Genomic DNA, 144179 nt, shown 5'->3' with positions numbered 1-144179 from the left:
GGAAAAACCAGGTTGAATAAAGGAGGCACATTTGCACTTCGCATATTGATGCAAGTTGTAACAGCAGTACATTTCCACAAAAAAAAAAGAAAAGAAAAAGAACACTACATACTTGCTAATACAGAAACCGGAAAGCACTAACAACGAGAACAGCCAGGCGCAATTAATAAGCAAAGAGATATCCTTCACACGCAAGTGCTTTGAAATAGTAAAAAAGAGGCATATATTTTTGCATTCTACACTTAAATGAATTTTTTAAGGTAGACGATGACAATAACAATATATAAATCAACTAAAATAAATGTGTAACACACCAGCAACCTCACGCATGCAAAGTTATGCAAGCCGTTATGATAACGCGAAACACACCTGCATGTCAAACTATACATGAGTGCCCTCAAGCGCCGTCTCGAAGAACCCCGTAGAATAACGTAAAATGGGCGCGTTCAGTGGCGGCTCCCTCAGTTCCGAACGGAGTTGCTCGAGTGGGAGTTCTCGGAGCGCCTAATCAACGACAAAAAAACGAGGCGTTTCAGCTGCTCCAACGCAGTTTCCGCTTCCTTCGCTGTGGCAGACGGTCTCCGAATAAAATGGAAGCAGACGACGCCGAGCACGATCCCTTTTATTTGACGCCGGTGTTGAAGAAGTCTAGACGAAGTCGTTACAGAAAAAGCGAGGGACTGCGGACATCACCGCTGCTGTCCGAAGCGTTCCAAAGCGATCGAGCCCTTCGCGGGGCGGTGCAAATGCCTGCTACTGTTAGAAAAACCTACAAAAACGCCAACACTCGCAAAATCTAGAGCTCAGTGTATTTATGTCACCGGCTAGTATACTTTAATTCGTACGGCCGTATGCTTGTTCTGCACTTCTCTACCAACTCCCTATAAAATGCATTCGTATAAACTCGGGAAATCGGCCGCCCTTGGCAATGAAGATTTGGTCGCCCTAAGCGAGCGTCAGCCAACGTCTTAAGGCCCGTTCACGCACTTGCGACTTCTTAAGAATGAGTGCCTTGGAACCTCTTAAAATCCCCTACGACGAGAGCACACACTGACGCCATCTATTGGTTAGCAGTGGAAACTTGTTGGTCCCGCACAATTTATATTTCTCTCGAGCATCATTCTTTCTTTCTTGGCTTGAAAAGTTTTGTCAACGTTATAAGCGATCATACCGCAGGTATTATCCGCATTTGACCTCGCAAAATCCCGCAAACCCTTCACTCTAGTGAAATGCAGTTCCAGGGTCATCGCATAGATGGCGCCAGCGTGCCAGTATATACTCTCGCCCTAATAAATTTTAAGAGGTTTCAAGGCATTCTTTTCTAAGGAGTCGCAAGTGTGTGAACGGCCCTTTATGCTTGCATACAACCCTATTTAGCTACGCAAACAAAACATCAGTTGGGATAATGTTCCGCGTGGGTGTCCAACCACGCTCAATTCGTTGCGTGCACACCTTGCCTTACTGTGTTCAGCATGGAAAGGACTATCATCGGTAATCACCGAGTGTCCGTTCGAAGGCGGTAAAAACACGACGCCAAATGATCGTTTACGTGGTTCATTAGCGTGTCCCAACCAAACGAAACACGCTTCAAGGGATTTTCTAAAAAAACCGTGAGCTGGAAACGAAATTCTAACGCGTTATTCGTCTTACCTTGAGCACTTTTCATTAACGAAGTCGAGCAAACCGCAGACCGACGCCGCAGTCAACGCATCTCCTCCCGCCATTTTTGTTTTTTTCTCTTTCAGGAACGAAATTTCGTCAGCGAGCTGGAAAAATGTCATACCTTGCTCCTTTCACTCCTCGCGGACCGTCTCAAGAGTCAGGACTCGGTGTACGAGAGCGCGACTCCTTTACTCCGAAGTGACGCACACAGGAAGTCGATTTTTCTCGACTAGTTGAAGAAGGGCGAGCTCCATGACCGCCGGAGCGGCTACTGAACGCGCCCAATGCTTGTAACCTGCGTTCACGCGGTTCTTTAAATGACAGTAAATGACAGTGAAAATATTGAAAACACTCTCATTTACCTAATATTAATTAACACGGATGCATTTTTATTTCAACGCTTGCGCAGGCTACGGAAAATCTCGCTGGAATAAAGAAAGAAAATATAACGCACCACCTCCATCGCGGATCGCGCTCACCGACTCGTCGACAGCTGCGGCGGCGCTGAGGTCAATTTGCGTCGGAGACGGCGCCGTCGGGGAAAACGGTTCGCGCCAGCGCGCCGCCGTCTCGGCACACTTCCGTGCCGTCGCGGCGACGCAGCTGGTCTGCTCACCTGTGAGCGAGCTTAACCGTGGGACGCGGACCGGGGTCGAAGTTCGGGTGTTCCCTGCATGTCATGAATATGATGTGTGGTGTTCGGGTGTTGATCCGTGTTATTTTGACATGCGCGTCGAAGATAGGAGTGCGGTGGACGTCAACTGTGGCGTTTCGACCGGAGCCTTTGGCCGTCACGATCTGGAGTTGCCCGGAATTTTCGCCGTTTTGTGCCCCGACCTGATGACGACTGATGCACAGGTTTCGAATAAGGGATCCAATCCGCAGGCCGAAACGTAAATTAAAACCGGCAGGCATTTTTCTTTTTTTTTCATGAATCAAAACAGTTTGGATGTTCTTGTGCGCCTGTTTCGCTGTTGGAGTCGGTGAGTGTCTCTATTTCAGGGCGTTGCGAGTAGCTATACTTACACAGTTTGAAATGTGTTGTATGACTCGCGCTCGTGCACTGCAAGCAGCTTTGAGGGAAGCACGCTGGTGCGTCTAGCTGCGACTTCGCTTGCACATTAAGGAAAACTAACAATTAAATATCGCGAACTTGAATACCATGCAAATCTATGAACAGTAGAGGAACATACTGGGGCCAATACAACACAAACGGGAAACAAGCTTTATTAACATTGCGTGCTTGACGCGGTCCAACTTCAACGCTAAAAAGGGATACGTCAGTTGGGAAGCAGCAGCTTAAGAATGATAACGATTGGCCCTTGCGCGTGTCTGCTTGCCTCTTAAATCCGAATGATCGGATCGATCGTCGGCGCGGCAATTCGCGATCTCGTCTGCACCATCGCCACGTGCGGCACACGTGCCAGGTCGCGTTCCCCGACGCGTCCTCGGCGTACAGCGTTGAAGGAACTTTTTCCGTGGCACCACACGAACGCACACACACATAAAATACAGCTGCGATTGGCGCGATGGCGAACCGTCGCCGTGGTGAGGGAGAAAGGCGGCCCCCGCACACTCTAAAAGAAAAAGGGTGTAACTCTTACACCCCTTGTCACATATGCGACACCCCAAAACTTTAGTTCGACGTTCGGCGCACTGACGTCAAACTGACTACTCCACCTTTTGCGAGAGGCTCGATGACGGTGCAATGTAACATATTAAACAGCTAAAGTACGTATCAAGGACTAAAAAAAAACGAGGAATGAGCTTTTGCAGTAGGACCGAGCAAACCCCAATTATTTTATTTACACTCAGTCAGACTTACTTTAGCTGTTTTAATAAGTTGCACAACTCGGTTATCAAGCCGCGCGTGAAAGTGTGTAGCGTCGGTACACCGTCAGAGCGCTGTGTGTCCAACGGAAGTGATGTCGTATATGTGACGAGGGGTGTAACGGCTACACCCCTTTTTTTTAGTGTGCAGCGAGTGTTCGAACGCTCGTCTCAAAAGTACAGTGCGCGGCAAATTTAGCACCAACGTGACATTGTTGGTTTTCCTTGTTTTTTTTAAGAAGGGTTATTGGCGTGTGAAAACTTTTACACCGTATCGTAGTGTCCCGAATGAGCACTTCCGATTGCACGTAGTTTTGATGACTACAAAAAAAACCTCCGTGATCGCTTGTTCGCAGTAACAGTGTCCTGCAAAATTACCTTCGTTATCAGTGTTACTCGAACGCGTGCCAAGAACCAAAGTCAAATGTGTGGGTTTTACTTTAGCCAAACCTATGGCGGGCATCTGGCACGCCCCAGCGGACGACTGAGGATTAATTTCGACCACCTGGGGATCTTTCGACGTGCAACCGAAAGCTCGGTTACACGGCACCTTCTCGGCAATAAGCCTCCGTCAAATTGCGGGCACCTCGGCCGGGATTCGAACCCGCCACCTGGGGATCCGTAGACCCGGCGCTCTCACCTCGGAGCCACCGAGGCTGCTCAAGACCACAGTTCATTTGATTTATTTCACTCCCTTAAACGCCAAAACAATGTTTGCAAACAACCCCGCGTTTGCAAACACCGGGTGTGCGCACTGCGCCCGCGCCCAAACCAGATTCACCTGAGGCGAGGCATCTGCGCATGCGCAAAGCCTACAGCAGCGCCACCGCAGTGGCGTGACGACGGAAAGTTGAGTTGGTCTATACATAGGATCCCATGTTATACAACTTTTTTCTTTCGGAATATGTCGAATCTTTTGGGAGTTCATTTTGATTAGGTTCCCGATTATTCGAAAATTTTAGTTTAATTTTGCAGAGTTCGCTTGTTTATTCGAAAAATATATATGAATTATACCCTCTTGTGAGCATGTGCTAGATTCAGAAATCGCGCTTGTATGAAATATTATGTCTTCAGCGGGATTTTTTGTTGGTACCTTACCATCGACAATACTAACCTCTCCCACGACAAAATATGTAAACAGGTGTTTCTTCGATAAACGTCGATATCTCAAAGTCTCTTAACTCCTGGTGGTAGTTGCAGGGAAGCTCTTTCTTGGTTCCACCCTATATACCTTTTGCTAAATTACCTGAGCAGAAAAAAAGCATCCTATGAGTGTACTTACACGGGCTGCTCGTGCTGGCATCTGCAGTAGCATAGCCTCCTCTATACTCTCAAAGCCTGGCAGTTCAACGATGGAGTCATAGAGTGCCCGGTCACAGATTCTGAGAGCGAGGATCTGGTAGCACAGAGCATTTCTCGGGGAGTCGGGACGTCAGCGCACACCTTTTGCAGCGGCGAGGACCTGAAACATGGTTTTCAAACCCGACGAGAAAAGAAGCGGTAGCGCGAGGAACGCGAGGACGAGCGGACATTCCATCGCTCGGGACAAGTGTGTTTCGGCATCTGGCAACAGCGCGGCCAGATGCCGCGCTGCTGAATATATTTGTGATCACCCGTTTTACTCATTAAAGTATCAGTGGGTTACTGACACAGGTGCGTGAATCACAATTTTACCTCTTTGACGACAGCGTTCACCTTACCAAACGCAACAAGGTCTCGCGGCGTGTAATAAAATTTGTATTATTGGTGTGCGACCAACTCAAAATGCCTGACAACAGAACAGGTGAGCTCTGACCGTAATCATGTCCCGCTTCGTTTTTTCTCTACAGCTATACCTAGTGTTGCGGTCTGGCAGTATATGCCTCGTCAATGACTTCATTCGCATGAATTAAAACCGCTGCGGCATGGCTTCAGCAGTCCGTAACACCGACTTTCTAAATAACTTGCCCGAGTTCAAGCAGTCTGCCCGACAGCACAGCTGTGCGCGAAAAGACAATTTGGACAATATAACATTCTCATCTTGATCCTAATATCTCTGACTATCAGGAGCAGACGAAACCATAAAAAATAGCATCTATCTTGAGGTAGTTTTCAACTTGTCATAGTCGACGCTGTCTTGCGCTTGTGAGACACACTTCACTGTCGAGAAATGTTTGCATTCCGGGATTATCTCCTCATGCCAGAAAAGCTGACACACAGGCAACTTTTTTTTTTTTTTTTGAGGAGTTAGTTTTACTAAATATATAAGCACCTTTCTGAAGTTGACGGAAAACCACAATAATATTGCAAAGCGGCCGCAGTACAATTTTAACATGTTCGCCGCCATTGCAACTGAACCCGTAGTGCTATGGACGACGTTTTTGCACCAATGTGTGGCGCCACTTGAACTGCTCTGGCGTAACTTCTGGGCAGCAGAACAGGACTAAAGCAACGTTTATCGCTGATCACGTCAGTAAAACTCTACAGCTGGGAATGTCCTTCACCCAGCGAACACAATGAGGTATACGTTGGTTGAACCGTTCTAAAATCGTGTACAGACCGAATGTAATATCGGTGGGTGCCAACACGGGAGGGTATAGATCCCATTGTCAACTCCGAACTTTAGAAGCAGAGAGAAAAAATAAAGAGGGGAATCCCAAGTTCACAATTTCTTTCTGAAGCACTACGCTATTGTTCCTTCAAACGCGTCAGTACCAGGGTTGTAAAAGTTACTTCAGAAATGTACCTAAGATACAGTTACTTCAGAAATGTACCTAAGATACTCATACGAAAAGGTACCTAGTTACGTTACTAGGCACTCGGTTAAAAAAGTACCTAGGTACAGGTACAGTTACTTTAAAGATACTTACTTTATTTTCTCCGAACTCGTCAATATATATTGAAAGTAAAGCTTTTTATACTAAGGACAAACAAAAACGAGTTCGATAAAAGTGCTTTATTGGTGTCAATGCGAGAAATAAGGAACACCATATTCACATGAGGCGGTGCTGACGTCGAAGGGCCCAGAATACGTCGGCCGCATGAAGAAACGCATGAGTCGAGAGCATATGCTTTTAACCATTGCGACATCGAGCGAAAGGCTTCAAGCCTTCCCTGTTTTTAGATGCGGAGCATCTCTTGCTCGGGCTATGTCCCGCGGCGTCGTAGTCCACACTCACACTATGCATGCGCAACTCTCCTCGCCGAGCGTGCGTTCTCTCTCTCTCTCCAACAGCTGCGCGAAGTGCACGCAGCTACCAGCTGCGTTCACTTCGCGTGCGTTCGCTTCTACTCACACCGCGCGCGCAGGCGCGCGGTGTGAGTAGAATCTCCTCAAATCTGCTCCTCTAGTTTCTTATCCTTCAAGTTTGAATATAAGCAGCGGTAGCGCGCTGCGCGCGTTCAAGGGGAGGAAGTGGCCTAGTAGGCTAACGCGTCTCAGCTCGGAGCGTGGAGCGAAAGCTTGCGCTGGGAACCTCCTGGGTTCGAGTCCCCGCCACTCCCGCCCGTTTCGATCTGGATGAGTTTCGTACCGGCACGCGTTCGTGTGATGACTACTGCGTGATGACTACTGCGTAATGCGCGGTAAAAATCCCAGGTTAGCGGTTGTACTGCGCTGGCTAAATTTCTCATCTACAGCTAAGAGACCGATTACCCGTTGAGGCGCATCTCCATCAAGGCTGTATAAACATAAAGAGCAAACCAATTTCTGCGCGCGTTCAGTTCACCCGCTGTTGACTCCACTTCACTCCGTTCTTCCGATGAAGTGTGATGGAAGGATGCTCCGCATCACCCCATGGTTCCCCTCGGGAAGATGGTGTAATTGTTTTTTCTTCTTTCGCTAGTTTGAAGAAAAATAAGCTTTTTTTTTTCTTTCGGAACTTTCTCAGTTTTGATAACCGCCAAATTTGAGTCCGATTTATTGACTGGAAACTGTATTATATCCGCAATGTTACATTTCGTTATGACTGGAATAAGAATTCTTCTTCAGTTATATCTTATGTTGTATTTATGACAGAAGAGAGCCACCATCTGAACAAGATACAGGCATCAGAAACTGTGCACAACTTTCAAGTTATCTCTTGTCTTGTATACCTGTCAAAGGAGCTTCAAACACGCAATGAAGTCGATTTTGGTTTGAGATGAAGGAAGCAAGTCGCTATTTTCCCTAAACGTATTTCTGAAGCGATTCGATAAATTGGTGTCGCTTGAACGGCATTGCTAATTGACCGTTCGCTCAAATGGACACCGCCATTCGCTAAAGCGTCGTTCGATGAAAAATCATGGCCGGGGCCTTGTTCGCTACAACGTCGTTCGATCAAGTCAGTGCCTCCCAGGTCGCACCCAACTCAACGTTTATCTGCAATAATATTTAAAAAACAAGCGAGCTGGTGATGATTCATGGTAATAAAACCCGAGACTCAGGGATGCAAAGAACACTCAAGAGAGATCTGGATTTGACCTACGAAATTATTCGATACCTGCCAGTCGAAAAGAGTGACTGGGGCCCGTATGACCTGTTCATGGTGCTTGGTTTTTTCAGCGTTTGGAAGACGCGCATGGAATTTCGACATGCTGATCCCAAAATCAAATCTGAGCCTCGGGTTTTATTACCATGAATCAACGTTTATCACGGCACATGGTAGTGTGTTAATACTTCAAGATTCATGTTTTCTATCATTTCGATTAAGTGAATAAAAAAGTACCTGTAAAAGTAACTTCACTTAGTTACAAGATACTGCAAAATGTACCTAACATACAGATACAGATATTGAGAAATGAAAGTATCTAGATTTGTACCTCAGGTACAAGAAAGGTACCTAGATGCCGATTTCCAGTTACTTGTACCTAGGTACTTTACAACCCTGGTCAGTACAACGACTCTTCAGCGTCGCCGGAGATGTATTCTCAAGGAAGCGGGAAAACATAACCGATGACAACTTTGAGAGGCAGCTGCTGCTTAAGAGCAACGACGACTGAAAAGAAAACAATAAACCATCAAGCAAATGGAGTTGTGTATTTGGCCGTCAAAGTAACGAGAAAAGTAACGCATTACATTAAAAGAACCCAAACACGTTTCTTTTTTTTTTTTTGCGAATCAATAACGAGTAACGTATTTGGTTGCTTTTTGATCTAGTAACGAGTAACGGTATTTACTTATTTTTGTTTTTGTGTAACGCGTATTTTTCTCGTCCAAAGCTATGCATGAACCTAAATGGTATGTCGTAGTGGGGCGTCCGTTTACGCATCGTTTGTCCAGAAATCCACGGGCTCTGTTGGTAAAAATATGAAAACCTGCTACGTGATTCTCTTTTTACTTCCATGTCGCCAACGGGGTGTTGACAAACATCTCAGCCAACAAACGTTGCTACTGAAGCGTCGCGCATCACCAAGAAGTGCTTGGTGCTTTTAGCTCCCAGTGTGGATATAAGCTTGCTTATCGGGGAGGACATTAAAGGAGCTGTGCAGCGAATTCGACGTTGAAAGAATTTCCATCTTCTACTTTTCACATTGTTTATCTTGTCACGAAGTACAGAAAACACATATCCTTCCTTCGAAATGTTGCGATTCCGCCGCGTAATTGCAAGACAATAATTACAATATTTCCCGATCTGCAGCCGCGAGCGGTGGCCATGAGAACCACGCAGCAGGACGTGAATGGGGGACTTATAAAAAGATTGGAAGTTGTGCAAATACCTGTTCGATAAAAGGTCATTGTTCCATAAATCTGGCCAATTCAACATGAATGTAAATGCGTCAAAAACCAGGTATCATCGACAAAAGTTTTATTATACGGAGTTTTAGTGACGCCATTTATCCGAGGTCAACAAAACCGTCAGCTCTAACTGTTACCGGGAACAGCCGCCAGAAGCCGAAGGGGGACGGGGCATAGCCGGACGGGGATGAACGGACCTAGAGTCACTGTATGGGTTCCTAGAGTAACGAAACTCCGAAGGTTCGTTCTGGAACCGCTGCGCGGCGCTGAAACCGAAACCATGGCGCCGCCATCTTGGGTCTACGCGTCGACGGGGGTACGAAGGCAATAGTGGCATGCATTGGAGCGTGTTGAAAGAGCTGGTTCATTCCGCGATACGCGGAATGAAACAGCTGTGATCGGCACTCATCTCACAAAGCTTGCTTGTTGCAGTGGGCTCAAAATATTTCCGTTTTAGCCTTCCTCCTTCGTCTTGCAGTTGCGTTCTTTCCAAACGGAATCCGGAAAAGTCTCTTTCCATCCTCCGACCTGCTCCTGCACCCAAAAGCGCAAAACGCAGGCATTGTGCCACTAAGTACACAACCGCCTTGTTTTCGACATCAGTAACCACGTGGAAAGGACGGCGCTTAAACGCGCGTTCGATTAGCAGTTGTTTCGCTGGACCCAAGATAGTGGCGATTAGAGGCGCCTGAAGCGCTGATGGTGGTGAGTTTGGCGGTGCTTGTGTCACGTGGTCGCTACCATCCAAAGGTGCTCACCGAGTCAGTACATGATCGGCTAGAGTGATTATGTTGTCGGCAATACGCAAAAAGAAAAGGAATGCGTTACTCTAGGATCACATACTGTGACTCTAGCCGGACCCGGATTAGACTTTTCTTCTTTTGCCATGTTGATCGCATTGCGCAAGCACGTGGTCACGTAGTCGCGAGCGGGTGCGTTCTCGCTGCTCACTGATGACTCTAGAGAGAGAGCTTCACCGGAACCCCCGCGTCCCCCATTGACGTCACAGCGCACATCACTCGGAAAATGGTGAAGAAGTTAAGAGGTGCCGAAAATCTAAATCTTAGTCCCTTTATAAAATAAAAACTAGGACATGCAGGCAAACGCGGCTTTTTGTTTCTTACTTCAGAAAGGTCGAGGCGCCCATTCCCGAATTCTTTGAGCAAAGTACTGAAATTGTTGCACAGCTCCTTTAAGCAGTCGGTGTTTGGCGGTTAACTTCAGCTGTGGGGGCAAAAACATGAATGATTTGTTTCGGCCGCGGAAATTGCCTGACCTAGCCGACCACTTACTTTGTGTTCGTCTGGTAATGAGCGTTCAATCATTAAACAGCAATTGCACACAATTTCTAACCGAAAGCTCACCTCTCTCTGGTGTCCTATTTATGCCCGGCGCTTTATTGAGGCAGATCGCATAAAATATTCAGTCTACTAACCTTGTGCCCCCAAGACCTCGAGCTATATGAAACATATGCTTAACAAAGCAGCCCTTTTAGTGGAATCTACTCGTAAATAGACAATGAGCCGATGTATACGGATGAGACTTTGTTAAAACTATACTATCATTTAACATAAAAAAAAAATTCTTCTATTGCCATTCGCAATATCAAAAGAGGGTGTCCGGCAGCTTCAAGCATGTGGAAGGGGCCAATGCAGCGGCATTGCCTCGTCAGCTTGAAAACCGAGCGAAGCGATTCCTCGTCAGGGTAGTTGTTTAAATTCACACATTTCAACTTTGTGTTTTTTAGATTACCGATAGGCGCGACTGCTGGTAGCAGGCGACGTTGAATCCTATCCTGGCCCCCGGCCCAATGGCTTTGATGATGTACAAGTGCAAAAACTGTATACTATTAATAGAACAGAGGAAGGGCATAAGGGAATTCTTTCAGATATAAAACAATGGAAGAGCAACAAAAGAACTTGGACATGCAGATAAAACAGCTCTAAAAGTGAAGCGATGGAGGCTACAATTATAAAATGCAAAACATTGCACAACATCCCCGCCTCCAGTTAAAAGTGTGTCACTTTATTGTCCGAATTAAATGATATGGCTTCTAAATGAGGTGATGCCGAAAACCGATTACGCCCTTCTAACTTGCTGTTTTAGGGACACATAGACGAATCGAACGAAACGTGCGCTGCGTCAAAAAGAAAGGTTGTTGAAATTTGTAATCACCAGTTTTGTTGTTGTTGTTGTTGTTGTTGTTTTTTTGGGGGGGGAGGTTAATATTACTATTATTAGCATTAACGCTGATAATGGTGAAAGAGGCCATAGCACTGAAAGGCACACAACCGAGAAAAAAGAAACTCACGTCATCATGAAGTTATCTAGGTTTAAGGTCGAAGACAATATCCTTTCTTCCGATTCGAAAATTCAAAGGCTGGCCTTTCTCTGTTGGAGATATCTTTTCTATATCTGTCCGCAATGCAGGAAGGAAACTACTCGAGTACGCCAAGATAATTTTGTCAAAACTAACCTTCGACAAACTGAAGACTGGTAACGCTACGTGTGTCTACAACTCTGAATCGAACTATATTCAACCACTCCTAGAATAGCAAAAGGTACACAATCGAACAAAACTGCCATGCTATAAATTAGCCAAATTTCGGATTGACCACTTTCAATATCACTATAATTCACAAATATACGAAGTGTAATTCCAATATCGCTAAGTGCTAATATCGTCTTTTACGATATTAGCGCTAATGTCGTGATTCGACGGAGACATAACTGAAACCAAAAATTTAAAATAAAAAAGAAACGACTAATAGTTCTCACTTTTAGTTTTACCGTCGCTATAAAATAAACAAAAAAGGAGCTGGTGTGATGATTGCTGTCAAAAAATAAATTCCGTCATACGTCATTCAAACTGATCGCGATATCGAAGCAACTTGGGTTGGTCTTTATTCTTAGTTCTAAAAGAACACCCTAGGGAATTCTTATCACTCTCCTGACGGCACTTCCGAGTTTATTAACATGTTTAATTATCAACTTTGTCCCATACACTAAAACTTTCTAAATGCAAACTTTTTTTTTAATTTCGCAACTTTAACTTTTCACTAATAGATTGGCCCACACCCCCTTACCTCACTATATCAAAACGAAACCAACTTCTTGCACGTGTGTCAAAACTTCTGCCTCGTACATGTAATTATTAATCCCACACGAGGCGATAACATTTTGAATTTAGTCCTTATATTTATCCCGAGTCTCTTACATCTGACTCTTTTCGTAGCGGGTTGAGTGATCAGAAACTAATAATCATTGACGTCAGCGTTCATAAAGAAAAAAAAAAAAACAAGTCTCGACCAAGATAATCCACGATCAACGTTACTGAAATAAACGATTTTCTTTCTCTCTTTTATCAGTTTTTACGTTAATGGAAAGAGGGAGCCATGACATACAAGGGATGTGTCACTAGGCTTGTGTTAAACAGTGGTGCTTCCAGAAGCATAGCTGTCCTATCATCAGTGCGAGAGGGATGTTCCCTCTCACCCTTATTGTTTGCACTGTACATAGAAAATTTATGTTTAAGAGTGGCGGCCAGCAAGTACATTAGAGGGCCAAGGTTAGATAGAATACAATACAATAAACTTTATTTTTCCAGAAGTACTGGAGGGGTCCCCAGACAAAAAGCTGCTAAAAGCAGCTTGACTGGGTCTGGGTCCCCCTTATACATGGCAGCAGCTCGGACAACAATCATATAAAACACTTTACCATGGTGATAAGAAAAATAAAACAAGGTCACATAACATTGGAGTAGCAGAAGAACGAAATTAGCTATGAATAGTTAAAACAGTAGGTACGTAAGTCTTTTTTGCCAATGGTGTAGATGTTTATGTTGTTCGTGGAACGTTTATTTAACACGTACGGTACTTTGTAATGCAATGATTGGAGGTTGTAATTTGTGCGGCACCGAGGAAGGAGCCAAGTGTCGACACGGCGTGTGTTTAGATTACTTTCACGTTTCTCAAGTTCAGAAATAAAATACAAAAATTCTATGAGTGTTGGCGATGAGAAACGAAGGGTACAGAGTAAACGATAATTATATACGCGTTCTACGGGAAGTATTTTATATCTAGAAAATAATGGTTCTGTATGGTCTGTATATCAAACACCCGCGATAAAACGTAAAACTTTTTTTGCAATAATAGTATATTTTGAAGGTTTGTCTTAGTTGTCGTACCCCATACAAGATTACAGTAATTACTAGATGGAAATGATTTCAACTCCATACAGATGGAGTTGAAATCAAAGTGTCAGCGTATGACGATGATGTCGCCGTTTTCTGTAGCGTTGAAGAGAGTGTAATGGAGACTGTTGCGTTAACGAATGAATTTCATAAAGCCACGGGAGCCCAAATCAACTGGGGGAAATCTTCTGGGCTGCGGCATGGTAGCTGGACTTTAAAACATCATTATTTTGCCGGTATCTATGGTGGAAACTCACACCATGTACGTATCTCGGGGTGCCTATGCATACTACCGAAATAGCACACCGTACTGGACCGAAGTATTGAAAGGCTTAAAAACTAAGGCGAACACTTGGGCCAATCGCAACACCTATATATTTGCACCAGCTACAGCGTGCGATGTTTTTCTGGAAGCTAAATTATGGTATTTGTTGCAGGTACTTGCGTGCGCACACATGAACGTACAGAGATTCCACAGGGTGTTTGCCACTTTTATCTGGAAATCGAGTTGGGAAAGGATGAAAAGGGACAACCTCTTTTGGAACGTAAGGCACGGAAGTCTGGGCCTCACGAACCTTTTTGTCAGCAATATCGTTTCACGCTTCTTCTTTCTGCGTGATCAGAATCTCCCTTTTTTGGCGCACTGTAATCCAGATGAGACTGGCGAACGCTCTGACATCAATGTTTGTAACCAGTGAATGTACCGAGCCTCCAGTACTAACGGGATACTTGAAAGAAGTGATAGAGACAACAGTGTTTTTGCAAGCACGCTTTTCAATGGAGTATCTCGGAAGTGTCATAAAGAAGCGGCTAAGCCGTAACCTCGTTCAAATGTTGTTTCCAGCACCGCTGTACCGCTTACTATTCAGCCAATGCCCCGGACAAGATGTACTTTGTCTGGTGAAGAATATGTGCGGCCCACCTGCAGTTAAGTCCTTCTTTTTTAAGTTGCACAGAGACACACTACCAGTCAAACCGTGGCTATAGAGAAAAAGAGAATATTTGTTCCTTGGGGTGTGAAATTGTCTTCAATGTAAGACTCCTGAAATCATCGAACATGTTTTTCTGTATTGTTGGGACGCGGTGTTCTTCTGGACATCTTGCAAAAAACACTCAAGAAAGATTTGGATATGACCTACGAAACTATTCGATACCTGCCAGTCGAAAAGAGTGACACGGTCTCGTATGACCTGTTCATGGTGCTTGGTTTGTTTAGCGTTTGGAAGACGCGCATGGAATTTCGACATGATGATCCCAAAATCAAATCTGTGCACAAACACCTCATTGGGGTTGTTATAGAGGTTCAATCTGTGATGTGCAGGAGTGCTGATACTGCACCTGACTGGGCGCCACCATTTGATGAGATTAAGAATATGAAAGAACTTTAGCACGCCCACAAGTGCTGGGAAGTGTGTTGTCTTGACATAGTACTCTGTGCTGCATCGTTGTACGAATAAAGAAAAAAATGTTTTACGCTGATGGATTTCATACCAGAGCAGGCGAGGAATACTGGCCACCTCCTTAAAACTAAAATATCTCAACTCATTGATACATTTGTTCAACTAGTCTGCATCCACTCCAACAGTAATCAACCGTGGTTCAAAAAAAGCTGAAGACATTAAAGGAATGGTGAAACAAAATTGTGATTCCGGAAAACGACGCAAAAGCGCTGGGCGGGGTGCTACAAACACCAAAGCATCTCTCATAAAGTGATATCTCCAACGGATTTTCGTATTTTTGTGAAAGACGAGCGCACTTGAACATGGCCAAAAAAGCTCGTGACGTCGCTATTCTCGTTTCCTCCTATTTTCGCTTAGACTCCGCGAGGACGTGAAGACAGAAGCAAGGCCGTTTCCCCTCCTTCTCTACAATTCTGGAGGAAACGCGACGTCGCGATGCTCACTCAATCGGATCCTTATTTTACAAAAATACGGCCATCCGTTCAAGATATCGCCTTATAATTGGTGTATTGGGTTTGTGGCGCCTGTTGAACACTCCTGATACCCCATTTTGTGAAATTAAAATGTCGCTTCAGCATCCCTTTAAGAAACAAAAGAATCTTTTTCACCTTGTAAAAAATGTAAACTCTCCCACTGCCTGGGTAGGTGATACCGAATGGAAAAACAATTACAATTACCTAAGCAAAAATGCTTCGGTTGCGACTTGCCTTCTTTTCTAACAAATAATCCTCCCAAACAACTCTGAGAAGGAATATATATGCAAGAATATTATTCATCAATTACCTCAGCAGATAAAGGAGGGAAGCCAATGCTTGGTACCCTCTGTCCTACAGTCTTTAACAAATTTTTCACATTGATATTTACTTGAGAAGGCCAATCCAACTTTCCACCTGTAGCTTTATTTATTTATGTATTTATTTCGGGTTACCCCGCAGCTCCCGAAGGCATTATTGCAGGGGGCGGGGGGGATAACTTGATTATTCACACGTGTCGCCCATTGTAATCACAAGTCTTGGCATCAATAAACTCATAAATATCATTGATATTCCTACGCCATTGGGGTCCGACAACTTATGTTCAAAAGTCTAAAAAAAAAAACCAGTGCAATTTATCTGACATACTGTGATAATTGTTTCTCAATCATTATAATCCTGTTGCATTCCCGCTAAATGAAAACTTGGGAAGATCGCTCTTTTGTTTTAAATCAGGCTGAGAATCGCCCATAACTAACTGTCACCCCAGATCCCTAACCAGTCTGGTGTTAAAATTGTTAGAGCACACAGTATTATTTCATTACTTGTGTCACCTTGAAAATAAGTTTTCATATACATCCGTATGGATTTCGCAAAGTGTACTCGTACGAGGCGAAGTTACTTGAATTATCCCATGAATATTATACTAATATAAACTCAGGCTTTCAAAACGACGCTATTTTTTAAACTTTTTATAAGCATTTGATCGCGTTTCCTAGTGTCGACTGATACCCAAATTCTCTGTTCTTAATTAATATTCGATTAAAATTCCATTAATTAGTAACTGTTTAGCCCTTAAAGAACAATATACTGTAACTGGTGTCTTTCAATCTTCCACTACAGATGTGTCCTCTGGTATGCCACAGGGTATAGTTCTCGGGCGCCTTCGTTTTTTTGTCTATATTAACGATCTTCCAACTACTCTTTCATCCAGCACATGACGTTTTGCTGACGACTGTGTTATACGGAACGTCAACAATTCAAATGGCCATGATATTCCCCTAAATAATATTAATAGGGTGTACCACATGGCAAATAAAACTCAACTTCTCTAAAAGTAATCTGCTTTTTTTCACAAGAAAGCGTTCAGTCTCGTCCTTTATATACCTCTTAGATAATGTTCCCCTCCTCTCTATTCCTTCTTATAAGTACCTCGGTGTGCATCTCAACTCTAACCTTCCTCGAGTCACTTATATTAACAGTATTTCCGCTGACTCAATACGTACGCTTGGTTTCCTAAAACAAAATTTCAAGGCTGCACCCGCCCATTTACGCCATCTCGCTTATGCTCGCCATAAACGTGAGTACGCTTCGCCTGTTTGGAACCCGCATCGAAAGTACATAATCAATCAACTAGAATCTGTCCAAAACCGTGCCGCTCGGTTCATATCATCGTCTTATTCTCGATGTGTTAGCGTCTCTTTTATTAAACAGCGTAGCTCTATTCACCCCCTCGAGACTCGACGTCTACTCTCATGTTATCTACTTTATGGGCTGGATTTTAATCCAGGTCAATCAGGCTCATTACTTTTAGAACCGCATCATAAAATATCCCATCGCCAAAATAACAACAAAAGCTTCAAACGGATTTTTGGTTTCAGAGCCGGATTGAATGACTCAGCCCTAGCTAACGCAACCAAGAACTAGAACGGTCTTTCCGAAACCACTGTAAGCATATCTTATCCAAAAATGTTTCATAATGCCATTTTTAACCATGGGCTGCTGATAACAAGATAACAACCAAGCAAGGTAACATGCATGGTCATGCATGGTAGCGCGATAACATGCATGGTCTGCAAAACAGATCCCGGTGGGCAATCTGGTAGTGCACAGGGATGTGACCAAGAATTAGCACAGACTATAATTCTCGGGCGATAGGCAGATAAAACTGCCTTAGAGGTTTGCGATTCCTTCTGTCTCAGAAAGCAAGAGGAAAGGAAGTGCTTCGTGCCACGTCAATGCACCTGACATATATATTTTCATTTCAGAAACGAATAGCCACAAATATAGTATTAATTGTTCGTGTTTCTGTCAATAAACCTTCATTCGAGAGTGCATATGGTCTTGTCTTCTTCCTCGTCCCTGTTCATTCGGCGCATTTCATTTAGCACGTGTGATTATTTATACCAAAGTGTCGTTCCGCTCTTACGCAGACAGCTGTATAAAAAACCCTTATTGGTTCCAAAACGCTATGGGATTTTCGTCCGCTGTGTAACTTAGTTTAGTACGAAACGCCTCTGCGGACTCTATGGTGCGCGCTCCCATCATTGCAGTTCATTCAGTCCATCTGCTTCGTAATGACACCTTAGCTGCTCCGACGTCACACCTCAGCTGTCTCCGCGTTTCAACTTACAAACAACTCGTAAGTGTTTAAAAATTTGTTTGCTTTGCATCTGGCTCTTTTTTTTTCGCTATATGCCAAGCTTTTTCTTTGTTTTCTGTTTTTTTTTTTTTTGTTTTTCAGTACCGCTTTTCTTTTTTGGCTGCGGAAAAAAGCTCTCCGGAGAAAACTCATCGGAGAAAGCCTCACTGCGAAACCGGCAAATGCGGAGAAAAGCTCATCGGCTTTTGAGGGGATGCGGAAAAAAGCTCACCGAGTTCCTTCTTAGCTTAGCGGATTGTGCGTCGGACGTGCTAGTTTAACACATTTGGAATTCGTCACTTCATTAAAAATAATTGTCCTCGTTTTTGTAATATTCTGCAACTTCATTGGGCATATTTACTAATTTCTCAGAAATTAGTAATCATCCATTGTATATATTAATGACGCTGCAAGTATAAATTCAGAACGTTGGACACCCGTAAAAATTACAACAATTAATTGACAGCTTCACAGTGCGCCCTCGGTAGCTCTGTTAGATAAAGAGGTTTTTTACGAGCTAATATAAATATCGGTGTGTGAATCGTTTTTACACTAGCGTTTTTTACTATTAACACTTTAGTTTCAAGAACAGCTTCGTCCTGTCGTGCTTGTTGTCTTCACTCCGTCTTCGCCGTTTGAGCGGATTTCATCATGCATAACGTATAACGACTAGCTTAAATCGCACCTTGCAGAAGACTAGTTCTTAAATAGGTCGCGAGTAACAACGGTGACAGTGTGGAGCTCTGAAGGTCACGGGCGGTTCGCCGTAGAAGGGCACTACAATACAAAGGCAACATTTCCAAACACCAGCGCGAACGGCTAGAAAACGTACTTGTCCGTTGAAGAAAGAGACCTCGATATCTTACTGACCGTTCTATCCTGCTTTCAAACGTTAACAAAGGCTTCGAAGAGAATTGAAACCATGCTCTTAAACACAATATTTAAAAGTTATTTACGCAAAAATAATGAAAAACTGAATTATCCCGGACTTTAATAATTTTCCTAAATGGGCCCCTGGCCCAGGACCAAAACAACACAAGCCTTAGTTCGTTGCGATAAGTAGTTTTCACAGAAGCGATTAAGACTGAGTTCTCTGAAACACCCTCTGTTGACGCATGTTAGAATTTTTTGGATAGGTTTCCCTTTCATGTGTACACCTTCCCAATTTCTTTTATAGGCAAGTGTTATTCTTGTTTGATGTATTGCTGATAGTTGTCTGTTGTTCGTTTTTATGATGAAATGGCTTGTATTATTATATAACTTCTCGTGTTCGTTTTAAATGTCTTTCTCGCCACTGTATGTACCCGAGGGGGGCTCAGGACCAGTCAAGCTGCTTGGACAGATTATTTCCTCAGCCCCCACTATGCTTATACATGGTAAATAAAGCTATCATTAAAGCTAATATTATATTTTTGATACAGGACGAACCGAGTAAAAGGGGAGAAAAGAATCTTTTCTTGGTGGCAGGGGTGTTTGTTTTTGTGCACTGTAAGGGATAAAAGGGAAGCTTAGGGAAGTCAACGCGGTCACTAATAAATTACTCTCTCTAAAACTCCCACTTGGAAGACAAATCGAAGGGAATTCGAACGGCATTATGGGAGCCGGTACATTGCGGCAGCATAGTAAAATAAATATTGCATTCAGATCAACAACAGACTTATTTATTTCAAGGAAATAGCGTAAATGTTCTGAAATAATTTCAGTTCATGTATTTTTTCCAGCGGTGAAACAAGGGCTACGTGGTCTTCCTAGAGTTGAGAACGCGTGACAATTGTAAAGCTACTAACAAAACGTAGCGGTTAAAGCTGTGATTTTTTTTTTATTTGATTTTAAATATTAGGTTTCTACAAGCAGGGAGCATCGTCTGTGGTGACGCCGGGGCACCCTCAGAAGAAATATCAGAGGCGTATAAAAAAACATTCCCAAAAAGAAATAAAAAAAAAAAAAGAAAGAAAGAACGAACAGGTGCGTAGGACTTTGTTTTACAGGCTCGAGAAACACCGTTGTTTGTCTGCTTGTAAAGCAACCCACATTTTGTGGGTATCAGTTCTGAGAGAAAGAAAAACGAGACAGTCAAGAAAGCTATGTTTTCGCGCTCAGTTGGAGAATGTGGTGATGTATGCGCCCTGCCTCCAGGTTTTCCTGTTGAATGAACATAGTGGAAATTGAGGCACATAACACTCAACAGCGGTATACACGCGTTCGCAGTCCCACACAAATGAACACAAAAGTAACAATCAAAGACGCGTTTTTTTTTTCGTTTTTTTTTCTGGCTAATCACGTCGCATCCTTTGCGCGGAACCATTTCAGTAAAGTAACCTTTCCCACACGCTCATCTTATTACCCAACCAATCAATTAACTAACCAACCTCTCCACTCAGTTGAAAGAAGCACCACGAAACGCGGTTGCATTTGTTTCGGCTCTCTCGGCGTTGTCAATTGAGGCCGCTAAAGCGTTCTGCGGCGCGTTCTAGTGTTCAGTACGCGGCAGACTTGTAGACGTTACTGAAAAAAGTAACCGATTACAATTACAATCACTTCCCTGTAAAAAGTAACCGATCACGATTACAACTACGACCTCACAAAAGTAATCGAAAAATTACTCTAAAGAAATCGATAACTTCCCACATTACTTTTCCTTAAAACTTGTTTTTGTTTATTAAGGTAGCATAATCCTTGAAATATCGCGCTCAGTTGTTCTAAAAAAATGTCTTGACCGTTTTTGCTTAGAGCTTATTGAGTTACTCCAACACACCCAATCTTTCTCGTGAAAAAACAATAAAATAGAAAGAGTGCTGATTAAATACATTACTCCCAAGAGGCTGGATAAGGTAATTTTCACGCCCAGACGTAATCTCCGGTGTAGCAAAAGGAAAATGTACCAAGAAACGAAGCATGTAAAGTGGCCTCCTTATTCTCGCCACACCGTGCTTAGGGGTTTCAAAAAAGAAAAAAAAAATTACCATTGACCAGAGCTGAGTGAATCCAGCAGATCTAACGCCTCCCCCCCCCCCCCTTTTTTCAAAAAGAAAAAAAAAGGAAATTGAGAAAAATTGTAATGAGTAATTTTGCAATCCATTACAGCAAAATTTATATTCAATTACAAGGATCGTTACTTCTTAAAGAAAGTAAGTCAAACGTTACAAAATTACAGTAAAAACATAATCGATTTCAACTTCAAGTAATCCACTACTTGTAACGCGTTACTTACAAGTCTGGTACGTGGTAGCAAACGACCGCATCCGTTGCCCTCCCAGTTTATCCCTTCGCTGCACCTTTTTCTACTGCGTCACCTTTTGTTCAAGCTAGGGGTCTACCACAAGGTTCGGTGAGGCTGGTCTTCGGCGAAAACACGAGCAACGTCAGCTTTTCTCCAAACTGAACGTCGTTTTATTTTATTATTTTATTTACTTCACGTCTGGCAATGTTTTTTTCAATATTCTATTAGGCTCCGAAGGCCGCTGCTGTCTGCTGCTGCGGGGGCATTTCGGGAGCATGTGCGAGCGTTCCAGAGGCTTTCCGTTGACAGTTAGCGCTCCCCGAATGATTGTTGTTCCGTCTTCTGCTGTACCGTGCGACCGACTAAGAAAGCAAACTGAAGAGTGAGACGTAAAGAGTGGCTAGGGGAATGTGGGTCGTTTTCTAAATGAGAGTTTTCTATCATTCACATGTCTATGAATGTTGAGATATAAAGTGAGCGTGGGAGGCAGAGGAAGAGATAGGAAAGAGGTGCAAACTAGAGGTAAAACTTTTGAAAACAGGATCAGCTGTGAATTTTCATGCTGTGGCTTGCTAAGGAGCATTTGGAAGCAGGAAACAGTTGCGTTAAAAATCCTTTTTTTTGGTTTTATTTTAATTTTAGCAATATGTTTTTTTTATGTGGCTTTTTTTATTTTTACTGAAGCAGAAGGAAAAGAGGGGGGCGGGGGGCAGAGAGGGAGAAAGAACTCACTGAAGCACATGTTACATTTTGTGAAGCAAGCCCGACCACTCGTAGAAAACAGCTTCGAACACTTGATCCTGTACTGAACCATAAATAAACACAAAACAAATATATCCCAAGTGCCCAGCTAAAGTAAACAACAAAAAAAAATTATATATATATATATATATATATATATATATATATATATATATATATATATATATAGATATGTGTGTTCCCTTGCCCTGTATTGGGTAAGGGCTGCAGTGTGAGAACGAGTATATATTTTGCTTCGCTTCGCTGTCATTCTAGATGTCACCCAACTTAGATACCCACAAAACGTGCGCCGGAGTTCGGTTCAACATTTTCTCACTGACACCGATACATTAGATATATCTTTAAACGCTACCCTATAGAAAAAAGCATATGTTTTTTGTCTGATAAACGAATCAGAGCTCATAATAAAACTTGTATATGGGGCATATGCAGGTTTTATACAAGGTTTTATATAATCTTGTATGCTCTCATGTATTTACTCGGAAGCTCAATAGTAACGTCTTGTCGCGCAACGTTTCGTAGACAATTGCCAAGTCCCGAACAATTAGATATATTCCTTTAACAGACCGACTCTTTCACAATGTATCAGACAGAATTATCAGAAAAGTCACAGCAATGCTTAATTGGGAGTTACGAGGGTCAGTATTTCAGGACGTTTGATGTGAAGATGAGAAGGGCTGAACACCCGTCCCTTTACAAAACAGGAGTTCTGGGTTGTTATCCTTCGTGCTGTCCGCCTCGCAAAAAAAGAAAAAGACAAAAAATTCTATAATTTATATCTTCTTTTTTAGAGAAGGAGAGAGACATATAAATATACTGTGAATAGTGGTAGGAGAAAAAGGGAACCTCGAAGTGCAATGATTTGAGAAGCCGTGACCGAGGCCAGAAGGAAGAGACGAGGAAGCGTCTTGTATGTTTAGAACCCCGGCCCATCTACGCGTCCGGAGTGTGCCTTGCCGGTAGATTCAACCCAAACATCGCTTTGATTTGCGTGCTTCGGGTGCACACGTACCGGACTTGCACCGTCTGAGTACGCGTATGTCCAGCAGTTTGGACAAACGCTTCTCAAAGATGGGTGCTGCATTGGAACGCGTCTCCAAGACCCGCTCTTGCGTCTTGTATCCGCCCACTCATTGAAGTGTTTCCTAGATGCCGTTAGAGTACGTCACAGGATATGGCCGTGTAATGGTACAGGTGCACACGCATTGGACGTGAAGCGTCTGAGTACGCGTTTGTCCAGCAGGTTGAACAAGCGCTTCTGAAAGGTGGTTGCTGCACTGGAACGCGTCTCCAAGGCCCGAGGAACTGGGCAAAATTTCCGACAGAGACAATGCTATGTATAGCCCGCTCTTTTGAAATTTTGCAACGGAAGATACACTTCTATCGTACGAGTCTTATTACGAAAAACGCTTGTTTCACGCACTGCACGCCACTGCGGAAAAGATAGAACAGATTTTTTTTGTTTTTTTTTTAAATGCGCGCATTTGTCATTCTTCTGCTTACGTCCGGCAGCGGCTTTTGCCGATGATCTGGCGGCACACTGACATTTTACACCCACGTTGTTGTAAAAAAAAAAGGCTATCTTTATACTTTGATCTAAAAACATGGTCTTCGTGTAAAAGCCGGTTCACACATACACCGAAGCGCTAAGTTAGCGCTACGTGAGCGTTCAAAGGAGCGCTCATGTGCCGCTTCCTAGCGCGTGATGTAGCGCTCGATTAGCGCTTCAGTAGCGCTCTGTTAGCGCTTCAGAAGCGCTTTGTTAGCGCTCTGCTAGCGCTCCAGAAGCGCTTTGTTAGCACTCTGTTAGCTCTACAGAAGCGTTTTGTTCGCTCTCTGTTAGCGCTACAGAAGCGCTTTGTTAGCGCTCTCACGCTTCGTGTGCCGTGCTTGCTGCTGCGGAACAGCACGTGCACGGCGATTCGTTTATCGTTGTTTTTCCTTTGGCATTGAAAGAATAGACCGATCTCACCAGCCAGTTTCACTACGCCACCGCTGCCGCAAAGCATCGAGGGAACGTTAGTCTTTCTGGGCGTGCGACAACCTCGCTGGAGCTCTGGGCGTGCAGGCCACGAACAGTCTCGTGCACTGCCGATTGCCTCCTGTGAACTAAAGTTATGGCTGCCTAGCGCATGCGTCGAACGCTTGGTGAAATCGGTCTATTCAGCCGCTCTCCAAGCAAAGGGTCGGGCAGGCGACCCAGAGCACACCGTGACCCAGAGTCATGGACTTTGAGCGACCAATTGATTGGGTACGACCTCGTTGCTTTCTATTCGATATGCGTGACCCTGGTTTCAAAGACACGCAGTTAAAAATAACCGCCTTCGAAAGAGCTCTGTGTCTCGGTCCCTCAGCGAAGGAACAAGGTTCACCAGGTACCCGTCGGTATCTCGGTGGCGAAAGATTTCGCGCACCCAGAAGGCTCTTCTGGGCGTTAAGCCGTCCACACACATATGCACTAATCGCGTATGTAAGAGCATTTGTCGCATTTCTATTTCAGCATCCCACATTTCCACCATGGTGCTGCTGAAGCACACCCAACCACAGGAACCGGAACCGCAGTGCACGCGCTAATCCGCAGCACCGCGGTATAACAAGCACTGCTAAAGCGCTAACACGGCGCTACTGAAGCGCTAACAAGGCGCTACTGGAGCGCTAACAAGGCGCTACTGGAGCGCTAACAAGGCGCTACTGGAGCGCTAACAAGGCGCTACAGAAGCGCTAATCGCGCGCTGTGTTAGAAGTAAGTCACGTGCAAGGAAGCGCCACATGAGCGCTCCTTGGAGCGCTCACGTAGCGCTAACTTAGCGCTACGCTGTATTTGTGAACAGGCTTTTAGGCTTGCAAAATTATGAGGCGCTGGAGAAAACCAGCTTTCTGCGTTAAGTCCTTATTTCGAACTCTTTTTGTTCTCGTTCCATTCATTGAAAAGCATGTGCAAAGGGCCTCAGCACGCACCTCGTATTGCTCATCATAAAGGCCGTCTGTTTTCATCGCCGTCACCATGGCAACGAACACCGATCTTCTGAAAACCGTCTGCTATAGTCGGATGCAACCTAAGAACAATCTTTTAGCTCCACCCACAAGCGCATTGCGCCCATCTGAAGTGCCTCCGTCGTCGAGAAAGTAGTTCGCTAGCAACGTTGCTTTGTCTTCCTCCAGGAAACGTGTCTTAAACTACTACAATATTTATTTAATTCATTCAGGACATTTAAATAAGTTAGAATACGTTTTTGTCAACGAAATAGTTGTTTAGTAAAGAAAGAAAGTCATGTCCAATGTACCGTCTTCCCAATTCATTTTCTGTCCAAGATACTGTCTAACATACCGTCTTCCAGCGCCTCACCTGCGACTGATAAGCAATCTCAACTCACCCCGCGGAAACCACAGCGAATTGAAGCAGCGGTGCCGGTACTATGCTGAGTAGCAACGTGGTGCAGAGGCGAAAGAAATCCAACGAAGAAGACAACGTCCGGCGTAGCTTCTCACCACTCAGCAGTGCTAAGCCTCGCGCCCGCTACGAAATTTTCGTTGGCGATAGCGTCGCTGGATTCTCACGTTGTCGCGCAAAAACTGCTGCAAACGCAAGCCGATACCATTACGATTTCGTGGCGTAACCTCGGGCACGTAAAACACGGTGCAAAAAAGCAGAATAATAGTCACGAGAAACTAGCGTCGCGTTGCTAAGGCCAGCAGCCATGTTGAGCTTTTTTTTTTTTTTTCAAAAGGATCGCGGTTGGTTTACGGAATCGTGATGTCATGAAAACGATTTGCTGGCGTTTCTCGGCGTAGGATTACATTTTCCTCTGAGAGGCCTTTCCGGTTTTTTCTTAGCTGGCAACCGACTATAGCCAAAATTTAATAGTTTTGTAATTATAAGGTGTGTACACTCTTCCCTGTGATACACGCGCCGTCCAAAAAGGACATTCGGCGTTCGTTGCCAAGGTGACGGCGGTGAAAGCAGACGGCATTTTTGCTGCGGAAGAACACTGGAAAGCAGCGATATGAGGTGCGTGGTGACGCGCTTCCCGCGTGCCGCCCGGACCGGGAACCTTCAAATACCTCCTGTAAATAAATGAAGGGCCACCTTTGCAGCTTCAATCGGTGTCCCGGTACACGAACAAAAAAAGTTTGAAATAAGAACACAGAAGGCTGGTTTTCTCTAGCGCCTCATAATTTAACTAGCTTTACACCAAAAGCACGTTTCTTTTTTTTTTTTTTTTTTTTTTGTTGGCCATAGCGCGGGCTGCTTTTGTTTCTATTCGTAGAATGGGTCAGATGGGCAGTATCAAACTGCCAATCTGGCTACGTGACACCTGCGTTCATCTCTTTGCCAAGAAATAAAATGTTATGAAAAAGATCCAAACATTGCCAAAGTGTAAGAATCAGGAAGCTCTATTACCTTTTTTTATTTTCGTCTTCCGGACTCTATAAAAGCCCCTGCACACCAGCACGTCGGCGTAACGTTACAATGGCATAAGTCTTCGAGCTCCAGATTTTGAGATGACATCCAATTCATTATATGAAATCGATTGAACGATAGAGTAACACGACTGCTTGTTTTCACTGGTAACGAGTTCCAGGTGCGATTTTTGGAGTTTGGATTGTTGTAAGCTCGAGGGACACGAACACATTAAACTATGGAGGCATAATTGTTGGTCGAGATTAAAAAAAGAACAAAGAAGAAGTTAAAGGGAACAAAATGGGGTGAGGTTAACACAGAGGGTGCCTTAAATTCAAACGCGGCTCCTGTGACACCCTAATACACTTAGCGAGGCTTCTTTAATCAGGCTAAGCGTGTATGGCAGCTGCTCGGATTCCGCAGAGTGCTTTTATATTAGAGTTTTTGAGTGAAAAAGTAGATGGATTGGAACGCTCGCTCCCTTCCCCCTTCCGCTGCTGGCTTTTGTTATGTTGCATTTTATTTGAATATTACCCCCGTGCTCATTTTATTTTCGTATTCCCATAGCACGTTTCTTTCTGCGACCGAAGTTTAAGAGCGGTTCTCGTCTGCTTGTCATAATTGCCTGCTTCTGCGTTTAACCTCTAGCGCCTAGGTGTCCGCGATAGTGATGTGGCTCACAAAAAGCGAGCCACGCGTAAAGACGAGCACCAGTGCGCGTGAAAACGAAAAAGAAGAAGCTCCACGAGGATATCGCTCGTTCAGATTGCTCGTGGAAGCCTTACATGGCTGCACGGCTGGCTGGTTCCCAGTCCGGGCAGCATCTTCAAATACTTCCGATAAATAAATGAAGGCACACTTTGGCCACTTCAATTGGTGACCCGGAGTCCTCCGAAGACGGATTTCATCCTTGACCCATCAGCGAACTCATTGACTGACCAGCAACCATTGCCCTACCCCGATCCCGGACAGCTCCGTTGCCAGATCATTACCCTCTACCACACCTGCATGACTTCACAGAGCAACTCAACGGGACTTGGAGTTACAGCAAGGTGGACTTACTAAAAGCTTACCACCACATACCTATCGAGCCAGCTGACATTCCGAAAACTGCTGTCGCCACGCCTTTCGGATTATTCGAGTTTGTGCGAATGCCCCTTCGGGCTTCGAAATTCTGCCAAAACATTTCAACGATTTATACACGAAGTGACACGCAGGCTACCCCTCGTGTTTCCATACGTTTACGACCTCCTCATCGCGAGCAGTTCCCCGGAAGAGCACAAACAACATCTGCGCTTACTCTTTCGGCAGCTACGCAACTGTGGTCTCGTCGTTAACGCAGTGAAATGTGTCTTCGAAACGTCCGAGCTCGAGTTCTTAGGACACCGAGTGACACCCGGAGGAATTCACCCGTTACCTTTGAAAATGGGAGCCATCAGCGACTTTCCACAAACGAAGTCACTTGGGAAGTTGCGACAATTTTCGGGCCTTGTCAACTTCCATCGACGCTTCATTAACGACTGCGCCCAAATTCTCAAGCCCTTAACAGATCTGCTGCGCTCACCAAAAGGTCCCACATCACCGGTCGAACGGAATTCGTCGCCAGAGAAGTCACTGAAGACTGCTAAGCAAGCTCTTGTTGACACGGCACTTCTCGTTTACCAACTACCAGACGCACCTACGAGACTTATGGTCGACGCTTCGGATGTTGGAGTGGAGGCCGTGCTACAACAATACAACCAGACGGACTGGTTTCCACTAGGCTTCTTCTCACATAAGGTGAAGCAGGCAGAGACACGTTGCGGCACGTTTGGTCGCGAACTCTTTGCTATCTATGCAGGAATACGGCATTACAGGCACTTCCTAGAAGGCCAGGTGTTCTGTGTCCATACAGACCACAAGCCCCTCACCTTCGCCTTCCAAGGTAATCAAACCTTGCATTTGACCCGAGAGATTTGTAACCTCGCTTTATATTTCAGGATATACAACTGATCTGCGCCACGTATCTGGAGCGAACAACGAGGCGCCAGACGCCCTGTCACGCGTCCAGACACTCAGTGCATTACCCGACCTCGACTTCTCCAAACTGGCAACAGCCTAACAGAATGACGCCGAGTTGCAGAGACTGCAAGAGTCCTCCACCTCACTGCAGCTTCGATCTGTACCACTACCACTTGCAAACTGCGAGGTGGTATGCGACACCTGGACGGGTACGCCCCGACCGTACATCCTTTCCGTTTTTCGACGCCCCATCTTTCACTCACTCCATGACCTGAACTATCCTGGTATTCGAGCAACCCAACGACTCATCTGCTCGAGATATGTCTGGCCAAACATCAACCGAGACATTCGCTTCTGGACGCGGTCTTGCACCTCTTGCCAACGCTCCAAGATTCAGCGGGGAAGTGGCTTCATTTCTTTACAGGAGGTATTTAAGATGCCGTCCGGACCGGGAACCAGCCAGTTGATGGTGCAGCCTTTGAAGGCTTCCAAGAGCGGTCTGCCCGAGCGATATATCGTGGAGCCTCTTCTTCGTCTTCCCGCGCACTGGTGTGCGTCGTTTCGCTTGGCTCGCTTTCTGTGAGCCACATTGCTATCGAGTACACCTACTCGCTACAAACTAATATGTCTCCTAAATTCAGTTTTAAGAAAAAAGACAAACAGAAAAAAATGAAAGAAATTTGCAGTTCCTTGTAACGCCGAATTAGAGCGCAGCTCTTGAGGAGTAGGAGGGGAAGGTACGGAGAGAAGGCTATGCACCTCCCTCCTCATTCGTACTTTCCCCTCCTCCTTTCCTGCTTGCCTCCCATATAGGGGACAATGTTCCGCTAAATTTAATGGTGAATTTTCTCTCTAAGCTTCACGAAAATATTTCGCCTATATATTTAGCGGAGAATTATTTCCGCTAAACTTAGCGGGAAATTTTTTCCGCTAAAGTTAGAGGGGAATTTTTTTCCGCTCAATCTAGCGGGAATACTTCCCCGCTAAATTTGGCGGAGAGATTTTTCCGCTTTATTTAACGGGAAATTTTTCTGCTGAGTTCAGCGGAAACAATTCTCCGCTAAATGTAGCGGAAAATTTTCCCATTACATTTAGTAAAACATTTTCCCCGCTAAGTTTAGCGGAACATTTTGCCCGCTATATTTAGCAGAAAAACTTTGCCGCTCAAATTAGCAGGGAAACTTTTCCGCTAAATGTAGAGGGGAAAATTTTCCGCTACATTTAGCGGCGAAATTTACCCATAATGTAACGCGCAGTGACGTAACTGCTGACCCTCGTGATGTCGCACGGGACATCACGTGTGGCGTTATCATGGGAAACGTCCCATAATACAGCGCGCGGTTACGCCGACGGGGACGCCGCTCAAGGCGGAGACGGGCGCCTGGCTGCGCTCTAAAAAGTAAACTTCTGGGACACCCATTGTGTAGCGCTTGAAAAACATATTTTTTAGAGCGCAGCTCTTCGGCGTCCGTTTCCTGCTTGAGCGGCGTCGCCGTCGGCGTCGGCGTCGCCGTCGCCGTCGCAGTGGTCGTCGCCGTCGGCGTTGCCGTAAGGTCACGTGACCTCCCCCCCGACACGTTACCCGAGGTCACATGACCCCCCTGTCACGGGACCCCGTAGGTCACGTGACCCCCCAGGTCACGTGACCCCCCCCCCCCCCCAGGGGGTCACGTGACCTGGGGGGATATTATATCATTTCAGAACACAGCTCCTAGGCGGCCGTTTCGGGCTTGAGCGGCAAGGAGGACAGCAGTCGGAGGTAGGTGGAGGAGGAGAGGGAGGAGAGAGGAAGAGGAGGAGGCGAGGGGAGGAGGTTGAAAGATGAGGAAGAGGTGAAAGAGAAGGAGAGGGTGGAGGAGGAGGATGAGGGGAGGAGGGGAGGAGGAGTAGCCTGCAGGATCACGGGGGAGGAGGAGGGAGGAGGGATATTCCCTCCCTCAGTACCCTTCCCTCCTCCTCCTCAAGAGCTGCGCTCCAATTCCGCGTTACAGGGAGTTGTAAACGGCTTTCATTCTTTTTTAACTGGTGTCGCTACGGAATCATATTGGACCTTCGAAAACGACGAAATGAAAAATGCAACTGAAACCACGTTAAATGCGTCGGCTTCCCCGTTGCACTCTTTAATGCGTCAAAGCACGCTCGCCAGAGGTATTTTTTTAGGAGTTTTTACATAAAATTAACATAGATACTTTTGTTTTAATTATATGGTGGACGATAGTTTCAGGAAAGTTAAGTCTGTCGTCCTCTACACCTTCAGCCGCAGTTCAAAAAGTTCGCATAGTTCATGAATGTTCATGAATTTTCATGCGATTTGAAATCAAAGATAGCGCCTGTTTCAAAAACCCAACCGCTGTTTTTTTTTTTTTTATAAAAATAAATAAGGCAGGGAGGAAAATATGAAGCTTCAATATGTAGTTCTGCATTCTTAATGTGGTCGCCTTCGTTGCCCCCAAAAGAGCCAAAATACGAGTCGGCCACTATAATAAATAAAAAAAAAGGCATGTATGTACCCAGTTCGTCACCGACGATGCTGTCTATATAAGGGGTCGTCCATATTAACGGGTGCACATTAACGGGGCATGACGGCATTCTCTAGTTCAATCCTAAATTGCCGAAGAAGGAAATAAATTAAACCAAGTTTATAACGGCAAAGATGTCAACCTAGCTGTTGTGTTTTCAACAAACGGCAGCTGAAATGTTCCAATGAAAACTTTGCAGCACGCAAGAAAGGAGTTTATTGGGGATTTTGGGCGTATTGAGTGAGATATATGCTTTAACAATAATTAAATGTTTTATTTGGCACTTGTTGGGACTCGTTTTATTTTCTTTTATTAAATATAGATGTATGCTTGGAACTCAACGCGCTGCTAAAATAGTCTAGGTGTGACGATTGGCATCATTGGGTGAGTGGTACTTTGAGCCGTTTACATTGGCGCCGTCTGTAGACTTAATTTACAAACAAAGGGAATGTGCCGTCTTTTCAGACGACGAAAAAAAGAAGTAAAGAAAAAAAAAAGGCTATTCGTTTCGATGGGATTCACTTCTATGCCTCTCCTTGACGAGCGTTTCATCGAGTGTTTTGATTCAGCAAGGAAGGGAGAATGTCAACTGTGCACACTCATTGTACATCCATTTGAAAACGTTATTCTTGTTTTTTTGTCATATTATCTATAGATAGATGATTTTCTGCTTTTATTTTGTGAATAGGAATACATTTACCGGTGTGAAATGTATTCCGAAGTGTGTTTCGTGATGTCAAATTGGCATTCATGAAGGGTGGTGACCATTGGGCGAGCGAAGAGGAAAAACTGCCTGTCAGGGAAAGGAGAACGAGAAAGAGATAGAGAGAAAGAAATAGAGAAAGAAAGAGGGCGAGAAAGAGAGAAAGAGAGAGAGAAAATGAAAATAGCAGTATAATATGTTCTCTGTCAACAAATTGCCTCGACAAAGTTTCTTCCGTTCTTTGTTATTTAGATTCTTGTTTTCTTCGTATATATTAATCTCTACTTCTGTTTAGCGTTTTTGTTTAAACAGGAGAATAAGCACCGCAGACCTCCGCTTTCAATGAGTTTAGCTATGTCATCAATAATTCAATGAGCTATGTCTCGTTCTCCATTCCTTCTTTTTTACGAGGGGGGCGGGGGGTGGAAGAAATCCGAGTTTTATATGGGGGGAGGGAGAAACCAACCTGGAAGCGTCCTCAACCGCATTCGTTTACCCTTATTTCATTTCACTGGCTCCTAAAATTATCAACTCTCCCTCCCGCTTCCGAAACATCAAATCAGAGACGGGAGTACCCTAGACCGTTCTCAGTATTACCAAGCTCGTACAAGGATGGTGGGTGAGTTATTGCACGTGCCGCACGCCACTCGCCTAACTTGTAGAAAAATATTCCAAGTAAATGACCGAAATAAATTAAGCGATTAAGAGCGCCCCTGTGACGTTCCATTTGTCTCGCCGTTTCACCTCAAAAATAATTTTCTGCAGATATGAGCGCGTTGAGTAAGCCTAGCTACAAACCCATCATGCCTATTGGTGCTCGTGAACGTTTTGCGAACGATTCATTCACGGCCTTCTCTGGCTCCTACCAAATGACGCCATAACTAGGGTTAAGCTCCATGGTTGTGATCATGATCACTTTCATCGGCTGTAAATGTAAAGTTCGAGGCGTTTTCTAAAGAGTACGGTGACAACCTGGAGCTGTTTAAGGTTGCTAACGGTAACACCGTCAAATTTCACTCTGAGACATTCCACGTATTCTATTAGAGAGAAGCTAAATAAAGACTAGGAGAGGTGGCACAGTGGACCCTTCGGCATTTGTCGAACGCTGATTACAGTGATGTCTTCGGTGCCGCACGTTGCCGGTTGTGTTTAGTCCCCCTTTTGCCAAGGCTAATTTCAGCGTCGTTTCTATGTTCCTTTTTATACCAAGTCCGAGAGCAACCGGCGCTACAATCCAATGAAATCGATCGTGCAAAAGCTAAAACGCATTGTCATGCCACTTGTCGTCTTTGGGTATTTACTAATCCTGGCTGAATCAACCAGTCGCAGCGAATGCCCGATGATCCCGTGCTTCGTCCTCTTCCCAATCGGTTTAGCCTATGACGCGAAACAAACAAACGACGCCGAGTTCCGTGATGATGAACTATCGGCGGTGATTCTCTGGCTGTATCTGATCGCCGCGTCGGCTCCAGTCCGACTTTATGCGAAACGGATTAGAGGCTGAGGAAGCGGACGAAAGTTGCGATTATGCTTTGATATCTTTGTCGGCACCGTTTTGGGTCACCGTGCCATCACGTTTCAGCGTTTCGCTGCGTTCCTCGTTCGTTATCGTCGCGTCTCGTTGCGTTCGTGCTGCTGGTGGCTGAGCGCCGGTACCGGCACGGCCCTGGGTGCGCACGACGCGCGGCAGTGCAATGTGAGTAAAAATTAAAAAAAAAAATAATGAAAGCCGTTTACAACTCTCTGTAACGCCGAATTAGAGCTCAACTCTTGAGGACAATGAGGGAAGGGTACTTAGTGAAGGGTATACCCCTCCTCCGTCCTGCTCATCCTGTCTTGTATTCCTCTGTCCGAGCGGCGTCGCCGTCGCCTCATGACGGTCACGTGACCTCACGGGGTCAAGAGACGTCACCGGGGTCACGCGACCCCTTTGAGGTCACGTGACGATGACGTCATCACTATGACGTCATCAATGACGTCACGTGTGACGCCATCGTGATGCCATCGTCATCGTTCCCGATGACGTCATCAGTGACGTCATCATCACTGGTGATGTCGCTGATGACGTCATCAGTGCAGATGACGATGTGGATGCCGATGACGTCATCACTGGCGTCACTGATGACGTTATCACTGACGATGACGATGCGAATGCTGAGGACGTCATCAGTGATGTCACTGATGACGTCATCAGTGACGATGACGATGACGATGCAGATGCCGATGCCATCATCAGTGACGTCACGCGTCCTATAATGCACCGCGCGGTTACGCCGACGGCGACGGTGACGACGACGGCGACGCCAACGGCGACGCTGCTCAAGCCGGAAACGGGCGCCTAAGAGCTGCGCTCTCAAAAATGAAAGCCGTTTACAACTCCCTGTAATGCCGGATTAGAGTGCAGCTCTTGAGGAGGAGGGTACTGACGGATAGGATGGAAGGGTACTGAGGGATAGACAACTCCCTGAGGTCACGTGAGATCACCTCAGGGGTTCACGTGACCTAAGGGGGTCACGTGACCTCAGGGGTAACCCTCATGACCCCCGTGAGGCTAACCCTCGTGACCCTCATGAGGGTAACCCCGCGTGAGGGTAACCCCGTGACCCTCGTGTGGGTAACCCTCGTGAAGGTAACCCTAGTAACCCTTCTGAGAGTAACTCTCGTGACCCTCGTGAGGGTAACTCTCATAACCTTCGTGACCCTCGTTAGGGTAACCTTTTTGAGGGTAACTAACCTTCATAATCCTCGTGAGGATTACGAGGGTAACCCTCGTGATCCTCATGAGGGCAACCCTCGTGAGAGTGACCCTCGTAACCTTCGCAACCCTCACGAGGGTTACGTGGGTTACGTGCGGTTACGCCGAGGGCGACGCTGACGCCGACGCCGACGGCAACGCCGCTCAAGCCGGAAACGGGCGCCTAAAAGCGGCGCTCTAAAACACTGCATTAATAAATTAAACCCGCGGCAAGCTCTGACGCCCTGTGGTCGGCTTATTTAATACACCTCACCACCGTGACCTGCGGTGAGGTGTAGCTGATACGCTGTGGAGACTTTTTTTTTTTTTTATCGACGGAAGCCTTGCTGTGCTTGCGGGGGAGAGGGAAGAAGGGAGGACGAGACGTAGGTTATCGCACTTGAGTGGTTCCGCTTGTCGGGTAATCGTGTATTCGCGCGACGGAATTTCTTCCCGAGGAGAAGAATAAACGTCATCGAGGTTTGAGGTCACGTGCGCCGCGTCACGGATATTCGCTGGTGCCCCGAGCTCGCGGCATGCTCGCGGGGACCCGAAGAGAATCTGTTGCAAGCCTACAGAATATCCGCCGTTCCGTCGGCATGCGTCGGAGCGGTCGGGCCCCCTCTTTTGTCTTCCTGCTTTTGGGGAGGGATAATGATGAATAGCTTTTGTAGGGTTTCTTTATTATCTTTAGAGCGCAGCTCTTAGGGGCCCGTTTCCGGCTTGAGCGGCGTCGGCGTCGCCGTCGCCGTCGGCGTAACCAAGGTCATCTCAAGGTCACGGAACCCCCAAGGTCACTTCAAGGTCACGTGACCCCTCCAGGTCACGTGACCCCCAAGGTCACGTGACACGCCGGGGTCACGTGACCCCTCCCAAAGTCACCTCAATGTCACGTGACCCCCAAGGTGACCCCCACGTGACCCCCTGAAGGTCACGTGACCCCAAGGTCAACCCAAGGTCACGCGACCCCCAGGTCACGTAACCCACCAAGGTCACGTGACCCCCCGAGGTCACGTGACCCCTCCCAAGGTCACCTCAAGGTCACGTGACCCCCCTCCCCGAAGTCACGTGACTCCCCCTTCCCGAAGTCACCTGACCCCCCGGAGCATATTTAAGAATGAGGGGAGGAGGAGGAGAAGGAGGAGGGGTCTACCCTCCCCTCAGTGCCCTTCACTTCTCCTCAAGAGCAGCGCTCCAATTCAGCGTTACAGGGAGTTGTAATCGGCTTCCACTTTTTGCCTCCCTTTTTGTTCGATGAGCCCCCGAAAGTCTCCAGCAGGTTTGAAGTGTGGGGTGACTTTTATTTATTATTTTTCCCTGCCTTTTGTTCAATGAGCCCCCGGAAGTCGCCAACAGGTTTGCGAAAAGAAAAACTCCGGCGACTCAACTACATGCGACTCCGTCGTGCGAATGCTCGCTTGGATTTTCTGCACTGCTTGCTCCTTCTCGTGCCGTTTCCTCCTCTCAGCTCTATGACGTACTCGGTTTTCTCCGGGGATAAAGATCTCTCGTGCGAATAAACCATTAGGGACGCACAAACGCGTGGTGGCGATAAACATAAAGAGGAAATTGTGGGAAATTTTGTGTGAAAAGTCGGTTTCTTAACCAATATCGCGGAACAATTTTTTGCAGATTTCCCCATAGGTGGTTCATTTTTTTTTAATTTGCAAAGATCGAATTTACGTGAGGAAAAAAAAAAGACTTAATATGGAGACGCAGCGAAGCCACTACTCTTCAAACAATAAGGCTTCGTTTGGGCGCGGGAGACACGATATGGCGCAAGTGGTCGCGACGCCAACTGCCGCCAACGGACGAACACACGGCGTCGAGAGCCGGCGTCATTAGCAGATGGTTTTCGAGTGAAAAGTGACGTGAGCTTTTTCGATGTCAGTTGCCAATACATGATTTTATCATCCTTATTAATAAAACACATTGAATGGGCACAAAATCGATTAAACAAATGGTTTGTCGGGTTATTCTGACTTGTTTTAGTACTTATGCCGTCTGCTTTGCATTTCCTTGTTGTTACCACGCCTGGTTTTGGTTCTGTGACTGTCGCCTCCTGCGGAACTCGCGCCGCTTTCGAGTCGAAAAGGTCGCATGGTAATGACGCCGGCTCTCGGCGCCGTATGCTCGTTCGTTGGCGGCAGTTGGCGTCGCGACTGCTTGCGCCATCTCTTGTCTCCCGTGCCAAACGGCGCCCTATTGCTCGAAGACGGGTTGCATCGTTGTGTTTCTATAGGACTTCCGATGTTTTGTTTTTTTTACTTTTTCCCCAGGTAAGTTCGTTTTTTGCAAAGTTTATAGAAAAAACGCAACACCTTTGGGCCACGTTGCACAAAATCGTAGGGCGATAGGTCAAGAAACCGATCTTTGCGGTCGATTTAAAGAGCCTGGCCGCTATTAGCCCCGAGAAGTTCGCCTGGCGCCCCCTTACGGCGAACCGCGGTGACGTCACGGCGAGGAGAGAATTTTTCCCCGACTCGTCCCGCTCGCCCTGTGGACGCTGTGACGACGCTAGCTGTCGGCGCGGTCGTTTCTATTTAATTTTTTTTTTGGCGTGCTTTTCGTAGGAAGTGTAAATTTTTATATACGCCTTTATTGAGGTATTGCCTGTAGCTACAGGCGAAACTTCAACGAGCATTTTAAGCATGGCTGACAGGCCAGGCAACGCATGAACCACAGCTGGTATGTGAAAATAAAGAAATATGGCCACAATTGCAGGGGCATCACTACAGATTTACATCTCGCACAATAAACGCTGCTGATGGTCCGAATGAATTGGCAGATTATGTATCCTATTTTTTTTTTTTTGTATCTCTGTCTTTAAACAAGATCGCCGAAGCAGAAAAGCTGCATGCTGATCGAGCAACGTGCTAAATACAGTCTCGGCCATGGGGAGAGAATCACAAGTAAGACAGCCCAAGTGCAGGGGCAAAGTAAAAAAACACACAAGGAACATTTATTGTATACATTGCTCGCACTTGACCTTTGCTGGATTCGGATAGTATTTCAATGAACTACACGGATGGTATCTGTGGACTTGTTTATATCAATTTTCAAGTAATATATAACAAACATAAGTTAGGGTGTCTAGCTCGTTATTAGCCCATTAAGCCCTAAAATTTAGATTTTACTTAAATCCAATTGTCCTGAAGCTAAAGTACCAGAAGCTTTTCTCACGCAGACTGTCGCCCTTCACAGGTTCCACATTTTCTGCTACTAGTGCTGCATCTACCACTGGACAGACGTTCGAATGCTTGCTTTTACTCCTGTTTTCCTCTGTTGTCAGAGAGTCCAGTTGCAGGGAGTTTGGAGGCTGAGGAAGCTTTTGGGGACCTGCGGCAGTGACTCTTAAATGGAAATGACAATTCAGACTAAACGGTGCATTTTCCGAATACCAAAGGCTGGAATAAAGAATGTCAGGAAAAAGTATAAACATCCCAAATTACGGCACTATTGCTGTGCATATTTTGGGCAGTTTACTGCATATCATAGAGCCAACTGGGGAAAATTCGGCCGTTTTTGCTGCTACCATACAAACTAATTACCAGTAATTGTGAATCCTCTAAGAAATATGCCTGCATAAGCGTATAAACTATATAATTAATTCAGGAAGAAGCTACATTTATGTAAAACAACCCTGTTTCATGAGCACTTCAAAGATCATCAGACGCAGGGCCTTTAAAACATCTGCAAACCAGCGCATGCAGAGTGGAAGCGCAGAGTCGGGGTCGCGAGCTAATTTGCCGACCACCGAAAGGCTCATGATATAAAGGCCGCTTCAGATGCCTTGAAAGCGGGATGTAATATCGTCCTAAATCATGAACATGCAAGGAACAGAATTCCAGCGTCTGAAACACTTGCGTCACCGCTTCACCGACCCCTCTCAAGATTGCCTTGCGTCGTGTGGACGGACGGGGAGGTTCATCGGCGTAATTGCCTCCGCCGATAGTTTTCGGGATTTGTAACCCAATTTTAAAGGTAAAAGGGACAAGCAGGCTTATAAGATGTACGGAAGCACGTTAATATCGGCCTAACTCAACGTCTTGTACACCGGGTAAACGAAGTCCGGCTCCTCGAAGAGCTTGCGGCACACAACGCCAAACCAGGAAACCGGCGCTGGGAAGCGACCCGATGCGAGATCGCGGAGCGGGGTACTCGCCCTGACGTCACGGTACACCTCACCCAATCAGGGCGCGGCGACCGCAGCGACGCTTGTGTTCGCTCTCGGGGCTAATAAGAGACACCCTGTATATTCGTGCGTATATACGCGGGCGTTGCAGAACTGCTACGACCGCGGTTGAGATGTGGAGGAGCGGGGCTCGAACCATGCCGGGTCTGATCACTTTCGTTTATCCATCTTTGCCGTTCTGGAAAGTTCTGACCCCTTTTCGGCTGTCCTCGCGTGTTCCGGTTTATAACGTTCCTAAACGTACCGCGTCTATAAAAGTAACGGTTAAGAGCTGGTTCAAGGCAGTCGTTCTTCCATCGCCGTCGTATAATGTACGGTTTCCTCATCTCGAAGAACGTGGGCCCTAAACGTTTATTTCCAGGTTTGCATACGTCTATCATCTTGCATCCGTGAAAATATGAGGTTTAAATTCGTACATAAAAATACGACGCAAATTCGAGATGCGGAAACGTGTAAATTCAGAACTTTTTTTTAAATATATGCTGTCAGTTTAAGCTTTTATACTCATTTAACTCTTTTTCTCTTTTTTTTTATGTGTCCAGGAGCATTTGGAAAACGCACACCGCTGAAGACAGCGTTATTATACGCTTAAATATGATGTTTGTTCTTTCTTTTCGAGAGGAACAAATTCATTTTCCCCAATGCCAGATGCAAGTAAAGGTTCCGACGTCCCGTTTTATTTGACGAATTAATGGCACGGGGATATTTATCCGGAATGATTTTCATCGGTCCAGGTTAAGGACTAGGCTGGTGATCGTACGGAATTCCGTGGACAGCAGCCGTCTCGGCATCTTTGGAGATAAAACCAGATAGAAAGAAACAAATGTGAGGTTTTTATGTATTTTTTGTGCAGTCGCGGAACTTCCCGCAGAGGCACTCGGTGAAACCAGAATTAAATTAAATATATCGTGTATAAGAAAAAAGAAACAAAATATCAGGCGAGGGGACTGCGCCAGTTTTAACAGCAAACAGAAATCCGGAGTTGCAGCAAAACTGTAGGAAGTACTCGAGGACTCGTGTTTTTGTTCTTGTTTTTTTTTTTCTTTTTTCCTTGAGAAGCAATTTTTTTATTGACTGCACGCTAGCGCTCTATATGATATCTCAGCGGCCAGTCGTAATCTGATACAGAAGGCGAGCAAACCCTTTCAAACGCAACCCCCCCCCCCCCAAAAAAAAAGAAAAAAAAAAGGAAAAAAAAAAAAAGATTACGTGAAATTATTTTTGAATCGAATTTTAGGATCTCGAGATTGGCGCGTAAATCCTGCTTAGATATCTCGGATTGTTATTATAAGAACTGGAATGCTCCACAAAAGTAATACGTCTCAGACATTACATATCCAACAGCTGTACGTAAGACATAAATTGATTTTAAAAATCTGTTTAATATTTTTTTTTGGACAAGTATAAGATTTGTTGTTTTTTTCTCGTTCAGGTTGCCGACTGCGTTTGGTGAGATTGAAATCCAAGCGCTCGGGGAGATGGCATGAGCCTTCTACGCCTGTCGCAAGAGGTCGCTCTCATTCAACTTGCGCTGAAAAATTGAACGGAAAGTTTGAGGCATGAGGAACGGATTTGGTGAAACGAGCAGAAAATCCCATACACCGGAATATCCCAGATTCAATTGCAATCTTGTTTTTGTAATGCTCTCCAACGGCACGTGCGATGCATTTCTCAATGAAATCTTGAGAAAGATTTTGTTAACGCCTCGGGTCATGTGCATAGATTTGCGAGTTTTACACTGCATCCAGTTTTTTTCTTCTTTACAATAAAGTAATAACTTTGAATCTTCGTTTGAAAAATATTCCATTTTAAGTGACACTCTGCCTTACAGCTGCTCTAGTCAAAAATAAAAAAGGCATGAGAACCACTTCTATTACATTAATGTAACGAATTACTTTCTCAGGCTATCTAACCAGTAACGAATTTTTTACTTTTGTTTAGTAACATGTAAATGTCTAGTTTTGACTGTGTGGAAAATATTAGTTTCTTATATGGCCAAAAAAGACCCGTGGCTTACCTTTTTAACATTGTCTCAGTAATTTTAGATTCCTATGACTTTTTGTAGCTTTGGAGAAGGCTTAATATTATTAACCGTGAGGGTTACAGCCCTGCAAAGGAACCTATTTGAGGCACTGTAACTATTCACAGTTACACTAACTAAACGCCTTCCAAGTACAAATAAATGTGAGTACGTGGAAGTGTAGCAGCTTTTAATTGTTAGGGAAAATTGTACCTACAAGCATATAGTTTAATTAGTTATGCTGATACTTTTCAGAAAGTTTGAGAAATATACAAAAATAAAGTGATATATTAAGGTTCACGGCAACACGTTTCCACTAGTTCAAACTCTAATCTGAGCAGAGTCCTCCGAAACCATAACTGTGCCAAAATAATTTCCGCGTTGGTAACAAGACTGTCGGTCTACCAATGGGACCACACCTTGAAGTCATGGCTTATTTGGAAATAATTTAATTGTAATTAAGCGTGTGTTTGTGAGAACGTTTAGCTCTAACTGGAGAACCTAAAAAACGCACAAAATATTTACCTTCGTTACATTTCAAGCCGAGTACTTGTATTCCTAACTAAATTATTCGTTAACTTATACCGGGTGTCGCAAATAGCGGCCAGGCTGTTTAAATCGACCGCGAAATTCGGTTTCTTAGCCTATCGCGCTACGATTTTGTGCAGCGTTGCCCACGGATGGTGCGTTTGTTTTGTAAAACTTGCAAGGAACAAATTTATTTTACGAAAAAGTAAAGAAAGAAAAAGGCTAAACTCTAATGGAAATCCAGCGAAGCCACCGGTCTTCAATCAATAGGGCGCCCTTTTGTTTGAAAACCGGTGGCTTCGCTGCGTTTCCATAGGACTTAAGACTTTTTCTTGCTTTACTATTTCCTCAGATAAATTCGCTCTTTGCAAATTTTACAAGAAAAAAAATAAAAATACACCATTTGTGGGCAACGCTGCAAAGTAGCGCGATAGGTGAAGAAATCGAATTTTGCGGTCAATTTAAAGAGCCTGGCCGCTATTTGGGACAGCCGGTAATTGTATTTCTTTGAAGAGCCCATCTAAATCTTACCTGCCTGCTGCTTTCAAAACTAATACTTTTTGTCCCTTTGTATGGGCGCGTGTAAATACAAATCAGCAGCGACCGCTACGAAAAAGCATTGGGCTCATTAAGTTACATCATCCGCACGTCCTACTTGCACGTACGTCGTCATAAATTCTAAAGTCATGCGGACGAGTATAAGCCGATAATGTCGTGCTTGTCAAAGTTCACTTTTCGTGCTTTTTGGCCTCTCTGAGTTATTGTTAGGTGGCATTGAAGTATTGAACCATTCTTCCATTTCATGCAGCCCATATCATTCGCGACTACAAGGGGACCATTGGGAAGCCTGTGTCTTTGTAAGCTTCGTGTAAAATAAACTAAAACAAAAACACTTTTTTTGTGTGTTGCTACTTCATGCGTCTGGAACGTACGACAAAGAACAAGTCGCCAGCATGAAACAAAAAAATAGTTTATTCGATTACGGTGTTCTTATAATCAAGAGTCGCTTTAAGCGAAATCAAACGGAAACCTGTTATCTCCCGGCTTCGGAGACTTGGGTTGTTTTGTTATCTCAGTTAAACTTATTTTACTTGCTACCAACCCCAACTTGTCGAACACTTTTCTTTCTTTTTCCTGCATTTCTTTAATACCACTTCTTCAATAGCTCGCCCACCAAAAGAGAAGAATGGCGCTGGAGAACGGTGGTTGTAACAAGTGTCCCAGCTTTAGAAACGGGGAGCCGTAATCTAATTAGTAGCCTTGCGTTTTGGCGCCGCACAGCTTGTTCATATGAAAGGGGCGGGGGGCAGTCGTTCATGCTAGCTATGCATTGCGCTATTTGAATTTCCACAGGGGACACCCCGGTGGCTAATAACACCCGTCCAGTTACCGCGACTTTCGAAGTTAGTACAATCCAGTTCCGCACATGAGTGCCGCGCACATGGTACCTTAATTTATACCGGAGTGAAGTAGCAACATGTTCAGGTAAGGTCGCCCACTTCGCGCTCCTTGAGTCTTTCTGGGATGCCCCTGGCTGTACCTTTTCATGTTGGAAAGCCTTGACTGTTATCGAAGAATCTTGTTGCTCTCACTTTGATGGATACCATCCAGATGTGCGTTACTTAAAGCCTAGTCAAACCTGCGCGTAAAAATATATAAATTCATACCTAACAAGAATTGGTTAGTGTTTATGTGATTTTAGCACAATCCCACACACCAATTTTTTATTTAATTTTACAGACGTGCGTTTTTGTTGCCAGCTCTCGATGCTCAATCGTAAGAACTCTCGCACTATCGAGGCACATCTTCCAGTAGTGTTTGCTTTTGTTTAACTTGCCCTAGAATCGCGGCGCGTCTTGAGTTCTGAGAACATTCTTATTGTTCTGCAAGCATGCCGAATTCAGCCAGCAGTTCGCCAATTGAGTCAGCAGCTTAGTCCGCTTGTTTGAGGAATTTAAAAGCAAGCATGCCGTTAAGCGCGTTGAATTTAGTCAATTTCGAAGGCTGAACACAATAATCCCTGCCCTGCTTTTATAACGCCGTGCGTGAGTATATTAGGAATTGGCCCGTAACCGTGGAGAAGAAGCGGTATTAACCGGATGGCACGACGTTTTTTTTTTTTTTTTTTTTTTGTTGCTTCGTTTACAGTAGGATTTTAGGTTGGTTTTGACGGCGACTGAAAATATGACCTAACACAGCATGTATTCCCGTGAGAAAACATTCGTGGTTTGAAAACCGCCTTCTTTACACGTAGAATGTTTGTTTCGCCTTCACTCGGATACGCTGCAATATATTTTTAATATTAAAAAAAAAAAAACTGCAAACCCGAGTCGTATAGGTCGGTGACTGTCATGCTGTCATAACGTTCAAAGTGATTTGTCGCTTCGGACAGCTTCCGGCGCGCTTGCTCAACTTCAGCAACCGTCACACGCGAACTGCACGTAGTGTCGACTCATTACTGACTCCATGAGCGTGCTGAAGTTTACCGAGATCATTAAATCGTAAAGACGAAGGCGATTCCCTATCCCGTGACTGTCGACCGCCACCTCTCTTAAGCCTCCTCTCCCCTTCCCTCTTTCCTTGAGCATTAATGGAATAAACCGGTGTCGGTGGAGGTTGTATGTCAAAACGCCCCATTCGCATTTGAACCTTGCCTATTTGGACCCATTCTCATTTGGTCCTTCTCGTTAGAACCTTCTTATAAGATCCGAATCGTGTTTTTCGCAAATGGACCCATTCTCATTTCGCCCGCTCGCGCTACGACCGAATGGCACAAGTTAGACATGCTTCTACCGTTGTTATGCCTTCGCGGCTTTGTTGATGAGCCTTACCTTGCTTGGGCCCCCAACATACCATCAGATATATGTTATGTGTAGAGGTACGCACTGAGAATCATACATTGATGCCTGCTTCCCTTCCTCTAAGCAAACGAGAAAGAAAGCGATGAACATTTAATTTGGAAACTTTGTTTCAACAGAAATAGCATATATAATAGCAGTGGTTCTCAACCATTGATGTTTTGCGGACGCCTTGTAGAAAGGCGGAGATGATGGAGGACCCCGTTCGGGGTGAGGAAATAGAAAGGTATAGGTTATCATGATAATGATTCAATAAATGAATATAACTAATCGCTAGTGTAAAGTAGACTTCTCTCATTCACATACACACGAGAGCACTCTGCCGAAAATTGGAACGTTTCTTCTCAACGTGAAGAAAGACAACTAATATTGCCGTGCCTGACTGATGAGACAGGTCTTCGCGGACCCCTAGGATGTCTTCTCAAACCATCTTTTGAGAACCACTGCATTATAGAAGTGGTGGCATTGTCCCAATTCGAGAGACCTCGAACAACGTGACATTTCGGAATATGATCGGGCTGCGATAAATAGTTGGTCTGTTTTATTGTCAGCTAGTAGCTTTTAACGACGACCTCGACGCACTGCTTTCACGACGACCTCGACGCACGACGACCACGACGACCTCAACGCACTACCGGCATACTCTCTCGGCCTTAGCAGAGAGAGTATGCCGGTAGTGGGTAACACACACACACACACACACAAATTATATCAATGTATTAATATTACCCTAAAAATTATTTTGATATAAAAAGAGTCAAGTGCGACGGGTCAAAGCGAGATATTTTTGAGAATGGCTGTTTTGAAAAGGGCGAGGTGAAAAGGGCGAAACGAGAACGGGCCCAAATGAGGAGGGTCGGAATGCGAAAGACGAAACGGGAAAGGACCAGATGCGACAGGTCCAAGAGAGAAGATCTTTTTGAGAATGGTTGTTTTGAGAAGGGCCAAGTAAGAAGGTCGAAACGAGAACGGGCTCAAATGATAACCACCCGTCGGCGGAAACGTCCGATCGCGTTTCGAACCGCCGTCACGGCAGAGGCCGAAACTGTGGCGGTAGGCGCTTCGGCAGGACAGAACGCAGCCCTTGTAGACAGGACAGAGATATGGAATAGGCCCCTTTTGGAAGACTGCCTTTTGTTGGCAGCTGTGAAATACTTACACAACGGAGGACTAAAACCGCAACGTCACGGCACACTTTATGCGTTTGCCTGCATTGGAAGACGAAATACACACGCTGAAAAAGATGATTAGCGCAATGACGTTGCACTTTCGACGCTGTTTGATTGGCTAGTCGGCTCCTAGCATTGGCCACGCTCCGACGTTTGCTATTTTATGGAATGACTTGCACGTCCCACGATGTCAGTTGTTCCGCCATTGTGCAGTGGTTCCGACCCTTTTAAAAAGCGGTACGTAAGTGACGTAATTTTCAAAAGACGTCTATATAATATTTTCACAAGTACGTGCCGTCAACACTTACGCCATCTATTCTTCGTTTAGATGTCTACATTTTATACTTAAGTCATATGTACTTTGTTTCACCTTAAGTCCAGACGCTGCCGACGCTACGAGCGAATGGAACTAGTTAAACAGAGTGAAAAGCGCGAGGCTCTGTGGCCTTTTTGTTTATGATTGGCTCAGTTGTCATATAACACGTATAGAAACACGACGAACACCTTGATCGTGGGCTTATGATTCTCTGTGATTGTTCCCCTCGGCTCGTAGCGTCGGCCACGTGTGAACTTAGGCGAAACCAACGTTACTAAAACACTCAGCTGGGAAACTTACCTTTGAAACCCGAGCCGCTCTTGTCCACAGAGACCAAACTGTATACAGTAACAGCAGCGCCCTTTACCGGCGAGTAAAACCATGAAAGACGATTTAAATAGCTACCGCGAAAAGACCGTACGAGATGGCGCCACAGACCCTCCCGCGACTCGACTTGGACCAATGCGTGCAGCCGTGCAGTTCCCGGGGTTGCCGCTGAGGAAGAAATGTCGGCGTTGCGATCGCCGCTAGTTCAGTTCTCGGGTATAGATCGGAGCCACTTTTTCAAAGCAGGCTCTATGGAAAAAGTCAAATTTGGGGGTTTTACGTGCCAAACCAACGACGGGCATCTGGCACGCCCTAGCGGAGGACTGAGAATTAATTTCGACCACCTGGGGATTTTTTGACGTGCAACCAAAAGCTCGGTTACACGGCGCCTATTCCGCAATAAGCCTCCGTCAGATTGCGGGCCCCTCGGCCGGGATTCGAATCCGCCACATGGGGATCCGCAGGCCAGCGCTCTCGCCTCGGAGCCACCGAGGCGGCCAGGCTCCATGGAAGTTCCCCAACTTAGTTCTGGTAACGTTGGGTGAAACGAAGTATATTGGCTGACGCGGCAATTTATCCGAGTCCGCCATTGTTTGCGCACACACTCTGAGCATGTATTGGGCATGCGCGCTGTTTCAGCTTTTCACGAGGACTCTGATCCAATCGCAGGCTATCTGCTTAAGTAATGGCGACCCCCTATGTTGCTTGACTTTCGCTTCGGAAAGGGTCTATTTCAGATAAGCCAAACGTATGCGCATCTCGAACGAAGTGATTGTAATCAAGCGTCGCGACTCGGAAACTGTCCACGAAACGTCTGTACCAATTCGCCCCTCTGAAGATTGAAATCGTGGGTCGCGCGGCGGATGAAGACCACGTCGTTGACAACGAGGAAGTTGTTCCAAAATTTTGCCTTCACCTAGAGATCCTATATTGCAGATAGCGTTCAAATGCCCGATTGGGGTCACGTGGTTTGTGGGTTTCGTTCGCAGTACGAGCTGCGAGGAGTTGACAAAAGCGTTGATCGTCTGCGAGCGTCTCTGGCTTTCCGCCCGCTTCCCTTGTCGCCACACGATAACGCAGCGGATGCGCAGTTGCGATCAAGCGGCGTAAGAAGCGTCCGCCACTAAATTGTAAACGCTCCTTACGGTTTGAGATGGACACTCTCTACAATCAAGACTTTACCTACCGGGGGTCAGTGCGGGGCACAGATTGGGTGCGAGTCCTGCATCGCCGTTCGGCTGGACTTCGCGTCCAATCAGCGAGAACGCGAGCTCCAGCCGAGTGATCACGAAGAATTTGTGACCATTCAGAGACCCGCGTTCGCCGCCAGTAGGTTGCGTAAACAATTCTGCTCTATACGGCCCGGTTATCTGCGAGGAGTTGCTCTCATCCAGCCTAACCTGCTTTGGATACACACAAAAAGAAAAATAAGAAGGATGTTATAGTTCTGTAAAAGCCACATTAAAAATAAGCTCTAAAACGTCTGTAGCTAAAAGAAAATAAAGGAACAACTTTCTTACGTTGTTTTCCGAGAGTGACTCCAGTCAATACGTGGGTCTGGAAACCAAACCGCCATGGGGCATTTTTGTTCGCTTTCTTAATAATTTCTTGATGCGAGAACACCACATGTTTTTTTTATGGACACCGCATATCGATTTAATAGCGTATTGCATATTTTGTTTTGCTTTCATTTTCTGATACGCCCAACATCGACAGCCTCTCCTGAGACAGGCGCCTCAAGGCAAGCTCGCTCAGCGATCCCTTCTTCGCTGAGCACTCCTAGAGTGGGCTCTCGACACCGGAGGCGCCCCTCTTTTCGTTTCTCGCTTGACTCGCCTCGAGCATTGCGAGTGAGAGTGTGTGTATGTGTGTGTGTGTATGGGAGAGGAAAGAAAAAGGAGGGGGGGTGGGGGGCTCTGATGCATTGAACGCTCCGTAAGCATCGCAACTTTGACAGACCCTGTACTCCTTGAGGGGCCTGGCAAAGAGTCCGTCGGGATCATACACAGATTTTTACTCCATTTTCCCCCTATCCTCTACTTATTTCGAAATATTTATTGCTCGTGATTGTTTGAAGATGTGATTTCTTTTTCAATTTGTTTTTGCCTTTACAGATACTATTTTTTTTTCAAGTTTTTATCGCTCCCTTTTTTGAGTGGGGGGTCGAATCATTAATAGGAGTGAAACGCTTGTTCAGTGGCAGAGTTTTGTTCAGCGAGCTCTTTCATTCGATTTTCAGAGTCAAGGGAATGCAAGTCTAGGTAACGTTCAGTTTACGGTAGTTTTGAAAATGACTGGTAACCGAACGGCGGTATAAAGGTTAAACAAAATTGGCTTCTTGTGGATTTGTGCTCCTGAAGCAGCCGGTTCTCTTTCTAAAACTTTATAGAAGTTCCGAATTATATTTTCTACTTTATAAAAATAATATTATTAGCTACGTATACAAGTCGCCAGCCCATTTTTGGTGCATGTTGCCAGAATGTATTTGATGCCAAATGGCGTGGTTCCTCAGGATTCCAGAAGACATGGCGACGAGAACATTTATACAAAACTCAAAATGCCTCCTTCCTATCGTAAAATTCTGTTACCCACAGAAGGCGTTTAGCGCTATTGAAGGGGTCTCACAAAATAGTTTGTCACCCAGCTGACGTTCACCATAAAAACACGCGTGTTTTCTTTCTGCTGCTGCCCTCTGTTTTATAGAAGTTGCTCAGCTTATCTAGAATCTTCGTCACAGCCGTGCCTTTTGACGAGAAAGACGTAGTCAGGACGAGTAACAGTTTCTAACCCTGTTACGCCGCGTTTTTAGCAAAAAGATTCCCCCCCCCCCCTCCAAAAAAAAAATAAAAATACATGGTGTCCGATACGTCACACCCCTAACTCCTACTTGTACTTTATCACCGTAAAAGAAACAAATATCTGTAAATTAAAAAAAAAAAAAACGAAGTTTGCAAAGAGCGGTTCTTTGTCGAACCAACTAAGCCAGGAACCATTGTCAAGACACACTTTGCATGCGGAAAAAGTGGCTAGGCGTGATCGGCTTGCCCCCTCCCATTTTCTAGACTAAAAAAAAAAAAAGAAAGCTGTGTGGGACCGGTTTATAATAAAAATAGCACTCGATTTCAATTACAATTATTATTGTTTTAAAATTATTTCATTAAACGACTCGAATACTTGAGACGAAAATAAATTGGTGGTTACTTGTAGCGGGTAATGGAATGTAAAATGTAATGTAAAATTACTCCAAAAAGTTATAGATTACAATAATTTTATTGCTTGTAGTGAGTAGCGTACAAGACTGAAAAAAAAAAAGAAACCGTTTATTCAACATCTGATATGGCACGATAGGCCCTCCAGTGCAAAGTTCGCATGCGCCGCCACAGAACACTCGCACATGCGCAGTGCGTCCCGGAGGTCCCATTGTACCATATCGGATGGGAAATAACGGTACCCGAGAACTATCTGCTATGGAAATCAGAAGGTTATTGAGACGTCAGAACACCGTTGGAGCAATATGATGCATAGGAGCGTGGAACGGCTTTGGACTGAAACCTACCCTTTTCACTCGAGAACGGTGGCCTCAAAACATTTGTGTGTGTGCGTGTGTGTGTGTGTGTGCGTGTGCGTGTGCGTGCGTGTGTGCGTGTGTGTGCGTGTGTGTGTGCGCGTATGTTATCGTGTGCGTGCGTGTGTGAGCGTTAGTGCGTGTGCGTGTAAGTGCGTGCGTGCGTGCAACTGCGCGCGCGCGCGCGCGCGCGTGTGTGTGGTTGTGTGTGTGTGTGTGTGAGTGTGTGTGAAAAAAATATAATCCGACGTTTTGCGTTTTCATTTCATTAGTTTTAGGTTGTTATATGTACGCAAGGTGGAAGGATAAAGGAAACCTGCAGAGCCCACGAAGAATCGATAAGAAATAATTTGAGTATCTAATGAATGCGTAATAAATATCGCGATGGAAGACCACAGATTAGTTTGTACTCTAATGTTGCCATACCGTTGCACATAGAAATGGGCTTCCCACGTATAGTTTTTATGTGCCTCTTGTTGTGTACTTCGGATTTTAATGGAATGCGCGAATAAAAAAGGGGCGGCATTAAATGATCATAATTTTTATTTTTAACTTTTTAATTAATATTTTTTGTGGCAATCTAAAAAAAAATGTATCAATCTTATCGGTGAAAAAATAAAATATATTCGGAATAGTCTTACTGATATTTTTATCGCATTGATTTGAAGTAAGTAAACGAGCTGGGAGCTCGATATATGCGTTCTTGGTTGTTGCTACGCTTAAAAAAATTAATGGCTGGGAGGAGCGATGCTCAATATGGAGCCTATTTTTACACCATTCTTATCAGTTTGATCAAAGCCGAACAGGACAGAAACAATCCAAGACCGGATAAAGAAGTATTACGCAGGACCTGCTTTGTTTTTGTTAGTCTCCGAAACAACTCATCCCCATTACTAATTTAACTAAGTTCTTGACGGGTGAAGTCTCGCGAGTCTAGGACTTCCCAGCGTGTCTAGTTTCGAGCTCTTTCAGCTTGTACTATGTTCGAGCTCTGTTCAAGCAGCGAAGTCTTGAACGTACACCAGTGAGCGATATGAAGGTGAACAGCCCTCTTCTTGTTTTTGACGCTCCTGCAAGTTTTGAAACAATCTCTTTTCCAGAAGGGGGCTAGAACGTAAAGTGTAAACCCCAAGCCCCGTACCATTTGAGACGTTGAGAGTTAATATAGCTTTAGGAAGCCGTAAAACAGGCAAGAAACCAGGTAACGTGTTCACCTTCATATTGCCGGCGGGTGCACCTCCGAGCGGTGTGTTAAGTTTCCCGTGACAGAGACATGGGATTGGGAGCACCTCCAAGATAAACCAGAAAACGTGGAAAGCGGCCCTTCATTTTAAGCACGCCACGTTTATAGAGATGAAAGATCGTTGTACTTGTAGTACGGCACCCGGACCGCCTATCCGACATGTGTGTTTAGAGTCGTATGCCGGGTGCAAGTTCGTCTGTTCCTTCTGCCGGGGTTTCGGTGAATTCATAACGTCGAGATCTCATTGGCTCTGATTGAATTGGATTGCGGGTAGACCTCAAGGCAGCTTGCTTTGAGGTCTACCCAGTTTTCTTCTATCGGAGCTAATCGTAGTTCGGCGTTCTGACGTCATCACAACTCCTGCAAAAGGAACAGATGAACTTGCGCTCCGCATTGCGCCCATGCATCCAAAGGTGTGACGAAGTGGAAACAAATGACGTCGTAAAAGCAGGAATGTGTCGCTGTCGGACGTCGCGATCCTGGCGGCTGAGCGAAAAAGTTCTGGCAAAAGGTGCGTGCGGCGAGAGTGCTGTATGTATCGCGGCGTCCCAACCCTCGGCTCTCGAAACTTTCGTGCTCTGTCAAGCTGCACAGCGACCTGCAGCCGAACAGGAGGCTGCCACATCGGCCACCGCTGCTGGGACAGCGCCAGGATCGGGACAGGTGACTGCGTGACACTTTTATGACGTCATAGAGCGGAAATGGAGGGACCGTTTCGTTGGGCCGGTAAAACAACACCAGGCCCCAATCCGGCCAAAACACTTTTAGAGCAATGAGATCAATCAACCTTTAACGGTACTGCGAACATCTGTGTCATGTTTTAAACTGTAAAATATAGCTAGATCGAGAAAGAAAGAAAACATGCGAGGGGCAGCAGTGAGAAGAATTTCGTTAATTATCATTTGAGGGTGTCATCTGACACTCGGCGACACCGAAGACACCCGCGTCCCCTCTGTCACAATCGCGACGAGAGACGACGTTTGCGTTACCAAACGGCGAGCTATAGACAAGAAAGGCGCCAGGCGGTGCTACCGTCGCCGCTTTGTGGCAGAAAGTTATTTATGACAGTTCGAGGCTCCATCTGCGGCTTAGCCGATTCAGACAGTCGGTGGCGAGGTTGCGCTGAAATATTGCTCACTGAATCGTTCTCTTGACGTAACCAGATTCTGCGAGGTGACGCTGCGGCTTTGCGGAGGACTACGCTGCTACCGTGACGACGTGGCACAGCGTCGACATCGGCCCATCGGCAAGTTTCCGTCACGCCCCCTGATCGACGCCGGGAAGGATTCCTCGGCAGCGCATGCTCAACGCACCACCCAAGAGGACAACATAAAACCAAGCTTCATCGTGGCCGCCGTCGCAGTTGGTGGCGAGGTTGCGCTGATATATTGCTCACCGAATCGTTCTCTTGACGTAACCAGATTCTGCGAGGTGACGCTGCGGCTTTGCGGGGGACAACGCTGCTACCGTGACGACGTGGCACAGCGTCAACATCGGCCCATCGGCAAGTTTCCGTCACGCCCCCTGATCGTCGCTGGGAGGGATTCCTCGGCAGAGCATGCTCAACGCACCACCCGAGAGGACAACATAAAACCAAGCTTCATCGTGGCCGCCGTCGCAGTTGGTGGCGAGGTTGCGCTGATATATTGCTCACCGAATCGTTCTCTTGACGTAACCAGATTCTGCGAGGTGACGCTGCGGCTTTGCGGGGGACAACGCTGCTACCGTGACGACGTGGCCCAGCGTCAACATCGGCCCATCGGCAAGTTTCCGTCACGCCCCCTGATCGTCGCTGGGAAGGATTCCTCGGCAGAGCATGCTCAACGCACCACCCAAGAGGACAACATAAAACCAAGCTTCATCGTGGCCGCCGTCGCAGTTGGTGGCGAGGTTGCGCTGAAATATTGCTCACCGAATCGTTATCTTGTCGTAACCAGATTCTGCGAGGTGACGCTGCGGCTTTGCGGGGGACCAAGCTGCTACCGTGACGACGTGGCACAGCGTCAACATCGGCCCATCGGCAAGTTTCCGTCACGCCCCCTGATCGTCGCTGGGAAGGATTCCTCGACAGCGCATGCTCAACGCACCACCCAAGAGGACAACATAAAACCAAGCTTCATCGTGGCCGCCGTCGCAGTTGGTGGCGAGGTTACGCTGATATATTGCTCACCGAATCGCTACCTTGTCGTAACCAAATTCTGCGAGGTGACGCTGCGGCTTTGCGGGGGACCACGCTGCTACCGTGACGACGTGGCACAGCGTCAACATCAGCTCATCGGCAAGTTTCCGTCACGCCCCCTGATCGTCGCTGGGAAGGATTCCTCGGCAGCGCATGCTCAACGCACCACCCAAGAGGACAACATAAAACCAAGCTTCACCGTGGCCGCCGTCGCAGTTGGTGGCGAGGTTGCGCTGAAGTATTGCTCACCGAATCGTTATCTTGTCGTAACCAGGTGAGAGTGCATTTTGTAGCTTGACTAGAACTGTTATTGTTCCTGCCGCCGACTGATGTGTTTTTCATTTTACTACTGCGGCAATGTCGGGGTCAAATGTTTGTTTTGCGTGTCTTGCAGAGATTGCTGCCGATGTGAGATGTATCACATGCTCGGTATGCAGAAACAAATATCATTTTGGCCAGTCTTGCGCGATAATTACGGGGGCCTCTTACGCAGGCATGGGAGCTGCTAAACGTAAAAAGTGGCGTTGTAAAACCTGCCAACGTAGGAAAATAGAAGCGGGGCTCAGAGCGGAGCTTTTACTTCGCAGGGTACCTCACAAGATAACACGTCAGTAGTCGCGGCTCAGTTACAGGGATTTGGACAGAAGCTTGACGCTTTATTGGCAATCAAATCAACTGTTGATACCCTCCTGACCCTTCCTGCTGAGGTAGACGAGCTCTTAACGCTAAAGCCAACAGTAAAAAGGATGGAAACGCATATGCAAGAGCTAGAAACCAAAGTGGACAGTTTTTCAGCCAAGTACCATACCGTGCTCAAATGCACGACAACAAATGAAGAACAAATAACGGAGCTGGAAACAAAACAGGCGAAGCTTCAAGTAACGGTGAATTCACAGAAGGAAAGGAATCAAACTCTGAGGGAAGACCTTAACAGCGAAGAACAATATAGTGGTATTGCAAACCTAGAAATTCAGGGGCTGCCAACATCTCCCAACGAAGACCTCCGAAAAACTATGAGCGACATGGCAGCAAAACTGGAGCTTTCCGATTTCGCAGCTTCAAATATTCTTGCAATTCATCGTCTTCCTGCCAAACCTGGGTCAATTCCAATAGTTTTGGTTAAGTTTGCCTCGGCAAAACTTAAAAGAAAGGTGGCTTGGCTTGCGTGGAAAGCTCCGTGTTCTTTTTCAGGCAGCTGCGCTACCAAAAATCTTCTTTAACGAGAATCTTACAAAACAAAACCGGCATCTGCACTGGATGGTCAGAGAAAAGGCAAAGGAAAAGCGGTACAAATTTACGTGGGTGAAAAACGGAAAAATGTTTGCGAAGAAAAACGAAGCGTCCTCACTGTTGCGCATTAACCGTGTTGCAGACTTGGACAAAATTGTTTAGGCGTTGCCATGAAATTTCTTCAGTTCTCAAACTGTTTGTTGCTTAAAAATAATTTCGAAGAACGTTCTAACTCTACTTTTGGTTTTTTTTTTACGTTAACATAGGGAGTATTTGGAAATACTGGGATCAATTTATGGTTATTGTGCCAGAGCTTGACTCGGTTATGGATGCATTCATTATAACCAAAATTAAAATTAGTGAAGACATAGAAACTCTGTTTTGTATTCCCGGATATGAACGTTTTACGGCTCCCCAGGCATCTGGTAGGGGAGGAGGAATATCCGTTTACGTCAAGGATAGTTGGTGCACGACTCCGATTACGATGACGATGGCCCATTCTGAGCACATGAGCCTGCAGATTAGCCGTCATGATTTTTCCGTCATTCTGATCGCAATATATCGTCCCCCAACAAATAATGTCAACTTGTGTTTGAAAGAACTTGATAAAGCCCTAGCGGAATTTAGTCCGATAAGTCAGCTGTGTCTGGTCGGCGACTTCAATATAAATACGCTAGATTCCTCACGCCCAACTGTATGTGATTATTTAAATTTGATGTCAACTTACGGCATCGAAAGCGCTATAAAGGCTCCGACCCGAGAAGAATGCTCGGGCACCAGTTTAGTGTCTTCATGTATCGACCACATAAATCTTCGTATTTTTGAGAGTACTGTGAAAGCTACGGTTATATCGGAAAAATTAGCAGATCACTATTTTTTAGCGTGCCAGATAATATCAAAAAATAAGGAAAGGAGAAAGGAGAGCTGATGAAACTAAGAAAACAATAACCGATGTAGCAAAATTTGATCAAATGGTTGGCAACTATGACTGGGATGACCTTTTAACTTCGATCGAAGGGTCAAAACTATACGATAAGTTCGTAGAATTATTTTCGCAATTCTCGGCCACGTGTAAAAAAACAGTAGTTATTAAAAGGCGTAATCCGGACTATGTATGGCTCACACCAGAGGTGTTGGCCGCTATAAATATAAAGATTATCTTTGGAAACGATGTAAACGCTCGCCGACCAATATTGCTCTTAAAGACGAGTTTAAAATCGCCAGGAACAAAGCATGTGCCCTAACTCGATCGGCTAAGCGCAGGTACCTTAAAGGGCAGTTTCAGAAGAACCGCTTCGACACAGCCAAAACTTGGGAGCTGACAAATCAGATTCAGGGTGCAACAAAAAAGCGCTCAATTGCCGAAATGATCGAAAAGTCCTTTGCACCCGTGACACAGAAAACGATTGATGATTTCAGCATTTTTTTTGCTCGTGGATGCGACGCGGTCCAATACAGCGATATTTTAGTTGGAACATTGCACATTGCATCAAGCTCCGGCTTTTTTACCTTCGTTATCAGAACAGGAGCTGCGTGACCTTTTTGTCTTCTTTTAAAGATAAAAAATCTCCAGGATTTGACGGAATTCATATACGTGATTTGCGAAGAAATTTCGAAAAGCTAAAACGTGTACTTCTAGAAATGTTTAACGCCATCATTGAGTCGGGAGAATGGCCTACAGCAATGAAAACTGCGGTTGTTAGACCACTGTACAAAGGAGGCGCAACTAATAACTTTAAGAACTATCGCCCCATATCAATATTGTCCTGCCTTGCGCAGGTACTAGAAAAACATATTTTAAGAACAGTGACTAGTTTTGTGGAACGTTTTGGTTTATTGTCTGATAATCAGTACGGCTTTATCGCGGAGCGGGGAACGCAGGCTTTGTTGGAAGATTTCAGTGACTGCTTGCACACGGGCTTCGATAAGAGTATTTTCACTTGCCCTGTGTTCTTGGATGTATCGAAAGCGTTTGACAGTATTAATCATGATTCTCTTTGTACTAAACTATACAAATTAGGATTTAGGGGTCCATTTTCTTCACTTTTAAATATCATCTTTCAGGACGATCCCATGTAGTTGCACTTAAGTCTCAAAAGAGTTCTAGAACACTCTAAACGACCTTCCAAGTGTTGTCTCAGTTTGCAAAATATTTCAATATGCAGATGATACGGTTTTAGTCTCCTGTGATGCGGATTATCATGTCTCGATTCAAAAACTCCAAAATGATCTTGTTATCACTATGGACTGGTTTCAATCTAATATTATAAAAGTGAATGCTGCAAAGACCAAACTGGTATATTTTAGAAACCCGCTTAAGCAAGTCGAACTTTCAGTTCCGATAGCACTACACAATTCAAAATGCAGATCGTGCAATTGTGAAAATCTTTAATATGTACAAACGGTCAAATATCTCGGAATATATTTTGACAGTGATTTGGCCTGGAATACACACATGGCACACTTATGCAAAAGATTAAGAAGCGTGTCATGCTCTCTCTTTAATATTAAAATGTTTCTTCCTTTCTCCGTTCGTAAAGCTTTAGCTAATACTCTCGCGTATAGTTATTTAAGATATGGTATAACCCTGTTTTCAGGGTGCTCTCTTTCTTGGCGCAATAGAATTAATTGCTTACTAAAAAGTGTTTTGAAAAGTGTTTCTTTCGATAGGCAAGATATCACGAGTGACGATATGTTTCATAAACTCAAACAGCCGACCTTTATGGGGCTTTTTAGAGGAACGGTGGTCCTCCGACATTTCTGGACATCCGATTTCAAAACTCCCTACATTCAACAGCGTCAAATGAGGCCATCACTTAGGTTTTATATACCCCTATCAGGACCAAATATGGTGAGCGAACACAGATGTATTATGTACCACAAGTTTTTAACGGCCTGCCTGATGATATAATGAATTTAACGTCAAAACAAAACCTAGAAATATCGCTTAGAAACCTCGAACAGTAAAATTAATGTTCCTGTTGTCTTTTTTTTTTTTCTTTTTTTTTTTTGTCTTACGCGACATGTATGCATTTCTGAGATCTCAGTGTTATAATTGTTAATCTAGCAATGGGTCCAGTTATATTAGTACTTTAAGGATTATATTGTTCGGTTCAAGTGCAAATGCTTTTTTTTTTTTTTTTCTTTTTCTCTGTTTGTTGTTCACTTCTTCAACTTCCGAGCCAGGCACACAAGCCCCTGAGGCTTCACCCGGCTCGTTACTGTGTTTTTTGTAAACTTATGTGACAAATAAAAACAATGTTCAACGTTCAATGCCAAGGTTGAATTCACGTAGATTCTTCCTTAATTTTATATATTTGTGAGGAGGAAGGCATCTCGTTCGTCGAAAGTGACGCATTTGCTCTGTTATGTCTTTTTCTCTAAGTTTCTTTCGCCTTTGTTCACCGTTAATCGCGAATCGTTACACAGTTGCTGTTTTATAGTTTAGCACTCTTTCTAAAATAACTATTTATTATTTATTTACAATACTGCGGACCTTTCGGTCTACGCAGGAGAGGAAGTACAAAAGCACATAATAAATACATGATCATGCACTCTGTGCGGGTCAAGCGTGCGCAGGCAGTTCGAAGTGCCTGCGCATTCTTTACATGCATCACTTAATTAAAAAATTCGGTCAATTTGGCTCCGAATAGCTCAAGGCTGCAGAAACTGACAAGTTCTTCTGGTAAAGCGTTCCACTCAATTATTGTTCTGCAAAAGAATGAATATTTGAATACATCATTCTTGTATTGATACGGTGAAATGGCTTTAGTGTTGCTCGTTCTCCGGGAACGAGACGTCGAAGGTAGCAGATATGTTTCAGGATCTATTTTTGTCAGTCCGTTTGCTGTAATGTATAATTCTTTTAATCTAGAAATTTTTCTTCTGTTTTCTAGGCGATCCAGCCGCGCCTCAGCTCTCATTGCGGTAACAGACGACGTACGCCTATATTCCGAAAAAATAAACCGTAAAGCAAGGTTCTCAATTCTTTCTATTTGTGTGACCTGTTTTCTTCTGTAGGGGTCCCATACGCAACTTGCATACTCTAATATCGGACGCACATAGGATTTATATGCAGTTAATCTAACATCTCTATTTGCATGTCTTAGGTGCCTTCTAAGGAACGCTAGTTTTTGATATGCCCTTGCACATATATAGTCCACGTGACTATTCCAGCGCAACGTATTACAAAAAATCACACCTAGATACTTAAATTCATCTACTTTTGCAAGTTCTGTGCTCCCTATAGTGTAGCGGAAATCTAACACTTTCTTCTTGTTTGTAATACTACAAAATACCGTCTTATTAAAATTAATAACCATGCCCCATGTAGCACACCATGAGCTGATTACCCCCAAAGACTCATTTAGTAACTCCTGATCCATAACTGTAGTAATTTTAGAAAATAGCATACAGTCATCCGCAAAAAGCTTAACATGTACAGAAGGCAGATGCGAAGCTATGTCATTGATATAGACTAAGAATAAGAGTGGCCCTAAAACGGAACCCTGGGGTACTCCTGAATAGACTGCTAATGGGGGAGAGCATACGTTATTATAACAGACATACTGCATTCGGTTGCTTAAATATGAACGTATCCATGATAGCAAACTCCGATTCAGTCCTAATTTACGTAGCTTTTCGAGCAATTTGTCGTGAGGAACATGGTCAAAGGCTTTCGAAAAATCCATACATATTACATCAACTTGACCACGCTCATTTATAACAGACGCGAACTCATGCGTACATTCAAGTAGCTGCGTGACCGTTGACAGACCCTGCCTAAACCCATGCTGGTGCTTATACAGTAAGTTATTTTCTTCCAGGTAGTGATTGATATGTTTTGATATAATATGTTCTAGGAGTTTGCAACATGTCGATGTTAAGGATATAGGACGATAATTCTCAGTTGCCATCTTGTTTCCGGACCTGTGAATTGGCACAATTTTCCCACATAACCAATCTGCCGGTAGCTTGCTCTGCCGAAGTGAAGTTTGAAAAATTACAAATAAGTACCGAGACACCCACTCTGCGTATCGTCTTAGAAAAGCATTCGGAATGTCATCTGGGCCAGATGCCTTTTTATCGTTTATATTCAAAATCAAGTTAAAGATGCCGCTTTCCGACAGAACGAGCTCCGGCATTTGTGACTGATAAGAAACATAGGCAGGGTCTCCCGACGGGTCACGTGACAGAGTGAAAACGGACTGAAAGTACTTGTTCAATTCTTCTGCAATTTGAAAAGGAGAAGAAACAGTTTCACTGTTAACTATGATTTGCGAGGTCACCTCCTTAGGTGATGAAAAGAAACGCCAAAATTTTTGTGGGCATTCCTTCAAGAACCGTGAGAGCGCGTTACCACAGTAGCTCTCTCGAGCTTGCGTGACGAGATTCTTTAGCTTTCGCCCTAATTCTGCTATCTCCGCGGAAGTTTTAACTTTGCTTTTCCTTCGGCGTTTTATTTTTCGTTTTAATTGTAGGATTTCCCTCGTAATCCAAGGATGGACCCTCTTTGCTCTGACGTTTCTTGAAGGGACAAAATGATATATACAGTGAGATACAATACTCTTAAGTTTCCCCCATAGCTCACCGACGTCAGAGAGTTGACAAAAATCATCAAAATGCCATTCCAAGTAGTCGAGAATAGACACATCATCGGAGTTTTGAAAATCTCGAACAACACTTCCCGGACAAAAATTTTGGGACGACGATTTAGAGAGTTGAATAATGAATACCAGGATTTTATGATCAGAGACCCCGTCAATAACACCGACCTCGTCTGCTTCGATTGTATTACTAACGAAAAGCAGGTCTAGTGTTGCTTGGCCTGTGCCGGATACTCTAGTTGAGACGCTCACTAACTGTCGCATATTAAAACAAAGAGAGATATCTAACAGACGTTCAGAGGATGCGACTTCTGCTTTACCTACTTTACAGGACGTCCAATCAATAGTGGGCAGGTTGAAGTCTCCTGTTAAAATTACCTTAGTTTTATCGGTGAAGTGCAGTGCCATGTAATCATGTAAATCTTCTAAGAGTTTTGGCGGGGCATTTGGTGGCCTGTAAACGGCGCCTACAACAAAAACGTTTCCGTGGAATGTTAACTTACACCATAATACTTCTCCACTGATAACACAATTCATTGGCATCAATTCTATTGAATCTTTAAATATAACAGCAACGCCACCGCCCCTCGATCCTCTATCTTTTCTAATCATCCTGTATGAAGGGGGAAGAATTTCGCTGTCACCAATACCACTACCTTTGAACCCGGCTATTTAATCCTCTTCTCATCCTGATACAAACGTTTATTTCTCCGTGCTTTATATCTGTGAGCTGCACGTTTTGTTGCTGGCTTCGTCTATTGTGTCACGTCCCGTTCCTCTGTTCACAGCTAAGCACACGGAAGCTTCTTGCAATATTATGTTAGTTATGGTGTAGTTTTAATTTCATGACGTGTTTATATATTTTCATTCCCGCGTTCTTCCCGATGCCTCTCCTTCCTGTGTTTGCAATTTTTTTTTTTGTATATTGGAATAAATATTTTGTTGTGAAGTATTTACCCTTTTCTTTCCGTGAAACCTCAGAGGCTACCTCCGGTGCAGTGAAGCTTGAACTCAACGAGAGACCATACAAAACAAATGGATAGAGTACCATTGGACAAAGTGCTTTCTTCGAGAAATTAATAAAAGTAATACCATTCGGAATATTTTGTCTTAACTCTATGACACATCTTTTGCGATACAGGTCTAAAAAAAAAAAAAAAACTGGCTTACTACTTCAGCGTTTTACCTTCTTGATTTGCCACTTTGCTCCTTTTTGTAATTACTCTTTCTCTCTTTCTTTGTTGCCACGCACATTTTTTCTCCGTTTTCCTTTCTTGCTGTGCCTAGTATATCCTGTTGCTTTTTTGTATTTATTCCTGCTTTCTTAAAGTTTTTATTATTATTACTTTTCTATCCCTAGTTTTTTTTGTTTGCTTTGCTTTTACTCTTTTACTTTCTCTTTTACATTCTATCTTCCTCTTTCTGTCTTACATTATATGTATTTTATAGTACATACCTGCTTGACGGCAGTTTGCTTTTTCATTCTTGCATTCCTCTATTGCTCTCTTCTCTTTCTTATATTTGGTCGTACTTTTTCTCATTGTGACAAATAGGCAGCAAGCCGCAGTCTACTGCACCGTGCTTTGTCCCAGAGACGCTACGCGTAAAGGCACCTCGCCAACATGAACGTCGTTTCCTTAAATTAGTTGTCCACTATTATACATACGCAGACGATGAAGATAACGGCCTAACTTCTCTCCGTCACCGTCGTATAAACCAGCTCAACTCTGTGACATCAGTCCAATGCGGTGGCGCTCCTGTCGGCTCTGCACATGGCTTGATGCTTTGCCTTAGGGCGAATGGGATTTTTGCGCGAGCCCACATCGGACGCTACATTTCTCAACCGACACTGTATTGGTCGATAAGAGCCGTCTTGGAGGAATACTCATTACAAAACTCGAAGCGCCTAATAGCTGCTTAGTGCCACGTTATACACTGTGGCAATAAGTGGGCAGCAAAATCCATACGCGCTCCGCTCCTGGTATACAGGTTCCCAGAACGCAACGGGCACGGCGACGGTTTTATAGAAGGAGTCCATGCGCAGCCCAAGTTCGTCCGCTTCTTGCGCAGGGGTTGCGGTGACGTCAGAACGCCGAGTTCTGATTGGCTTTGATTTGAAGGACAGTGGGCAGAGCTCAATGCAAGCTGTATGGCCGGCTGCCTCGGGGTCTACCAACTATCCTTCCACTGAGAGCCAATCGGAGCTCGGAGTTCTGCCGTCACTGCAAACCCTGCGCAAGGAGAAGACGAACTTCCGCTTCGCCATTCGTTTACTCCCATAGTGCTTCTTCGATTACTTTCACGGTGAACTTAAGACACTAGACCCGCTTCTGTAGACCTGCCGGGGTGAAAACACCGAGGGACAAATTACGGTTGAGACACCTGGGATGTCCCATCTCGTAAGGTGTTGAGAACCAAGTAGAGCTGTTTGTTCTTTTTTTGCGTATGCCTGATTTGACCACAATCGTATCTTGTTCTCTGAGGTAAAAGTAAGCTTGTCTCTGCAGTGCTGTTTTTTTTTTTTCTGTGGCTTTTCCTAAGGGCTCTGTCAGGTTCTTCGATAGCGTTGTGTGACTAATCGCTGCAACGTGAGAGGGCATGGCAATCATACCCGCTTTCTTCGCAGGACTACACTGCGCTCCGCTAGTTGTGTACCAGTATTTCTTTACATAACATGCCCCGTCTTAGCACGAGAACTTAAATTATTGCATATTAGCGTGTTTAAAGATAGAGTGCCATTTATATTCATTGACTTTTACCATGTCTCTCTTCTTTTCCGACAGTGCTCTACAATCTAACGTTTTGACGTGTACACGGGAAGTTTCGACGAAGCACGAAAGAAAAAGAGTGAAAAAGGACGTTACCTTTAAGTTTCATCCGCTTTGTAGTTGTCCACATTAACAAGTCTGAACCAACAGGGTAAACGAAAGTCCGTAACAAGTTAGCCGTTCGCAAAATAACTTTCTTCGTTGCAATTTCCCATCCCGGCTTTAGGACGGCGGGATATATAGTTGTATCAACGTCACACTATGCTACCTATTACTCCGCCTGTCACTAACATTACATTGAACATAAACACTAATTAGAAGCGCAGCCGTATAAAGAACATAAAAAATAAGTACACTACAGTCATGTTTCAAAGGTTTAAAAACAGCGGAGTACATGCTTTCGTGAGTATAGGCCTCCATCGTTGCGCAAACGACCCTCTGAAAAGAAACTCATTTTGTGCAGTTCAGACGTAGGCGTCTCAAAGTGCCACACGTCTATACTTCGTTTCAGCTTAAGTTCGGATGCAGGCGACGCTACGTGCTGATCGGGCAAATCAGATATCTTAAAAAGCGCATATTCAGTGTGTTCGTCATGTTTTTGTACGTGTTCTATCATCGCTGAACCAATCATTAAAAACAAAAGAATTGCTGCAGAAACCACAATTCTTGGTTATTTATGAATTGTGAAAGCATTCATCTAGGACAATCTCAAGGATGACGTCTAAGACGACGTCAAGGACGACGTCCTAGAGGACGGCATCCAAGACGACGTCTAGGACGGCGTCCAAGACGACTTTTAGGGAGATTTCTAGGACAATCTCAAGGACGACGTCCAGGCGAACTCAAGGGAAATCTCAAGGGCGACCTCTAGGATGACTTCTAGGACGGCTTCCAGGACAACCTCATGAATGACCTCAAGGACGATGTCAAGGACGACGTCAAGGTCGTCACGTCCTTCGAAGAGGGTGCGAATATGACGGAGAGTGAAAATATAAGGTGAAATGGTTGTACTGCTCATGCCTACTGCACATTCTGAGGCCAGAAAGTTAAAAAAATCCATAAAGAATGCCATGGCATTAAAAGGCCGAGTGACTTGCGCTTTTATCGCTGCTTGATTGGTCCCATTAACTCGTAGCTTCGGCTGCGTCTGAACTGAAGTTGAAACGAAGTATCTAAGCGTGCCTTCTCTGGTGCGGTACACATTGGCCAAGAAAATACAAAGAAACGGCAAATGCTCGAACGCCATCGTATCACACTTCAAAGATAAAACGATATCAGTGTAAGCCACGGTGGCCGGGTGGCGTGAGTCTAGAGATGCGGTTTCACGCGTCGCAAAGAACAGAAGAGGGAAAAAAAGAACAAGAATCGTCGCGACGCCAGGTATCCTGACAACAGCACACAGAGAGAGAAAAGACACGTGCCCTGGTGCTGGTGGCATCAATCCCGGACTTTCGACTGTTCTACGGCGTTAGACCTAGACAATATCCGACCTCGAAACGTGTTTTTACGTTATTCGGCACTACAAGGAAATTAAAACGCTCAGCGAGGACGTCAGAAGTAGTACGAGGCGCAATCAGATGAGCTCGTACTGTCCAGAGAGAGAGCGCCACAGTTTGTTCAAAGCTTCAGAGCAGGAGACCCGTACGGAACCGTTTGGCGAAATTTGCTGGTACCTATCCGGCAAGATTATAATTGGTGTTACCCGCCGTGGCATTATCTGGACTGTTGGCTACACGGGGTGTGTCGCTCGCCATTTCTATTGTGGGCGCACTCTTAAATTGCTGCTCTTCATAATCAAACGACCGTCAGTGATCGAGTGGAAAAAAGAAAAGATAAATTTTGCTTTCTCATCTGCAATGAAGATAGCGTGATCCCATTGAGTGTTGTCTTTTTAGTTAACGATAATGACGGCATGGATAGCGCGCAAGCCGCAGTACATATTGAATATTGGAGAACGATTCCTCTTCTAACTTGACTTGGGATGGCTACAGATGAACGACTACCCGATATCTGTCACATGGCAAATTTCTGAATCATTCCGTGGAATAAAAAGTTTTCAAGGAAATATCAAAAGTATAATTCATTTGCGTTTTATGATATCCGGGCATTTAAAGTCTTGGAAATATTGTAATTTTTGGTCACGAACAACGGAAATTTATTAATTTGTGAATATAACCCTAATAATTTAGTGCAACAACAAAGTTGAAGGGCCGTGGTATAAAAACTCTACGCCTCGAAAACTTCTATTACAACTTATGTATATTTTATGACTGTCTTCTCAAATATTCCCGGGGAACATTGCGATGTTTTCTGTTGTCGAGTTGAAATTGCATTTTTAGTACATGCGCTGAGGCTTTGATGTCCAAGGAAGTTGGGGATGATAAAAGACGCAGCTGCTGCGTATTTCATTGCGTTGGTAACACCCTTACAAACGCAATGACTTGTTGGGGTTCTGTTAAGAAATCCGAAGCACGAAGTTGAGCTGCGCTAAATTCAATTACCGGGGCCGGCTTCTCGTCGCCACAGCAGTGCGAAAAGAGGACACACTCACACGCGACATCCCCCGCTTTTGGAGATGGCGTTCTTTTGTGTGTCTTCCACGCTGCACACCTCCGTCCTGCGGGAGACCTAAGCGGATTATCGCAGGGGCTCCAAGGGCTGAGTTGACACAGCGACCCCGTTCGTACGACGGCGACCCAGTGACACTAGGCGAGTCTCGATTTTCGGACCTCCAGAACTTAGAGATTGTAGTCGTTCGCTTGTTACAGATTAAAAAAGGGATGTTTTATTAAATTAGATGTATTAGCTACGACGCCTGAGAGTAATTACGATCAAATTTTAAACCTACTTGGCGAGTTGCGGCAAGGATACAACCGTCACTATTTATTAAGGCAGCGAAAAGCGAGCACACTATGCTTTCTGTATGTAGTTTCTTTGTAAAGCATTATAGGCGACACTATGCTGAGAGTTTGTCGTCGTAGGTTGTAGGTGCCGCACGCGCGAAGAATTAATGTTTTCTTTCTTACCTCCCCTCTTCCCACGAGGAGAAGGAAGTCGGGACCCCCGTCGGTCGTGCCGCGCGAAGACAGTGAAGGGGGGGGCCCTGGCGTCCCGCCAAGAATGGCGAAGCGAAGGGAGAATCCTTGTGTCATCTGCTTGAAAGACTCGTTTTCAAACATTACTTGCGTTATGCAAGATTTAACTTTGGCAGTTTCGAGTTCCTACGCGTAATGTTGGGTGGTATTAGAAACTTCCACACGCATACCCACTTCACAAATCACCGGGCACTGGTGGCAGTCGTCAGTAGCATACACGATGCCAACCACGACAATTATGATAATTCACCACGTCGCACCTCCTTCCTCAGGTACGTGACGGCACCATTCGACCCATAGTCCGCGACCGTTCTACAGCTATCGCTTTCCTTTCTTCGTACTTTGTGGGCAAAAAATGCGAACTTTTTTCCTATGGGACGGTGAAGTAATTGTATTAGATTGCTGTCACGCCATGTTTAAGATATTCTGTTATGATAAAACAACAGACCTTAATTTCGTGGCTTGATGATTGTGTTGAAGATGGATGGCGGTACACCTCTCATAATAATTCAAAATCGAAGACGCTATTGTTTAAACTGTTTGCGAAATGACGCAATAACTGAGAGATGTATAAATTTCTTTCGTTTCTATATGTTTTCCTGGGGAAAACGAGCGCTTCGGTGCTTCGCTGACCGTATTTAATCCATGGGAGAAGATTCTCATTGTGTGAAAGTTATAATACGCCATACCATTGTTCTCGTTATTTTATCGTTGAAGGTGACATTTAAACTTTCATCTGGGTTTCTTGAAAACAATTTAAAAGAGGATAGACATGTTAAATTGAGGTATGTATAGTTTATGTACTTTCAGGACGTGAAGATGAGTCAGACTCTCAACATCTCAAGAGTTATTACACAATAAACTTCCTCCGAAGTCGTGCGTGAGGCGCTTTCATGAAATGCGGGTGTGTGTGCACGTCGTATTAGAAAGCGCTGTCCGTAAACAACGCCGTGGGGACGAATGGGGATAAGACGCGGAATTGTAGGGACGTGAACGGGAGAGAAACTATGACCACAAAGTTTTGAAGTGGCACTCGAGTACATAGCGACCGCAATTTGCGATCGCTGCGTGACTTTTGGTGTAAAAAGATTGTTGATCCGTCAGTGTGATTTTTGAGCGAACAACTTAAAAAGAAGGGAAACGTGGAACGACCTGGATTGCGAAAAGATACGCTAACGAGGACACCCACTACCCTATAAAAGTGTGAACCAGATGGAGCGAAGTGCAGGGGATGGCGAATGATGACGAAGTTAAGGCGATTGCGGCGTGGGGATTTAGAGAGGAGCACTTCCCAACGTAAATCGTTGTGGCCGCTGCTAGCTGATGTCCCTATTATTGTCGGTCGTATTTTCCACTCACGGGACTTCCTTGGAGGTCCTTTCACCTCGACGTTCAAAGCGAGTGCTCATTGTCTCGAGGCGAAGCGAGAATCACTTGGGAAGGACCGAGTCAGTCGATAAAGGCTTGCCATTATCAGAACAATAAATTTGACAGAAAGGAACAGTCTCTGGACGAATAAATGTTGGAGATAAATGATAAGTAGAGGGAGAAGGAAAAAGAGCGCATGTTTTTCTTATAAGCGAAGAAAACAGAACGGATGATGAATTTAAAAAGTTTCAATTCAATTCAATTTTATTTAAAATTTAAAAAAAAAACACAAATCACACTGCGCAAACGCATCTGGATCCGTAGCCTATTTGGCTAGTCTTGCATCCATTCCAAGTGTACACAAATGAATATTGTACAGGTTACCTGTCACCCATGCATGTGTCGTACAAAAGTATTAGTCACTGAAACATTGTTTTCAAATAAAATATTTCAGTGTATTATTGAACGTTTTGCTCTCTTTTATTGGGATGCCTAAGTACTTGCATATTTTTGTTCCAGCATGCTGTATCATTTTTTGACCATACACATTACGAGAAAATGAAATGTTGAAATTGTTGGCGAAAACATTTGCAGTGACTCTTTCCGATTGTGAGAAAATGTGTGATGGTACTGGTTTATTTGTTGTCAAAATATTATGCATCATAACCACAGCTTTGTAATCTCGTACCAGGTGAAATGGCAGTATCCGTTGGCTTTGACATAATGGAACGCAATGAGCATTATATCTTGCGTTGGCTAATATTCTGATTGCTCGCTTTTAAAGGGTTATAATCGATTGTTTGTAGCTTTGATGGGCAAAAACCCCAGGATTCACCACAGTATTGGAGGTGAGTGTGATAGATTTTTTTTATATCTAAGAATAGGCCAACTGCAATTTTATTGCTGTTCAATGCGCATTGTTAATGAATTGACTAACTGTGAAAACCGCTGTGCCCATCGATTTGCCTCTTCAAAAACCATGTTGATTATCAAATAAAATATCATATTTAGTCAGAAGAAAGGTGGCTGCAAGTTTTTGAAAAACTGTGTTTATACAGCTTAAGACCGATATTGGTCTGTAGTTCGAAAATTGGTTCACGTTGCCATTCTTATAAATCGGTAACACTCTCGCTATGTTTAGTAGTTCCGCGTAGGCACCATTGTAAAACGCTTTATTGTATGTCTTTTTCAACGGTATACTAAATATATTGATGTTGTCTTTGATTATGTTTACTGAAATATCATCATATCCAGGAGTCTTGTCCCATAGCATCGTTTTTATCATTGACGTAATTTCTTAGCACGTAATATATTGATAGCTGAATGTGTTACTAAAAAAGCTCTGTAAGCTGGTTTGTGATTGCCTCTTCAAGAGTTTCAGCGAGTTCATTACCAATATTGCAAAAAATATTAATTAAACTTCTTTGTGATGTCGTTATCATTATGGCATCCAGTAGCCTCCAGCTTTGGCAGTACCACATTTTTTTCTTAAGCTTATTTATATAATTTATAATTACCCACATTTTATTTGTATATTTCCCAAATTTCTGTATCATATTGCAGTAGTACTTTTTTCCTTCGTCGATTTAGAGCTGTTGCTACATTTCTATATTTTTTTTTTAAATTGGCGAAAATAATATGTATTATTTCTGTGTTGCTTCATCTTCTTATAACAAAAGTCTCTACTTTTTATAATTTCCAATATTTTATGCGTCATCTATGGGCCGATAGGTTTTTTGTAATGACCCCTTGGTTCAATTGATGATTCATTTACGCATTGACGGAGTATATTATGAAAACAACGATAGTTTGTGTTGATATCAATATCAGTGATGCCACTAAAATTTGCAGTGACTAATAATCTCCGGAGAGTCTTATAATTTAGTTTTATTTATTACAGCTAAACTAGTTACTGAAACTTCGGCGTACGGGTTCTGAGGTCAATAGAGCAATAGGTGAATGATCAGTCAAATATGCACGTAAAACGCCGTACACGCAACTATATTCACTGCATTTCTTGAGTGTGATCCCCGTTTTTATCAATAATGCGATCCCACCACCTCTTGTAGTTGTTGGTCTTGGTAATGATATTAGTTGGTAACCAGGAAGGATTCGTTGTCCTTGAGCCATACTTCTGATAGGGCTACAACATTGTACTGAAACACACGTTCCCCAAGTAATGCACATAAAGGATCCGCATTTTTGTTCAGACTACGAATATAGCAATGCGATAATGACAATAATTCATTTTATAAGCTTTGTTAATTTCTGGAATAGAAACCAGAAGTTATGTCTTGTTCTAGGCAACGTTTTCAACTTTATAGAATCAGAGCAAGATCATCCTCGTTCATAATTTGTATCACAACCGCGTTTTCAGCCCATCGCATTAGTATTTTTCTCTGGGATACGAACAAAAATTTCCAGTTGTTTCCCTTCTTCTTTCGAGTAGTCTTTTCTAGCAACACTTTGTTCCCTAGGCACATACATTCGTTATCAGTCTGCGCGTTTTCGATGCCGCTAGAACCTTATCACGGATACCGTGGGAGATAAACCTAACCATCAATTAAGTTTCGTGTTGTCTTTCGTGAGAACAGGGTGTATCACATCTATATCTGAGTCAGAAATCTAAACCTCTATCTTGCTCCCGACCTCAGTGATCATTGCGCCTAGGCGTTCATTTGGGTTTTGTGGAATCCCTTTAATCTCCAGGTTATTTCTGCTTCTGTATTGTTTGATTCTAGCAATAATACGCTTTATGTCATCGAGCTGTTTGATAAGATCCTTGTTGGTTTTATTATTTGCTGCTGCTCAGTTCTCTGTTTGCGTTAGCCATCGTCACCTGGAACTCTTCGAAGCCCTTGTTCCTAAATGTCATTGATTGGGAAATTCTTTCGAGTGCTGTTTTGACACTGCTATTCATACTGTCTACTTTCATCGTCAGTTCAGTCAAAAGTTTTCCCAATTCTTTTATAGTGCTAGGTTCTTTATCCGCCATACTGATTTTAATGGGCGGCACAAGCTAACACGGAGGAATTCAGCAGGCGATCCAGGCAAAAACAAGGCAGCAACAAAACGCAACAGTATACCTGCGAAATACGATGCGTAAGAGTGCGTCCGATGCTCAGTTGCCTGGATTGCCCGCCGAAGTGTTGTGGACAGTCGTAGGGCGCCTCTTCTCTTGAGTTGCGCCAGGAAGTGCGGTGTCTTACAAGGGCCGGAAGTCGATGTCGTCAAAAGGCGTTTTCTTGCCAGGTGGGGTTGTTTCTTGCGTGACACGTGCTGACGTCAGGATTCATGCTCTTATCCGATTACTGCGAAGTAATATGCGAAAGTGTGCGTCCGATGCAGAGTTGGCTGGATAGCCCGCCGAAGTAATTAGTTTGCGAGAACGAGAGAAAGCTGGAAGGCAAAAAGCGGTTGGGTTGTAGAAACCTGGAGCAAGAGAAGGGGATGCAAACATATGTTGAGAGTTGTAAGATAGAAAGGAGTAGTTTGTGGGACGTCCGAATAGACGGGGAAAGAGAAAGATAGGGCAAAAAAAAGGCAGATCTGGAAGGAGATATAAAAGAAAGAGGGCAAGAAAAGGGAAAATAGCAGGGGATCAGCTTATCTGCTTGTCGGCTGGTCCCAGTTCCTTTCACTACCGGGGACAGGCGGCTTTGTAGCTGTGTCCCTGCTCTCTGCGAGACGTCGACTTTTCGTGCGCGGCTCCAGCTAGAACGAGCCTGGTGCATTTTAGGAACAGAGAGGAAGATGGGGAAAATCTGGATAGCTAGATTGGGTTGGCCGCGCTGGCCTCAGGAGGCTTGTATCGGGGAGAACGGCGTCTGGAGGGGGAACCTAGAGCAGGTTTAGAAGGGGGAGATTGCTAGAGACGGACAATGGTGCCTCGATGAACGGCGGTCCCGTCTCGATATACGCCGCCCTCAGACTGTTATTTTCACTGGCTTTTTTTTGTCGAAGTCTTGTACATTCCGGGTCCCGCTTTTCTGTCCGACAGATGGAAAGAGAATACGTCCCGATACGGCGTCTCGTCTCGTACAATTTGCAACAGCCTGCTCGTATGACGAAGCACCGATTTAGGGAGGAGAATCACAGCGCCAGAGATTTCAATATTATTGAAGACGGTTTCACAACCAGTTTTAGGGGAAGAACATGGCCTTTTTCCATTCATTATGCTACTATAGTCATTTTTTAAAAATAATCTGGTAGGTTAGTCGGCGTCGCTAGGAGCCTCGTGGCGTGTTAGAAGCAAAAAGTGCGCATGTTATTCGGGTATTTTCATTGACTCTGGCTGGTCACGGTTTTCGTTACTGATAAAATTTACATTCTTGTATTCACACCCGGTTCGTATTTACTTCTCTCTTCCTCTCTTTCCTATCTATTATTCTTCGCACAATTTTTTTATCTTCTTTGTTTAAAACGTTATATGGTTGCGCGGCTCACTGAACGAAAGTGCGTACATGCTAATCCTTGAATGATAGGTTGCAAAATTACTCCCTAGAAGTAATGAAATTGCACTTCTAATCTTTTCCCACATGGCTGCTTGAAGGTATTTTTGTGAATACACGAATTCATGTTGACCAAATGGAAGGTTTAAATGCAATGTAAGACGGTAAAATTAACTTCAACTATGCGTATGGTTAGAAATGGACATTTTACTTACGTGATAGGCTTAAACGTGCGTTTTACTGAAGTGTTGCTGCCTCGAAGCTTGACCTTCCTTGAGAATTCACATTATAATAATTATTTTGATCTATAATATCAAGTACAAAAATAGGTTGGTCTCGCTATTACTGTGATGGAAGTGTACAGACGCAGTTTTGGAAAAGGAGCGCTTTGCACTTCGCAAATATTTGCCGTAATAAAACCACTCAAGAATAGCAAGCACAAAAATAAAAAGAAAGAAAGAAATAAGGCATGGGGAACCAAGCAAACAAGTGAACTGACGATAGAGGCCGGAAGCTAAGGGTCAGGCCCGCGGCCAACTGAAGCATGTCTGGTTCAAACCTTTATACCGCAACAAACAAAAGGAGAGTCAGTTAAAGCCTTACCGAAAACAACAATCCAGGCAGTAATGAACGATCCACGCAATCCAAGTCAGAAGCCAAGTCACTATTCCAAGCCAGAAGCTTCCCCATCCCCCTGGAGGGGAAGCTGAGCCAGGGCCTCACGCTTACGCACCACTTGGCCCGTACACACCCAGATCCTGGGTGAGAGCCCTCATCGGTCTGCGATCGGCACCGGCCACAAAGACGAGCCTTTGGACCTCGCTGAATGAAGGCAGCCGCTGCTACGCCCAGTGCCGGCGTTCCGGCGGGTATTCCGACAGGACAAAGAAGTCTCCAGCTGTGATGGAGAAGTGGGAGGTGTGGAGGGAGACGCCGTTCGATCGAAAGAAAACCCCGAGTGCAGCCGGCGTTTGTTGGCTTGACGCGGTGCACGCGATATCCCGCCCCCACCTTCACCAATGAAAGTGGCTTGGTCGGATAGCATCACCTAGGAGGGAAAGACCGTTGTTTTCCTTCCGCAGCGTCAGAGGAGATGGCTAACGGATCCAGCTGTAGCGTTGAAGTAAAGGAGTCACATGTAGATTACACCTTTGTTGGAACGAGATTGGATTTACGCGACCATATTTATTACTTGAAATGAAAGGTGTGGAGAGCGAATGAGGTAAAAATACATTTAATTCTCAAGCGAAATATTGGCGGCTGTTTATGCGAGATTGAAAAGAAGCAACTTATTTTTATATGGACGGCTCGAAAAAGTTTGGGTTGCATTGAAGCACCTATATTAAAATTTATAAAACGTTTTCTTATCGTTTAGTTTGTTTGCCGATGCGCGTTGTTGGATAAAAAGCATCCGAGTTAACTCTGTCAAGAAAAACAAAAACGGCAACATTTCTAAATAAATATTGACTTGCGACTAAATTGGGTCAATGAACTCTTCTCTTCAAAGCGGATTATACCAGATCAACAGCCCTCGCTGGATCCGACGGGGCTTTGGTAAGCACAATTTTTTTTTGTTTTTTCAAAAGTGTCACTACGTAAATCTATGGGCGCGAAGCTCCTCTCGCGATTAAATCAACATTTTTTATTAGATTGTTTTCTTTTACACTACGTTTTTTGTCTTCGCGCGGACATCGCCCACATAGCCTGGCGGCCAGTTGTCCAAGCTATCCCCGGCCCGGGGACATAAATACCCGAGCTTTGTTCTATTCGCCTTGTAGACCTACACACGGGCTTGACGTCACGGAGCTGCGGCGGCGCTGCGATCGTGCGGGAGCCGGATGGTGTGGCCAGAAGGGCGCACGTTTTGTATGGGCGTCACAGCCTTTCAGCTTGCCGCGGAGCTGTGTTGCCGTTCATTGCACCGAAAGGTAAAAAAAAAAAAAAAAGTAGCGGATCGTGTTTCCACAAGTTCCCGGCTGACTTTAAAAGGCACGTAAGGTTAAAACTATTCATGGATCGAAAAGAATGGTAGCCTCGCGCGAACGACCGTTTGTGTAGCACTTTCTTGAAGGCAAGTGCGGCTTCCATTGCAATCTCCGTCCCGAGGCTTGCTTATGTGCAAGAAAACCGACGTCTGATCCAGACCACCCGGATTTTGCTCCCACGGTGTTCGCGCACAAAGTACCGGCCAAGCGCTCGTCGGAGGCTCCCTACGCCCGTGCTACCCAGCAGAAGGGGATCTGCGACAGAACAGCCGTGTAGTAGGCGCTACCGAAAAAAAGTAACGAGATACGTTAATCGTCACTTCGAAATAAATGGTACGCGTTACCGAGCTACGTCACTTAAAAACAAAAGGAACGCGTTACTGGTACTGATAAAATGTGACGCACGTTACTTCTGCGTTACTTTTTGAAATTATGATTTAACACGTTTTACTGTTTTGACGATGCAGGCATGCATAAGCTCATATATAAAAAAAAACATTATGTTCATGCAGAAAGTGAACGTAATTACTTTATCTCTTTCTAGAGTTTCACCCAAATAGTTACAAGAAAAAACGCAGAAAACTCAGAAATTCACATGGCTTGAAGCCTAAAAACACGGAAAAAAATCTCGTGTAATTTATTTAAGACTTGAGAAGTAGTGACGAGTAACGTAAGTACGTTACCCGTTAGTGTGTCGAAAAAGTAACGAGTAGGTTACTACGTGAGTGAAAAAAGTAACGCGTTCCTGGTAACGCCGTTACTTGTAATCAGTTACCGCCAAGAAAGCAGTACGGACAAAGCGTTACTGCTTGTCATGCATTTTGGTCATGAGGATAGGAAAAATATCATACCTTGACTCGAAGGCACTGTGTGTATTTAATCAATTACTAAATGCACTCCCACAGACCCACAGTCTGCTGATTCCGCCGGCAGTACGGAAACCGACTCGAAGTAATCGTAGGCCTCGGGAGACTTGCAGGCCTGCACCGTGTCGGCCGTGAACTAGCTTGGCGAAAAAACTAAATAAACGACGACGTGAGCTGTCGACTTAGGTGGCAGCAACTTCATGTCGGAAGTCCAGCAGGCCTTGTTTGCGGCGTACGGATTCTCGAAGGCAACGCTGTCCGCGCACAGTTTGTCTTTATAGCGGTGCCGTTCGGGCTCGGGTAGCGAGCTGAAATACTCGGGCATAGCAAACGACTTACGTTGCTGGATACACGACGGACAGATAAAGCTAGAAGCGTCCCTACAACGTCAAGAAGGAGCGCACGCCAAACAACGCAATGGCGAAAACACGGAGAGCGGGCCGCTTTTGCCCACATAGCTTTCGCGCATGCGCGGTCTTCCGGCCGTGTTGGTCCACAGAGCCGCTCCGCGTGTCGGTCTATAGGCTTCGTCGGAAAGGAATTTCGTGTTTGGTTTAGTTTAAGGGAGAAAAGATCAGATGCGGTGCACAAATTGAAATCTGTGGATGCCTTTGTTGCCGGCGTATGCTTCAAGGGGAGGCTCAAGAGCCTAAATATTGAAGAGACGGTTCATGGCAGACGCCTTCTGTGAAGATTGGTAGCAAGTGCGCATGCTCTGCGTTTTTTCGCGTAAAAAGGAGAAAGGGCGGAGACGTTTGCAGACGACCAACGCCTTCCTCACCCCCTAGCAGCTGGTATTGCAAACGCAGCCCCTAAACAACGTGAACCGAATTGAGCACTTGGAAACGTTTGGCACACGTCTTCAGAGGCTATGAGCAAATCAAGTCGTCTGCTTTTTGCGCGGCAGTTGAAGTGACGTCAGAACGACTCCGAGTTTAAATTGACTTTGATTGAAGAGATAGTGGTAAACCTCAGTGCTAGATGCCTTGATGTCCACAAACTATTTTTTTTTTTCAAACAGCCAATAAGAGCTCGGCGTTCTGACACCCTCGCAACTCCTGTGCATGAAGCAGACAAACTTGCTCTCCGTATTCCCTCAGATTTCTCTCTGCGAACGGAAAGGACATTATTGCAATACAGGAAGCAAGTATAAGAAATACGTTTTAATGCCGTTATTACAGCAATAGACGTAACGGGCTCTTTCCACCACTTGAAATGACGTCCGTCGTTGATTTTGTCGCTGTTGACATGTTGTAATTTTCGCAGTTGGGCGTACGGTGCCCGTCGAGGATGTTGACTAATCTTTAAAAAAGATCGCCCGCAGCCCGCGACATTCAAATCTCTGCGATTACCGTAACCGGGGGTAACGAATAAACTACCCTTTCGGTCGCTTTTGAGGCAGAGAAGAGAAGAAGCACCACGAACCTCGGACTCACTTATGAACTTCTTATTGTCCTACTAAAGATGCAACGTGGCTGATCACCCGTTCGGGTTGATACTGTGGACATGGGACGCGGCACATCAGTTATCGGACATGGAGTCACAGCCTGCTGGAACAAACGACGTGGCTTGTCTCCATCCGGGTCGGTGGGCGACTTGACGCAGTTGTGGTTTTTTGGGGAGGCTGGACTCAGCAGTTGAAGGCGCTCACCCGGTCTCGTTGGTGTCCGGCAGGTGCAGTGCTTCGGCTGGGAAGGTTGCTAAGCCGTCATCAGGGGCTTGCTCCTGGCGTCTTTATCGTGTTGCCCAGGCCCTGCGCCCTGCTGTTCTCCTCTTTCGCTCGTGCGATTCCCACGTCGTCCCCTGAGATAGTCCCCCTGTATTTATTCCTGCGTTCCTAGTTGAACACCGTTTTCACCGGGTCCACAGCCACTCTTTCCCAAGTCAAAGTTTCGCCCCTGCATCCTAAGCTCACACTCACCCCCCCCCCCCCTCCCCGACACACACACACAAACACACACATGCTTTTGGAAGCTAGCCACCGGATGTCTCACTGTCAACCAGTTCCGTCGTCGAAGCGCGTCCATCCAGTACAGTTCGGATTTGTCCTCGCAGCGAGGTCAGCCTTAGTTTGGATGGAGCGCGCCCCGATGTCAACCTGGGGTTGGGGGGGGGGGGGGGGGGGGGGTTAGAGGGCGGACGATCAGCGTGAATGTGGTCATTTTAGACCCCTCATTGATCTTTCGACGTCGCCTCCCTCACGGAAAGAAGGTGCAGGTTTTCGGTACGGCCGATTTGGTGCTACCGAAACACCGAGGGACAGATCACTGCTTTGCTGCCCCGGCTGCACGCCAGATATGGTGGCTGCTTTCGAGTGTCACCGAATCAACAAGACGTCCGTCACAACAGAGGCGACATGCAACAAGTTCCAAGGAGAGACTCACTTGTAATTCCTAATTCCTTTCCTGTATTTGCCGAGCGGATGTTCTTGGCGTCCTTAATTAGGTAGTCTGGCTTCGTCTTGTCATGTTAAAAAGGGAAACAGTCGCACATTTTCAAGGAACTGCATTTATTGGGAAAGGCATTGGGGTAAATAGGTGTAGCAGACGAAACGAAACAACGCTACGCTCATTTGCAACATGAAAGACGAGCGGTCAAGCGGCTTCCGCGTTGCCATGGCATAGCAACGTCACTACGCACGTCACCTCTCATTGGCTCCTTCTTTCTGCTGCGAGAAACGACGAGCTCCGAACTGCGCAAGCCGGCCAGCGCGCCGCTGAGTGTGTCAAACTGGTTTTGGTCGGCAGCCGGCCGCGGCCAGCGACGCGTGGCAAGTCTCCGCGTCCTTTTTTACGACGATGTCCGGATGCATGTTGCAGCTGGTGACCCGCGACTTCACTCCTGGGTCCTGCTATGTGCGGAGCAGAGGCTTTACCCCAGAGCTACGCCACAGAGTTAACAACATGTCTTATATGTAGGGTTTTTGTACGGGGAAGTTCTGAGAAATTAGAACCGTGCTTTCTTGGCTCGGCTAAGTAAACTATGGATCAACGATAGCTCAAAGTTTCTTTTGAATGGGAGGCTGGCGGTTGAGATATAACGCTAAGGTTCGAGAACAGGCTGTTAAGTGGATCAATAGATAATAAAAAAAAAATAAACTTTTTTGTTTATTTAGCCAACGCCCACCTAAGCATAATATCGTTAAAGCATGAAATGACACTGTGGAAGCGTGTAACACATATTTCAGTAAAAAAAGAAAAGAAAAACACACCAAGAAAAAGGATATGGTCTACTTTCTTGCGGACAAGATTTTGCAAAGGAATACGCAGGCGTCCACAATGCCATTTACTTTTAGAGCGCAGCTCTTAGGCGCCAGTTCCCGGGTTGAGCGGCGTCGGCGTAACCGCGCGGTGCATTATGGGTAAATTTCGCCGCTAAATCTAACGGAAAAATTTCCCCGCTAAATCTAGCGGAAAAACTTCGCCGTTAAATCTAGCGGAAAAATTTCCCCGCTAAATCTAGGGGAAAAAATTTCCCCGTTAAATCTATCGGAAAATTTTCCCCGCTAAATCTTTTGGAAAAATTTCTCCGCTAAATCTAGCGGGAAATTCGGTCATCTGAACTGCGGAGTCACATGACCCCTCCCCCGAAGTCACGTGACCTCGGGGGGGGGGGGGGGGGCCGTGACTCACCCTGCACGTGGACTGAAGTCCCCTAGGTCGCGTGCCCTCGGGGGGGGGGGGGGGGGGGGGGGCGTCACGTGACCCTTTCCTCTATGTCACGTGACCCACCCCCCCCCCCCGAGAAACGCCCCCCCTCAGTACCCTTCCCTCCTCCTCCTCAAGAGCTGCGCTCCAATTCGGTGTTACAGGGAGTGGTAAACGGCTTTCACTTTTTTTTCACGATATTAGTCTTAGCTGGGCTCTGGCTCGTAGAGACTTTTTTTTTTTCTTCTCAGTTATCTTTTGATTTTGGGTTAGGTCATTTTCTTAAACTTTAGCGTTCTATCCCAACCGCTCGTGTCACATTCCCACGAAGTTTTAACTTTCTGCGAAGCTTAGCTTATTCAATCGACACAAAAAAACGCAGTTCTCGTTTCACGGAAACTCCCTGTAAAACGCAATGCCCACAGCACGCGCCCTCTGATAAAAATACAAATATATATCCGATAACCAAATTCCATCGTAGCACTGTCAATGCCAAGAGATCGTGCCGGGAGACGCGCTTTCACGCGCTTTAGAACAAAAAGAAAGAAACAAAAGCGTTCAGAACAAAATGGTCAAATGTGCATTTTGTTCCGAACGCTTTTCTTCACCCACTGGCGTGAACGCGACGCGGATGCCCAACTGCTTCGCCGTCACGTATCGCGGCTATTGTTATGAGTTAACTGTAGATTAACATGACTGCTCAATTATTTAAACTTGTATTTGATTCGTTTTGATTGTTCTAATGCGGAAACATTGGTTTCATTGTCCTGAAAGGTGTGTCTTATAGTGGGACAAAACCGAACCCGGTAATATTAATAGTTCAAGAGTTGTTCATGAGCGTTTCGTCCCCTTAGTTGGCACAAATCGACAATTTTTACTTTGATTCAATCCATAAAGGATGCCTATTTGTTCACAATTTAAGATACGTTTAGATCCCTTCTTTCGTTTTGTGTTATTGAATTGATTTTTATGTTCTGAAGACCTGCGAGTATATTTCAAAACTGCCTAAAATTTCAGCGATATCTATTTATCACGACACAGTATCTCGGCGTCCTTCTTATGAAAGAACGCTTGATTTTAGTTGAACGTTTTATTTTTCAGATAGACACTGGTAAAACTTCCAGAAGCGAAAGCCGCAAAAAAAGCGGCCCGACGATGTCTGCGAACAAGTTACAAATGCAGCTGCTTCGAAGAAGTAATCCAAATGCACAAGACAAATAAAAACATGTTGCACACTAAAAATGCGCTTTCGTGAATAATTTTTGTGAATATGTTTCAACAACAATGTATTTACGTATTAGTAGTGCACGGTATATGATAACTTGTTAAAAAGATGTATGTGCAAACTTCTCGCAGTCGACTGTAAAGCTTAGTGTGACAGCCGACTGCGGGTTTTTCTTTTTCTATCTTGCTCGAGTAAAATATATAAGTATAATTCGTGCCTGAAACAAAACATTACTACATCCCCCTAAGGTACCCCCCCCCCCCTCCGAATCCCCCTCCCCCCCTCCCCCCGTCCCGTTTCTCCCAGTACGCGTGAGCACGCATTGATTGCAGGCACGCAGTTGGGAATTCCGGCTTGCAAACGCTGAAACATTTTACAACTCTCGTAATTGTATTCCCAATACATCCTTGAATTTGAATCATCGTTCCGCTGTCTTGTCTAAAATTTCGGACATGAATAGTATCTAATTTACCTTTCATAACTCCCAGGGGCCGGGGCGGGGGAGGGGGGCGAGGTGATGTTTAAAAGCACAATGAATAAAGAAAGGTGCCCCTACGCGATTTCAAGAACTTGACACTTTTCTTTGGCAGTAATTGCGTTGCGTAGCCGGCAAGAGGATAGCAAGATTCGTTCCTTCAATGCATACTTGAAGCGAGATTTCTAATAGCTTAATTAGTCATGCACCTGAATTGGGTCCCAACATATCCTAGATAAAACAAAATATCGCTTGCGCACTCAGTTGCTTGGTACTGACTTAACTTAATTGCCGCCGGTTATTAGGAAATGCGCTTCAGTTTTGTTTTTCTTTATTGCTCTTTTCGGCGTTAACTGAGAAGTCCCGTTAACCTAGACAGATCGCAGAACCTTTGAAGGGCTATTACTATAATTTGAGCTTTAAATGTGGCTAGTCTCCTGACGGAAAGCAGGTGTTGCAAACCTTTCTAGGCTAATGTAACATGAGCGGTGCTGAGGAAATTCCCATCCGCTCCTATTTGGGTCATATCACGCATACGTTAATATTTTGGGTGTTTTGTTTGGCCTCAAACTCGGTTTTATGAGTGCTACCTGAATCCTTTAAATCTTGAGCACTGTCTGTTTTACTTAAAGGCTGACGAACCACCAGAAAGAAGGAAACTCTCTCTTAATTCCTCCTTTGTGTTCAAGAAAGAGGCAGATCCGCCCCCTTTCTGCGGCGAGTAGCTCAGAAACTGCCTCCAGTGGGGAAAGGAGGAGAGAAGAGGGCGAGAGAGAATGGAAAGCGGCGAAATGGGAACCGATTTTCTGCCCGGCAGGAGACGATTCTGTCGGTCGAAATTTAAAGTCGAATCTCTGCTCCTCGAAATTTAAAATTGTGGCGCGTTATTTATGGCGCGGCTCAGAACGAGCTCTAGATTATCGTCTATCAAGACAGCTGTCATTCGTTTAAGACCATAGGTGGGTATCTGGCTTAGAGCATGCACTGTGAACATTGAGCTCAACTATCGCACAAAACATTTCGCAACGTGCGTTTTATCGTGTCTAAGGATGGTCTTTTTTTTTTTTTTTGTAGGCGATAGATGGGAACATTATGTGAGCATGCGCTTTGAACATCTCACCAAGCTGTGGCATTCACTACAAGACACCATCAAAATTTTGCGACCTCATCGTGAAGTGCCCATATTTCACTTTTTTTAATGTGCAGCTCTTACGCGCCCGTTTCCGGAATTCGTGGCGCCGGCGTCGGCGTCGGCGTAACCGCGCTAGATTAAGCGGGAAAATTGACGTCACGTGACCCCAACACCAATTCGGTTTCTCCTCCAAATTTAGCGGGGAAAATGACGTCAAATGACTTGGCGTCACGCCACCTATGAACAAATTCAGCTTGATTTAGCAGGAAAATGGACGTCACGTTACCTTAACAGCAATTGTATTCCCCACTAAATTTAGCGGGAAAATTTAGATCACGTGACCTCAACACCAATTTAGTTTCTCTGTTCAATTTAGGGGGAGAATGACGTCCCATGACTTGGTGTAACGTCACTTATGCACAAAGTTAGTTTCTCTGCTAGATTTAGCGGGAAATTGACGTCACGTGACCTCAACAGTAATTCACTTCACCACTAAATTCAGCGTGAAAATTTTCGTCATGTGACCTCAACACGAATTGAGTTTCCCCGCTAAATTTAGCGAAAAAATGACGTCACATGACTTGATGTCGCGTCACCTATAAAAAAAATCAGTTTCTCCGCCAGATTTAGTGGCAAAATTGACGCCACGTGACCTCAACAGCAAGTAATTTTCTCCGCTAGATTTAGCGGGAAAATTGACCTCGCGTGACCTCAACAGCAGTTCAATTCCCTGCTAAATATAGCGGGAATTAAATTGTTGTTGGGGTCACGTGGCGTCAATTTTTCAGCTAAATTTAGCGGGAAAACTGTGGAAGGAGGGAGGGCATTGAGGAGAAGGAGAGGAGGCTATGCGGGAGGAGGTGGAGGGAAAAGGAGAAAGGGAGGGTAGAAGGAATAGGGAAGAGGAGAAGGAAGGGACAGGAGGAGGAAAGAGGAGAAAAAAAGGAGAGGGGATGACGAGGAGGGGAGGAGGAGAGAGTATGGAGGAGAAGGGGGCACACCCTCCCCTCCGTACCCTTCCCTTTCTCCTCCTCAAGGGCTGCGCTCTAATTTCGCGCTACAGAGATTGATATATGTCTATTTTTTTCCTTTCTTTGAGTCTCGATTTGTGTGCAGCTAGAATTTTAGGTAGATATAAATTAAAATTTCCCTTGCACCTGCCACTTATAGAATGTCCACGATACAACATCTCGTGTGTCCTAGGTGGCTAAAGCTGCTACACTATGCACGTAATTGAAAGGGCGTTTTAAGAAAGGCCAAAGTGAAATTTTTTTCTGTGACCCAGCCTTCAAGTTCTAAGACGTCCGTTATCTAATTCGCAATTAAAACAAAATGTTCGTATTTATTAACCAACTTTCGTATTTTTTGACGCCACCCTTATTTTTTCAACATTGCGGGGATTGACAGATCTTACTATTAGAGAGTAAATTCGCGTTATTTGGAGCCTCTAATTATGGCGAAGTAAAATCTTCAATTACACCAATAGAAGGAAACAAGAGCGCTTTTAGAGGGTAGCGCAGAATGTAAACCAATAAACCGGCGACTGTCTCCCATGCTTGGAACGTTCGTCTGCGTCCATCCTGATACTTGTCGCGGGTTCAAGACACCGACCCCGGTGCTTTCGAGTCTGTCCACTATCTTCTCTGCGTGTCCACCCGCACCGTGAGTAGAGGGTCCTCTGGGGCGTGCGTCCGTGCGTGTGATGCAGTTTGGGTGCCGCTTCGTTTTTCGTTTGTTTTTTTACCATGGCGCCGATGCTTGTCGCTTTCGGGCAAACCTTCGTTTGTTTTCTTTTCGCCTCTGCTGCTGGTTCAGCTGCTATTGTTGTCACGGTGCACCATTGTCTGCTACTCGCGTATTCTTTCTCCTCCTCTGTTTTTTTTTTCAGCTTTTTTTCACCGCCCATCTATCTTTCTTTATTTTGTCCCAAAGGTTGAGCTTGCCCCATAACAATATAAATTTATGAAGAAGGTGTAAACGAGTGTCAGTGAACCCAGATTAATATAAGCAAGGGAGATACAATTGGGAGGAGAGTAAGAGCGCAGATAAAGTAAGGCAATGATATAAATGGGACAGGCAATATGAGATCCTCAAGAGAGGAAGATATATAATATAAGTGTACTAGAAGGAGAGATAGAACGCTTATAAGGAAAGATCATTAAGATAAGGGAAGACGTTGGCAAGAGAGAGAAAAAAGGTACAAATCGGTGAGACATAAAAAAATGTTTAGTAGAAAATGAGACTGGAAATGAGTAGCCGGCGCCGCTACAATCGCAGCCAGTGTCTCCTTTTCTAATATGTTTTATGAGTTATTATAGAAAGACATGTGATATTTAATGCATTGATAACACAGGAGCGAGATATACATGGAAAGGTATGTTAAACAGGCCGCAGAGGGAGATATGAGGAAGCAATAGAAGAAGAAAGCGGGAAAGGACCTCTTGGGGCCAGATATATAAATTATTTTTAGAGATAATAATTCTAAGACGAGAACCCTCAACATCGCGGCATCCGTTTATGACAAACTAAAAGGGTATTAACCCTTTGTTTCCCATAATGTTACCACTTGCATAAATGCAAGTCTTACCCAGTGGTTTTATTTTGAGGGCAATAAATAAGACATAAAAATAGCGCAGGTCTAAGGAACATTTTTTCTTGAACAAAAGTGATGTGCACATATGTGTACGCCAGGAATACCAGGTTACTCCTTGTGAAGTTTTTCAGAACAGTTGGACGGTCCATGCACTTCAATACAAAGGTATGCCTTGCACTTACTGCATTGCATCCTGCTACGTCGGTTGCATGTTGGCAGCTTGCATCGCGGCGCACTTTTTTGCGGGACCTTGATTGGGACATGGTTGACACCATCGTATCTCACCAAATCTGAAATGTCCGAGGCTCCGCGCGACAGGATGTTGACCCGACTGTTTTCGAGGTCTGCTTCATTGGCATATTCTGCCGTCATCAAGCCAATTGCCACTTGCAGCTTGAACTCTGCAAGCTGCAGCTGGGAGCCCTTTGCAGCACGGTAGAGGAGCCAGCTGTTTACAACTGCAAGATAAAGCAGGTGAAAAATTATCCTTTTGTACCATTTCTTGCTCGTGAGTTCGTTTCGGTAGAATAATAGGAGCTGATCCGCTCGGTCTACACCACCCATACCCTGGTTGTAGACTTTGACCAAGCTTGGTCTAGGTACCTCTGTGAACGTCTTGGTTTTCCTCTCGTAACGTCTTCAGTATCTTACGGGATTCATACTGTGCGTGTTGGATCCCATGATGACGCCCCTGTTGTCATACCATTGGCAGATTTCAACGCCACTGTCCTTCTATGAACGGAAGTCAAAACCACCTCGACCTTCGGACTTCAAGCACTTCTCGTTTTTCAGTGGGCAACGCCCCATCCTCACATTCCTCAGAGTGGCAGTGCATCTAATCCCGGGGCTCTTCATTTCAAAGAAGACAAAGCACGGCGCGGTAGCCGCAGCCTACCGCGCCGTGCTTTGTCTCAGAGACGCTATGCTAAAGGCTCCTCGCCGACATGAACGTCGTTTCCTTCACTTAGTCGTCTACTATTACACGTACGCAGACGATGCCGATAACGGCCTAACTTCTTCCGCTACCATCCTATAAACCAGGCAAACTCTCTGACATCAGGCCAGTGCGGTGGCGCTCCTGTTAGCTGTGCGCATGTCTAGACGCTTTGCGTTAGGCGAATGTGATTTTTGCGCGAGCCCACATCGGGTGCTGCAGTTCTCACCCGACACTGTGTTGGTCGATAACAGCCGTCTTGGAGGAATACTTATTACAAAACTCGAAGCGCCAAATCGCGGCTTAGTGCCACGTTATACACTGTGGGAATAAGTGGGCATCAAAATCCATACGTGCTGCGCTCCTGGCCCACAGGTTCCCAGAACGCAACGGGCACGGCGACGGTTTTATAGAAGGAGTCCATGCGCAGCGCAAGTTCGTCTGCTTCTTGCGCAGGGGTTGCGGTGACGTCAGAACGCCGAGCTCTTATTGGCTTTGATTTGAAGGACAGTGGGCAGAGCTCAATGCAAGCTGTATGGCCGGCTGCCTCGAGGTCTACCCACAATCCTTCCACTGAGAGCCAAGCGGAGCTCGGAGTTCTGCCGTCACAGGAACCCCTGCGCAAGGAGCAGACGAACTTACGCTTCGCCATTCGTTTACTCCCATATTGCTTCTTTGATTACTTTCACAGTGAACTTTAGACAATAGACCCGCTTCTGTAGACCTGCCGGGGTGAAAACCCCGAGGGACAAATTACGGTTGACACACCTGGGATGTCCCATCTCGTAAGGTGTTGAGAACCAAGTAGAGCTGTTTGTTCTTTTTTTGCGTATGCCTGATTTGACCACAATCGTATCTTGTTCTCTGAGGTAAAAGTAAGCTTGTCTCTGCAGTGCTGTTTTTTTGTTTCTGTGGCTTTTTCTAAGGGCTCTGTCAGGTTCTTCGATAGCGTTGTGTGACTAATCGCTGCAACGTGAGAGGGCATGGCAATCATACCCGCTTTCTTCGCAGGACTACACTGCGCTCCGCTAGTTGTGTACCAGTATTTCTTTACAAAACATGCCCCGTCTTAGCACGAGAACCTAAATTACTGCATATTAGCGTGTTTAAAGATAGAGTGGCATTTATATTCATTGACTTTTACCATGTCCCTCTTTTTTTCCGACAGTGCTCTACAATCTAACGTCTTGACGTGTACACGTGAAGTTTCGACGAAGCACGAAAGAAAAGGAGTGAAAAAGTACGTTACCTTTGAGTTTCATCAGCTTTGTAGTTGTCCACATTAACAAGTCTGAACCAACAGGATAAACGAAAGTCCGTAACAAGTTAGCCGTTCGAAAATAACTTTCTTCGTTGTACTTTCCCATCCCGGCTTTAGGACGGCGGGATATATAGTTGTATCAACGTCACACTATGCTACCTATTACTCCACCTGTCACTAACATTACATTGAACATAAACACTAATTAGAAGCGCAGCCGTATAAAGAACATAAAAAATAAGTACACTACAGTCATGGTTCCAAGGATTAAAAACAGCGGAGTACATGCTTTCGTGAGTATAGGCCTCCATCGTTGCGCAAGTGACCCTCCGAAAAGAAACTCATTTTGTGTAGTTCAAACGTAGGCGTCTCAAAGTGCCACACGTCTATACTTCGTTTCAGCTTAAGTTCGGATGCAGGCGACGCTACGTGCTGATGGGGCAAATCAGATATCGTAAAAAGCGCACATTCAGTGTGTTCGTCATGTTTTTGTACGTGTTCTATCATCGCTGAACCAATCATTAAAAACAAAACAAAATTGCTGCAGAAAACACAATTCTTGGTTATTTATGAATTGTGAAAGCATTCATCTAGGACAATCTCAAGGATGACGTCTAAGACGACGTCAAGGACGACGTCCTAGAGGACGGCATCTAAGACGACGTCTAGGACGGCATCCAAGACGACTTTTAGGGCGATCTCTAGGACAATCTCAAGGACGACGTCCAGGCGAACTCAAGGGAAATCTCAAGGGCGACCTCTAGGATGACTTCTAGGACGGCTTCGAGGACAACCTCATGAATGACCTCAAGGACGATGTCAAGGACGACGTCAAGGTCGTCACGTCCCTCGAAGAGGGTGCGAATGTGACGGAGAGTGAAAATATAAGGTGAAATGGTTGTACTGCTCATGCCTACTGCACATTCGGAGGCCAGAAAGTTAAAAAAATCCATAACGAATGCCATGGCATTAAAAGACCGAGTGACTTGCGCTTTTATTGCTGCTTGATTGGTCCCATTAACTCGTAGCTTCGGCTGCGTCTGAACTAAAGCTGAAACGAAGTATCTAAGCGTGCCTTCTCTGGTGCGGTACACATTGGCCAAGAAAATACAAAGAAACGGCAAATGCTCGAACGCCATCGTATCACACTTCAAAGATAAAACGATATGAGTGTAAGCCACGGTGGCGTGAGTCTAGAGATGTGGTTTCAGACGTCGCAAAGAACAGAAGAGGGAAAGAAAGAACAAGAATCGTCGCGACGCTAGGTATCCTGACAACAGCACACAGAGAGAGAAGAGACACGTGCCCTGGTGCTGGTGGCATCAATCCCGGACTTTCGACTGTTCTACGGCGTTAGACCTAGACGATATCCGACCTCGAAACGTGTTTTTACGTTATTCGGCACTACAAGGAAATTAAAACGCTCAGCGAGGACGTCAGAAGTAGTACGAGGCGCAATCAGATGAGCTTGTACTGTCCAGAGAGAGAGCGCCACAGTTTGTTCAAAGCTTCAGTGCAGGAGACCCGTACGGAACCGTTTGGCGAAATTTGCTGGTACCTATCCGGCAAGATTATAATTGGTGTTTCCCGCCGTGGCATTATCTGGACTGTTGGCTACACGGGGCGTGTCGCTCGCCATTTCTATTGTGGGCGCACTCTTAAATTGCTGCTCTTCATAATCAAACGACCGTCAGTGATCGAGTGGAAAAAAGAAAAGATAAATTTTGCTTTCTCATCTGCAGTGAAGATAGCGTGATCTCATTGAGTGCTGTATTTTTAGTTAACGATAATGACGGCATGGATAGCGCGCAAGCCGCAGTACATATCGAATATTGGAGAACGATTCCTCTTCTAACTTGACTTGGGATGGCTACAGATGAACGACTACCCGATATCTGTCACATGGCAAATTTCTGGATCATTCCGTGGAATAAAAAGTTTTCAAGGAAATATCAGAAGTATAATTCATTTGCGTTTTATGATATCCAGGCATTTAAAGTCTTGGAAATATTGTAATCTTTGGTCACGAACAACGGAAATTTATAAATTTGTGAATATAACCCTAATAATTTAGTGCAACAACAAAGTTGGAGGGCCGTGGTATAAAAATTCTACGCCTCGAAAAATTCTATTACAACTTGTGTATATTTTATGAATGTCTTCTCAAATATTCCCGGGGAACATTGCGATGTTTTCTGTTGTCGAGTTGAAATTGAATTTTTAGTACATGCGCTGAGGCTTTGATGTCCAAGGAAGTTGGAGATGATAAAAGACGCAGCTGCTGCGTATTTCATTGCGTTGGTAACACCCTTACAAACGCAATGACTTGTTGGGGTTCTGTTAAGAAATCCAAAGCACGAAGTTGAGCTGGGTTAAATTCAATTACCGGAGCCGGCTTCTCGTCGCCACTGGAGTCCGAAAAGAGGACACACTCACAGGCGACATCACCCGCTTTTGGAGATGGCGTTCGTATGTGTGTCTTCCACGCCGCACACCTGCGTTTTGCGGGAGAGCTAAGCGGATTATCACAGGGGCTCCAAGGGCTGAGTTGACACAGCGATCCCGTTCGTAAAACGGCGACCCAGTGACACTAGGCGAGTCTCGATTTTCGGACCTCCAGAGCTTAGAGATTGTAGTCGCTCACTTGTTACAGATTAAAAATATAGGTCTTATTAAATTAGATGCATTAGCCGCGACGTCTGAGAGTAACTATGATAAACTTTTAAACCTACTTGGGGAGTTGCGGCAACGATACAACCGTCAATATTCGTTAAGGCAGCGAAAAGTCAACACACTATGCTTTCTGTATGTAGTTTCTTTGTAAAGCATTATAGGCGACACTATGCTGAGAGTTTGTCGTCGTAGGTTGTAGGTGCCGCACGCGCGAAGAATTAATGTTTTCTTTCTTACCTCCCCTCTTCCCACGAGGAGAAGGAGGTCGGGACCCCCGTCGGTCGTGCCGCGCGAAGACAGGGAAGGGGGCGGCCCTGGCGTACGCCAAGAATGGCGAGGCGAAGGGAGAATCCTTGTGTCATCTGCTTGAAAGACTCGTTTTCAAACATTACTTGCGTTATGCAAGATTTAACTTTGGCACTTTCGAGTTCCTACGCGTAATGTTGGGTGGTATTAGAAACTTCCACACGCATACCCACTTCACAAATCACCGGGCACTGGTGGCAGTCGTCAGTAGCATCCACGATGCCAACCACGACAATTATGATAATTGACCACGTCGCACCTCCGTCCTCAGTTACGTGACGGCACCATTCGGCTCACATTCCGCGACCGTTCTACAGCTATCGCTTTCCTTTCTTCGTACATTGTGTTAAAAAAATGCGAACTTTTTTCCTATGGGACGGTGAAGTAATTGTATTAGATTGCTGTCACGCCATGTTTAAGATATTCTGTTATGATAAAACAACAGACCTTAATTTCGTGGCTTGATGATTGTGTTGAAGATGAATGGCGGTACACCTCTCATAATAATTCAAAATCGAAGACGCTATTGTTTAAACTGTTTGCGAAATGACGCAATAACTGAGAGATGTATAAATTTCTTTCGTTTCTATATGTTTTCCTGGGGAAAACGAGCACTTCGGTGCTTCGCTGACCGTATTTAATCCATGGGAGAAGATTCTCATTGTGTGAAAGTTATAATACGCCATACCATTGTTCTCGTTATTTTATCGTTGAAGGTGACATTTAAACTTTCATCTGGGTTTCTTGAAAACAATTTAAAAGAAGATAAACATGTGAAATCTAGGTATGTATAGCTTATGTACTTTCAGGACGTGAAGATGAGTCAGCGTCTCAACATCTCAAGAGTTATTACACGATATACTCCCTGCGAAGTCATGCGTGAGGCGCTTTCAGGAAATCCGGGTGTGTGCGCACGTCGTACTAGAAAGGACTGCCCGTAAACAACGCCGTGGGGACGAATGGGGATAAAACGCGGGATCTTAGGGGACGTCAATGAAAGAAAAAAATACAACCCCCAAGTTTTGAAGTGGCGCTGGAGTACATAGCGACCGCAGCTCGCGATCGCAGCGTGACGTTTGATGTACAAAGATTGTTAATCCGTCAGTGTGAATTTTCGGGGGAACAACTTAAAAAAAGGGAAACGTTGAAAGACCTGGATTGCGGAGATAAACGCTAAAGAGGACACCCACTCCCCTATATAAGTGTGAACCAGATGGAGCGAAGTGCAGGAGGTCCCAAATGATGACGAAGTTTAAGGCGATTGCGGCGTGGGGATTTAGAGAGGAGCACTTCCCAACGCAAATCGTTGTGGCCGCTGCTAGCTGATGTCCCTATTATTGTCGGTCGTATTTTCCACTCACGGGACTTTCTTGGAGGTCCTTTCACCTCGACGTTCAAAGCGAGTGCTCATTGTCTCGAGGCGAAGCAATAATCACTTGGGAAGGAACGAGTCAGTCGATATAGGCTTGCCATTATCAGAACTATAAATTTAACAGAAAGGAACAGTCTCGGGACAAATAAACGTTGGAGATAAATGAGAAGTAGAGGGAGAAGTAAAAAAGAGCGTATGTTTTTCGTATGAGACAAGAAAACAAAACGGATGATGAATTTAAAAAGTTTCAATTCAATTCAATTTTATTTAAAATAAAAAATAACACAAATCACACTGCGCAAACGCATCTGGATCCGTAGCCTATTTGGCTAGTCTTGCATCCATTCCAAGTGTACCCAAATGAATATTGTACAGGTTACCTGGCACCCATGCATGTGTCACACAAAAGTATTAGTCGCTGAAACATTGTTTTCAAATAAAATACTTTAAGTGTATTATTGAACGTTTTGCTTTCTTTTATTGGGATGCGTAAGGAATTGCATATTTTTGTTCCAGTATGCTGTATCATTCTTTGACCATACACATTACGAGACAATGGAATGTTAAAATTGTTGCCGAAAACATTTGTAGTGACTCTTTCCGATTGTGAGAAAATGTGTGATTGTACTGGTTTATTTGTTGTCAAAATATTATGCATCATAACCACATCTTTGTAATCTGGTACCAAGTAAAAAAGGAGTGTCCGTTGGTTTTGAAATAATTGTACGGAATGAGCATTATACCTTGTGTTGGCTAATATTCTGATTGCTCGCTTTTAAAGTGTTATAATCGCTTGTTTGTAGCTTTGATGAGCAAAAACCCCAGGATTTCACACAGTATTGGAGGTGAGTGTCATAGATTTTTTTTTTATATCTAAGAATAGGCCGACTTCAATTTTATTGCTATTCAATGCATTGTTTATGAATTGACGAACTTTTTAAACCGCTGTGTCCATCGCTTTGCCTCTTCAAAAACCATGTTGATTATCAAATAAAACATCACATTTAGTCAGAAAGGTAACTACGCTTGTGGCTGCAGTTTTTCCAAAACAGTGTTTATACAGCTTAAGAACGATAGCGGTCTGTAGTTTGAATATTGGTTTACGTTGCCATTCTTATAAATCGGTAACACTCTCGCTATTTTTGGTAGTTCCGCGTAGGCACCACTGTAAAACGCTTTATTATGTCTTTTTCAACGGTATGCTAAATATATTGATGTTGTCTTTGATTATGTTTACCGAAATATCATCATATCCAGGAGTCTTGCCCATAGCATCGTTTTTATCAATGACGTAATTTCTCAGCACGTAATATCTTGATAGCTGAATGTGTTACTAAGAAACTCTGTAAGCTCGTTTGTGATTGCCTCTTCAAGAGTTTCAGCGAGTTCATTACCAATATTGCAAAAAATATTAATTAAACTTCTTTGTGACGTCGTTATCATTATGGCATCCAGTAGCCTCCAGCTTTCGCAGTACCACTTTTTTTTTCTTAAGCTTATTTCTATAATTTATATTTACCCAAATTTTATTTGTATATTTCCCAAATTCCTGTACCATATTACAGTAGTACCTTTCTTCCTTCGTCAAATTAGAGCTGTTGCTACATTTCTATGTATTTTAAATTGGCCAATATCATATGTATTCTTTTTATGTTGTTTCATATTCCTATAACAACAGTCTTTACTTTTTATAATTTCCAATATTTTATGCGTCACCTATGGACCTATAGGTTTTCCGTAGTAAGCCCTTGGTTTAATTGATGATGATTCATTTACGCACTGACTGAGTATATTTTGAAAACAACGATAGTTAGTGTTCAAATCAGTATCAGTGATGCCACTGAAATTTGCAGTGACTAATAATCTCCGGAGAGTCTTATAATTTAGTTTTATTTATTAAAGCTTAACTAGTTATTGAAACTTCGCCGCACGGGTTCTAGGGTCAATAGAGCAATAGGTGAATGATCAGTCAAACATGCACGAAAAACGCCGTACACGCAAATATATTCACTGCATTTCTTGAGTGTGAGCCCCGTTTTTATCAATAATGCGATCCCACCACCTCTTGTAGTTGTGGGTCTTGGTAATGATATTAGTTGGTAACCAGGAAGGATTCGTTGTCCTTGAGGCATATTTCTGATAGGGCTAACACATTGTACTGAAACACGTTTGTTCCCCGAGTAATGCACATAAATCATCCGCATTTTTGTTCCGACTATGTATATTGCAATGCGATGATGAAAATAATCCATTTTATAAGATTTATTAATTTCTGGAATAGAAATCATGAGTTATGTCTTGTTTTATGCAACGTTTTCAACTTTATACACTCAGGGCAAGATCATCCTTGTTCATGATTTGTATCACACCCGCGTTTTCAGCCCATCGCACTAGTATTCTTCTCTGGGATACTAAAAAAAAATTCCGGTTGTATCCCTTCTTCTTTCGAGTAGTCTTTTCTAGCAACACTTTGTTCCCTAGGCACAGACTGACGTTTTCAGTCTGCGCGTTTTCGATGCCGCTAGAACCTTATCATGGATACCATGGGGGATAAACCTAACCATCAATTAAGTTTCGTGTTTCCTTTCGCGAGAACACGGTGGATCACATCAATACCTGAGTCAGCAATCTAAACCTCTCTCTTGTTCCCGACCTCAGTGATCATTGCGCCTAGGCGTTCTTTTGGGTTTTGTTGAATCGCTTTGATCTCCAGGTTATTTCTGCGACTGTATTGTTTGATTTCAACAACATTACGCTTCATGTCACCGAGCTGTTCGATAAGATCCTTGTTTTTATTAGTTGTTGCTGCTCAGTTCTCAGTTCGTTTACTTCTTTGTTTGCGTTAGCCATCGTCACCTGGAACTCTTCGAAGCCCTTATTCATAAATGTCATTGATTGGGAAATTCCTTCTAGCTCTGTTTTGACACTGCTATTCATACTGTCTACTTTCATCGTCAGTTGAGTCAAACGTTTTACCAATTGTTTGATAGAGCTCGGCTCTTTATCCGCCATACTGCTTTTGATGGGCGGCACAAGCTAACACTGAGGAATTCAGCAGGCGATCCAGGCAAAAACAAGGCAGCAACAAAACGCAACAGCATACCTGTGAAATATGTTGCGTAAGAGTCCGTCCGATGCTGAGTTGCCTCGATCGCCCGCCGAAGTGTTGTGGACAGTCGTAGGGCGCCTCTTGTGTTGAGTTGGGCCAGGAAGTGCCGTGTCTTACAAGGGCCGGAAGTCGATGTCGTCAAGGGGCGCTTTCTTGCCAGCTCGGGTTGTTTTTTGCGTGACACGTGCTGACGTCAGGATCCGTATGCTAAAGTGTGCCTACGATGCGGAGTTGGCTGGATCGCCCGCTGAAGTAATTAGTTTGCGAGAACGAGAGAAAGCTGGAAGGCAGAAAGCGGTTGTGGTAGGAACCTGGAGTAAGAGAAGGGGATGCAAGCATATGGCGAGAGGTGTAAGATAGAAAGGAGTAGTTTGTGGGACGTCCGAATAGACGGGGAAAGAGAAAGATAGGGCAAAAAAATGCAGATCTGGAAGGAAATATAAAAGAAGGAGGGCAAGAAAAGGGAAAATGGAAAATAGCAGGGGATCAGCTTATCTGCTTGTCGGCTGGTCCCAGTTCCTTTCACTACCGGGGACAGGCGGCTTTGTAGCTGTGTCCCTGCTCTCTGCGAGACGTCGACTTTTCGTGCGCGGCCCCAGCTAGAACGAGCCTGGTGCATTTTAGAAACAGAAAGGAAGATAAAGAAAATCTGGATAGCTAGATTGGGTTGGCCGCGCTGGCCCCGGGAGGCTTGTATCGGGGAGAACGGCGTCTGGAGGGGGAACCTTGAACAGCTGTAGAAGGGGGAGATTGCTAGAGACGGACAATGGTGTATCGATGAATATGGGTCCCGTCTCGATATGCGCCGCCTTCAGACTGTGTTTTTCACAGGTTTTTTTTTTTTTTTTGAAAGTCTTGTACATTTTGGGTCCCGCTTTTCTGTCCGACAGATAGAGAGAGAATACAACCCCATACGGGTGTCTCGTCTCGTGCAAGTTGCAACAACCTGCTCGTATGACGGAGCATAGATTTAGGGAGGAGAATCACAGCGCCAGAGATTTCGATAATATTGAAGACGGTTTCACAACTAGTTTTAGGGGAAGAACATGGCCTCTTTCCATTCATTATGCTACTATAGTCATTTTTTTATAATCTGGTAGGTTAGTCGGCGTCGCTAAGAGCCTCACGGCGTGTTAGAAGCAAAAAGTGCTCTTGTTATTCAGGTATTTTCATTAACTCTGGCTGGTCACGGTTTCCATTACTCATATTATTTACCTTCTTGTAGTCACACCCGGTCTGTATTTACTTCTCTCTTCCTCTCTTTCCTATATATTATTCTTCGCATAATTTTTTATCATCTTTGTTTAAAACGTTGTATGGTTGCGCGGCTCACTGAACGAAAGAGTGCGTACATGCTAATCCTTGAATGATAGGATGCAAAATTACTCCTTAGAAGTATGGAAATTGCACTCATAATCTTTTCCTACAAACCTGTTTGAACGTATTTTTGTGAATTTACGCATTCATGTTGACCAAATGGAAGGTTTAAATGCAATGTAAGTAGATAAAACTAACTGCAATTATGCGCGTGGATAGAAATGGACATTTTACTTACGTGATAGGCTGAAATGTGCGTTTTACTGAAGGGTTCCTACCTCGAAGCTTGACATTGCTTGAGAATTTACATTATAATAATTATTTTGATCTATAGTGTCAATTACCAAAACAGGTTGGTCTCGATATTGCTGTGATGGAAGTGTACAGACGCAGTTTTGGAAAAGGAGCACTTACACTTCGCAAATATGTGCCGTAATAAAACCGCTCGAAAATTACAAACACAAAACAAAAAATAAAGAGAGAAATAAGCCATAAGAAACTAAGCAAACAAGTGAACTGATGATAGAGGCCGGAAGCTAAGAGTCAGGCCCGCGGCCAACTGAAGCATGTCTGGCTCAAACTTTTATACCACAACGAACAAAAGGAGAGTCAATTAAAGCCGTACCGAAAACACCAATCCAGGCAGTAATGAACAATCCAAGCAATCCAAGTCAGAAGCCAAGCCACTATTCCAAGCCAGAAGCTTCCCCTTCCCCTGGAGGGGAAGCTGAGCCAGGGCCTCACGCTTACGCACCACTTGGCCCGTACACACCCAGATCCTGGGTGAGAGCCCTCATCGGTCTGCAATCGGCACCGTCCACAAAGACGAGCCTTTCGACCTCGCTGAATGAAGGCAGCCGCTCCTACTCCCAGTGCCGGCGTTCCGGCGGGTATTCCGACAGGACAAAGAAGTCTCCAGCTGTGACGGAGAAGTGGGAGGTGTGGAGGGAGACGCCGTTCGATCGAAAGAAATCCCCGAATGCAGCCGGCGTTTATTGGCTTGACGCGGTGCACGCGATATCCCGCCCCCACTTTCACCAATGAATGTGGCTTGGTCGGATAGCATCACCTAGGAGGAAAAGATCGTTACTTCCCTTCCGCGGCGTCAGAGGAGATGGCAAACGGACCCAGCTGTGTAGCGTTGAAGTAAAGGAGGCACATGTAGATTACACCGTAGTGGGAACGAGATTTGATTTAAACGAGCCTATTTATTAATTCAAATGAAAAGTGTGGGAGAGCGAATCAGATAAAAAAACATTTATTCTCAAGCGAAATATTGAAAGCTGTTTATGCAAGATTAAAAAAGAAGCAACTTATATTTATATCGACGTCTCGAAAAAGATAGGGTTGCATTGAAGCACCAATATTTAGATTTATGCAACGTTTCCTTGTGGTTTATATTTTGGCAAATGCGCGTTGTTAGATATAAAGCGTCCGAGGTATCTTTTTCAAGAAAAACAACAACGGCAACATTTTAAATAGAATTTGACTCGCGACTAAAAGGGGTCAACGAACGATTCGCTTCAAAGCGGATTATCCCAGATCAACAGCCGTCCTTGGATCTGACGGGCCTTTGGTCAACGCAATTTTTACGTTTCTTCAAAAGCGTCACTAGTAAATCCATGGGCTCGAAGCTCCTCTCGCGATCAAACCAATATTTTCTATTAGATTGTTCCCTTTTACATTACGTTTTTGTCTTCGCGCAGACATCGCCCACATGGCGTGGCGACTAGTGTTCCAAGCTGTCCCCGGCGTCGGTCCCGAAATACGCGACCTTTCTTCTATTAGCCTTATAGGCTTCGTCGAAAAGGAATTTCGTGTTTGGTTTGGTTAAATGGAGACAAGATCAGATGCGGTGCACCATTTGAAATTTGTGGACGTCTTTGTGGCCGGCGTATGTCTCGAGGGGAGGCTCAAGAGTCTATAGATTGAAGAGGGGGTTCATCAACCATGGGGTGCTTTTCCGATTTAATAGCGGACGCCATCTTCGAAGATTGGTAGCGAGTACGCATGCTCTGAGTTTCTCGCGTGAGGAGGAGAGAACCAGGCGGAAAGGCGGAGACGTTAGCAGACGACCAACGCTTTCGTCACCCTCTCGCAGCTGGTATTGCAGACGCGGCCCATAAATAACGTGAACCCAATCGGGTACTTGGAAACGCTCGGCGCACGCCTTCGGAGGCTATGAGCAAAGCAAGTCGTCTGCTTCTTGCGCGAGAGTTGCAGTGACGTCAGAACGACTCCGAGTTTAAATTGACTTTGATAGAAAAGATAGTGGTAGACCTCAATGCTTATATGCCTTGATGTCCACACACTATTTCTTTTTTATTTTATTTTTCAAACAGCCAATAAGAGCTCGGCGTTCTGACACCCTCGCAACTCCTGTGCATGAAGCAGACAAACTTGCTCTCCGTATTCCCTCAGATTTGTCTCTGCGAGCGGAAAGGACATTATTGCAATACAGGAAGCAAGCATAAGATATACGTTTTAATGCCGTTATTACAGCAATAGCCATAATGAGCTCTTTCGACCACTTGAAATGACGTCCATCGTTGATTTTGTCGTTGTTGAGATGTTGTAGTTTTTGTAGTTGGGCGTAAGGTGCCCGTCGTGGATGTTGGATAATCCTTAAAAAAGATCGCTCGCCACCCGCGACATTCAAATCTGTGTGATTACCGTAACCGGGGCTAACGAATCAACTACCCTTTCAGTCGCTTTTGAGGCAGAGAAGAGAAAAAGCACCGCGAACCTCGGACTCCCTCATGGAATTTTTATTGTCCTAATAAAGATGCAAAGTGGCTGCTCACCCGTTGGGAGTGATACTGTGGGCACGGGACGCGGAACATCAGTTATCGCACACGGGGTCACAGTCTGCTGGGACAATCGGCGTGGCTTGTCTCCATCCGGGTCGGGGGCGACTTGACGCAGTTATCGTCTTTTGGGGAGGCCGGACTCAGCGGTTGAAGGCGCTTACGCGGTCTCCTTGGTGTCCGGCAGGTGCAGTGCTTCGGTTGGAAAGGTTGCTCAGCCGTCATCAGGGGCTTGGTCCTGGCGTCCTTTTTATCGTGTCGTCCAGCCCCAGCTCTCTGCCGTTCTCCTCTTTCGCTCGTGCGATTCCCACGTCGCCCCTGAGATAGTCCCCCCTCGGTTTTTCCTGCGTTCCTAGCTGAACACCGTTTTCACCGGGTCTGCATCCACTCTTTCCCAAATGAAAGTTTCGCCTCTGCATCCTGAGCTCACACTCACTCGCCCCCACCCCCGCCCCCCGACACACACACATGATCTTAAAAGCTAGCCACCTGGGGCCGCTTGCTCGAACGAGTTGAGACACAACTTGAGACAGTCTCAGCCGAGACCGAACCTGAGCCACTTGCTCGAAACGAAACTAAGTCTGGACTTGAGACTGAAACCGAGTCTCTGACTCAACTTGTGTCTCAAGCCGTGAGACAGCCCGGTAGCAAATTAGCTGGCGGCCGATTTAAGACCCAAACTGAGACCCAAACGGAGACCGAAACTGAGACAGTCTCAGCGGTTAGCCACTTGCTCGAAACGAAACTTAGTCTGGACTTGAGACCAAAACCGAGTCTCTGACTCAGCTCTAGTCTCAGATCTTGAGACAGTAACCGAGGAGGCTCACTGGCGGTCTCAGAGTAAACAAAATGTCGGACGTGTCCACAAGACACCGGCTCCAAACAATCTTCGCCGCATGAATGCACTCCGCGGCACCGTCGGACCGTGTTTTCCAGGACCGATTTCGCCCCCTCGACGGTTCTGACGAGGTTTCGGTTTCGCCGCGACGGCAACATGCGCATCACCGGAGTCTTGGAGGTAAGAAAACAGTCTTATTTCTAACGTGCCTCTTCGACTATATGTTACATTTATTAAGCGGCCAGCTGCGAAGTAATTTTGGAGCAATCGAGACTTTTGTTTTCGTCAGGTAAAAGCCTCTTCTGATCAACATGCAGCGCCGTCATTGCGTCCTCAAAACGTTGTGTAGTGGTCCTTCCCCAAGCTCTCCCTATTTCTTATTGTCTCTGGCTCTGGTGTGGCACGGTCTTTCGTATCACGGTGAGTTTCTCATTACGAAAACAGTTTTGAAATAACGAGTTTCACAACTTGTTAGTGGAAACAGCTGGTGGATACTTGAGTGAGTTTTGAAAAGGAGCAGACTCTTCAAAACGGTAGCGAATGACATGTATTGATCATATCTCGCGGCAAGCTTCGTTCTTTTGAGGACTATGTCGGCAATGGAAACTGCTCTAGTATTACTCTGACGGTGTAAACCACGTTTCCTCCTTCGGGTGGTCAACAGCAGCGGAACTCTCCGAACTGCAGCAGAAGTTTTACGCCATGGGCGGCTTTCCGGGCGTCGTGGGAGTCATCGACGGCACCCACGTTCGGATCCAAGGGCCGCCGTGCACGAGGAACTGTTCGTGAACAAGCACTACGGTCACTCCATCAACGTGCAGCTGATTGTGGACGCGCGCTCGAGGAACCTGAATGTTGTGCCATGTGACCCGGAAGCATCCACGATTCCTACGTGGTGTCGCAGAGCAGTGACGGGGAGAACGTCGCGACGGGCGCGTACGGCGGCCTCCTCCTAGGCCATTGCAGCTACCCGTGCAGAGCGTGGGGCGCCTTTCCGATCGCCGACCGCGCCAGTGGAGTGTACTTACAACCAGGCTTACGGAACAACACGGTTTGTAATCGAAAGGTAGGTGTTATGGAGAGCTGCTTTCAGAGAAACAGTGTGCCTGGGAGATGTCTCGGAGCTACCTTTTTCTAAAGCGCAAAGGGCACACTGCGCATTGAATAGCCAGGCTATGAACAAACTGGTTTATGTGCACAGCGTATCCTACGATAGCCACCATGCCAGGTTGTAGATAAAATTTGATTGTAGCCAAACTGCACCGAATGGCAAACAGTATCATGGGGCCTGGCAAAAGAACTGCTGAGTACAGTTGTATCGAGCATCACAATAAGTGGAGTCCAGAGTTCTGTTTGTTGTTGTAACCCCACAAACAATGAGCTGAAACACCCGATCCTAACTTCTCTGTGTCCATGATCCTCAGAGGCCCTATTACCTCAGTTCGCTAGATTTACGGTTTTTGGGTACATCACGCTGTTTTCTGTTCTAAAGGGTGCGGTACATTCTGAGTATCTTAATTTCGCGCCTCCGCCGATGAGCTTTCGACTTTTTCCAGTAAGAAATAATTGCAAACCTAGAAGCGTGGCGTGACCCTATTAAAATACACTCTGCGTTTCTTACGCTGTCAGACACGATAATGAGGCACATTAATTTTTCTGATGCCAATGAGGGGTCAACTTTCTGCGGAAATACAGATACAGAGCCAAAGCATGCCATTTCACTGCGTAGCTAAATATAGTTCAACCAAAATAATTTGCTTGGTATAACTTCGCCCCTTTAAAAAAAAACTCTTATTGTTCTTTTTAGCCTTGTTTCCGCAACATTGCTACATATTAGTCAGAATGTGTTAAACATGTTTTTTCTTTTTTAACTCCCTTGGGTTTCCTTCGTTTGTTTGCCGCAGGTTTTCTGTACCCCATTACATCATAACTGGGTTGGGAAACAGCGAAGGCTACAGTCTAAGCAAACCAATCAGCAGGTTGGGAAGAGACACTTGACTCACTAGGTGCGTACAGTGCTGTCAAAGACACGGGCAAAAAAGAGAAGAATGCCGCTTTTGTGAAAATTTTGAGTTACAGGTTAAGTTTCAGGGGAGAGAAAGCAACTTCCAAGTTCCTCCTTTCCCACTTCTTCAAATGCTCGGGTTACGCTTTGCCTCTGTCATTGATTGAATGGAGGGGACCGTATCACTTGCTCTTTGCCAAGTGACGATGAGACAGAGTTTAGTTTCCTCTCCTGTTGAACAAACATGGCGTCTTTCTCTTGTGCAATGGGCAGGGGTGTGGATTGAGCTACAAGCTTTGAGCCGAGGGTCCCTGGGTTCTGCATTGCGAGTTTTTGCTATACAATTTCCGAGCTGTGGTACGCCACTGACTCTACCTAGAGCCAAGAGTAATTGAATGCGATCCAAATAGGATTTCGCTTTGTGCTGTAGCTTGTGCATGTTCCTATTTTGGTGTATTGCGCAGATGCTATGATTTTCCAGCACCAGAAGAATTATATCAATAACCTCAAAACTGCAGCGCCGGTGAACTTAACGGCGTTGAACTTCACAGCATTCACGGCACGACACAAATACTAAACGCATTGACGCTGCCTGCATGCCACTCGGCGGTGAAGTCTCAAAAACCTGTACAAATGCGGTGGTGCAAAAGGCAGACCTTTTTTTTTGAGGTGCGGCCGTGGCAGGCGTTTTTGTGGTTTTGACGTTCGCTTTTAATTGGCTGAGTGTCTAAAAGTTGTTGCAACCTTTCTATGAAGCCATAATTTCTTTAGTTTTGCATGCTGCCAAACAAAATAATAAAGTGGAAGGTTTCTGAATGCTAGAAACTAAAGGTGGGGACATTAAAGAAGACTAAAAAAAAATAATATGTTTACAATTCCCCCCCCTCCCCCCTATTTCTTATGGGCCTTCTTGTTGAGCAGCCTGCCCAAGCAGGGCAAAGACTTTTTCTCACTGTTCTCTATAAAAAAAAATAGCCGCAATCTGCGTCTCCCTTGTTGCTTTGTGCACTGCGCCTGTGCCGTTCTGAGCTCCTCGAGGGCTGTATTTAGCCACGGAAGGACACATTTTCATTTGAGTGGCATGTTTTCCGCCTGTTGCGCAAACAGGTATTTATAATACTGCCTGTCTGCAGCCTGCAGGTGGTATGCTGAGCCTCCAAACTGATTGTGGACCACACGGTCCCGGTCGGCGGAGGTCTGGTAGTGGTGGTCGCCGTTCCAACGGCAGCAGTGCTGCCTCAGGCTGAAGGGGCGCCTCATCCTCGTCCAGCTGCCAGTCCAAAGCTGGTAATCTTTCGTTCCCCGGACTTCGGCATCTTGAGGAAAATGACCCCGGGGGCCACAAAGACCTTGTGGCTGAAGCCCCCCCCCCCCCTCCCGGACCAACCATGTTAGTTGCTGGCCGCACATCGACTAGTGCTTTGCTAACCCTGAATGTTTTTCAGGGTTTGACGAATGTTTTTAATGTCACCCCTGTACATAGTTCGAGCGCACCCTTATTTGTTTCTCAGGAAATCGTTTTGTGTGCATGTGGATCAAGCTCGATCCCTCAGCTCTCAATCGTTGTGGCTATTAGTTTTGAAAGTAGCTAGGCTTGAGCAGAACCAGTCTACGGTGTAAAAATCGAACTCAATTGTAGCTGTTGCAACTATTATTTCTTAAAGTAGCTGGGTTCGTGTAGAGCCAGTCTGCAGTGTGCATGTCAAGCCCGATCGTAGCTGTTGCGGCTATTAGTTGTGAAAGTAGCTGGGCTCGAGTAGAGCCAGTCTACGGTGTGCACGTCAAGCGCAATCTTAGCTGTTGCATCTAATTTTTGTGAAAATAGCTTGCTTCGATTTGGGCCAGTGTGCAGTGTTGATGCAGGCCACCCGATTTTCTGGTTGCTTGTCCCTGTGCTTCTTTCCAGTGATTAAAATGATACCATGCTAAGTAGCAGGTGTGCTAGGGTGATACCAAATTTAGTGAGTGTATGCCGGTCGGTGCTTAATAGATGGTACTAGCTTACTGCTCAATATGTGCAAGCACAGGATGACTTCTTATTAATTGTGTTCCAAAAAAATGAGACGTTTACAATTCCCTGTAATGCCCAATAAGAATGCAGCTCTTAGGAGGGTACGGAGAGGAGGGTGTTGTTTGTTTATACCACATTTGTGGGACACGGATCGAGTGGATTTGGGGATGAAGAAACGACATGCAGCTGTCAAGCTGCCATCTTGTTTATCAAGCGGGAAGAGAGGGGGAAAAATACAAATAATAGGGTAACGGCTGCACGACCTTAGCGCTGGATTCGTGGCGCCATCCGATAACCGTCCATTACACTACCAACAGGTATGCCGCTCCTCCTCCTCTGTGCCCTCCTTTCCATCCTCCCTCCACCCCTTCCCTCCCTCCTCCCTTGTGACCTTCACGAGTGACCTTTGTGACGTCACTCGTGACCCTAGTGACGTCACATGTGACGTGATTACGGGAAACGTCCCAATGTAACACACAGTTACGCCAGCACCGACGCCGCTCACTCCGGAGACGGGCGCCTAAGAGCTGCACTCTAAAAGACATTCTTTATGTGGGCAATGTGCATCTTGCAGGTGTTGTGGAAGCTTGCCGCACTACATGTGCTCCGCAGCTGCGAGCTCAGCTATGGCCGCGAGTGAATACTACCTGTAAAATGAGCTAGATGTAAAAGCACCTGCACATACATATTTATGTAACAGACTCTCAGCAATGTGTGTGCATTCGTTTGCTTTGGCATCTCAGTACAGTGGACCCAAAGAAGATGGGTCCCAAAGGAAATGAGGTTCAAGTGTTGTGCTCATCGCCTTTGGACCTACGGACATGTCGATTTTTCGGTGTGGTGATGGTGCAATGGAAATACACTAACCTTTGTATCGTTTGCATTGCCTAACTCCTTTTTAAAATGTACCTTCTAGCATTTGAGCAGTGTAGAAGATTAATTCTGCTATCGATAAGTGCAGTGTCCTTTCATTGGAACAACGACCTTAACTTTTAACTGAAATGACATGGCTCAAAGTTTCAGTGTTCTTGAATGTGCACAGATCCTTCTTGCTTTGGAGAAAACTTGCTGGAATGTTTCCTAGAGTGGGCCCAGTATTTAGTATTTGCATACCCAAGATACAGTCATGAAATCAATGTTAGCTTTGTTAGTAGAGCCCCAATCATGTCAACCTCAAAAGGCTAGACTTGTCTGCATCAAATGGCACGTACTGCATTCTAGATATTTGTAGAAACAGCAGTAACATGACAGCTCACTGGTCCTGTGCCTGTGGAAGACGGCTCCTTTTACATTTTCTTGGGTCATTGGATTTTGTCTGATTGCAGCAAGTGCATTCACTGTTTTGATTTGTTTGAAATAAAAGTTTTCAATCCAGAACTCTTGACAACTTCTATAATTTAGCCGGGAAAATTAGAAGTGAACAAAATTCCTTAAGTTCATAAAAGGTGTTCATGATAGTATTAAAATGTTCAAATCCAGAGCTCTTGACTACTACTGTAATTCAGCCAGGAAAATAAGAAGTGAAAAAAATTGATTAAGCACATAGAGCGTGTGCTTAATTTAATGTACAGTAAAGACAAATGTATAATAAACTCGCCCTTGTGGAAAGCGTCAACTGTGTGGCTAAAAAATTTTACGTTCTGCAACTTCTTTTTTTTTGTTTTTTTGTTTACTATTTGTCTCGTGCGTAGCATCAGTTGGTACCGCGAGTTCAGCACGGATAGTATGTATGATCTCTATGGAACGAATGCCGTGCTTTTTTTTTTAGCAACTTTTGTAACCTTGTTAAATTTCTCTCGAATTACGCGTTTTCATTTCTGCATTTCGTACATCAATTGATACTTTTTATCTTTGCACCAAATCACATTCGTCTTTACCTTTGAAGGGACGTACAGTGCTGTTCCTTTTTCTTAGAAAATGCATCGGTACGAAAGGAACATTTCTGTGGACACCTTTATTCGGCGTACGCACTCAACGTCGACGATGGTGGTGACAGACACGTCCAGAACCGCGGCTTGCAGTCGCTTTTCACGTGTAACCAGAGTTTGCACGAAAAACACGACGCAGTTATGAGACTGTCGTCGTTTGTCGCTGCCCAAAACGACCGCGGCGTAGCAGAAGCAGACGACTCCGTGTCACATCCACGTCCGGGTTCTTCGTTTTTCTTCGTTTTCCCTAGATTCCCTCTCGAGGCACCGCTCACTCCGTTGTAGGTACCGGTCTCAAGTCCTGACTTGGCTGAGACGGTTCCGATTTCGTTTCGAGCAAGCGGCTCAACCGGCGTCTTACGCTGGGTCTCAGCTGAGACCCAAGATGAGACCGCACGAGAAAACAAAATGTCGGACGTGGCAACCACCAGCCACTACGCACCGGCTAGAAGTCATTTTTACCGGGCAAATGCTTTCGTTAAAGCGAGTTTAGTGCTTCTACGCCATCGACGACTTCGACAAGAAAGCCTGCCACGACTGTTTCGATTTCGGTTTGGTGGTTTCGCAATCGCTTGTTTTCCTGTGAGCTTGACTGGTCACCGACGTCCTGGTGCAAGTGCTCAGGTAAGAAATAATATCAATAACACCACTGTTTAGTTGTGCTGTTTCGTAAAGGTAAATGTAAATAAGTTTGGCGTAATTATAACTTATCTTTGCGGTTCAGTTCCTGACACAAATGCAGCGCCATCCATTCAAGAATGAACGGAAAGCAAGACGTAGTACGTAGTCTTATTGTTCAGACGATTTTCAACCCGAGGAAAACGGAGTTTGCCGAGGTACAGTTCCGAGGCAATCCTTTCTTTGTAAAATGATGTGTTTCGTGTTTAAAAACAGTCGGAGAAGCAAACAGTTTCTCAAAATGTCAGCGTCAACTCCCGACGTACGTCATGTTCCAAAACATTTTGGAAGATAGCGAGTAGCTTGATACGTTATAGCAGTGTTTATGAACCTTCGCTAGGAATTGTTATGGCGTGGCTATATATATTTGAATCGAAACTGCGCTAAATTTTTTATTGTCTGTCGTAAGCAAATCTCAGACATATTTCTCCACTTCAGGTGGTCACCAGCAGCGGAGCTCCTCGGAACCAACGCCGGACAAGTAGGTAGTCCTCTTGGTGGTCGGCATATGCTCACATATCGTGAGGTGGTCGCCAAGTGGCAAGGAAGCACCCATGACCTCCGCATGCTATTGCAGAGCTGTGTCAGAGACAACTTCGGAGGAGGAACTTCAAACGGGCTCGTCATCGCGGATGGCGATCGGCTACGATGATTGATCGTGCCCTACCACTGGGTAGACACGCCAGCGGAGTGCGCATACAACCAGGTGCACAGAAAACTGGAAAAAAAGTAAGGGTTAGAGGTAAGGGTTGTTTTTGAATTAGTTAGGTACAAGTGCTAATCATGCTGTCTACGAATATCTCGGGGCCGACTTTTTTTAAACGGTCTGATCATACTGTGCTTGAAATAATGAGGCCGTAACTAACAAACTTTTTTCAGTACACTTCAAGTATAGTCACTGTTAGATCCTGGCCGGTAGATGACGACAAGATAACATTAACTATTTATTAACTCAAGATACAAAGGCTACATGACGACGTGACAGGTTTGTTGGCTGGTGTAGGCCGTTGACTGCATGCTTTGCAATGTTCGCGCGGTGTGGCATGGTCTTCAAGGTTTGGCATCTGTTTCCAGATGGTACCACCACTCAATACACAACACTCCTTCCCCCTAAGTGAACTCCTTCTCGAAGAGCTCGAGCCCCGTCTGATCTCTTCTGCCTGGCCACATCCACATCTTGCACTGGGCCCATCACCGACGTTTGCACTGCGCTGCCTGTATCCGGGTGCCCAGGTGGTTCAGGACAAGCAGCTTGCCGCTCTCCGTTGCTGATGCTGTCTGTTGCAACTCTCAATGCACCGCTCCTACACACTTCGTCGACAGAACGTCGCATGATAATGCCCTCCTGGGTGCGGGTTTTGTAGGAAACTGGACCCGTCATTTCAACCACTGTCGCCAGTATCCATGAAGGGCCACTGCTGTAGCTGCATATGAATACTGGGTCTTCTGGTCGAAACATTCGTGACTTCGGTTGGGCTCCTTCGCTGGAATTCCCATAAGCTCCCTTCCTCATGCTCTCAGTCAGGTCCGGGTGCAGTCGGTCAAGTATCGTCTTCAACTTCCTGTTCATCAGCATATCCACTAGGCTCTTGCCTGTCATCATGCATGGTGTTACATGCTGCTGTAGCAGAAAACTGGCCAGATGCTGCCCTCATGTTCCTTTTTACAATACGCTGTAGCGAATCTTTCGTTGTGTGCACCATGCGCTCTGCTTGTCCGTTAGTTGACGGGTGGAAGGGTGGTGACGTGATGTGTCTGATGAGACCGGCTTTCAAGAATGTGCGGAATTCTTCGGAGGTGAACTGAGCCCCGTCATCCGAGACCACGGTGCTGGAGTTGCATTCCATGCGTCTACTGAGGCACGAGGAGGTGCAGGTCGTTACTCTTGGCATGCCGTGCACTTGATCACATGCTCTTCTATGTTTCTGTCCATCTTGGGCCACCACACATAGCTGGGAACCAGAGCCTTCATTTGGACGATGCTAGGATGTCCGACGTGGAGGGCCTCCAGCCACACCTTCCTGCCTTCTGGGGGAATTACGACCCTGTTCCCCCGAAGTATACATCCTTTGTGAACCGGCAGCTCATGTTTTTGAATCTTGAATGGCTGGAAATTTGCCTCAAGGCCTCCTGGCAGCTAACCCTTCAGAGCCCAGTTGAGAACCCTTCAAACGGTGTTCTTTGCTGTCATTTGTGCGACGTCCTTGGCGTGGAGCGGTGGATTTAATGTGTTCTCCAGAAACAAAACTTCTACAGAGGAGGCACCACAAACTCTGGAATGGTTAGTGAGAGGCAACTAAATGCATCGGCATGTTGTATGTCCTTCCGAGGTCAATGATCCAAACTGTAGTTATAAGCATTCTGTAGGATCGTCCAACACAACATTCGTGGAGACAAGATGTATGGCACTTGCTTTGCAGGTGTGAACAGTCCCAAAGGTGGTTTGTGGTGTTTTGATCTCGAAGGCAATACGCGTAATCATGGAACTTCTTTACGCTTGCCAGCACTGCAAAGGCTTCTTTGTTGATTTGAGCATAGTTTGGCTTGGTAGATGTCAATGTGCGGGAGTAAAATGCGACGGGGACCTCTTTGTCATCTTCCGGTCGACGGCCAAGTACAGCTTTAATCTATGTCTTATGGCGAGGCATCACAAGTGAGCACAAAGGGCTTTGTTTCATCATAATGGTGCAGCACACTTGCTGAGGACAGCAGCTGCTTGCGTTCGTTGAAAACTTGTTTATGAAGAGGCGTCCACTCCCACCGTGCCTCTTTGTCAAGTAGCTGACGTAGTGGCTCGGCCACTGCTGCCTTTTTCGTAGCAGCCTGTAGCTTCTGTTTGCTTGTTGGTACTGGTGCCTCATGAATCGCCTTCACCTTTTCTTTTGTTGGGTGCACACCTGTCTCGTCAATAACAAATGCCAGGAACTCGAGCTGCGACACTTCAAAATGGCACTTTTCACTTTTTACCCTGAGTCCAGCATCGGCAAGACGGTGCAGGACTTCCTCGAGGTGGCCTGCCAACTCTTCTTTGGTGCTTGCAGCAATTATAACATTATCGAATTATGACACAACCCCGGTGATCCCCTTCAGGAGGTCGTCCATGAAGCTCTGAAAGATCCCAAGAGCAACATTTACTCCAAACCGTAGCCGCTTTACTCGAAATGCTCCTCGATGGGTTGTGATCGTTTGTGCCTCCGCCGCTTCTTCATCAACCACCAGCTGCTGGTAAGCTTCTGCCAAATCCAGTTTTGCAAACAGCGTCCCCCCGAGAGTGATGCCAGGAGGTGCTGTACCATGGGGATCGGGTACGGGTGTTGAGCCAGTGCCTTGTTGAAAGTGCACTTGTAGGCGCCACATATTCTGATGTCTCCAGTTGCCTTCATGGGCGTCACAATCGGGGTCTCCCACTTTGGTTGCGTGACCGGCTCCAAAATGCCTTGTTCAATAAGGCAATCAAGTTCAGCGTCAATTCTAAACGTGAGCGCAAAGTGCATTTGCCAGGGTTTCATGCGGATTGGCATCATTGTAAAGTCAAGGTGCAGCGATACTGGGGGTCCCTCAAACTTCCCAATCTTTTACCCAAAAACGCCATCATACCTTGCAAGCACACCCTCAATAGACAGCCCTGTGACCTTATTTACCCCTAGCAGCCTGATTCCCAATGGTTTAAACCAGTCCATGCCAAGGAGGGTTGTCCACTGTCCCTGTGTTACTAGCAGTTTCAGGTCTCCTTCGAAACTACCGTGCTTCACATGAACCTTATACACTCCCTTGATCTGCACCGTATTGCAATGGAAAGCTGAATTGCGACTGAAATGACTCACCCGGTACAGCATCTTCTTCATGACCTCATTTGTTTGTTCTGGGATCATCGATCACTCTGACCCCGAGTCAACTTCCATCATTGCCGACGTCCGGTGCTTACGTGTCTGCGATGCCTGTGGCGGGGCCAGTTAGTATCGCACACATCATCAGATTGTGTGTCCAAGTTCAGAACGATCGCCGTGGCTTTGGATCCTCTTGTTCCCATGGCCCGCTCTGCGCTCATTGTTTCATGCGACATACACAGTCGATGCGGCCGATTTTTGTGCATAAGTGACACTGGGCATCCTTAAATTGACAACACTCCCGTGCGTGAGCTCCTCCGCACCCATTGCAAGGCTTTGTTTTCCCGTGGTATACCGTTCCCTTGTCGGTTGCCTAAGCGTGTTTTCTCCTTCCTCTTAGTCCTGACGTATGGCAACGTCGGTTGCCACAGCTGGTTCTCCTCCCCTCACATCGGGGGTGCTTTGAGCCGCCGCTTCAGTTGCCAGCACTTCTTCCTGAGCGATCTTGAACGAGAGTTTTTTTTTACAAAGAGTCGAGCTTCAAGAGTTTCATCCCTCAGGTCACACACGAGTCGATCTCGCAGTGTTTCCGTGAGATTTGGAAAGTTGCAGTTTTGTGACAACCGCCGTAGTTTCACAATGAACAAGGCCACAGACTTCTCGGGACCCTCATTCCGCCGGTAAAGGCATTCTGGCGTACAATCTCCGACGGTTGGCTGAAGGTCTTCGTTTTGGGAGTTGCCAACGCGAGTAGTGACTGTACTAAGTCAAAAGTGGCAGCTCCGCAAACGCTTAAAAAAGACAGCACGTTTTCTGGTTGGGTTGGTGATATCGTTTTCCTCGAGGTGGAAGTTCAATCTTGCCTCGTAGGCATCCCACTTCTCCGGAAACGCAGGGTTGAATTCTCCTATCTGTCCCAGGGTCGCCATTTCTTGTCAAGGGCACAAGGAGGGTATCCGAACAAAGGGCGATGTTCACAAACCTTGTGCCTCACCTGTACGTTGCGATATGGGGCCGTAGAGTGCAGCAGTCTCTATGCAATCTTATCCTCATCACCACATGATAGATCCTGGCCAGAAGATGATGACCGGATAACATGAACTATTTATTGACTCAAGATACAAAGGCTACGTAATGAAGACATGATAGGTTCACTGGCTGGCGTTGGCCGTTGACTGCGTGCTTCGCATTTCCGCGGTGTGGCGTAATCTTCTAGGATTGCGATCCGTGTCCCAGATGGTGCCACCACTCTACACACAACAGTCACCATGAACAATCTATTGAAACTGTGGCTATTGCCAGAAACTTTTGAATAGGACACTGAAATAAAAGTTTTTGTCAGAAAAAATGGGTGATTACAAGCACGGAGACGTCAGAACCATTCAGCAGATTGGGGGGGGGGGGGGGGGGGAGGGCGACAGTGGTGGGGGGGAAGGGCAAGTTTGCACCCCTCCTCCATATCTTTTCCATTAAATTTCTGACCTGCCGGGGGGGGGGGGCAGTCTTCCCCCCCCCCCACCCCCCTATTTCTTTTCGGCGCCACTGTACAAGCAGAATGTGATTACAACCATCGTGTCTGTAGTCGACTGTATACTGGTGGTTGAGGCGACGGCCATTTGCAGCGAGAGCTATGGTAAAATGCGCCTGATTCAGCTGTAGCACTTGCTGTGTATCGCGGCGATAGTTTCATTGAGTCGCCCCGCAACAGAGTAACCGTCAAAGAAAAGAAAGTCCGAGTGGCAGAGGAGGGCTGCGGCTGCACAGTTGGCAGGACTCTTTGTGGCGGTGCATTGACGGCACTTTTTAACATTTATGTTCACACATTCTTTGCATCAGCCTTGCCTGTTCGTGATAACGATGCCCTTTGCCTTTATCTTCATGATGTAGTTTCCATGTTTTGAGCGCACCTTCGGGGCCTCCTCACCGAGTACGGGAAGCATGCCTCGCCGCAAGCTCGGCCAGGCAATGATCAGTCGGCAGTGGCCCCCAAATGCATGCTCGCTGAAACGCTGCCACCGAGACATCGGCCTTTGCGGTCCATGACATATGGATCCTTGCATTGTTTACCAGTACTTCACTAACTCATAACTTTACTATGAGTTGCGTCTAGAGCCGCTGGTCAAATAATTGCAGGATTCCATTTACGCCTTGAACCGCATATTTAAATTTGTTCTTCCGACACAATACCCTTTCGCATCAAAACTTTGTCGGTGGCATATTGGAACTTTCTGCTCGTAGCACACTTTACCAACGCCGAAATATCCCGTACGTGCTGGTTGAATGTCGTCATCGTAAGTTTGGCACAGTTTTTCAAGTTCACATGCCAAAAACCAGGTAGTTTTGTAGAAAATATGGTGCGAAGTGCATGTCCGGGCAATTTGTGGCATCCTATGCCTTGGTAAGTGCTTCCATGTGGTGGGAAGTCAATCACCAGCATGGTGCGGGGCCCCCGTTTGTTTGCCGTCTGATAAGCAAGTTAGTTGCTTTGTTTTATATGAACCACAGGCAGCCCAAGGAGTTGTGGCTACTTTTCGATACAGTGCAGTCAAACGCACTGAAACGAAACTGTGTGTATGGGCCTTTACGCCGCTGTGCTTCCATTTTGGACCTGCAGTTTGTACTTTCTTTCGTTGTCGTTCCCACTCGGCTTTGACGTCAGTGGATCATAGATGAAGGTTGCTCAAACATAAAAAGGGAGATGAATAGTTAGGTGTCTTGGCTGAATGTGCCTTAAGCAACTTCGACAAAAGGCAGCAAGAAGGGAGATGATTGTAAGGATTGCAAAGGGAAAAAAAGCTTTGCTGCTGACTGCATGCCACGTCGGCGGTGACATCGCTCAGGCCTGTACAAATGCAATGGTGCGCAAGGCGAACATTTTTTTTTGCGGGTGCGGTCTTTACGCGTGTTTATTACACTAATGACTTTCACTTTTACTTAGCTGAGTGTGTAAAAGTCGTTGCATTTTTTTATGATGCCATCATTTCTTTAGTTTTGCATGTTGCTAAATGAAATACATAATGCAGTGGAATTTTTTTGCATACTTGGAACCAAAAAGACATTGAAGAGAACTAACCAAAAAAAAACTGTTTATTGTATTTACAAAGTAAAGCTAAAACGGCAGTGCCTCTTTGCCAAACTGAAGGCCCCTCCTCCCCTTTAAGGGTCTTGTTGTAGGGCCTTCCCAAGTAAGATGAAAATTTTTTCTCCCTGTTCAATATAGAAGTTTGCAGCCTTTTTCATCATTTCGGCCGCCTCGCAGGCTGCCCTTGCTGCCCTTGCCTGCTCTTCCGATGCCCTTGCCTGCTCTTCCGTCGCCTTCAGTTTGGCAAGGAGGCACTGCCGTTCTAACTTTACGTTCTCGTGTTGTTGCTCCATGATGTCCCTATAAAACTGTTTGTCTGCAGCCCGTGTGCTGGCTGCCGAGCGTGCGGGTGGTGCGCTGGGCCTCCAGACCGGTCGTGAACGAGGTGGTCCCCGCCTGCCTAGTGGTGCCGGTCGCCCTTCAGCAGCAGCTGCTGCCTCAGGCGGTCCCCCTGCCGCAGGAGGAGGCCCCTCCCGACGTAGCAGCGCAGCTGCTGCACCAGGCTCCACGGGTGCCTCATCCTCGTCCATCGGCCAGTCCGGAGGCTCGTAGTCCTGCGTTTCTTCGGACTCCGGCACCTCGAGGAATGCGACCCCGGGGTCCACTTCAACTTCGTAGTTCAGGACTCGGTCCTCTCCAACCACCTCGTTAGTGGTTGGCTGCACGCTGACTGGTGCTGTGCTGGCCCTAAGGAAAATACACAAGAATGTCAGTCTTGTCACCCTTGTACATAATTTGAGAACACTCTTATTTGTATTTCATTCATGCTTTTTGTGTGCATGTGGATCAAGCTCGACTCCTCAGCTCTCGGCCATTGCTGCTATTAGTTGTGAAAGTATGTGGGCTTTAGTAAAGCCAGCCTACAGTGTGCAGGTCAAGCCCGATCTTGACTGTTGCGGCTATTAGTTGTGAAAACAGCTGGCTTCATGGAGATCCAGTGTGCAGTGTTGATGCCGGCCACATATTTCTGGTTGCTTGTCCCTACAATTCTGTTTTATGTCAAAGACTACCATGTTGAGCAGCAGATCTGCTCAGGGTGATTCCAAATTTAGTGGTAGTGTCTACTGGTCGGTGGTTAATAAATTGTACTCACTGTACACCATATTTGAACTGACTGCTCAGGATTACTTCTGATTTCTTTTATTTATCAATACTGTTCACCCTTTCAGGGTGGTTTTATTTCAGAAAAGACATTCCTCATGGTATGCAATGTGCATGTTGGAAGTGTTGCAAAAGCTTGACGTCAGCATATGCTCAGCAGCAGCGAACTCAGCTGTGACAGTGAATGCTACCTACGAAACGTGCGAGATTTCAGAGCACTAATCTCGCTCAAATATGTTTATGTAGCAGACTGTCTCAGCTTTGTGCCTTCATTCATTTGACTTGCCATCTCAATACAACGGACCTGAAGCAAATGAGGTCCAAGCTTTGTGTTTGTGACCTTTGGGTCTACGTAGCAGTAGAGGTTTCAACATGAAACTATATTTTTTTGCTGTTTGTCATAGTTCAGCTTGACTTCATAAAAGTCTAGCCTGTATACGGTAGTCTTGCGATAATTCAAACTCGGGTATTATACTTCTGGTTAATTCAAACAAATTTCCTAAGTTTGGTTGTCTCGCTATGTTCTTAGTGTATCCACATGCCACTTAAACCAAATGCCGTTTTCCTGTAATTCATATTTTTTGTTCTTGCTGCCCTTTTGTTGAGTGTGCTTCTTTCTGAGCACCGGTACACTGCAGAGGGAACACCCATGGAGCTGTTGCTTCTCCGCAATGCACCGGTGCTCGGTGATAAGCGCACTCAACGGGGCTCATGCGGAAATTTCTACAGCAACTTGCGCAGACGCTGTGATCTGGTAGCATGGCGTACACCGAGCGCCGGCACATTGTGGAGAAGCAACAGATCCATGGGTGTTCCCTCTGCAGTGCACCGATGCTCGGAAAGATGTGTACTAAACAAAAGGGCTGCAAGAACAAAAAATATGAATTACAGGACAACGGCATTGAATTTAAGTGGCATAGCATGGGCAAGTCACAACGTCCTCACAAGTTGCGATGAAAACTGTGGCGCAGTGCTCGCTTTTATTGTTCACGTGTCCCCCGTTTAATAGTTCACACTAGACAACTTCTTGACCCGATGAACAAACTAAATTTTGTTTTGAGTTGTCATGTGCTCTTTGAACAGCCCTCAACAATGAACATTTTTGAGGGATAAATAAACTTTTGTCTTACATTTCACGAATGTTTCATGTGTAGCATACCTGGTTATGATCAGTAGGCCTATGTAAAGGAAAGCATGAAATATCTTGTGTGTATGTGAAGCCACTCATAAGGCAAATCATATACTTATCTTGCATCACTATTGAGATAAATTTCTGATAAATCAAACAAAATTCATGGCTTCCTGGAGTTTGAAATCATGAGAGTATAAGGTATTTTGTAATGGTAGTGTAGTAGAAACACAATCCCCTTTGTCTTGTTCGGATTGCAAGATACCTTTTTAAGATATACCTTCTACCATTTCAGCAGTATACCAGCCTAAGTCTGCTATCATTTTTCTTTCCCAAACTTTCAAGACTCAACCAACGGCGCTTGCGATGTTCAGAAGACTGCGCCGTCCTCCCCATGTACATGTCGGCTCATAATCACCATCATTTTAATCTTGCATCTCACAAGATTAGGTCGTGATCTTACATCACCACATAATCGCCATCAGAAGATGTGGCATTGCGGGCGTACCTTGCACGGGCTGCTGCCTTTCTGCAGTGCCGTGGCTCTCCTAATCCAATAATTACTATTATTATTATTGTTTATATTATTTTTATGATCATCATTGATGAGCGCAGTGGTCTTTCATTGACATGCCTAGCTCGACTTTAACTTCAGGTAACATGGCTCAAAGTTTTAGAGTTCTTGGATTTGCACGGTTCTTTCTTGCTCTGGAGAGAACACACCAGAACATTTCTTTGAGTGGCCCAGTATTTAGTACTTGCGAACTTCAGATATGATTATGAATACAATATTAGCTTTGCTACCCCAATCGTGTGAATCTCGAAAGGCTAGACTTGGTACAAATAGCAGTAACATGACAGCTCACTCGTCGGTGTCTATGCCTCCTTCGATACCCAGAAGGTCGGGGCTTGTGGAACCGATGACCGCCAGCACAGCCTCAGCCAGCGGTGTCAGCGTGTGGTCGTTGCGCCCTGCGCCTGTGGAAGACAAGGTTCTCTCTATATTTTGTTTGAGCATTAAATTTTGTCTGATTGCAGCAAGCACATTCATTGTTTTGATTTGATTGTATTAATAGCTTGATATCTTAATTTCTTCTATAATTTAGCCAAGAAAATGAGAAAGTGGAAAAAAAACTTCTTTAGCACACAGAATGTGTGCTTCATTTTTATGTGTAGTAAAAACATATGTATAGTAAACTCACCGGTCGTGGAGTGTGCTTTCTTCGAGAGGGTCAGTTCCGCGCGGCTGCGAGATTTGAGGTTTTGCCACTGCTTTTTGAGTTGCGGCACAGTGCGCAGCGTCGATGGATGCCGCGAATTCATCACGAATGCGATCTCCTGCCATGCTTTTCTTTTAGCAGCTTTTGTAATATTGTTGTTAAATTTGTTCTTAATTATTCGTTTGCGTTTCTCGATTTTGTAAACCAATTGAAACTTATCATCTTCAGACCAATTTGATTTCTTTACCTTGGGAGGCATCCGTGATGGACCGGCGACATCCATGTCTGCGTGCAGCAAACTCAGACGGTCGTCTGCTAACTTAATGATCGAAACATAATTATCAACTTTTATTGCAAATGCTTCCGAGAAAATACGTCCAGCGCATTTTTTTTTCTTAAAAAATTGGGCGTTAAGGACACGCAGGCATTTCTGTAGACAACTTTATTCGGCGTACGCACTGGACGTCGACGACGGTGGTGACAGACGATCGCGATACGAAGCAATATGACAGCGTTGGTGCGCACTAAACTCTACCCAAAACCGCGCATCGCTGACTCTTTTTTTTCTTTCTTCTATTTTGCACGGAACCACGGTATGTACGAGACATGTGCCGCAGTTTTGCGACTGTCGTCGTTTCTCTTTGCCCAAACCGATCGCAGCGTAGCAGAAGCAGACGATCTCTCGCTTGCCGCCTCGCGTCGCCGGCGCTTTCTTATTGGACAGGATGTCACAACTCGTCACTTCCACGTCCGGAATCTTCGGCCGTGTTCCAAAATTTACTCGGTCTCACTCTAGGGTAAAGGTTTTGTACCTTTGCGATCGAAAACCTACCCGCGTCCGGCATTACTCCATTTTTGTTGTCACGTGACATGATCTGCTAGGGTAACTCGGATCCCTTCGAGTAGATTTGGAACGCACCCTCTGTTTTCTCCGGTATTTCTTCAGTTTTCCCTAGATTCCCTCTCTAGGTACTGCTCACTCCGTTCTTGGCGGTCTGGGCAGTCTGGGTGCCAGACTCAAGTCCGGACTTGAGTCAAGACCGCGCCGGAGACCGTGCTGGATCCGTCTTGGTCTCAGTCACGGTCTCAGGCGAGACCGCCAGGCGCCTGAGTCAAGACTTGAGCCAAGACTTGAGTCAAGACTTTCTAGCAAGCGGCCCCTGGTGTCTCACTGTCAACCAGTTCCGTCGTCGAAGCGCGTCCATCGAGTACAGTTCGGGTTAGTCCTCGCAGCGAGGTCGGCCTTAGTTTGAATGGAGCGCGCCCTGATGTCAACCTTGGGTTGGGGGGGGGGGGGGGGTAGGGGGCGGACGATCAGCGTGAATGTGATCATCTTAGACTGCTCGTTGACCTTGCGACGTCGCCGCACTCTGAAAGAATGGAGGGGCAGGTTTTGGGTCCGGCAGAGTTGGTGCTACCGAAACACCGAGGGACGGATCACTGCTTTGCTGCCCCGGCTGCACGCCAGATATAAAGGCTACTTTTGAGTGTCACCAAATCATCACGACATCCGTCACAAGAGAGGCGATATTCAACGAGTTCCACGAAGATACTCACCTGTAATTCCGAATTCCTTTCCTATAATTGCCCAGCGGTTGTTCTTAGCGTCCTTAATTAGGTAATCTGGCTGCGTCTTGTCAGATAAAAAGGGAAACAGTCACACATTTTCAAGGAACCGCTCAATTGGGAAAGGCATTGGGAAAAATAGGGATAGCAGACGAAACGTCACAACGCTACGCTCATTTGCAAAATGAAAGACGCGCGGATAAGCGGCTTCCGCGGTGCCATGGCATCGCAACGTCACTACATACGTCACCTCTCATTGGCTCCTTTTTCTGCGGCGAGGAGCGACGAGCTCTGAACCGCGCAAGCCAGCCGGCGCGCCGATGAGGGCGAAAACTGGTTTTGGTCGGCAGCCGGCCGCGGTCAGCGGCGCGCGGCAAGCCTCCGCTTCCTTTGGTCCGACGATGTCCGGATGCATGCTACAGCAGGTGGCCCGCGACTTCACTCCTGCGTCCTGCTATGTCCGGAGCAGAGGCTTTACCACAGAGCTACGCCACAGGTTTAACAACCTCGCTTATATAGAGGGTTTTTGTACGGGGAATTTTTGTGAAATGAGAACCGTGCTTTCTTGGCTCGGCCAAATAAACTACGGATCGGCGATAGCTCAAGGTCCATGCGAATGGGAGGCCGGCGGTTGAGATAGAACGCGAAGGTTTGAGAACATGCTGTTAACTGGATCAATAGATAATTGAGAAAAAATAAAAGTTTCCGTTTTTTTAGCCAACGTTCACCTAAGCATAATATTGTTAAAGCATGAAATGACACTGTGGAAGCGTGTAACACATATTTCAGTAAAAGAAATACAGCAAGAAAAAGGATATTGTTTACTTTCTTGTGGACAAGATTTTGCAAAGAAATACGCAGGCGCCCACAATGCCATTTTCTTGTTTTCACGATATTAGGCTTAGCTGGACTTTGGCCCACAGACAAATTGTTTTTTTTTTCTCAATTATCCTTTAATTTGGGTTACGTCATGTTCTCAAACTTTAGCCTTCTATCCCAACCGCTCGTGTCACATTCCCACGAAGTTTGAACTTTCTGCGATGCTTAGCTTATAACTCAGTCCAAAAAACGCGGTTCTCGTTTCACGGAAACTCCCTGTAGAACATAATGCCCACTGCACGCACTCTCTCATTAAAATACAAAGAAACGTCGGATAACCAAATGCCATCGTAGCACTGTCAATACCAAGATGTCGTGCCGGGAGACGCGCTTTCACGCGCTTTAGAACTAAAAGAAAGAAACAAAAGCGTTCGAAACAAAATGGTCAGATGTCCATTTTGATCCGAACGCTTTTTTTTCACCCACCCGCGTGAACGCGACGCGGATGCCCAAGTACTTTGCCGTCACGTATCGCGGCTATCGCTATGAGTTTACTGTAGATTAACAGGACTATCCGTTTTTCTAAACTTGTATTTTATTCGTTTTGATTGTTCTAATGTGCAAATATTGGTTTCATCGTCCTGAGGGATGTGTCTTATAGTTGGACAAAATCGAACCCGGTAATATTCATAGTACAAGGGTTGTTCATGAGCGTTTCGTCCCCTTAGTCGGCACAAATCGACAATTTTTATTTTTGATTCGATTCATAAAGGATTCCTATTTGTTCACAAATTAAGATACTTTGATATCCTCTTTTTTTTTTTGTTTTGTGTTAGTGAATTGAGTTTTATGTTCTGAAGACCTGCGACTATATTTTAAAACTGCCTAAAATTCCAGCGATATATATCTATCACGACACGGTATCTTGGCGTCCTTCTAATAAAAGAGCGCTTTAAATTAGTCGAACGCTTTATTCTTCAGGTAGGCACTGGTGAAACTTCCAGAAGCGAAAGCAGCAAAAAAGCGGCTTGACGATGTCTGCAATCAAGTTACAAATGCAACTGCTTCGAAAAAGTAGTCCAAATGCACAAGACAAATAAAAACATGTTGCACACTAAACATGCGTTTTTGTTAATAATTTCTGGTAATATGTTTCAACAACAATTTATTTATTTATTAGTAGTGCGCGGTATATGATAACTTGTTAAAAAAATGTATGTGCAAACTTCTCTCAATCGGCTGTAAAACTTAGTTTGACAGCCGACTGCGGGCATTTCTTTGTCGATTTTGCTCGTGTTTTATATATAAAAAATGTAATATGTAAAATGTAAAAAAAAAAAAAAGATTCACGCCTAAAACAAAAAAAAAATACTACATCCCCTTCCCCCCCCCCCCCCCCCCCCCCCTTTTTTTTTTCTCCGAGTACGCGTCAGCACGCATTGATTCTATGCACGCAGTTGGCAATTCCGGCTTGCAAACGCTGAAACATTTTACAAGTCTCGTAATTGTATTCCGAATACATCCTTGAATTGGAATGATCGTTCCGCTGTTTTGTCTAAAATTTCAGATATGAATTGTATTATTTTAATTGACATAATTTACCTTTCATAACTGCCAGGGGGCGGGGCGGGCGGTGTTTAAAAACGCATTAAATAAAGAAAGGTGCTCCTACGCGATTTGAAGAAGTTCGTCACTTTTCGTTGGCCGTAATAGATCTTATTCACATTCGCGCGCCATCTATCGGACGTGGCGCCAACCTTCCTTCCGACGCCATCTTTGAGGCGACTGGCAAAGCGCTGTGGCCGTTTGCGGCGCGTGAAAGCGACGCGCAGCGACCGCACGACTGCTCTGTTCCGCTATCGTATGCAACAAGGAAATAAAAAGAAAAACAACCGATTTAAAGATTCGGATCCTATTGTTTTCTTTTAAATTTAAAGGTATTATAGCCAACGTTTTAATAGCCGTACCGCTTTAATGCACAATTCATGCCACTAACAAGAGCCACCCGCGCGTTAGTGTTCTGTGCTTTTACAAGGCTTTTAAACCGCTTTTAATATATGACACTTTCCACAATGGCATGAAGGGCTGATGATATTTGCATGCAACAACAGCGAACATCTATTATTTCATGTGATTTTTTGTGAGCTCGATGTTGGCTAGCACTGTAGCTTCGCTCGCGCAGTGGAACAGCGAGGTCCAGTCAACATCACTCAGATACACTGGTTCGAGATTTTTTTTTTTCCTTTTTCTCGCTCAAATAAGTTTTTTACATCCGATTGAAGGCTGATGCAAAGTGCAGAAGAGCTTGGCAACGTAACTGCTTCGTTTAACACATGAATCATAAAGACAACGGTGCTAAAAAGCAAAGGTGAACGTCCGCTTGCTTTACGCTGTATCATTATTATCCCGCGACTCTCACAATTTGAGAAACATTTTTGGAGATGTACACGAAAGCATAGAAGCGGGCTCTTGACTGCTAACCTGGACCTGTTGGCGAGTTTGACAGTCGCGCTTGCTCGCTTCCCAACTGATCGGGTTGGCGCTGCAAAGAAGCCTTTTTATTTGTAGCCAACACTGCAAGCGACCACGTTAATAAGCACTGGTCATATTCTATTGCGAGTAAGCATGAATTTTAACTCTATGTAACCGCGCTACCAGGAGGAGCACACTAAAAGGTTGCTGACATTTATTAATACATTTTCTCTCAAGGGGCCAAGGAGATATACGCGCTAGTACTGAATTTATTTGTTAGTATTATTATTATGATTATAAAAGAAAAATGTTCCAACTTTCCGTAAAATCGCTTTTTTTTTTTCATAGATTATATTCCGCATACTCGCATTGCCGCGATGCGCCGGTCATTTCCTTTGTGTCTCGCATACGCTTTGGTGAGCATGCTAGTGTAGATCTTCAGCGTTGTTTTTTTTTATTTTTTAATTGCCGCCGGTTATTAGGAAATGCGCTTCAGTTTAGTTTTTCTTTATTGCTCTTTCCCGCATTAACTGAGAAGTCGCGTTAGCCCAGACAGATCGCAGAACCTGTGAAGGGCTACAACTATGATTTGAGCTTTAAATGCGGTTAGTGTCCTCACGGGAACCAGGTGTTACAAACCTTTCTAGGCTAACGTAACGTGACCGGTGCTGCGGAAATTCCCATCCACTCCTATTTGGGTCGAATCACGCATACGTTAATGTTTTTTTGTTTTTTTTTTGTTTGGCCTCAAACACGGTTTTATGAGTGCTGCCTGAATCCTTTTAATTTTGGGCACTGTCTGTCTTATTTAAAGGCCGACGAGCCGCCAGAGAGAAGGAAACTCTCTCTTCATTCCTCCTTTCTGTTCAAGAAAGAGGCAGATCCGCCCCTTTTCTGCGGGGAGTAGCTCAGAGACTGGCTCCAGTGGGGAAAGGAGAAGAGAAGAGTGCGAGAGAGAATGGAAAGTGGCGAAATGGGAACCGATTTTCTGCCCGGCAGGAGACAATTCTGTAGGTCGAACTTTATAGTCGAATCTCGACTCCTCGACATACCGGTTGTTCCTAAAAATTTTCAAATTGAGGCGCGTTAATCATGGCGCTAGCTCAGAACGAGCTCTAGATTATAGTCTATCAAGACAGGTGTCATTTTTTTAAGACCATAGGTGGGCATCTGGCTTAGAGCATGCACTGTGAACGCTGAGCTAAAGTATAGCACAAACAACTTCGCAACGTGCGCTTTATCGAGTCTAAGGATGGTCGTTTCTTTGGAAACGACAGATGGGAACACCATGTGACCATGCGCTTTGAACACCGCACTACGCTGTGGCATTCACTGGATACCATCTCTACAAGAGACCATCAAAATTTTGCGACTTCATCGTGAAATGCCCATACTTCACTTTTTTTAGAGTGCAGCTCTTACGCGCCCGTTTAATGGTTTCGCGGGGTCGGCGTCGGCGTCAGCGTAACCGCGCTAGATTTAGCGGAAAAATGGACATCACTTGACCTCAACACCAATTAATTTTCTGCGCCAAATTTAGCGGGTAAATGACGTCACATGACTTGGTGTCGCGTCACCTATAAACAAATTCTGTTTCTTGGCTAGATTTAGCAGGAAAATGGACGTCACGTGACCTCAACAGCAATTGAATTCCCCACTAAATTCAGCGGTAAAATTCAGATCCGGTGACCTCAATACCAATTTAGTTTCCCCGCTAAATTTAGCGGAAAAAAAGACGTCACATGACTTGGTGTCATGTCACCTATAAAAACATTCAGTTTCTCCGCTACATTTAGCGGCAAAATTGACGTCACGTGACCTCAATAGCAAGTAATTTTCTCCGCTAGATTCAGCGGGAAAATGGACGTCGCGTTAAGTCAACTGTAATTCAATTCCCGGCTAAATATAGCGGGGAATTAAATTGCCGTTGTGGTCACGTGGATTCAATTCTTCAACTAAATTTAGCGGGGAAACTGTGTAAGGGGGGGGGGGTACGGAGGAGCAGGATGGGGCGATATGCAGGAGGAGGAGAGGAGGGCACGGAGGAATAGGAGGGGAAGCTATGCAGGAGGAGGAGGAGAGGAAAGAAGAAAGGGAGGGTAGAAGGAATAGGGAATAGGAGGAGGAGGGGAGAGGAGGAGAAGGGGGCATACCCTCCTCTCCGTACCCTTCCTTCTCCTCCTCAAGGGCTGCGCTCTAATTTCGCGTTACAGAGATTTGTATATGTCTATTTTTTTTCCTTTCTTTCAGTCTTGATTTGTGTGGGGCTAGAATGTTCAATGGATATAAATTAAATTTTCCCTTGCACCTGCCAGTTATAGAATATCCACGATACAACATCTCGTGTGTTCTCAGTGGCTGAAGCTGATACACTATGCACATAATTGAAAGGACGTTTTAAGAAAGGCCAAAGTGAAAATTTTTTCTATGATCCAACCTTCAACTTCCAAGACGTCCGTTAACTAATTCGCAATAAAAACAAAATTTTCGTATTTATTAACCAACGTTTGTATTTTTTGACGCAACCCTTATTCTTTTCAACATTGCGGGGTTTGGCAGATCTTACCATTAGAGAGTAAATTCGCGTTTTTTGGAGCCTCTAATTACGGCGTAGTAAATTCTTCAATTATACCAATAGAAGAAAACGAAACCGTTTTTAGAGGGTCGCGCAGAATGCAAACCAATAAACCGGCGACTGTCTCCCATGCTTGGAACGTTCGTCTGCGTCCATCCTGATACTTGTCGCGGGTTCAAGACACCGACCCCGGTGCTTTCGAGTCTGTCCGCTATCTTCTCTGCGTGTCCACCCGCACCGTGAGGGGAGGGTCCTCTGGGGTGTGCGTCCATGCGTTTGATGCAGTTTGGATGCCGCGTCGTTTTTCGTGTCTTTTTTCGCCACGGCGCCGATGCTTGTCGCTTTCGGTCAAGACCTCGTTTGTTTTCCTGTCGCCTCTGCTGCTGGGTCTGCTGCTATTGTTGTCACGGTGCACCATTGTCTGCTACTCGCGTATTCTTTCTCATCCTCTGTTTTTTTTTCAGCTTTTTTTCACCGCCCATCTATCTTTCTTTATTTTGTCCCAAAGGTTGAGCTTGCCCCATAACAATATAAATTTATGAAGAAGGTGTAAACGAGTGTCAGTGAACCCAGATTAATATAAGCAAGAGAGATACAATTGGGAGGAAAGTAATAGCGCAGATAAAGTAAGGCAACGATATAAATGGGACAGGCAATATGAGATCCTCAAGAGAGGAAGATATATCATATAAGTGGACTAGAAGGAGAGATAGAACGCTAATGAGGAAAGATAATTAAGATAAGGGAAGACGTTGCCTAGAGAAAAAAAAAAGGGTACAAATCGGTGAGATATAGAAAAATGTTTAGTTGAAAATGAGACTGGAAATGAGTAGCCGGCGCCACTATAGTCCCAGCCAGTGTCTCCTTTTCTAATATGTTTTATAAGTTATTATAGAAAGACATGTGATGTTTAAGACTTTTATTAGACAGGAATGAAATATACATCGGAAAGTATGTTAAACAGGCCGCAGAGGGAGAAATGAGGAAGCAATAAAAAAAGAAAGCGGGAAAGGACTGCTTGGGGCCAGGAATATAAATTATCTTTGGAGATAATAATTCTATGACGAGTTGTGGAGAAATCTCTTCGTTTTAAAATGTGAAACGTTTATTTCATTGAGCCGTCATCCGCATGGCGGGGAAAAGGGTAAAGTGAAAGAGCATTCGGTGGGTGACGAATTACGAAAAATGGTATTAAAATGGGGTGATTTTTAGAAAAAAGTTTTGATTTGTACACGAGAAAAACATGAAGAAGCGCGCCGTATAGAATTCAGATAATACGATCAAAGTTGTTCGAACCCAGGGTGTCAACATAGTTGGGCTCATATACCATGCCATTCACTAAGAAGAGGTACTGAACAATCTATAGTGTTTACTTCACGAAAGTAATTTTACAGCGACCACGTCCGACGTTTTATCAGATTCAGGCTATTAAACGTGGAATATCGATAACAATATTTCTATTTATCGCTTTGCTTTGTTCAATTTTTTTTATTATTCACTTTTTATTTTTTATGTCTTATTCACTTCACGAAACTTCATGACACATTCCGCCCTCGTCTTTGGGGAAAATTAACCAACACGCAGTTACCTTTTTTGGACCTCGTCCAAGTAATAATGTAAAAGAACAAAAAGTGAAAAAACGTAACGTGGACTGAGAATCTTTGACATTGTGGCACCCGGTCATGACAAACTAAAAGGGTATTAAGGGTAGGGGCTATTTTTACAAGAAAGGTTTGCTTTTTTTCGTAGGAAATACACAGAGAACTGCGCCATCAAAATTTGAGATGGTAGCATCAAAGTTAAAGGAAATCATGGCATCAAAATAGTGGCACTCAAGTACCGGACGTTCACTGTGAAGAGTACAATAGGAACTGGTGTTTACCTCACAAAAGTCCTCTCACAGTGGCAACATCGGAATTCGTTTACAGCTTCAGTCTTTCAGACGTGGGATGTCAATAATAGTTTTTATACTTACCTTTATGATTTGTTTTATCGCAGCAGGTATTTTTCACTTCACGAGCATTCGTCACACATTCTCCCACGCCTTCGGAGAAAATTAAGTAATACACTAATCGTAGCTTAAAGTGCACAAGCAAATTTAAGGTGGCCTTCTTTACCATGTTTCTGCATTAGTACACATCAGTTTGGGTGTGTGTCTTTTATACAATGATGACATCTGGGAAGGGTGGGAAGCAGTGTCCCTGCAGACACTTACGTATACTGTATGTACATGTGAGTAGAAAATGTTTGTTTAGAAAATAAAACAAGCTGTCGCAGTCCGATGCAGAGCGATTAAGATTTGAGGAGGAAGAGAAGAATAATGGGAAAGGAAAGAAGAAGCGACAAAGAAGCACACGCAGCTAAATATATATAAAAAAATACATTAAAGGAAAGAAGGTGGGAAGGAGAGAAAGTCAAAACAACAAATAAATTATTGAAATCGGAAGAGGCAAAAGAAAGTGAACGAGGGGATTAGAAATACAAAAAATACAAATTAAGAAAGAACAATAAAACAAAAAGAAAAAAGAGAAGGGACGACAGAAGAAGACGCAATGTCATTGTGAAATGAAAGAAGAAACGCGATACCGACAAGTCAATGGACAGGACAAAGCAAGACAAACGTGAAAGAAAGTAGAAGGAAGAGCTTCAATTTAACAGATTGTAATACCTCTCGCGTCTCATCTGCATGGTTGAAGTAAAACGAAAACGAAAGGCGTCCCTCAGGAGAGTTGTTTGTTTTGCCCATGTAACTAACTCAGGAGCTACCGGGACGAATGCCAAACAAAACGGGAAGAGAGGCATACCTCACTTTCTTTTTTTTGCTATGAACCCTTGAAACTACGCAGTCAAAGCAGACACGAGAATGCTCTTGGGCGAGTCGGCAAACCACCAAGTGCTGGAGCCTGGGCGTCCTTGTCGTTGGTGACGACACCGACGCCGAATGAGGCGAGGCTGTTCCTTTTTGTTCGAGATGGGCTCGTGGAGAAACCCTTCTTGTGCTGTCCGCACCTTCTTGTAAAGGACCTGTCACTGTCCCTCAGACAGGTGGGTATGCGGTTACTGGCATGTTTCCTCGGTGAGAATTATTGCGTTCTCAATGCTTTGTTGTTCTTTTTTTATTTTTTTTAAGAAGTTTATGGGTTCAAAGTCTAGACGTTCAAACTAATCCCTAATGTAACTAAAATTTCCTAGAAGAACTTGAAGCTAGATCCACCAAAATCTAAGGTAAGCATCTTACATTGTGATATACATCTTCGCGGCTTTATGAGGAGGGCCCATCATGGTTAAGAACAATAAAGATAAAGATATCCTATACAGGACTTTTGACTAACCTTACAAGAAACAAAGGCTACAACACAGCGAGCCAATTAGGTCGTTAGACTGAGAACGTGACAATTTACCGGCTAGAGCACTCTCCTGAGCAGAGCATTCACGCCCTTCAATTCACTGTTCTAATTGACTCACGGCTGCCGTAGCGTGCTCCTTTTGCCAGGACGTGGTTCTTCAATTTATCAGTGCCGCATAGTATTAGCCGAAGTTTTCATAAACTGCCAAGTTTCCCAGCGGAACGTCAACTGCCGCTTTTTCATTTTTCTGGTTGCGATGGGGAGTTTTAGCAGACCCGGTTTTTGAACCGTTTAGATATTGATTGATCACGCTGCTAATCGGAAGTACAGTCTTGAAGCACTCGCGCCCCTTGGGTCCGATTTTCGTCGAGGTTAGTGCGAGACAGTTCTCGGGTGCTGATTGGTTGTAACGTCACAACTTGCAGGCAATCAACCAATGAGGTATTTTTGACCCGTTAGCAACCTTAGAATTGGGCAATAATTTGGTGGGAACGCCTCACCAACATACAAATGGCGAAAGAGGTCTCGCGGTATATGATGTGCTTTCCTTAGTACCCCTTCATCCACTGGTCGATGTCAGCTTGTGCACGGCAGCAGAACAACAAGAGACTCGCAAAAGAAGCAGAGGGTCTCCGTGGGTTTCAACGTGAACTAGTATATGAACACAATTTCCGTACGCGTCGGACCTCACTCCGCCGCGGCGGTCGGTTTGTAGCAGACAATCAGCGTCTTCTTTGTCCGTTAGGTAAGGACGTACGGTGTTATCCTGTTTTATTTCCGTCTACAAATGAGGCATCATAGCAAACGAACCGCGTTGGTCCCACGCGTTTACAGACGGATCCTCCACGGACGCTACTTCGATCGCCCCCGAGACGCAAATTAGCTCTCGTACTCGCTCTTTTGCTGATCGAAATCGGACCCCGGGTATCTTGAACCGTCGGCTAGGTCTGACTATAACTCTTAATAAAAAAAGCTTATTTAAAGGGATCTGTATTTTGAATGTCACAATCCTACAATTTCCGTTTCATTATAAAACAAAACCGTCATTTTGTAAAAAAAAAAGAACGATATAAACAAGGCTTCTCAATTTTATGGGTAATTTTTACTTTAGTGTATAGTAGCCGATGAGCATGATGGCAGTGTCAAAAAAATTTCTATTTTTTAATGTTGGTAAATATATGTCTTTACAGTTCAACCAATTGTGAATGAAAAGGGTAATGTTTCTTCATGGTTCATATGCTCTTAGCAGCATTGCAGGTCAGTATGCGACAAAAGTAAAAATAACATTTCGACCGCGGAGTACCCAAACTGCCGGATCACTGAAGGGAACGCACACCGCTTGCATGCATTCTTGTTTTTTTTTCCTCATTGAGTACATGGTCTATTAAGGACGTATTAACACGTCATCCGACAGAAGAACTACATTATCGGGGGCATTTCCTGTAACCCAAGGAAGTCCACGGAACCAATCCTACCAATCATCCGATGCAGAAACGCGTCAAGTTATCAGATATCGTTGTCCCTACTTTCTCTCACTCTCTCTTTCATCTGTTTTTTTTTTTTTCTTCTTTTTTCTGTCTTTCCGTTTTAGCCATCTCTCATGTTGCCTTTTCGTTCCGTCTTCCTAGGTTCTTGTAATTCACTTTGTCATTATTTTTCTCCCACTTTCTACTTCTCCCTTTCTCTCTCTCCGCATCTCTTTTTTTTTATCTACAACTATTCTTACTCTTGTTTCTTTCTCTTTCATTGTGTCACTCTTCCTACCCCTCTCTCCTTCTATTCATCTCAAACTTGGTCTTTCTTTTTTTTATTTCCCCTCTCTCTCACTTTCGTTTTTTCGTTCAATTAGTTATTTAAAAAGTGTCAGCTGCGGGCTCATTCCCTCCAATAACTCTAGGAAATATGAGGCATCCTCATCAAGAAGCACTCTCAGAGTGTTTCAGCAACACTCAGTTGGGCTGCTATACGTGCATGATTTTGCGCTCCCATGTCCTATTTCAGCTCCGGCCACAGCCGATGCCATAATCACCCTCAGCGATAATACTGCGCCAAAATTGCATAGTCACGACACTCGTGGTCGTTATAGCTTGGCTATCGCCGGCTGAGCAAATCACTCAAGAAGTAAGAGTGGATTAGCGGTGCATTCATGCTTGGTTTAGTCGGCGATTACACTTTATGTGAACTGAGGGGAGGGTATACCCCTCCTCCCTCCTCCTCATCCTCCCTCCTATTCCTCGTTCTCCTCCTCCCATCCTCGTCCTCCTTCACCTCCGTCTCCACTCCTCCCTCCTCTTCCTCCTCCTTCACCTCCTCCTCCCCTCATCCTTCAAACTCCCCCTCCTCTCCGCCCGCCTACCCCTCCCTCCGGACACGGCTACACAAGTATCACTTACGATAATGTAAGGGATGTTATCGCGTGCAGTCACTGAATTCTTGCATTATACCCCGGCCACATAGCAAAATAATGTAATTTCGATCGAATGACAACGTGGGGTCAACAAATCAGCTTGCGACGCTGGTATAATCATTCAAGACCGCGAGCTGTTTAAATCTCATATCATTTAATGAAAATATATTAGCTTTTCGGTGTGGGAGCTAGGGGTACTCAACATAATATTTAGTCAACTAATTTACTTCTCCCTATGGGCCCGATCTGCCTTAGAACAAGATATATCTTATATAGTATACAATAATACTATTACCTAGTACAGTTAAAATTCTACTATAAATACTGTAAAGGCAATAAAAAATATTAGAACAAATAAACACATACGCCTCGCAAGTGGGCTCATTTTCGTCTTCTGCGCATGAGAAAGGAGGTGCGAAGGCGGGAGAGGAGGTAGATGACGATTCCGGCTAAGCCCCGCCCTCGCACATGCGGGGGAGGCCGGCGGGTAAACAAACATCGGCGTCGGCCGTAGCGGCCGTGCTGTAGCGGCGACCGTGAGTCTTTTATTTATTGTAGCCCGGTTAAAATTTGCCGACTTCAGAAGATCGAGCAGCTTTGTGCCCTTAAGATTCCTCCGTCGTCTGCTAGAGGCATTTCGAAGATTCCAAGATGAAGACGACGAAGAGCATCAAAAAGAAGGCGCTTGCCTAGACTCGCGATTGAAAGATTGAAACGCCGGTTGCGCCGGTCACCAGGAGACCGCCGCCCGATTGTACCGGTAAGGTGCCTTTTATCTTGTTCTTCCTTTACGAACACAACGGATTTTTCCTTCTAGCAGGTCTTTATAAATCTTGTGTGGCGGAGTCGATAGGCGCTATTAATCGAAAAACAGCCGAGAATGTACCGTTTTCGCGATCCTCCGAAGCCCATCTTCGCAGGTGATACCCGAAGGAAAAATCCATCAATGTAACCCTGCTTGGCAGTCAATGTTTTCTAGTGGACCGCTGACTGTGCCTGACTGTACGTCAAGCATGTCTGATTGGCCAACAAGTTACTCTGACCGACAGTCAAACTCCAGTAAGACCCCGCTTGTCGGCTTTCTGATGGTTTCCTGGTGGCAGTCGGCCGCCGCGAAATGCCATCAGGATGTCTTGGTGGTGATTCTGACTGTACATCGATTGTCTCTGACTGTACGTCAGAAAGCTTTGACGTGCAGACAGACGTACGGTCAAAGGACGTAAAGTTCGTTCGGATACCACTATTTCGTCAAATCTATGAATACGAAAAGTAATCTATGCACGAGAAAACGATTTTGGGACGTGAGCCCATAAAACCGCTGACGTTAGAGATATGACACGCAACCGACCGGTCAACCTTGATCAGAAGCCCGGCGAAGCGCCGAACACGACACTTCGCACTTCGCTTCGCCCATAGAGGCTTCGCCGAGCTTTCATGAACGATCGCTCTGGACTCGTTTTGTTTGCCCGCTTGCTCCAACCTGTCGATCCTGCCCGGCTCTACAATGTCTTATGTTTTAGTAGAATTTCTACTCGACAAGACCCAGCCTTTTGTGAGTTCCGACGATGTAAGGGACTTAAGCGGTGTAGTTGAAGACGACAGGGTGTACCAGGTCTACTGGGCCGGTGATGCGCGAACAAAAGGATCGTTCTAAGACGCGAAAGTACTCTACATGGCAGGTGAGTAGAACTGAAGTACGGCGAGTGATGTACGAGTGCTTTGCAAAACATGCTGACGGCTTAACTGCATTTGCAGCCAAAGCATTTTGTATAAAACGAATAGTCAAATCGAGTTTCTCTAACGGTGGGGCGTAGCATAGATTCCACTTCTGGGCACCGCAGTGTACAGACGCGGAATGTCGAGCTCCGATGGAGCGCCGAAAACGGCCCAGCCGGGCCGTGGTGATAAGGCGTTTTCTGCTGAGCTGGAATACTCTGTTCATCTGCCACCGCTGCCAACTGGACTTACTGTTTTAAACTCGGTATTCTTACATGCCGACGTTAAAGGACGCCCGTACCGCGTGGAAGACTTCCGAGACGCATTGACTCGCGCGGGTCTGCTAGCCGACGTGGTTTCACTGAGCTCCTACCAGATGAACCATGTGTGGTTGACGACCTTCAAGAGCAACGAAAGCAAAAAAAAACTGGTTGAAGCCCGGGAGCTCGTCGTGAAAGACCGGCGCTGCATCGTGATTGATCCCAACGGCCAGAATGTTCGCCTCAAGGTTCACTGGTTGCCTCATCATGTCTCTGACGACGAGGTGCGTACCACTTTTTCGTCATACGGCAAAGTAACTGACGTAACGAGGGAGAAGTGGCGCATTCCGGGCTGTGAAGCAATCGAGTCCAACACCCGGACGGTTCTGGTTACACTGAAGGCGGGTGTTACCGTGGAAAAACTACCGCACCAAGTGCGGATAGCCGGAGGAATGACACTTGTGGTGGCACCAGGCAGGGCCCCGCTTTGCCTTAGGTGCTATCGCACTGGCCATATTCGGCGCGAGTGCCGGGTCCCCAAGTGTAGCGAGTGCCGTCGGTTCGGCCACGCGGCCGAACAGTGCGTGCGGACTTATGCGGCGGTCGCAGGGCCTGTGGGAGGGGGAAAGGATACGTCTGAGCTCTTAATGGATGAAGCAGACATGGAGGAAGAGGGGGCCACTGCGAAGCCAGTGCTCGCCCCTACACCGGAAGGAATGACAAACGTCAAAGCGCTGGTGCCAAGTGACGACAAACAGATTTTCACGCAAGCAGCGGTCCCTAAAGCCGCTGGAGCCGTCTGTGGCCACCCTGCGAGCGTCGTAACCCTTACCGAAAAGGAGCAAGAGGTTGAGACAGGAGCCGACGAGGTGACGGACATTACTATGACCAACGCTGGTACCCAGGCCGTCAAAAGGTCAAGGGAAACTGATCAAGACCTCGCAGGAACCCTCAAGGGATTAGGTGAAGCTGAACCGCCATCGAAAACGACTCCAGGACGACCCCTTCGTTTGCCACAGAAGGCGAGGACGAAGCCCCCCTTAGACCAAGGAGGAAAGGGAGCACCGGTACTGTGATACGCATAGCCTGCGCTTGTGAGGATACCTTCGCTTGCAGTGTCCTTCTTGTGGTGCAACGGAGATGTCACAGCTTGTTGACGCAGTCAAATTTGGAACTCTGAACGTTCGTGGCATGTCTACGAGTCGTAAACAGTACCACGTACGAAGAGTTCTCGAAGACAATAATCTGGACATCTTCGCAGTCCAAGAAACTAAAGTAGAAAGTGAGGAGGACACAGCGAGGCTAGTGCAGCCCTTTCAGGCCACGTTTGATATCTGTGTTAGTCACGCTAACGGCTTGTCGGGGGGGGGGGGGGGGGGGTGTTTATTATTCGTCAGAAGAGCGCTGAATTTTAAGGATTACGTAATAACTACAGATAGTTTCGGTAGGCTTATTGTATGCGATTTCGTAATTTTTGATAAGCCTTGGAGGGTCATTTGCGTTTATTCTCCTAATCAGGTCAAAGAAAGGAAAAAATTCTTTGAGTGTCTACATAACTTTTTAAACTGTGCCCGAGAAATAGTATTGTTAGGGGATTTCAGTTGTGTCTGCGAGGAAAGCGACAGATCAACGAAGGCAAAACATAGCGACTCCAGCGCGTTGTTTCTGAGCACTATGGTTCATGAATACTCTCTCCTTGATGTTGGTACTTTTCAAAAAAAGGACGGAGACGCTCAGATATACGCATTTTTGTTTGTCCAGTCACGCTAGACTTGACAGGGCTTACGTGTCAGCCGAGCTTTTAACTGGGACGGACGAGTACAAGGTTCTGCCGATAATTTTCAGCGATCACGCACTGGTGATGTTCACTTTGGGCGAAGCTAGAGGAAAAACTAATTGCTTCAGTTGGGGTTTGTGGAAATTTAATTCTAAGCTACTTGACGACGAAGTTTTTACTAACATGCTTGAAGCGTTGTTGGGGAAAATGTCCAGTGGGAATTTTATTAACTCAGCTGAGGCATGGGAGCTAACAAAGCAAGAAATGAAGCTAGCAGCTCTAGAAAGATCCCACACTCTAAAATATTTAAGGGACAAAGAAGAGAACCTACTTCGTGCAGATTTAAAGAGACTCCTTAAGTTAGAATCCGAATATCCCGGTATATATATATAAACGAGATTAAAACTACCAAAAACAGTTTATCCGCAATAGAAACTGAGAAGTATAAAGGGGCGGTAGTCAGAGCGCGTGCTGAAAAATATCTCCTCGGAGAACAACCGACGAAAGAGCGCTTAGTAGAGAAAAGCTCTACGCGAGTAAGAAGAGAGTCTGTGAAATTGAGTATCGCGGCTCGTTAAGTTCGAAAGACGAAGTGATAGAGCAAGCATTTGTCGAGTACTACAGTCAGCTTTTTCAGTGTGACGCAAAGCCGAATCGGTGTCACCTTGATAACGCCTTCTTGCATCTGATTCCGAGATTAGATGAAGACACCACTGCTTGGCTTGAGCAGCCAATTGAACTTAGCGAAATCGAAGCAGCTATAGACGAACTACAGTCCGGAAAATCACCCGGTCCGGACGGGCTGAATGCTACTGTGTATAAAAAGTATAAGAACGTTCTAGCACAAAAGCTTCATAAAGTAATATTGGAAGCGTTCTCAAAAAAAACATTGCCACCTTCTTTCCTTAATAGTCACACAGTCCTCATTCCAAAAGTTTCCGACGACGAAAAACTTAGGAATGTCAAAAACTACAGGCCGATTGCTTTAAGCAATGTATAGATTATACAATTTTTATGAAAGTGCTTGCTCGTAGACTTCAAGCTGTGATACACAACGTCATAGGAGACCACCGAACATGCGGGATTAAAGGGCGGACAATTTTTACAAACATTCACTGTGGGCGCAGTATTCTCGAGTGTTGTGACATGGATCAAGGCCAAGTAGCCATGTTACAAATAGATTTAGAGAAGGCATTTGATCGCGTACATCATGATGTTTTGTTTGATTTACTGGACCGCGTTGGGGTTGGCGAAGTTATTCTAGCTGGTGTACGAATGGCATATAGTGGGTGCAGCACGCAACTGATTGTGAATGGTCGCCTTACCCAACCCATCCCAGTTTTGTCATCTATAAGGCAGGGATGTCCCCTTTCACCTCTATTATTTAACACATATTTAGAGCCTTTCTGTCGTCGGATAATTGAAAATAGAGATATACAAGGTTTTAGGTTGCACAGCAAAGAAGTCAAACATCTGGCTTATGCGGACGATGTGGCTGTATTTTGTAACGACAAAAAGAGCATATCAGAGGCTGTGTGTGTGATTAAAAGTTTCTGTGAAGCAACCGGGGCTTCTGTAAATTGGGCGAAATGTGTTGGATTTTGGCACGGGTCATGGGCAACGAGGCCCCATCAATTCGAAAACATTAGCTTCATGCTCACCCCTGTCCCCTATCTTGGAGTGCCTCTTCAGCATTATAAAACAAACAATACGTATTGGTCATCGGTCATCAATGAAACCCGGGGAAAAGCACAGAAATGGACAGGAAGTGACTTATCCATTTTTACTTGGGCCACGGTGCGTAACGTGTTTTTAATTGCCAAAATCTGGTATGTCCTTCAAGTAATCAGTTGTTCCCGCATCAACATTCAGAAGCTACATCGTGTTTTTGCCGTATTTATATGGCAGTCTGGATGGGAGAGAGTAAGCCGCGATAACCTTTTTTGTCGTGTCACCAAAGGCGGACTTTCCTTGTCACACCTTTTCGTTAAGCAAGTGGTTTCGAGATTCATGTTTCTACGGGATCAAGCCGACCCTTTTCTGCGTACTGTGATACAAACCTGTTTGGCGGAGCAAATACCTTGGTTTGTCGTCTCGTCATTTAAACGCAGTGCGTGCCATCTCAGCCCTTATCTGAGTGAAGTAGTTAGCGCATTTCAGTTTTTGTCTGTGCGTTTTTCTTTAGAATATCTTTCTGGTGTCGCGCGGAAGCGTCTATCGGGGGATTTATACGATGTTCTTTTTCCTGTACCCTTGTACCGTAACAGATTCTGTGAACGCCGTGAGCGTGACGTTCTTAGCCGCGTCAAGAAAATGCACGTTCCGCCAACAGTTAAAACCTTTTTCTTTAAGCTCCATACTAATACTCTTCCTGTGAAGACATGGCTTAAAGATAAAGGGATCTTTGTTCCTTGGGGAGTTCATTGCTTTCTGTGCCAAAAACCGGAAACGATTGAGCACGTCTTTCTAGAGTGTTGGGACGCCCTGCTCTTTTGGGATGTCTTGCAGAGGACCATAAAAAAAGATCTTCCCATCACCCCGGACGGTATTAGGTTCTTAAATACAGAAGTTCAGACTGACGATACGATTCCTTTAGATACAGTCATGCTCATTGGCCTCCACAGCATCTGGAAAAGTCGTATGGCTGTAAGATATGCTGATGTGAACGTAGGACCTGTGCGAAAATATTTCGGGCAAACTGTGTGCGAGTTAACAGCTGTCTACAAAGCCAAGATTCCTCCCCCTGAGTGGTTACCTGTCTTCGAGGAACTGAAGGCCTTAAAAAACTTTTAAACTAACGACCATCTCAAGCCTTGGTATAGGCTGGGCACTTTTCTTTTAAAAAAAATGTTTCTGTTGTATGTCATTGTGTTACAAACTTTAACTGTGGCAATAAAAAAAAAAAAAAAGGTGGGGCGTAGCATAGCGGTTAAGGTGTCCCATTTGTACGCATGTGGTCGCGGGTTCGATGCGCGGTGGTGCTGCTTTTTTTTTTCTCGAATTTTGTTTTATTGAGGCATTTGGCGACATTTATGAGTGCGTATAGCTTTACTATTATATAAATGCTGCCCTTGTTGATGAAATTCCCTTGGCAGTGGCAGTCAGACGTCATCTGATGGACCATCAGATGACGTCTGATGGTCCATCACGTTCCACCAAGGCTGCTGACTGGCAGTCAGTGTCCCAAATTACGTAGCTTGATGGAATTTTCAATAGGGTATTTAGGAATATATACTCGTCATTTCGACTCGAAACTGCACGGAGGCCGTATAGACTATGTTCGGTTTCATTTTAAATGCGATCGAAGTTAAATCTACATGGGCGAGTCCCGAGCTTTGATCATAGCTGCCATGCATGTGCGATCTTGCGCTGGTCAGGTTCTCGCGTTTGTAATTTTCGGTTCGTTCGCACTTAGATGAGACGCAGTAGAGTCATACATCGTATTTGGTGTAGTAGTTGCAGTCTACGGTTGTAATCATGGCACTGTAGAAAAGCACAGAGCTCAAAACTTACTACAAAAACGCGATCGTTTTTTTTTTTTCTTTCAGGAATGAAATTGGAATGGCTGTTACGTGTAATACAGTGAACCAACTCGGACAGTACAAATTTGCCGTTTCACATTAGCCAGTATGAGTGAATTGCCAAAGAAGTACCGATGCCGCCTTTCTGCAAAATGTGTTGCGCAGTGTATCTTCGAACCACATCGACGCTGTCAGTGTTTGACGTGTTTTTGTGTGTCGCTTGTCTCCTTTTTCATTCCCATACCGAGATCAAAATTCGGATATTGTGCACTATCCAAGCCTAGCTAATGAGCGCCCCATGAAATTGGCACGGGAGTAAACAATGACTAACATGTACGTATTTTTGTTTTGTTCGCTCAGCAGACTGGGTCAAGCAAAAGCTAGTGTGTAAGTGACAAACTTTTTAACATCATTTGTCCTTTCTAGGTCCCAGATGGGCTCTTGACATCCAGAAACACTCCAACAGATGGTGGTCATACAGCGATTGTGAAGAATGTGAAGACAGTCCCATTTAGATCCACATTCCTAGTCTACTCATTGATAATCTTTCCTTGTTTCATCAATGCCCAAGTATGCCAGGTACTGAGTGACTACTCGCATGTGTTAGTGATGGTGGCATGCGAGGCTTGAGTGTTGTCGCTGTAGATAGGGCTCACCCTCACACCAAAGCTGTTCGGGGTGTACGTTTCCATGGAATCGTTTGGTTGATCCCAATTTTCTAGAAACGCCAATATTTAGTTTGGTGTGCCTTGCGGCTGAAGTAAATTCGTCAAGGAGGTCTCGTCTCTTTCCTGAGGGTAATACCATGTCAGCTGCTTTGCATGAGCCACTTGGAAACTGTTTGGACTGCTCTAAAGCACTTGTAATTGACCTTACCTGTTGTGTCCATGCTAATGGACACAACAGGTAAGGTCAACATCAACATCTGACCGCCGGAGATGGGGACGGATATTGGTGCTTCGTATGCTCCCAGGGTGAATTCTTTCGCGACAAACGAAGTAACGTACATTTCGAGGTATATCCGGGCTCTTTTTTCCGTATGCCGCGTCTTCGTTCAAGCACTAGCAGTGGGTTTCCGAGAGCCACAGAAAAGGCCTTCCGCAATGGCTGCGGAGAAAAGACGACACCGCTTTGTTTACCCCCGAGCTCCCGCCCGGAGCCATCCTCCAATCAGAGCGCCGCGAGGTGACGTCGCGCCACCGGCCTGCGCGAAAAAGCAGACGGCTTTCCCTCCGTAAAAACACCAACAACGCACTTTCAATAATCACACAAACTTGTTATTTACCTTCCAGTAACGAGGGTAGGAGGAGAAGAAGGAGGAGGAGGAGGGAAGGGTACTGAGGGGAGGGTAGACCCATCCTCCTCCTCCTTCTCCTCCTCCCCTCATTCTTGAATATGCTCCGGGGGTGTCACCTGACCTCGGGGGGCACGTGACCTCGCGGTTACGCCGACGGCGACGGCGACGCCGCTCAAGCCGGAAACGGGCGCCTAAGAGCTGCGCTCTAAAAGTAGATTAGCACAGATATTTGCAAATGTCGACGCAACATCACACGAATAATGTCGAAGAAACAGATTACATTCTATAACGAGATTTAAATAAAAATAAATCGACTGCAGCATTTTACACGGGTCCTACAAGACCAAGTAATCCCGTAAATAAGTACTTTCTCACCTGTCGATCGTATCCTTACGTCCCGCAGTATCCGCGACGAAAACATTTGAACATGAAGTCCAAGAAGTATCTTGGTCGAGAGAGGCGTCTTTCGATAATCGACCTGTGTCCTCGTTGACTCGTCGCCAAACATGTCACTCAAACGGTTGCAGGACTTGTTCCGCGAATTTACTCCAATGCCATCGTACCAAGCGAACACGAAAAAAACAAAAAAACACTACCCAAGACTGCGGTGACGACAGAAAAACGACGGGAAGAAGGAAGCATGTCTCAAACGGACCACACACAACAGCACCGGCAGCAGTGTCGGACGAAAGGCTTAACGTTACCGACCCATCTCTTGCTCGTGTGCGCTTCCTGCGGCGTAGACTGGATTCATTTTCGGTTCCCTTCCCTTCTGAAATGTCTCAGCGTTCCTTTTCAGGCAGTCAGCAGCTCACACACAACGTAAATTTACCAGAATCAGAGCCGTATGAGGGAAGAAAATGCCGCATAGGAGACGGTTCATTCGAAAAGTGTGGGGAGCTGCTGGACGGCACGTAGTTCCGAGGTTATGGGGATGATCATAAATATAAATTTGGTACTTTCAACTTTGGTAAAGCGTTGTATATTACGTTTATATATATATGTACAATAAATTGTACGCGACTGCGCTTTTAAAACGTATGTCAATGTCGAATAGACGTACACGAACACCACCGCGCCGCTCGACAAAAAATTTTTTGTCACGCCGATACCAGATATTTTTTTACCTAGTTGCGCCACGGCCTTCCTTCTCCGACATTGTGACGTAACCACTCGGAGCGCTACGGCCTTATTTCTAGGCAATGATGCCTCCTCTCGCTCCTCCTATCAGCGCGGTGCATTAAGGGCAGACATGTGCAGGTTAGTCAAAAAAAGTAATTAAGTTAAGCTACTGAGTACTGACGTCAAAAGTAATTTGAGTAGAGTAGAATTTAACTCAAACAGAAAGTAATTGAGAAAATTACTAATTACCGTAAAAAAGTAGCGAATTACTTTTGAAGTTAATACTGAAGTTACTTTTATATGTTTTTTTGGGTAAACAGAAAGTACAGAGGTTTTGATCCGTTAGGGAAATTGTGCTAGCCAAACATGAATCGGCTTGTTGTTGTTTTCACAAAAAAGCTTTAATAGTTGGTTCTGCTTCTGCGTGCCTAATTGCTTTGTACTTTCTTGTTTGTTTGGTCACTGAACTACTACGAATGTGTCATTTCTACTTTGAGGCTTAGCACTCTCTGAGCTTGAATTTTTTAGACAGTGCTTGCGTGTTCACAGTGTTGGGTGAAGTACATCTCAAAAGTACTTGAAGTAAAGTACAAAGTAAATGAGAGGTTATGTGCTTCAAGTAAAGTAGTAAGTACACCGGGTGCAATGTACTTGAAGTAACGCATATAAATAAAATATATATCAAGGTTAAGAACAACACTTTTAGCAGAATCTTTCATGATGCCCTTTCATTCCCTATAAAATGTTTTTTAACTGGTATGCATTGCTCCAGGGGTAATTGGAGGTGCAACAGTTTTCTACGTAAATGGCAGCATATCTTGTATAAGGTCAAGTCGCCGCTAAGTGCTTGTTTTGCTCTCGCTGACGAGCTATTTGACACAATAAACTTATAAGGCACTTAGTTACATCGGTCTTACAGCCGCCATTACTTCACTCAAAGAAATGACCAGATGACGTCTCGAAAGAGCGCGTTTTCACGCCACGATACCTCCTTTTTTTTATTTACTTTTTCAAATTCAGGAAATGTAAAGAGTCGGGAGTTTTAGTTTCCTCGGAAATTACAAGTACATGTTCAGAAAATTTACTTCAAGTAAAGTTCAAGTTTTCTAAACAGTAGTACTTCAAGTACCATGTACAGTCAGCACGAAATGAAACCCGAACGCCGGAACACGTTGCCGTTGATGCGGGCTGCTCCAGCTGGAGGGTCCCTGAGAACTAGTGAAAAAACGCCGGGGTGCGAGGGTGCGGGTCCTACTAAAATGAGCTCGAGCTTCGCGCGACGCGTCTGGGAGTTCCGCGTTTCGCCGGTGGCGCGCTGTAAGCGCCGTCACATCCGATACAAAAAGCACTGTCACTCGTTTTGTGGATTTATATCTCGCGATATCTCTTCAGCGCTGTCATTCATTATCGCTTTGTTTATCGCAAAAACGAAATGAAAGTTGAAACATTTCGTGCACAGAAGACCCGTAGTGCTTGATGACGTGTCACCGGAACCACGCTGGGGCTCCGGTGAACAACGTGCCACGCGCGGTTTCTGAGAAATAGTGAAACGTAGTAAACGCGACCTAAAATTCGTTTATTCGCACGACCATACTGTTTATGAAAAAAAAAAAAAAGAAAAGCGCTGCAACAGACCTACGCGGAAACCTCGGCCCAGACGCCCCCGCGCGAGGGTTGAGGACATCTTAGTAGGACCACCACCCTCGCACCCAGGTGCATTTTCATCAGTTTTCAGGGGCCCTCCAGGTGGAACAGCCTGTGTCGATGGCCGCGCGTTCCGGCGTTCGGGTTTCCTTCCGTGCTGACTGTACATAGAGTACTTCCCAACACTACTTGTTTATTATTTTTTTTGTATTAAAACGTTGGGGGAATTACTACAGGTTTTTCGAACGATGTATGAATCTCTGAAATCTGCATATTCGGAGTTTAGGGAGGAAACGCAACGCAAAAAGGTAATCTTTGCGTTGCCCTTTAGCACGCGATTCTTCGAGTACTGCACAAACTACGTCAGCACCAAATAAGTTCCAGCGCAGGTTTTGCAATTTGTTGCCTCATTTGAGTGAAGATGCAGCGGGTGCACCTCCTGTAGTGGGCGAGAGTTTCTACGTTGGGGAGAAGCGGGGGCCAGCCCTTCCTTTAAATGGGCCATGTCTCCTTTAGCTTCGGGACACAGAGAAACACCAGTCTTCGGCACTAATCCCGCAGTTATTCGGCCTCTCTTGCGTCGTGCCTGTTCGCTCCCCGCGCCCCGTAGCAGTGTTGTTGCAGTGTGTGCGTGTGAGTGGGTGGAAGGGGGGGGGGGGGGGGGGGCTTGAGAAAGTTTTGGGGAGTTTCAGATTTTCCGAACTATTCCCCCCCCCCCCCTTTCCTACGCGACATGCTTCCCCCTCTTTGCAAATATCAGCTGATCTTCCAACATCTTCTCTCCTTTGTGCAGTAATGTTTGTTCATAGGCAAAAAACCACTAAAATTCCAAAGTAACTTTAAGTTGAGTAGAAGTTACCGCAAAAAGTAATTAAAGTAAACTACTAGTTACCGAAATAAAAATGTAATTGAAAGTTACTAAACTGCTCAGAAAAGTAGTTAAACTACAGTAACTTGAGTAGAGTAGTTGAACTACGTGCAAGTCTGGTTACAAGTCTTCTCATTGAATTCTCGAGGGTCTTTTAGTTTACGGCACTGTTAACGAACACAGACAGTGGTTATGTTACAAGAAAAAAACTAGTCTGGCGTGCGCTCGAAAATGCAACGAAAAACGGTACTTGGTATTTTGTGAATAAAGAATGCGCACTGGCTTTATGTTCTCAAATTAAACTCATCGCTCGTTATTTAGTACAACGTTACCAATAGGTGCTCACACATGTTAAAATTTCTTTACCTATTCCGTTCTTCAATCTGATTTTCTTCTACATCTTAAACAAAAAGAACGCATATTCCAAACTTCCGTTACTAAATGTATATTCGCAGATGCATTACGCAAACACAGTGCTGCTTGCTCGTGCTTAATGAACACGACGGCGTGCACACTCTTCTAATAAACAAAATATTTGTGTGAAGGGTGTGTGGGCACAAATAAATCAATGTGGAGTTCAGAACACAAAAGTATAGAAATTTAAGAATTGGCTATAGTGTTAATTTCTCGAATATGGAGTCTAGAACATAAAAGTATAGCAATTTAATAACTAGCGTGAGCGTAAATTTTTCGAATACGCCTTACATTCGAAACAGTATTAGTATTCATGAAAAGTATAACGTGTATTGGAAACCGTGCTATCTCTGGTGTTTGACTTTTTTTTTATTGGGGTTTGCCTGAGGGGAGGGAGGGGGGGGGGGCGTGTTTACAACAATGTGTAGTGAAACGCTTGCTTGAACTCTGTGTACCCCATTTATCTCCCGCATCTGTCCTAAAATAGGCCAAGTGTATGCCCGTTTTATTTAGCAAACGAGCGGTACGTACTATCGGGGAAAAATGAAATGCGAACAGAGGAGCGCGTGGCTCGCGGTACAGGCTGCGCCGCCTGGAATTGAGCCTAGGGGCGAGGGTGCGTGGCCTACTTCGATGTGTTCACGCCCCTCGATTGGCGCTCCCCCAGCTTCGGCAGTGCGCCTCTCACTGCGCTGAAAGCTGTCACCACTATCTTTGCGTGCTCGGCGAGTGCGGCGAGCTTCTTTGCACCGCACACGCTGAGCCAGCAAAGATAGCGGTGATAGCTTTCAGCGCACTAAGAGGCGCACTGCTGAAGCTTGGGGAGCGCAGAGGGAGGGGCGTGAACACGTCGGAGTAGGCCACGCACCCTCGCTCCTAGGCTCACTTCCAGGCGGCGCAGCCTGTACCGCGAGCCACGCGCTCCTCTGTTCGCATTTCATTTTTCCCCGATAGTACTTAATATATTATCTTGCGAGCGAGGTATCACCCCTGAATGAACAATGACGAGAAAACACGAACAATCTAGATTCTAGAACAACATGTTGTCCGTTTATCACGGCGTAATATTTTTCTACTGTCATTGCTTTCTACTTTCATCGTATGGAGTACCTGCGTTCTAAAAGGACCTGCCCTGGAATTTAAACGCGAGAGCGCGTTCATTTAAAGAAAAGAAACGAAAGAAAACGTACAGTGTACATGTGACAAAGTTCGAGAGACAGAGTAAGAAAGAAACTGCAGTACGAAACCAAGATATCAAGTTCAAAAACAGAAAACCGGTCAGGGTATTCGGGTCATTCGGTATTGGGTTTGCTGGAAAGCGTCGTTCGTTCATCGAGACATCATTAGCCGGCCGAACACCGAGCCTTCTCTACAACTGCTGCTTTTTTTCCCCAGCTAATAACAAACAAGCAAAAAAGGAAAACAAAAAAACTGCAGTGTCTCCGACCCCTATACATTCTGCGGATAGACTCCGGCAGCGTTATTCGCCTATGTCGCAGGCAATCCATACTTCGGGAGAGTTGGATCGGTGTACGTCGTGAGAGGTGAGGAGGGGTGGGGACGGTAGGGGGATGAAAGCGACGAGCTCGCAAATGGAAGCCACGTGGAAGCGATTACAAGCGCGCGTGGACATAGAGGAGCGTTTTTCTTAGGGGTAAACTAGCGAGCTTAAAGTGCTGTGTTTTTCTTTTTTTGTCTAAGGATTTTTTTTCGTATGTGTATGGGAGGGGAGTAGTGAACCCCTGAATTAGAAACTTAAAAAAAGAAAAAAAGAAAGCGTGGTGCAAGATTGAATTGTGGCTGCTGTGTTCGGGTACGGAGTGTGATTGTGTCAAGGTAGATACGATGTGCGCGGAGTAATCAAGACCGGTAATGTCGAGGTCAGTAGCAAAGCTTGCTTTCTGTTTGTGAAAAAATGAGACTGATTTGACATCTTATACTGGGGGGGGGGGGGGGGGGGGAGGGGGGGCATCGCTTGAATATTACATTTGTTCTATTGAATCTATTGAATATTACATTTGTTCCCTCTCGCTTTTTTTCCTTTATGTGCTTTCCCTTGTTCCACTCTTTCTTTGGAACTTCAACGAATTAGTGCATTTACTCATAGAAATCTGCTATCCTTAGAAACAAATTAAGTTCAGACATTCCCTAAAAGTATAGTAAATTCCTACCGACGTCCAGCCGGTGTTAAGAGACTTCCAACTTACATTAGAACTGCGTTTCTAAGCGTTGTTCACATTTTGTAGATAAATAAATCCACCAAGGCCATCTATTTTTTTTTTTAAAGATATGTTTACTACCTTCAAGTTTTAGAGTTGTTTAGGAGCACGCAGAACCACTATACTTCGTTAACGCTTAAGTTGAGGTTGGAAGCTCCGTCTTCAGCACGAGCTTCGTGCCCTTGCCAAGAAAAGTGCGTACGCGCAGGCACGCGCAACCAAAGCACTGCTGAAGCCAGCAAGCTCGTGCTGAAGGCGGAGCTTGTAGTCTCAGCTTAAAAGGGAACGGAGTATAGTCGGGTGGTTTTTTAGAGCGCAGCTCTTAGGCACCCGTTTCCGGCCTGAGCGGCGTCGGCGTCGCCGTCGGCGTAACGAGACGGCACCTCACTGAGCAGGGGGTGTTCAAAAATGGTGGCTCCTAAAGAGCGAAAGAGGGGAAGTTACGCAGTGAGGGTTGGGTGTAGATATATGCTTCCTGCAAGAGAGCAAATTGGCGAGCAGTTTTCTCTTTAGTAAATCCTAATAAAAAAAAAAGTATCGGAAAGATATTTTTTTTTCCGTAGACATTAAAGGCCAGTGTCTGCTCTGTTCCATGGGTGCCTCCATGTTGGTTTATGCTGACGCCATGACACAGAAGGAAAGCTGCACGTTTTGCAATTCTCCGTCGCTTAGAAACCTTGGCGCATATCGTAGTGCAAAAACGTCAAAAACGCATAGTCACGAACCTTGAAGAAGAACACCGATGATCGGAGTGCTGTAAAAAACAAAAATCTTTTTTCTTTTTTTTTTCATGCGTAGCCCTTGTCTTCACAAGTTCCTGAGTTTTGAGATAATTATTTCCCATTTTTATCTGTAGGGGCTAGGATTCCCGACACCGGTCTCTTCCGGTCCCGAACGTGTCTCAGCGCAGTGGGTGCTAACTCTTGGACCGGCGAAATTCGGGAAGCCATTGACGGTCGAGCTTGGTGTAGTCCTAATTCTGATAATTCTTTAACCAGGTCCCGCTCGACGGCGGTTCCGCTTTTTTTCCCCCGCTTCTGGGCGAAATCCTTAGCCTTGCTTGACTCTGACAGTCAAACAACTTGAGGGCGTGCTTTTTGTTTCTTTTTTTTAACACAATAGAGGTTAGTTAGAGACTTCGCTGGTTTCGCGCCGTCAACGGCGCTCCATATCGACGCGGGCCATTTTCGTCACTCCGCCAAAAGTTTCCTCAGTGAGGTCACCCCGCCGACGTCAGGACGTCACGCCACGCTTCACGCCACCTGTTTCCTGGCGTCAGCTGACACTATGACGTGACATTGGCATGTCTAGTCACGTTTCACAGTGACGCCAGACCACCTAATGACATACTGTTACACCGTGACTCACGTGATAGCACGTGTTCATGTGACTTTGAGATGTCACGTGACATTCAGACGTCAC

The sequence above is a fragment of the Ixodes scapularis genome, unplaced genomic scaffold (assembly GCF_016920785.2).
Source record: "Ixodes scapularis isolate PalLabHiFi unplaced genomic scaffold, ASM1692078v2 PGA_scaffold11__112_contigs__length_91849675, whole genome shotgun sequence".
Taxonomy (NCBI): domain Eukaryota; kingdom Metazoa; phylum Arthropoda; class Arachnida; order Ixodida; family Ixodidae; genus Ixodes; species Ixodes scapularis.
The sequence above is the reverse complement of the archived record's forward strand: the minus strand, read 5'-3'. Positions refer to the sequence as shown.